At 40.6% G+C, this 103478-nt stretch overlaps 1 protein-coding gene across 3 annotated transcripts; it reads left to right on the top strand.

Annotated features, from left to right (window-relative positions):
- Positions 1 to 46410: 46410 nt before the first annotated feature.
- Positions 46411 to 100377, top strand: KIAA0930 (KIAA0930 ortholog). Of its 3 annotated transcripts, none has more exons than XM_062491768.1 (10): positions 46411 to 46709; positions 68673 to 68821; positions 80975 to 81079; positions 82270 to 82347; positions 86616 to 86717; positions 87137 to 87277; positions 89315 to 89509; positions 91629 to 91791; positions 93778 to 93933; positions 95617 to 100377. In XM_062491768.1, the coding sequence occupies exons 1-10, from the start codon at positions 46586 to 46588 to the stop codon at positions 95655 to 95657; spliced, it is 1254 nt and encodes a 417-aa protein (XP_062347752.1). In that variant the 5' UTR covers positions 46411 to 46585; the 3' UTR covers positions 95658 to 100377. The 3 variants fall into 3 exon arrangements, with proteins under 3 accessions (XP_062347752.1, XP_062347751.1, XP_062347753.1); XM_062491767.1 differs by having other exon boundaries at positions 80972 to 81079; XM_062491769.1 differs by lacking the exon at positions 46411 to 46709 and adding an exon at positions 57711 to 57754 and having other exon boundaries at positions 80972 to 81079.
- Positions 100378 to 103478: the final 3101 nt, after the last annotated feature.

Genomic DNA, 103478 nt, shown 5'->3' with positions numbered 1-103478 from the left:
GTCTTGACAAATATTTGGAGAATTGTATTCCTAGGACAAAGTAGATGGAGGGTAGAATCAATGAGAACAGGAAAGGAGAAGGAAGAATGCAAGTAACTTCACCTGAAAACTGACATGTAATTGAGTTGGGGAAACTCTGTAGTGTTCCCAGCTCTTTTCCTTCCACCCTTCACTGCTGCCAGTCAAGCAGCAAGGAATTTCAACATGCTGATGTTGAGGGTTCTGTAAACCTAAAGGTCAAAGACACTGTTTTAAAAGAACTAGGTCATATTCTTCTCTCTAAGCCCAGCAACTATGTATGAAACCCGGTTTGGAATGCTATTTGACACTGTATTGTACTAACACTGGAATGTATTACTAAAGATTTTGTTGCGTATCTTAGAATATTTTTTCAGCTGTAGCTAGGAATTACAAAGACTTGCTAAATATTTGCCTGAGCTTGTGACTCAACGTCTGGCCCATCCTGTAGATTTACAAAGCCTAATATTCTTTATTTCACATTCATTTAAAAAGAAATGTGAGAGGAAATTTTTGTGAAGAAAGGCCTTTGAAAGCATTTCCATTTTTCAGTCTGAATCAATTAACCTGGTGTTATTATCTTTTCCTGTAAGCTGTGCTCCTTTCATATCCTTAAACTGCACTATTATTTTAAAACCCCAAGAGTAGTCACAACAACAATACATTTCATAATGTACTACTTGCAGGATTCCCCTGCAAGGAGTTAGGTAGTTACTAAGGACAAAGAATACCAATAATTTCCAACCAAACACAGTACAAAAGTAACTACATAAAGTAAAATCAAAAGGAGGCTTAGATACTTTTCCTAATGTACAATAAGAAGTAACAATGTGTTATTATCCATTAAATTTCCATGTTATTATTTTAAAATGTGAACAATTAAATATGACAGTGACAGGCCAACACCATAATGAGAAAACTGGCAGAAAGTTCAGGAGCAAAACTCACAGTGAAAATTTGATTGTGAAGTATGTTGAAACCTATGAACTTTGAAAAATCAAGGAGTTACTTTCAAGAAGCAACAAAGAAAGACAGTCAAGGATGTCTGAGAGGTAAAACACACACATAGAAGAAATAACTACACCAGTTCAACACTTGATTCAACCTCAGATTTATCTCTCATAGTAAATCTGTTTTTCCAAGTGTACTAAACAGCACATTAAGTCAGTTGCTTATTTTGGGGTTTGTTGCCAACTTTGGAAATAACACTTGAAAGGTTGTAATCAGGCTGAGAAATGCAGCTGGTAGGTTTTGGCTGCAAGAAGCAATGCATCTGATTATTCAGCTGTGGTTCTATGAACTGAGATGTAATGTTGATTACATTGCATGTTTGACATCTTGCTGTTTGAGAAGTTATGATAAAGTAAATCCAAGCCTACATTATGCCAGAACCTGCTAGTTTGAAAGAAACCAAGCAAAATTCATAATGAAATCTTATTGAGGTTGCTAAAAGCTATCTTTAAACTAATTTGTGCCTGATTTTTTTCCGTAGCAGGAAGCCAGTCTGCCCCTGTTGATTGAGATAAAATTCCTTGCACAATGGAACTGCCAGTTCCTCCCCGTTAAGGGATTGCTCTTTTCTAGCTTGGAGCTGGTTGGATTTTACTAGTTTGTCATCTTGCTAAACAGAGTCGTTTATAAAATACTGTGAAAAAGAAATACACTTTCAGAAATTCAAAATATGTTTTCAAAAGCCAGTGTCAGTTCACTTAGAGTTTAGCCATGATTGAATGTAAAGATTAATTTTCAAAGATAACCTTTGACTTGCAGCCCTGTTTGTGTGTATGCTCTGCATAGTGATATAATCTGTAAAATAACTCTGGATGTAACTGCAGCTGTATTTTTAAAGCTGCCAAGTGTTTAATGCATTTGCATCAGCAAGGTCTTCCTACAGTCAACTCTTACCTAAGGGGTGTAATTGCCATCAGGTTTTGCATTCCTTTGCACCCGCCTCTCTCACACCTGCCTTTTATTAGCAACATTGGAAGTGTGATCATTTCAGTACAGTCACATGCTATAGAATTACATATTAAAAGGGTAAATGAAAGGTGGGATGAACTTTGTTAACTTCCCTCTTTCTGACCTTGACTTTAGTTTGGACTTGTTTATAAGAAAGTCTGAACACATGAGTTTGCTTTGAAAAACTAAGGAATGTAACTAAATGGGGGTGTCCTTTGATTAAAGAGTTTGTATTGTGCATTTTTCTGGCAAAAAAAACCCAACAACAACAAAACAACAAAGAAGTTCTGTCACAATGTTCTTATCTGTTCTGAGCAGCAGCAGTGTGTGCAGCAGTGGGAAGGGGAATAAAACCACTGTGGAGAGGCAGAACTGTAATGGAAAAAGGGAGCAAAACAAAACCGAGGAGAAGTCAGTCACACACACACACACCCCCCTCCCAAAAAAAAGAAAAAAAAAGGAGAAAGAGGGTGAAAGGAAATAAAATATTCTGAAGCCTGGAATGAATGGATTTAAACCAAACATACTACTGTAAAGAATGGGGAGAGAAAGCCAGAAAGGAACTTGCAAATACTCAAATTCTGCGTGGAAAAGTTGCTGTGTTAAAGAACTTAACTAGGTCAGGGAAATGAGCCTTGGTAATTTTATCATACGAACTTGTTGGTGGGCTGGTACAAAGCTCTTTTATGATTGTCAAAAAATCAGAAATTTAAAATGTTGGCCAAAATAATTGCATAAATAATATCTGTATAAAAGAGGAACAAAAGTAGAGGTGTTACTCTGCTCTGTTATAACAGATCAACTATGGTATTAAGTAAAAATGTGGGGTTTTTCCTGCTTGGTGGGTTTTTTGGTGCAATGGCTACATCTTCTACCCAGGCGTGAATTTAACAAGCTTAAAGCACAGCTGCAGATCAGCAAACTCAGAGCTTATATGGATGGGAGCCAGCACATGAGTGCAGAATGCAGTGCAGAGACAGAGGTTAAGATCTTGGAGTTCTCTGAAACTGCAGCACAAGGAAGCCCTGAGGACAGGAGCCTTTGACCCTACACAGTGATGGTCAGTCAGTCTGGCTGTCTGACTCAGTGTCCTGATGGTCGCTGTGCAACTGCAGAATAAAGATATTGAGTGTCCAAGACTCATCAGTTTTCCAGGAAACAAATGTTTGCTTTGATATGGTTGCTAATATGATCTCTCCTGTAGCCTAAATAGTTCTGCAAACTCCTGATCTGGGGTGTAGCCGTCTTTGTAATTCCTGTGAAGTCAGCATCCAGCCTACAAGGGAAGCTGTGAGTGTGGCCCTGGAGCCCAGGGATATAATGCAAAAGAAGTTTTACTTCAGAAGGAAAGTTCTCTAAACAGCAACTGCTGTGCCCTATGTCCCCTAGCACACCTGAAGAGAAATGAAACATTGTACCACGTTTACATCACGCTTCCTTGGATTAACTCCACCAACATCTGAGAACCAGATTATGTATTGTACATTATTTTTGGTGTGAAATCTCAGTTACAATATCTTTTAATACATGTTGTAACAAAGTGGTTTGCTATAACATTTGCTGTCATTCCATTAAATATTACAGAGTCCTGCCTAGAGATAATTGGACGCCTGCCTTCTGCTTTACATTTAAAAATCTGTGCCTTCATTCAGAACCACCTAGATCCTGTATCACTTGAAGAAGACTTCAGGGATAATTATCACAGGAATGTCTTCAGACCTCACCTTTAACTGCTTTGAACACTATGTAACCCAGAAAATCTCAAAAAGTTATAATATGAAGGTCCTGCATTCTACAAAATAAAGAAAATACCTGTAAGGATAGTTTTGAGTTTTAATGTTTTTCTAGAATATATGACAATAAGTAATTTTTGTAAGAAATTTTTAGTCTGTTATTAGCTATCTCTGAGTCTTTTTAACTAGATAAAGCATAAAAGGCTCTGTAATATCCAGTTTTACTGGATTTATGGAGCGAGTTATCAACTCCAGTATTGACTCATATTGCAGTGTGGCTCTTTCCAGAATTCCCCATTCCTGATAAGAAACAATAAAAGTAAAATTAGATTTATTCTACTCATGCAATCTTGATTAAAGAGAATGCTAGTGAGTTTGTTGTTAGCTTTTTTAAAATCAGCTTTCTAATACCTTGCTACCTCCTCCTGCTACATCCCTTACAGTGACTCATAGCAGAAATGAAATCATGTGAAAAAACAAACCACTAAGCACTGTGTTCTGGGTGGAAAATTTCCTTTGGAGCAAATTTAGATACCTATAGGTAGTTTCACCTAAATGTTAGTCCTGATTTTTCTGGAAAGACAGGATTTAAGTTAAAAGGTTTGACTAAGAGGAATTTCCCAAGGCTTCAATCTCTTTGTGGCTAATTGTTCCTTTTCACTCAGTTTCTCCTCACCTGTTAGCTGGAGCAAATGCAAGCACTGCACACCACAGGATGCCAGAGTCAGAAGAATTCTTGTGCAGATTTAGAAAGAATCCCTTGGATTTACAAGTCCAGTTCTATACTTTAGCTGTATTATTAAACAACAAGGAACTGAGTTTAATGCAGCAGTCACTATTTGATTTAAATGCCTCTGAATGGGAGAATTTATGTAAATATACTCAAGATTAATATAAAAACGGTAATTTATTGTAAGTTACTGAATGCGAGTGAGAATAAATGGTTTAACTAGAGGCTGAAGAACACAGACTGTCTTGGAGAAATCTACTGCAAGGTTTCTATGTTAATGAAAGCAAATTTAAATAAATCCATTGCAAAATGTTTACAAGAACATTACTATGAGGTTCCACTTCAGATACTAAGAAGACAGGAAATATAAGTCAGCATTATCTGCTCATGCCTGATTTGCTTCCCCACAGATTTGCACTATGATATGACTTTATGGGAACACATATTTCTTTCCCCATCTTACTGCTTTGTCTTTTAGTACACAGGGTGGATGGTGCTTGCAAAAATTTCTCATTATTAGGAAATGTACAACTTTTGTCCTTAATATAGGTCATAATCTCTAAACCATTGCTGGAGAGGAAGCTACTTATTTATTTGCAATTAAATCTATTAAGTAATTTATTTTAAATTTCCTGTGAGATAAGAGGAAATGATTCATATAGAAATTAAAATAATATTTCTTAATTTGGTTGTCTATTTGCTAGAGTCTGTTTTGTACTACTACTTTGCATATTGTAGTACCCCAAATATCAAAGTACTTCTCACTGATTACAGCAGTAGCTGTCTCAACTGTTTCTCCAAATCAGAGCTGGATCCTCAGACTTTGAATCCAGATAACAAAGAACAAAGTACTGCTGATCACACACACATACACAAAAAAAAAAAAAAAAAATCTCTGCAGGTGTTTTTGGCCGGAGTAGCACCAGAACTCCATGATAAGGGAAGAGACCAAATCTGCCTCCCAAGGAGGGATGGATAGCCTGAACTCCAAGACTGTAATTTTTTTTTTTCATTCCTTATTGGAGCAGTGTTATCTGGCACACAGATTGGATTGATCAGCAGACACAGAAGCATGCAAAAGAAATAATTTGTGACTGTAATTCAAGACGGTGCTGTAACACCAATAATATGCTAAACAAATATTGCAGAAATGTCTGTAATATGGTTTTATACTTGTAACTAACTTGACTTTACAGCCATAGCATTCTTTTAGCCCTGCTGCAAGTGTAAGGTAAGACTTATGCAAGACAAACAGAAGAAATTCCAGTCTGTGTTTTTAGGGCAGAAGACTTTAGAGGCAATTCAAGGACCTTTGTCACCTAAGTGAAGAAAGGAACTGGCAATATGAGAGAAGTAAACTTGCTCTAAATACACAGATACTTGTGATGGTCTGGGGGTGCATGCACACACACCCCTCTCATCCTTGGGCCTGGTCTAGGGTCTCAGAGGCTTCTGGTAAGCCTTGACTAAATTATCTGAGGAGTGAAGAGTCCTGTGCACAAACCAGTCCCGCCGTGAGGCAGTCCCTGACCATACCAGGTGCTCTAGCATGGTAGAGAGAGGAGCAATCAGCTGCCCCAGAAAGGTGGGAAACAAAGGATGAGCAATTATCCTTTGCAGCCCTGATGAACCATTTTCCTGACTCAAGTGGAGTGGAACTGTTGTTCCTGCACTTTGGGAATAGAAGCCCAGTAATTACCAATTATTGGGTTATGGCCAGGATGGAAACTTACTGGTGACCAAAGTCAACAGTCTTGGGACCCTATAGACAACAGTCCTGACTGGAGACCCTTTGAGTTCTCCTGGATGGCAGTGGCTGTCCCAGCACCTCCCTCTGACTTGGACCTGCCTTGGATGGTGTCACTAGATTACCTGTGCCAGCATAGAAACAGAGCTAGCAGTTCACATATGAATTTTCCTACTGGCCAATGAATTTTGCTGAGAGAGCTCAGCACTGCTGGGGCACCACACAGCAGGTTGTTAGACCAAAGCCAGATGTCACACCTTCATAGCTATACCTATAATGCAGCATTTCAGCTAGGGGCAGGTAATTCACATTTTACCTTAACAAAGGAACATTACACACTCACTGCTACTTCCTACTGTATTTTGAGAGCAGAAATCAACTTTTAAGAAGTAACAATTATACCTGTAATGTTGTATCTGATGCAAGAGGTGGGTTACAGACATCTAGAAAGTTTGGGTCATACAAGCAAGTCCCATCATTCCCCACTCTGAAGAGGTATTGTTTCAGGATATCAGAAATTTTGCTGACATCTCCTGCATCTGCAAGTCTGGGAGGCAAAACCCTGATTTACATATGTGGAACAGAGCAGCCTTGTAAAGTCCAAGCTGCCCCCACCTGCTTGCTGGAAGGTGCTGTCAAGCACTTTCCTGCTGCTGTCTGTCACTTTGGAGCTGCTGGCACTTGCTGCAGGAGAGATCCTTTTAACAAGCTGTTAAAATAAGTTTAGGCCTTTCTATTCGCTGTGTACTTAATTTGAATATTTCACTTTTATTCCTAAACACTCCTAAAATGAACCAAAAATCAGCTACGAGTTTGTCTGTGTAGTGATCCTACCCCTTCCTGTAAATTTTTTGGTGAAGCTCTTTACAGTTATCCCTCAGAAACTGTAAAGGATCTCAGTGTAGCTCAGAGCAATAGTTTTTAGCAGCTATCCTCCCCAGATTCCTCTTTCCCAAACAGAATCTGATGAGTGGGAAGGAGGGTGGCAAAGGCTGTTCCTCCTCCTGTCCTCCTCCCCCATCTCTGGCTCCAGTCAACAACCAGCAAGTCCTGCCATTTCAGACTTAATCCTGTAGCCAAGGCAGAGTTCCTGTAGTCACAATTAATCTCTTGGCTTGGCAGCCCTTTGGCCTCTGGTCTCACAGCACCTGGAGCTCCTGGGATCACAGTGTGTAGGGGCTGCAGGAACCCATGTGGGGTCTCCGTTTCTGGCCAGCCAGCAGCACCAGCTCTTCCAGTGACATCTGAAGGCCCTCCCAGCTTCTAGCAAAGCATGACTGCATCCTTTGGAAGCTTAGATGCAGCTCTCAAACCTCCTCCACTTCATAGCCAAGGCACAAGTCCCAAGCTCTATAACAGGGTTTTTTTGGTTTTTTTTTTCCTTGATAACCTCCTTCAGCTGTTCAGTGCTGTCACCAGTGAAGGAATGGCTGCTTTTCCAAAGCTGTGGTACATTGGGAACTGTTTCTGTTTGAAAGCATTCTGCTGTACTCCTGGAGGAGAGTTCCTGCAATTGGTTGGTTGTGAGATGTTTTTATCTCTGATCCAGTGCAAGATTAAATTTATTTTAAAAGGGAGAAGTTTCTGGCACAGCTTAGAAATATAACTTGAGGGTCAGTGCTCAAGTCAGTGAGGTTCTGACACCTCTGTCTTTAATGGGAGCCAATGGCATGTAAGCAGATACTACCCAAAACATGTTCTTTCTTTAAGCTTACTTCCCCAGATTTTAATACTTCTTACAGGTAGGTCTTCCTGCTCTCTCACTATCCATTTCAGTAACTCTTAGCCTGGCTCTGGTAAATCAGCAATAGGGAGGTTTTTGGAGTGGTGTTAGTATTTTTTTTTTTTTAACTTGACTAAGTAAGTCAAGTGTGATAATGACATTAACAAGGATAGAGCCAAAAGTTACAGCAATTTTCCAGAAATTTCTCATACCCTTACTTTTTAGTGTGCTGATGCATTTTCTTACCAATTAAGCTGAACATAACCTGTTAAAAAATTTTGTTTTCTTTATTTTTTTCCTTCCTTCTGCTCCAGGAGGCATCTAAGGGTGAGCCAACGTGCTTCCCTGCAGACCAAATAAGGGACAGAGACCAGAGAAAAATCCAAGCAAAATTTCTCCCAGTCTGCCAAGTTACAAGTTTGCATCTGCTTGCCTTAAAAAAGCAGCAGAAGATATTTCTCTGCAAGTATTCCATTTGGTATACATTCACTCGTTTGCATAGGAAGTTTTCACCACAGAATTTGCAGAAGAGGTTGTTGATGCCATTTCTAACACAAACCATATTGGCAGCTATAACTACTTATCAGCAGACTTTTGTATGTAATTCTAATGCAGTTGGAGCCTGGCTTAGACAAATAAAGCTGTGATACACAGGAGGTATCCTAGAAAACCATGCATTCACAACTATCTGTGTTGGCTGTATGGCATGGTGTCTGTGGTTACAGCTTCCAACCACCCAGGGCTTTCCCTTTCCACTTATTTCCACAATGACTGAGGACTACACAAGGAAGATTAATAACTGATTTTCTGGCTCATATTTTTCATTTCATCTGCCCAGCAAAGCCACCAGAACACCAAAAGCATTGGAGACAAACACACTGGAGACACTGTGGCCTGATGTGTTAGAATAAGAAACTTCCCTAACAGGACAGAAAGTGTGCTTCTCAACATAGTTGAGGTTTGTTAATAGGCCAGAATTTGTGCCCATACCACAGCCTTCCATGTGCCTCAATGAGCATGCAAAAATATTTATTAATCTCCGAGAAATTGGTGACACTCTTGCTAAAATTAAATTAATTTAATATCTTAAAAATGCATGCATAATGTTTGCTCCATACATGCTCACAGGATGTTCTGGTCCTTTCACTTTTGTTTATTTAGCAATTATGTCAGTAGCTTATGTAGAAAAATAACATCAAAAAATTTACTAGCCAAGCCACAAATACTATATCTTTCTGCCTGGTAATAAGAGCTAATTCCAGGAGCAGTTACTAATTTTCACTCAACTTACTGATTCCTTTTAGGGATTTTTCTTTCTGGTTTTCTGTAAATATTGCCTCCGTCACCTGCTGGATTCAAAGAAGGGTAGGCAGCATCATATGTCATTTCAGATTATTAAAGACTTCAAGCGAGTTTGAAAAAATTAACCATAAAAGGTAACATCTGTTTTTGCAAAACTCGTGTTCTTAAGGAAGTTAAAAAATAGAATTAGTAGTTGAAATGTCAAATTTTTAAAAAAGATCCCTAAATTTTAGGATTAATAATGTCACTCTTTGTGAAAATTTTCCAAAACCAGAAGAATATACACAACAGGAACAAATTGTTATGTACATTTACATTTCACAAATTTCAGTGTTTCCTGCTGAATTTGAACTGCAGGAATGATGTGTAACAACTTTTTACCAGTACAGTAATGACAGTGAGAGAGGAAACTGAAAATATTATGCTGAAAATAAATTTTAAAGAAGAAGAGGAAATTCTTGTCAAAAAGGTAGGGGGTTATGTATGTGAGAATGTGCCTATCAAAGAAGACATGATATGTAGAATCTGGTAAAAGGCTTTTGGAAATTGCTGTACCACTGTGATCTCCAAAAAATAATCTCAGCCCACCTAAAAAATTTGATAAGTTGTCACGCAAATAATCTTTTGTGAACTGTTTTTTAATATAAGCTGCAGCCACACATATATGTATACATTATAAATTGACTTTTATTTACAGCTCTCTTCTGAAAAGCCACTAAGGGACAAAATGTCAAACAACTCCCTCTATAATTTCCTGAATAAGATACTTTAAAAACTGCTAGGATTGAGTTCTGAACAAGCAGATGCTGCTTGAAATCCACACTAATATAAAAACACCTAAACTTGTTTTATGCAGCTATTCATGTGTTAGGATTAGGTAAGGTTGATCCTTGATTTTCCTGTGGGAATTGACAGTTACATTTGTTGGAAGATGCACTGGAGAAGTCTTTCATCAGACATTCTAAAACCAAGCCAGTATCAAACTTGATGTCCTTATGGGTCATAAGAAGCAAGGACAACTCCAAGAAATCATCATCTTTTAGTGCAAAAATGTGCTGTGACTACAGAGCCATAATAGGATAATCCCAGCTTTTATGTATAGTGAGAGTGCTTTACCTGCTAAATTCCGTTGGAAAAATTACTCAGATGGCAGTTTAGTCCTAAAGAAATTACTGTAACTTGCATGAGTGTGGAGGATGCACAAGGTCTAGTGGTTGGAGCAGGAGACCAGGCAGTTTCTCATCTTGCTTGTTATGTGAATCTGAGAGTTGTATTTACAACCTGTACAATGTAGGTATCCCTGCCAAGTGAGAGTAAGGCTGTTTATGTACAGTTAAACAAAAGTACTGTCTTACTGTAGAAAAGCTGTGCTGAGTGTATTGCCTTATCTTGTCTCTTGTTTCCCCCCACTCTTACAGCACATGAGGAAATCTTCCAGAAAGTAACAAAAATTACATTGCTAATATGAGTGATTAATGCTTTTGCACAAACACACACACACACACACACACACACACACACACAGAGGAATTCTTACAAAATATATTTCTCATTGTTGTTATCATGTCAAATCACATGTAATCTTCCAAAGCTCAATATAAGGCTGTTGTAAAATGTGATGCAGAAATGTTACAAAGGAAAAGAACAAATTTCAAAAAGAACAAAGCCTAAGTACCACCACAGGAAGGAAAGGAAGTAAAGGGTCATACTCTGCTTTTCTGTTGAGACAGAATAGAAATAAATCAAGATAAAGAGGTGGCCGCATATGGCACTTGGGAGAGGCTCTTGTCCTTGCCCAGGTGGACTCAGAAGCCAAGGAGATGGTCACTTCAGCAGAGGGCACCAGAGCAGCAAGGATGAGGTGTGGTGCTGGCTCTGCCTTGCTCAGCCTAGTGGCTCAGCACAGACTCGCTATGCTGTGAATCCTTGTACTTTATATCGCTTCAACATTGTTGTCACACTGCGAGAGAGGTGCTGAGTAGCACTGGAAGCTCTGGGCTGGAAGCAAAGCAGGCAATAACATATAAGCAAAAAGGCAGTAAAGGCCTGGGGCACATGCACCTGAGTCAGCATTCTGTATCCCACATCATCAGTAGGACCAGGAGAATGATGAGACAGGACCGTTAAGTAAGCAAAACTTCTAATGAGAAATCACCAAAGCAAAGTTTCTTATCTTCCTTATGATTTTTTTCTTTTTTTTTTTCCACATCAGGTGCAGCTGGAGGATATATTTTATGTAGATCTTTTGCATTCCAAGTAGCCTGAAAACACAAACATTAATAACTGCACCGATATTCTGCAAATTCCTTACATGCAGCATCAAAGGACTGCAAAAGGTTTTTAAACAAATCTGATGTTAGGTGGGTTATATAGTATTATTTGTGCAATTGAATGGTTGGGAGAGAAGCATTCATGGAGGAACATTGATTTTACACATGCTCATTTCACATTCCCTTAGATCCTTTAGGCATTTCCTGCACAAAGAAAATCTAGACTTTGCATGTTATGGTGGAGATACTGAACATGTCCTTCCACAATGGAAGGCTCTATTTTGCTGTCATCTTTTTATTATTTTAAAATAAGCACATATGACTAGCTCTAATAGTTGCATCTGTATCCCATGGGCTTGGATGATATTCAACATGCTCTTTAATGAATACTGGTCTTTTTTTGCAATGATTATGTTGGATCTATACAGTCTTCTGCTTTTGTCACTGGAATTTTATAAAAGGAAATTATATGTTATTAATATGATGACTGAGCACATACAAGTACTAAAGTTCTTATTTTTTGCTATCTGGCATTTACGTGAAAGAATCTTGGTAGTGTGAGCTAATAATTTTTTATACTTGACTGCGGCCACCTGGAAAAATATTTCAGTCTGTTAGCACAGGTTTCAAAATAGAATTTTTACATTACTCTCAGTTTTACAGGTCATTTTGATATCTAAAATATCAAACTGCAACACTGCCAACACATTTTTAAAAAATATATATCTCTTTTTATAATGATGGGTATTCTGGTACCTTGGTTCTTCATCAGTTTTATATGGAAAGTGGGATATAAAAATTGAATGGTGAGATAATGCCATTTAACATTTACAGTGGTATTTTACCTATTTCTCTAAGTCATACAAGCTAAAATGGGGAGTTAATGTGTAATCTGAAGAACACTGTTCGGTTGGCCACAAATGTCAAATCCTAGCATCATGCCTACACATTATCCCCTCTTGGATGGAAAAAGAGAATAAAAAAGGAATTGAAAATTGAGAGTATAGGTGGTAGAATCAAAACAAATTCTTGTCGGTTTGTAAGAACATAAAGAAAGAGCAATGTGAACAAGTGGAGATAAATCATAGCAGATTTAATGATAAACTGAAATTAGACCTGAAAGCAGTAATCATAAAGGCAGATATTGTTTTCTGTTTCAAATGCTGAAGCAGTGTGTCATGCAGGAAAATCTGCTGTGTAACTGGGGAATGCATGTATTACAAACAATCTGATCCCACTAATATCTACTAAGTTCAGTTCCCAAGGAAAAAATAAGTTCACCAATTTGTGAACTTCTAAAAAACAGAATAAAAAAATTAAGCACTTTAAAAATTACTCTGATGGAGGTCTAAAGCAGGGTTTGAGAATTTAAGTACTCATCTTTGCTGTGTTATGCCATAAGAACCACAGGTAATTTCAGATCCCACTTCTTTAAATTTCACCAGTGCAATACTGTGGTATCCTGTTGTAATATTGAAAATTGGTCTTAGTGTGTTAATACTGGTAATGGAATTAATTTTTTTGGGAAAACACAAGCTACCTGAAGACTAAAACTTTTCCACAATACAGGAACCTAGTATAGAAAGTGGTAGAAGTGTCCACTAGGAAAACTAGGAAGTAGGAGGACAACCTCAGGCCCTGACCATTCCAGCTTCTATGAGTTTAAACCAAGGTTGCAAAGAACACCTACCATTTTAGCTCCTAGTACCATCTTCTGCTTCTGATCAGGACACTGACAAATCCAACAACATCCACATTTCTAGTGTAACGTTTAGGAGAGGCTTCTGCAAAAGGTGGGAATTGCTGATTGAAAATTTTCTGTGGCATAGAAGCCCAGAAGGATTTGGGTTGAAAGGACTGTAAAGCTCATCCAGCCCACCTACTGCCATGGGCAGGACACCAGCTAGATCAGGTTGCTCCAAACCCTGTCCAACCTGGCCTTGGATACCTCCAACTTACATTTCTTTTGTAACTCATAGTAAGGCTCTTCCTACATTAGAGGTGAACTTGGTAGATATCTTAGTCTTCTGTGTTTATACAATCTCAAAGGGAAGAAAACCCTGCTTCAGAAATTAATAGCTGTTCCTAATATTATCTTGTTTAACCACTGATCCTTGATAAGCATTAAACTTGTTTTGTTGGAAAAGTCTAAATAACAGAGATTATTTATTTAATAAAATGGATAGAAATAACACTTTTATTTACTACCACCATATTTCTTGTAAAGGAAACATTATTTCATATTTATGCAAATGAAATGTTATTTTTTCTAAAACAAAAATTAATTTTCCAAAACTGAAAAGGTGTCAGAGGGATGGCTGGATACTTTAACTTAAGTTTGTCTACATGGTGTTAGGAATCTTCATCAGTATTGTTAAGATGTAAAATAACTTAAAGTTTTATTAGTAGTGATTATTGCATTTTAATGTCTTCTCAGTATATATATAAATTTTATGTTGTTGCAAGCAAGGTTTTGGGATGTTTGTGCTTTCTTTATGTTTGCCACAGCAGATGGAAAAGGTTCTTCCCTGAATTTAATGTTGGAGCTCCCACAGGATTTCTTATGATTATGAAATCAGATCTGTTACTGTGCCAAAGGAAGGAAGAGGATGTAGCAATAACGAGCTACATGTAAAGCATGATTGTGCAGAAGAAGGTGATGACAGAGGAGCTGAGGTGGCAGCAGGAGAGTTTTCTCTGGCTGTAGGTGAAGAAGGCAAGGCATGAGTTAAACTGACAGAACAGAAGAGAACATTTCACAGTTGGGAAACAAATAAAGGGTTTAGTAAAGTATTTGGTCCCAGCTGTTACAATCTGCTTTAAGCACAGAAGAGCAAGTGAGCTGTCTGTGGATTACAAATCCTGAGGTTCAGAATATTCCCCAAAACATGATGGAAACCAAACAAGGTTAAATGTTGATATAAAAAATATTTTTTTTACAATGAAAGAAGCAGAGACGAAGAAAGAGAAAAAAGGAAAGAAAGAAACAGAAAAAAGAGGGGGGTGGGGAAGGGAGAGTGACAGAGATGGATGAAGTAGAAAACATATCATCACTCTGTGGGTCCCAATGTCTCGTTGTTTCCCTCCATGTGGTCTTATTGGTGGTGAGGTCCCCCACCAAAAAGTATAGAATCCAATGGATAAATATACATTTGGTCAGGTGGGAATGCCCAGGTGCCTCCCCTGGGGAGGGCAAGTTTGACATTGTCTCTTGCCAGCTCGGGGTCATTTGCATCATTTTGCATCATGCTCTGGTGCAGGGTCTGGCAGTTGATAAGCCTGGGGATATAGCATCCACCACAAAGGTGCTGGGCTTAATCCTCCTGTGGAAATATTCTTCTTCCCCAGCCACAGCTGAGAATTTCATCTCAGATCAACTTGCAGTCCAGAGTCTCAGTCAGGAGCCCCATTCAGGGTGTGGTGGTTCATTCTTCTGTGCAGCTTTTGTAATACAGTTTTGCTGTAACAGGCAAAAGTCCTTCATGAAAATGTTTAAGCCATTACCCATAACATTTCACTGACTGGAATAATATGTGAGTTTTGTTATATCTTTGTTCCCCCTGAGGCAATCAGACTATTATGTAGTAGAATTTTTACTGAATGGCACTTTCCCATGGTACACCTGACATTCCCTCTTTCCCTGGGTGTGTCTATGGCATTGCAGTAAGGCCTTTCAGATTCATGGGGTGAGGTACCTGATTTACTTGTTTGGATGGTTCCCAGCCTCAGCAGAAATTCTGAATTTAATGTTACACTCTGTTCTTATAATATTGTTGTCATTACATTCATATTCATATTCATATTCATATTCATATTCATATTATTGTGTGGTACCTAATACAACAAACAAGGATACTAACCATTCCAGACATACATAAATTTAAATAATAACAATTTTTCTTTTGTGAACCAATACCTAATTCAATATTATGCTCTGCTTAATATTGTTAACTAAATTCTAACAGATTTTTATAATTTTTTTGTACATAGAAGTATAATGTATGTTTGTCATATAGCTAACACTTTTTAAAACTCCAGAAATTAAGATAAAATAGTAAAAGCTAGGAGATTGATGTGTCTGAACATATTTAAGGATAACGTACACCTATGCCGTGGATGCTTTAATAGCAGGGAGGCACAAAGTACCTGCTTTACCACTTCATGAGGAAGAGATGATTGACTGCTGTCCTGGAGTGTAGCAGGATGCTCTGCCCTGGAATGTGGTAAAGCAACTCGAACGATGTCCTGTTTGCAAGGCTGTCAGTGGTAGATGTGAGAGGGGAATCCTGTGCTGGTTTTTGGTGTTGAATTATGCTGAAACCTGTCTAGCACACCAACATCAAGTCAACCTCCTGACAGTGAGGAAAAGATTTGGCAGATAAGCTGCTAAACTGACCTGGAGGCATATGACTGGTGGGTCAACCCCTTTACACTATCAAACCCCTGTCCCCTTTCCATAGGGTAGGTTCTTCAAATATACTCCTTCTTTGAGGATGGCTGCCTTTGGCTTTGGGGACAGCCACCAAGGATATACCCCGAGGTTAAGAGAAAGAGATTTGCCCACAGTCATTGGTATGGGTGAATTAAATCAATCTCTAGTAGTTGTTTCTTTTTGCTAGCTTTAATTTAATTGCTTTAATATTGCTTTGATATAGTTCACTATCTTATCTTACACCATAATAGTAGTTTTAGCTTTTATACTGTATAGTAAATTATCTTGAGTTCTTTTTGTCTAATTTTTATTGTCTAATATTTAGCATAATAAATAATTAACTTTTATATAAATACATCTGACTTGATATCATTAAAATGTGTGGAACAAAATTCTAAAACTTAAACCATTTACAAATTCTGGGGCTAGGACTCGATCCTGGTCTTCTCTTTCTGAGGAGTTTAGAAAGCAAGAGGGTCTTTTTCTGCACCTTGTGACTCAACAGGATGGCTTTTTGAACAAGCTTTGTTTGAAGCTCCGTCTCCACCCATGACAATGTCTGTAAGGGTCATGGGGGCAGTTTGGGGTGTGAGGGGCTGTGAGGGGTGTGAGTTCTGAGAGGGCTATGGGGTCTGAGAGGGCTATAGGGTCTGTGAGGGCTATGGAGGAGTGTAGGAAATGGAAAAATAGAAACTTCCAGATACTGAAGGGTTTAAATTTGCAGCCTTGGAAGAAGCTTGGATTGATGTAAAAATAAAAGTACACAGATATTAAGCAGAAAAATTATAAACTTGCGCTTCTATAGTTGGAAGTAAGAATATGCCTTAAGTATTGGGTAAGATGGTGAAGGGTTTTCTAGTGTAGTAATGTAATTGTATAGAATAAACTAAGAGTTTATATGTTATAATAGAAGAATATGTGTGTTCGTGTAATAGTAGCCCATTGGATAAAAGTGTACACATTGTGGCAGAATTAAGTGAAGGTGCTTGGTTAGAGAACCAAAATAAACTTTGTGACAACTTTCCATTGGATTAATATGTTATATGTTGCCTTGTAACGGAGCTATGGTCGACTTCTTGTTCCTCTAGAATCTCACAGCCTTTGAGGCTGATGTTTATCTGAGTAATAAATAATTTTCAGCTCGACTGTTGTCCCATCCTTTCATTAAGGCATCAATAGAGGAGTCAGAGTACCACGGGGGCTGTTGGGTCTTGGAAGGTTGTGAGTGCCCCAGCCAAGCCCTGTGTTCCCTTGAGGGCACAGAAAAGCAGGAAGGGAATGCACGGCCATGGCAGAGTGGTGGCACCTGCGGGCAGGTGAGGTGCCAAGCTGGGCTCCAGCTCACAAGAACATCCCCAGTTTAAGGGGCCAGGGAGGTCTGTGGAGCCTCTAAAGTGCTGAAGAGCCTGGGAGGGTTATACTGTGCTCCAGGGCTGTGATGGCCCAGAAATGAACATCTGTTAATATATGTAACGGGTTGTTAGTAAGTGTGGAGTTTGCCACATAACTCACAGGCTGTGTCTGGAGAAGATGGATGACTACATGAGATACAAAGAAGTGAAGTCCAAGTACCTGCTGTGACAGTCTTGTCTCTGAGCAGTTTAAGCATCAAAAGAAAAAAAGTCAATCAAATGAATCCCACTGTTGAACAATACTGAGGAAAGGAAACTCTATGGATTTAATCTAGAAAATATGTAAAGAATGGCCTAGGGGTAATGGCAATAGAAGAATTTTGATTTTGAATTAAAAATTCATTATACTGGGAATTTATTTCCAATAGGAATGACTAGAGGTAACATAGTTTGAGGAAGGCTAGTTGTTCATTCAGATTCAGCTTCAAAGTAATCTTGAATGCTTTCTCTGGAGCTTGCTGGAGCAGTCCATCCTGCATCCAGCAGCAGCTCAAGCCATTTCCACAACAGGCAATGCCAGAGGAAATTCATAATGAGTGCGTTGGTTTTGCAAAGAGCCCTGCACAGCTTGATTGCTCTGGGTGTGTAGTTATGGACATGGGTGCTTTGCACATCAGAAGAATTTCACATGTATTCATCTTCTGTAGCCTATGCAGTTGTAGTCTTTGACTGGCACTTTAGCTGATACAACTATATCAAATTTTACAATTCAAAATTGTTTGTAGTATGGTCGACTTGCAGATCATGGTGAATTTGTGGTCATTATTGTATTACTTTGCATTTTATTTCTTTGTGTTGATAAAGACCAAGTATTTTCTTCTAATTTGTGAATGTGAATTCTGCTTTATTTTTAGCCCTTTGTTTTCACATATTCTTACTCAGCGCTGACACTTACCAAGCTGTTTCTCCCAGAAGTCACATGATAACATGAAACACCTGGGTTAGGACAAAATATACATTTTACTGTAATTTCCCCTAATAAAATGTTCAGGAGTATTTCAGGAAAATGCAAAAGGGCTGTTCAATTATGCCTGAAAGGTTGTAGTCCTATTTGTGACATGGAGAAATCTTTTAATAAGCAAAACACAGACGAAATTTACAGAAGTGAGTAAAGTATCCAGATTTTTCCCCATGACAAACAAAATCTATTAATGCAAGTTAAACTTGGTAGATTTCTGATATGAAATTAAATCATCTATTTGTGGGTGCCACAGGATTGCTTGGAAGGTTGAAGAAGAAACAAAACAGTCAGATTTTACATCGTGATTTTGTGTAGTCCTGGTTATGCTCTCCTATATTCCTGTGTATGCAAAGATTGTTTTTGCCCTTCACTTTCCAAGAACCTATTTTAATTATCATCTCTTCCCAGACTAAGAATCTGTTTTAATGCACAGTTTGAACTGAGATTGCAGGGAGAAGGTGACAGAAGAAAGTGTTTCAGTAAGACCTAAAAAGAAAAACAAAATCCCAACAGACATAGGAAGTCAGTAGAAGAATCAAATCCTGAAATTGCAGGCCCTCCAGCAAAGTATCCTCTGCTGTGCAGTACTCTGGATAGCTCTTAAAAACGGGATCTTTCTTCCTATTTTCATATAGAAAACAAATACAATTAACAAAAAAAAAGCCAGTAAATGGGTTTTGCTGAGTGATCTGCCCTAGGGAATTGTACTGTCAGACAGAGAGAAGGTTCATCTTCCATGTTGTACTTGTCACTTTGTAGTTTAAAGATAATTTAGGAAGATGTACTGGAGAACAATCAGGTAATGGAGAATGAAAGCTACTTGGTTTGTGTTTGATAATATGGTGCAATACCACAGGGATATCACTCATGGGTTTCAACCCTCAGAATGAATACGTAAATGAGAACATAATTGAAAATACCAGTCAAAACATAATAGCTAGTGTTTTGCACGTCTCAAAAAATAGCTCTTAATAGCTCTTAAAATAGCTCTAATACCTTCTAGAACAGGCAGGCATGTGTCAGAGTATGCCATGATTTCAGGTGAGTGAAGAATAGTTGTTGAGGAATTGAACAACAAACTAAAACATCATATCTCCAAAGACTTCTCAAAGCTTAATTGGGCTGGATACCAATAAACATTAAATATATCTCAATGGTAATGGCATATTCAGAAGATTCAGTGAATATAAAACACCAGTCTGTTCAAAAGTTAAACACAGATGCCAAATGCAGGAAGAGCTCAAAGATATTCCTGTGTTCACAGTACATGTTCTCATGTATAAAAACCTGTAGTAAGCAGCTAAGGGATATTTTGAAAAGGGATTTTTCTAATATTTCAGATATGAAGAGACTGTTTTGTCAGGCTTCAAATTTTATTCTTTTTTCCCCTTCTCATGGCTACAAATTGTACAGTGAAACTGCAGCAGACTGAGAGGTGAAAGATACAAAGCAATCATTAACTAGCTGATTTAGAGATAAAGTCTTGCTGTTGACAGGTTTTTTGTAATTTTTTCAATGGGATTTCTCCAGCTCTTTCAGGCTGTTCTTCCTGTAAAGCCAGACCAAATAACTAAGGTGACTCATGGTGTGAACTGAGTGGACAATTCCAGCTGTGTGAGTTCATATCCACAGTGAGCTAGCTATAAAAACTAGCAGAGAGGTCATATGCCTAGATTTCTAGAAAAATGCAAATAAAAAGATTTTGCTATTGGCATGTAAGAAATATCTTTATGTGTGTTAATTGTAGTTAGTCTTGGCATTGATGGCTAAATCGCTGTGAATTCTCAACATACAAGTGATTGACAGAAAAGAGAGAGGCAAAAAGAGAAATCAAATGATGTATGTCAACCAGCTCTTGATCAGCTTCACTGGATGTATCCTCTGAATTGGCTCATCTTCAGGCTGTCACAACTGCAGGGCTGAGAACATGCTTGAAATGATTACTAGTCTGGCATTTAAATTTAGAGACTGTTGATTGAATCAGCTTCAGTATTAACCAATTTTGTCCCCATTTTAGCTAATTGGAATCTCAGTAATGGAACATCCCAGCCCTTTCATGTCTTGTTATGGAGACACGTATTTCTGGCACAGCTGGATGACTGAGCTGTTGTTCAAAACAGCTGTTTTCTGTCATCTTCTCTGAAATAATTCAGGAAGGGGTTTTTTTGCCTTGTTTTCATGCCTGAGTCAGCATTTGGTAGTTGTTGTGTGCGTGTGCCTTGCCAAGCTTTTCTTGTCCTCTGCTCTCTGAAGCAGGTGATGAAGAGCTCTGTCTTTGCAGGGAGGTGTTTCTGCCACAGACACTGCCCTCCTCACTTAATTCTCACACTGCAATGTCAAGAGCAATGATGAGTTTGGTTTTTAAGGAGGTTTCACTTTCCTGGAAAGCGTTTTCCTGAGCAGAATCTTGCTCATGACTTTGCCTGCAGCCATTTACCAGTAAGTTCCTCTGACAAGGAACAGGCCCATAAGCAGGTTACGTTTTGGGAATAGTCTCATCTCAAGCACTTGTAAAGCTGTAAAGCAGCTCATTGTTTTATGCAGCTCCTAAAGATGCACTGTGGGAATCAGGGTACCTCTTAAAATAGCTCTAACAGCTTCTAGGACAGGTGAGCATGTTCCACAGGTTTCAACAGCTCCCATAAACAGCCCCCTCTTGAAGTTTTTTCAGTGCGCTGTAATTCTACACTCTTTCTGAATTTGTTTCTGAACTGTTTCTGAACTTTGTGAGATCAGCCTCGTGGATGCCAGAAGGAGGGGCAGGAGGATATTATATGGTCTTTTAAGCCTCACTGCCTCCTTTCTCCTTTCTGAAGCAATACAATTGTCAATGTCCTGTGCTGCCCCCTTGTCCTCCAGTGCCTTCTCTGCGCATCCTGTGCTTTGCACAGAGCAGTAACAGGCTCTCCAGCAGCAGGCAGCAGATAAGGTGGGAATTGCAACTGCCCTACACAAAGGCTGCTGAACATTTCCTGTAAAATTGTTTTTGTGGAGCTATGCTTGTTTGGTGGATTTTTTGTTTAAATCCTTTTCTGTTAACAAGTTGCAGAGATGCTTCCATCATTTGTGCTCAGGGCTATGGGCAAGTCAGTTTTCTCCAAAACACTTCTCAAAGTATTTTTATGAGCAGCTCTAATTTTCATGCTGGATAAGGAACTTGGTTGAGCTTGCTGTGTGAATTACATGTATCTATTTTCCAGAGGAAACATGGAAAAAATTGTATTTTGTTAGACGTTTGGAGCTGTAGAGTATCATTGGTTCCAGGAAGGGAAAATGGGATATAGTTGAAAGTGGGATAACCCTGACAAATGCATTTAATACTTTCAGTAATTTTCAGCAGGTCTGGGTCTGACATTTTGAGTTTGACAAGTATCTTCAACTTTTCCCAAACTGTCTCTGCTAATAAAAAATAAAATAAAATTAAGGAAATTATAAGAAGTTTGATTTATTTTCATTTCTTTAAGCAGATAGGATAGAGCACTAGAAAAGGGCTGTAGCATTCTGTCATGGTTTAACCCCAGTCAGCAGCTCACCCATGCTGCCACTTGCTCATCCACCTCCAGTGAGATGGAGGAGAGAATTGGAAGGGTCAAAGTGAGAAACCTGGTGCTTTGAGATAAAAGCAGTTTGAAAAGCAAAAGCCATGAACACAAGCAAAGCCAAACAGGGGATTCATTCTCCAATTTCTGTGGGCAGGCAGGTGTTCAGCCATCCTGAGTCGGGCTCCATGACATGCAACTGTGACTTGGGACAACAAACATTATCCCTCCAAATACCTCCCTCCATCTCCCCCCAGCTCTGTGTGCTGACCATGATACTGTATTGGTCTGGGATGTCCCTGTGGCCAGCTGGGAAAAGCTGTCCCACCCATGTCCACTCCCAGCTCCTTGTGCCCCCTAGGCCCTCACTGGGGGTGGGAGAGGAGCAGAGAAGTCCCTGGCTCTGTGCATGCCCTGCTCAGCAGTAACTAAAACATCCCTGTGTTATCAGCACTGTTCAGCACAAATCCACAACACTGCCACTGCCAGCTACTGGGAGGAAATGTAACTCTACCCCAGCCCAAACATGCAAAGCCCTTCTCATTTCCTTCTAGGAGAGGAGTAGTGCTGCACCACAGACTGTTCCTTCTTTGAAGTATGCACAGTCCCAGTGGGAATGCTTACCCTTTTCTGTAACAGCAGGAAGTATGGCTTGGTCAAAGTCATACAAACCAGATTATTTGAGACTAGGAACCTCAAATGCAGTGGTTGTCAAGTTCAGTCATGAGCTCTCAGACTATGCCAGTAGGAACAAAACCAGGAGTGCAGTAAGATAGGCACTGTGGCAAGCATCTGGCTAAAATAATGTGATTTCTCTTTGGCAAGCTTGGAAAGACTGTAAAAGCTACTGAGGAATTTGGTGCTAAGAATCCTTCAGTTTAAAACCAAACTAAAGTAGGCGTGAGTCCTATAGAAAGCTGAGTGCAAGGTGGAAGTTAGGAGGTGCAAAAGCTGTGCAAAGTTATGAGGTGGCAGAAATGGTAGGAATATTGTTCCAAGACTGTTGGAGGAAATTACCATCAGTGTTAAGGGGCTGATAAAAGCCATGGGCAGGTGACAATAAAGTTGTATATTTTAAGGCAAGCAAGACTCAGCAGGACTAGCATTAATTATGGTGCTCAGAGCAAAGTGTTCCCAATGTAGAGGGCGGCTACCAATTGATGGGACCTGCATAGAGCACTGGCCATGGCACAGACCAAAAAAACTGTGCAGTGGCAAGGTCAGTGCTCAGGGCTAGAACTGTCTTCAGATCCTGACTGCCAGGGCTGCCTAGAGCATCATCTCACTGGAGCTCCCCAGACATTCCAAGCTGGCCTGTACCGGTACTGGCTGGAACTTGGAGAGGTGTTCCCTCTCTCCATGATGCTGTCCTGTCCCTATGTGTTTGTCATTTCTGGGAACTACACAAGCAGCTGGGAAGGTGAACAGCCAATTGCTTCCTATTCAAGTCAGCCCCCTGAAAACAGTCAGCTGTAATTAATCCAGAGAACTTCACTGAAGTTTCACTACAGAAGATCTCCAGGAATGTTTAAGCATATACAAGGATGGATGGGAAAGCAGAACTCATTCATGTATGGTAATTTTGAGATTAAATTTTTTAGAAAAAGAACATAAATCCTCAAAGCTCAAACATTTTGCAGAGGGCAAAAAAGTTAACAAAGAAGCATAACAAAAGGAGTATAAGGTTGTACCAAAGAATAACTTTGGAGATGGTTAGATCAGTCCAGTTAATTGATAATTTTGGAACCTTTGTTGTGCTCATACTGAGGAAGCCTTAACAATTGGAATCTTTTTCTGGAAAAACAGATCTGAAGTTTGATGAGTGAAGACAGAGAAAGTTATGCGGAAAAAGAGGTGTAAGCTGAACTTAACACCCAAGTCTCAAAAATATTTTCTGGGAGAAGAATCAGAAAACCCCCTGTATAACGTATATTGGGGGAAAAGCTGGGAGAACCAGGCAAGTATGTGAGTCAACACTATCACAGAAGCTGAAAAGCTTCTGAAAGCCACAATGTAAATCACTTAATTAAGAAAAGCAAAATTCTGAGTGACAAGTTTATATCAACTGGATGACCTGTTACAAATAAACAGAAAAAAAAGAATTAGAAAAAAAAAGCCTATGAACAGGTCATGCTTAAGAGATGGAACACTAGCAAGCAGCATGGAAAACCAGCAATGCTGTCAGTCAGCAGGCAAAGCCTGAATCATTTCACATCACAAGCAGAAATGTGAAAAATATTTATACAAATCAAAACCACTGTAGTCTCAGTCAAGAATAAAAAGCTCAAAAAAAAAAGCTGCAATTGGTGATGTTATCAGTAAAATCAGCAAACTCTTGAAAACCCTATGAGACAGGGCTGCTTTCTCATCAACCTGAAATCAGCACTTCCTTCAAAATGCTAAGGATGACCTAAGCATATGCACAGGCTATGAAGGCTTTGAGATCCCCTCAGTCTTCTCCAAAGACAGAACTGACTTGAAAAGAATTAATGAACTAAGGCAAAAATAAAGAAAGATCAAGTTTTTTTTTTCCAGAAAACCAAGGCCCCACCAGATTTTTACCCTAAGAATAGTCATCAGAGATAATTGACTAGCAAAAGCCACCAAACTTCACATATTTAAAGAAAGCTTTTGGCAGGTTTTGGTATCAATGTAAGTTTGAAATTCAAGAAAAATAATAGACATGAAAACTCTTCTAGCAAGGCATAGTTTTGTACTTTAAGTAAACATAGCTTCAACGAACAGTTTAACAGAGCTGAGTGTCAAATGAAAAAGTCTTGTTTCACTTTTATGTCACTGCCTACTTCATTATGAGAAGGTATAATGAGAATTATATGAGAAAGTATTTATCATTTGGCTTATATAGCACCAGATAGCTTAACAACAGCAAGCATGATTTGGATTTTGCTGATGATACTGTGACCATCCTACCAACAAGACTATGAAACACTTTCTCCAATATGAACCACAAAGCTTACATCTAGCAATTACCAAAATCTAGACAGAACTCACCAATTTGAAGTTCAAATTGTCTGTAAGGTATCATCAAGAGTAATAAAGGTGACCCCAGAAGAGGTTTAATTAGGCAACACAACAAGAGCTTTCCCCAGTTTAAACACTTGCAGCTTATCACTGCTTGGACTTGAAGGCATATTAAAGGCAGCATCCAGTCAGAGCTCTATCGGCTCATAAATCCTGTTAATCCCTGGGCAATGCTTAGGATATGTACATTGTGTCCTGAATGATGAATTTGTATTTCATCACAGTGAAATAATATATTTACACGCTTGAGAAACACATTCCATCTCAAGAGTCATTCCTTGATTAAGTAATCTGAGCTAAATGTAACTGAGAAAAGGCTAGAGGAGGACTTGGGCAGCAAGGGAGTTTTGCATCTGATTTCCTTAATAATGTCCTTTAATTTGGTGACCAAATAATTATTTACTTGCTTAATAATGCATTCTATACGCACTGCCATAGGTAAGTTTACAACATACATTAAAAACAAGATGTTAGCTGTTCCTTGATACTTCCATGAACTTAGAAACACGACTAATGAGACTGTGTGAAGGAGAGATTAAACGTCCATTTGGGCTCCTCCAGGCAAACAGCAGGGGTAACAGGAGAGTTGGATTAAGTACAGCTGGGACCCAAGTTTAAGTGTCAGACTCACGGTACTCCCCACTTCTGATTTTAACACATAATGAATGTGGACTAGTATTTTTTCTAGGTCAACATCATTATGTGATGAGTGTAGACTTCAGTTTTGCAGTGGTAGAAAGTAAGCAAAAGACTTGATTAAATCTTTCAAGAGAGGCTTACCCCTTTCTTCTCCCTGGAATACAAACTCAGAATGGCTTCTTCTAAGCCTGTTTCCTATCCAAGTTGAAGTGAGACAGTCCATGACGAGTGAATCAATGCTGTGGGATCCATGGAACTGATTAACCACTATCAGCTGGAAATGAAAAAGTATATATTTTAAACTTTATATTCAACACTAACCTAGACTCAGAAAATGGTTGAAGTGGCAGGGACCTCTGGAAATCATCTTATCCAGTCCCTCTGCTTAAGACAGGTCACCTGGAGCTGGTTACCCAGGACTGTACCCATTTGTATTTTTTAGTGCCTCCAAGGATGGAGAGTCTAGGCAACCTGTGCTCACTGCTCAGTCACCCACACAGCAAAATAACAATTCCTGATGTTCAGAGGGACCCTCTTGTGTTTCAGTGTGTGTCCCTAGGCTCTGCTGAGCACTGGGCACTGCTGAGAGGAGCTTGCTTCCATAATGTTTTCACTCTCCCTTCAGGGATTTAAACACATTGGTGAGATCCCCCAAGCCATCTCTTTTCTAGGATGAACAGTCCCAGCTCTCAGCCTTTCCATACCTGTGAGGGGCTCTGGTCCCTTCATCAGCCTTGTGGCCCTTCGTTGAACTCTGTCCATTTTGTTCATGTCTCTCTTGTACTGAGGAGCCTGGGCTGGACACAGCTCTCCAGGTGTGGACTGGCCAGCACTGAGCAAGGGGCAGGATCAAGGATCACCTCCCTCTCCCTGCTGCCTATATTCTGTCTAATGCAGTCCGGGAAGTTCCTCCTTTGGCCTTCTTTGCATGAAGTGCACTCTGCAGGCACATGTTCAGCCTGGTGCTCACAGGGACACACAGGGGATCCTTGTCTAGAAGGTGTCCTTCTCCCCCCCAGCTGCTTTTTGCCCCAGGGGCAGAACTTCCCATTTTTTGTTGAACTTCCTGAGGTTCCTGTTGGCCCATTTCTGCAGCCTGCCGAGGTCCCTCTGGAAGGCAGCAAGAGACTCTGGTGCATCAGCCACTCCTGCCAGCTTGGTGCCATCTGCAAACCTACCAAGGGTTAACTCTTCCCCCCATCCTGAGCATTAATTAAACAGAGAAACACTAGACTTACTGCTGTAGTGAATGTACTCTTTTATTTGTCAAATTTCTGACTACAGTCTATTTTCTCAAAATGAAAACAAAGTAAATATTTGCAAATGCAATTTTTATAGTGGATTTCTTTAGATAAGCACTAGAAGGCTGAAAACTCATTCCAGGAAGTGTGGGGTAGCTGCATTTTCAGTTAATATAAATGAGAGCTCACAACGGCTTAAAACTGTGCTTCTCATGGGTACTGAATGGCTCTTTCTCTTTAAAATTCAGGCACCCTTTATGCCATTTCATGCTTTCTGTTCAACTGACAATTGAAAAGACCTATTATAGATCCATAATTTTAGGATGTGACTCACAATTATTTTAAAAAATCGTTATTCAGGTAATGTAACATAATGTATTCTAGAGATTCTGCAATTAGAGAAAATTGCTGCCACTAAAGTGTTATTTGGATAGCTCTGCATTGGTGTCTCTTGTTTCAGTTCATTGATCCTTAGACTGTGTACTTCAGGAGTCTCAGATAGGGATTCTGACTTACAAGCTCATAACAACTTTCAAAAATGCATCATCAGTGTCATTCTTACTTTGTGATAAAGGAGGAAAAGCTGTGAAAAACAGGGGAAAATAACTAGTTTTTTTTTCTTTTCCTCATGGCAAACAAATACTGTGTCTAATAGTATTGCTGATTCAGGGTCAACTGCAAGCTGCATCAAATAAGCTGTGACTTTGTGAAGTTGCTGATTGTCTTTCTCCTAATTCATTGGTATGACTTCTGCCCTCTGGCACTTGACAATAGGTGCTTCACACTAGCATTTTAGTTTTGGAGAAGATAAACCTCCATTTCCTTAACACCCACCTGCTTTATCTGCAGCACTGCTTTGGTTTCGAGTCTGTACCTCCAAAGAAATTGATAGCATCCCTACTTTTAAGGCTCAGTGGAATTAATTTTAAATGGCAAAAAAGCCCTCAGAATCAAAATAACTTGTTTTAGTCAAACAGAGTTGCACTTCTATTTAAAATGGAAATAAAAGCAAGAACCATGGACTTGGAGTATGCATAGCCTCAGGCTTTGGTAGTGCCCAAGGCTACCTTCCCATCTCTACTTTTATCCCAGGTTTCCAATTTTTCTTGAATGCCAATGAAGTGTCTAGGTTAATCACAAAAATCCCTTTTTATTCAGAGGATCTCTCCTGTTTTCAGAGCATCTCTCCTGAGATTCTGCTTCAGGCATCTCAGAGATCTCTTAAGCTTACCTGAGAATGACTGCCTTGAAAGATAGAGGGATAACTCAGGAAACCCATTCCTCTTATATTTATCTTTTCTTTTAATAAGTCTTTTCATAAATAGACTTATTCTGTTTTACAAATCACATGACGAATGAGTGGGGAGGAAGCTTTTATTGTGTGCCTTTTTTATTGTCATTTTGGGCAGCACAGCATTTCATTTGCACAGTAAAATGGAATGCAAGTTTTAAGAGGCATCCTGTCTCAGGATTTCTTCATCCAGGTTTTCAGCAATCCATAAAGGCCAAATGCTCTAAAGAGGGGTTTTGCCTTTAATATAAAAGGAGAAATCCCATTTCTTCATACGTCAAAATGTCTCTAGACAAAACAACATTCAACAAGTGACATTTAAATAATATGGAATTCTAATTTGGGCACTCTGTTGGAAATTGAACTTTTGACTATTCTTTGGTTCTTTCACTTCTTTTTATATATTTCTTTTCCCAAATCTGAACAAAATTTGCTGCTTCAAAATTTGTTTCTTTATATTTTTTTTTTTTGCCAGCAACCCCCAAAACCATCTACCTTAGATGTGGGGAGTGGGGTAATTGGTGGAGGATAAGAATCCACTTCTAATTTAGATTTCAGTGCTTGTAACAAAAGTAAAAAATCCAAATTTCAGGCCCAAAGTAAGGTCAAGTAATGAGTTTATTTGCCATAAACATACCTTTTTTTGCAATGAAATAAAATATTTAGCTGCGCTATACAAGGAAAATGGTTTGTAATTGACTGAGAGTAGGTTTAGATCAGATGTTCACAAGAAATTCTTCCCTGTGAGGATGACAGAGGTTGTCCAGAGAAGCTGTAGCTGCCCAAACCATGGAAGTGTCCAAGGCCAGGCTGGACAGGTTCTGGGATAGTAGAAGGTGTCCCTGCCCATGGCAGGAGGGGGAACAGGCTCATCTTTAAGGTCTTTTCCAGCCCAAACCATTCTGTGATTTGTGATTTTAATAGAGCAGCTGTTCCCTGCCGGTATTATGGTGCTATTATTCCTAGAAAGGGGTCAGCAGGATTGCCTTGCTTGGAATCTGATGGGATCTGTTGTTCTATTGCAGTGTTAGCAACACTCCAGCTTGTCTGCAGCACAGAAGAATGTTCCTGCCTGCTAACCCTTGTCAGTCACTGAAGACTCCTCAGGGCTGTAATTTCTTGAGCTCTGGCCAGCTCTGAGCTGAGATCATTTAAAGTTTTACTCCCAGCACTTCAGCCTGTGTTTTAACTTGCAACTAACCTCACGGGTTCCTTGCTAAACTGTGATATTACAGGAATATACTGCACAGCTGGGTTTTGCACCCTGAGAGCAGCTGTATTTTACCAGTAAATCCCATACTGGGAACACTGTTCTTCTTCCTTTAAAAAATATTTGAGATCTTGTTAATGTTAAAAAAATGGTTTTTGGAAAGATTTTGTTGAAATACATATTTCACATGTGAAGTATTTTTATTTGCAATTATTATTTGAGTATCTTTTAATTCCTCTGTTTATTTCTCTACTATGTGAAATCCTATCATTTAGGGAGTGCTTGGAAAGTTTCTAAACTCTGAGAGGAATGAGAAATAAGAAACCTAAGGGAAAAGAGGCCTTGTGCAAAAGTGATCCACAGCTTCCCTCTTCCCTCTCTGAACAAAATCGTAACATGAGCATCTACTGATCACGGTATAAAATCATTTATTTTGAAATCACTCTTCCATGTCAGGTTTCTCTTCTGATGTAATACATAAGCAGTGATACCACCTAATAAGAAGTGCTGCACCTGGCAGCAAGATCTGAGCCTGAGCTTTAGGGCAGGAGATAATTAATTTTGATATAGAGCAACCTTTCCAAGCATAGTGCTGGCTGAGGTAAATTGAGATGCCTAAACTGCATTGATTAGAATCAATCTGAAAGATTCATGCTTAAAAAAATGAACAACCCCCCCCCTCAAAAAAACAAACAAACAAACAAAAAGCCACACCAAAAAAAACAAGGAAGGAAGGAAGGAAGGAAGGAAGGAAGGAAGGAAGGAAGGAAGGAAGGAAGGAAGGAAGGAAGGAAGGAAGGAAAAACCAGTAGAAATAAAGACTTTCCCTGCCCCCTGCAATGACAGGGGCTGGCAACTAAACAATCTTTAAGGCCTCTTCCAACCCAAATAATTCTGTAATGCAATTCTATAAGGCACTGGAAGGGTTTTGAAACCTTTCTGTCTTGTTAGGACACCTGTTGTGTTCAGGACAACTTGTCATCTGTTTTAGCCTATTTTAAAACTACTGGATGAAGTTAAGGAGTTTCTTAAGAAGAAATGCAATAGAAGGGATTGAAATATAAATACAGAGCTGGATTACATTTTGAGGTGTGTGCTGTCAGTGGAAGGCAGGAACAAAGCAGTGGTAAGATAAAAAGCTGAATATTCAGCTATGAAATGCTGTAAGTGCAGCACTGTTGACCCTTTCTGCATTCCAGTCCACCTCCTCTTAGGCTTTGGCAGGCTTCATGAGAAACCTTTGTATAATACACATAGGTCTATACATCAAATGCACCATTCTGCACATTTTTTTTTTCCCTCAACACAATATGAGTCCCTCCTACAGTTTTAAAAGATTTCTTTGGGATTAGATGAGGTTTACTAAATGACCCTGAAAAAAACGCTGTTGTGTCATGAAAATGCAAGCAGGTAGTTAAGGTGAAACAGATTATCACCAATCTGCCTCATTGCAATACACATGTGCAAAAGAAAATAATGTCAGGGTAAATACTTTGAGTTTAATTCTGAAATCCTCAAAATAAATTTAGCACCAAGAAGTTTCTGGAGCCTAAAGAACTTTTTGTATTTAGCCCCAAATGAACAGCTTGACCTGAAGCGTTTCTTGCAGACTTACATATGTGCTTTGGAAAATCAAATCCTCATGGGCACGCTTCAGGGTTCCAACTCTACTTTGCTATTGGTAAATAGGCTGATAAATGCCTCTAATATAGCATTTCTCCCTTCTGTGGGGCTACCAGTTCTCTCACAGTCTAACCAGGGAAGGCATGAGGTGGTGTATCCCCATCTCTTTCATAGACCTGAGCATGAACACACTGTCTGCCCCCAGGTATTGCCACACATGAGTGATTCCTGAGCTCAGAGGGAATGCAGTGTCTCTGCTGCACCATACATGCCCTGCATGGATTCCCAGCTGCTCTCGGTGCCAGGACACAAGTCTGGACAGGCTGGAAGTGAAGGGGTTAACATTAATTCCATTGCCAGTCAGGTCAATCTTTTAATAGTCACTTTAGGCTTCATAAATTCAAATTCCCCTTTGTGCTGGGTCAAGGGGAAAAGATAGGGTGATGCATCTTTAAGTAGTGAGGATGAGATCACCACCTTTTTATAGAAACTGAAATCATCCAAAAGCTGCACAGCAGCAGGCTGAGCACGTTTCTCAGGCTGCATAAAAACAGCATTATCTGGGAATTTCTTTCCAAATAAAAAAGGAGCACATACCCAGCCAGCTCTTATCTTGAAATATGACTCTTAGACACTGCTTTTATTTCTTGGCAAGAGCTGGGGTATTTTACTGGTTTTATGTTATTATTTCTCCAGTCATTTAACTCCATCTTTACGGCTGTGAAAGTGAAAGACAGATCCTTCACTTTCTGCTAGATATGATGAGAAATCATTATAGCACTTTGAATCTCATCTAGGCAGGAACAATCTGATGCAGTGATAGAGCAATTAATATTTATAAAGATAAAGCAATAAATCCCAAATAAGAAATCATTCTGTCCTAATACTGTGCAGTGTCATACTTAAGAGACACTTAAGAGAAAGAGAGCAGATTGTTCATAAAATAGACCTTGCCATGCAAGCACACACACTAACTCCTGCACACATACAGACAGACATGCAGCCTGAATCATTAGTGGGTTGAACATGGCCAGGCAGAGGCCAGAACCAGGATTCCTGCAGAAGTGATGACAAGATCACAGGGCATGCTTGCAGCCATGGTTTGCCCCTATAAAAACCCCAAGAACATACTCTAAATTTAGAGTACAGCAGGTACATTCATAAATCAGTGCAGTGCCTACATTTAACCACACATTGTGCAAGCTGAGTGACATCACTTTGTTCTGGCTGCTCTGTACCTTGCATTGCTTACATAAGTCACGCTACAATCAGCTCTTCTAGTGTTTCCTAGTTTTAGAAAAGGCTTAGTAGTTTCATGCAAGGACTGGATATGTTTTGAAGTTAGTCTGGTAGCTTTGTCTAGCAGAGGAGAAACTCACAGAGGGTGAAATTATTTGACCACATTCCTTTAGTGCTGGCCAGAGTTCAGGTCAGCAGTCTGTTCACTGGAGCCTTTTGCTCCTTGTGCCAGTTCAAAGGACAGGGTTCAAAGAGGATTTTAACACTTGGTGTAAGCAAGACTGAAACAGGCTGAGGAGTGAGGTGTGTTGAAGGTCTGTGAGTTTTTACTGGAGGAGTAAAGGGGTGAGAAGATGCAGCACTGCTGTGGTGTTAAGTGCCTCAGGTCTGGGCCCCATCTCTTTCAGCCACAGGTTCCCTGAGCCAAAAAGAGCCATGTAATTATAAGGAAGCATTTCACCTGGTCATTAATGAGCCAGGACTGCAATGGGAAAACACAGCACAAGGATATGTGCCAGGCTGCTGGCACCTCACACAGAACAGAAGGAATATGTGCAGCTCCCTAGTCATTTCAGACCCAAACTGCTCCCTGCTTACAGACCCCATTCCTGTGTCCATTCAGCTGTGCCCTGTGAATGAATAACTGGTGGGACCAGCTGCCCTGGAGACCTGGCTGTCCTGGGCCCTCTGCAGCATGGCCAGAACGGAGCAGAGAGCTTCCCACACAGAATGCAGCAGCCTGTGGAAGAGCAGAATTATACAGACCACTAATTTTGCTAATTGGGAAGTGCCAAGTCCTGCATTGTCTTTTAGGGAAAATGTAAAGCAAGGAAGTGGTTGAGAGAAATGAGCTCACCTGTTATTTGAAACATCTGTGTGTGTGTGTGTGTACAGATGTGGACTCCACAGCTGATGTTATTTTGATTTGTTAATGTGTTTGCTGAGTTTTCCTGTGGTACAGACAGACCTCTGCAGCAGCATTATAGTGCCGTGGGTCCTGCTAGGAATGCCATAGATCAGAGAACCACACAATGAAAAATGTGATTATAATTGAATGTGAATTTAATTTCAGAAATAATGTGTTGTTCTATAGCTGTGCTTTCAGGTTTCGTAAGCCTCTTAGAAATTCAGCTGTGAAATATCACTCCACCTTCATTAACAGCCAAAAGCCAAGTACACTGCATGCCATGAAAAGGAGATAGTGTATGACTATCTAATACATCTAAAAAAGGTAGTTATATTAAAGATTTATGATATTTACTAACACATGGCCATATCCTTAGCACTTTAGGCTTGCACAACTCCATTGGTACATAGCCACTACATCCCAGCTGGGAATGCAGCCTTCAAAGCCTTTACTCATATGATTGTTGAAAGGCTTAGACACAGAAAGTCTCACCAAAAAATTTATTCATCTGGAAGAGCTGTGTAATAAAGCAAGAACTATATATTTTCCACATCTACTATTTTTTTGGTGATTTCTCCAGGCATAAAAAGTCCAGACTTGTTTCAGCTGAGTTTTTCTCCTAGCAAATGTTTACTAGATACATACCTAGTCTCTCAACCAGAGATATTCATTCAAGTTAGTTCTCTACACAATCCTAAAACAACTGAATAATAAAAAGGGATGAGTGTGCATGTATATGTCTGAATGTTTAGAAGAACTATTCAATCTTTTCCTAAAAGACAGTCACTCTACAAATACCTGAAAACTTTAAAGAAATATTTTCAAAGACATAGTGGCATTGCATTTATTGCTGTCCAGCTAAGATATTGACTTAAAACAAATGTCAGTGGAAAGAGGCTCTCAGCACTGAAGAAGTGTAATACTTCTAAAATCAAAAGTTCTGGCTCTTTTTTTAAGGTTCATTTTGTTGCACACACGGAAATTAGAAAGAACACCACAGAACCAAAGCCCAGCATGGCTGGTTTTCTGCCTTATTTATGGTAGGCCAGTGGTAGCTGAACTGCTGCAGAGCCAAGTGCTGTAATTCCTTTCCAGCCATGCTTGGAGTGCACTGTGCTGTCAGTGGGCACTCTGCTGCTCTGGCTGCTTATCATAACAGGAATATCAGAGCAGGAAGAAGCACTTCCTGTGCTGCCCACAGGCTGGGCTTAGAATACCCTGCAAAGATGTGAGGAAAATGCTGAGACATCCCTGGAAGGCAGCCACAACTGGGAGCTGGATAATGAGGAGAGTGGAAGAGATGACATTCCCATTTCAGCATCAATATCAAGACAGCATGTTAACTTCAGCTTGCTTTGATTTTTACAGAATAGAAAAATATTAAAATTCTCCTTTTAAAATGTATTTACCCCCATAATAACTTTGGCCAAATCCTGGTCTCAGTTCTTGGTGATGCTGTAAATTCTGGATTTATAAGCAGCTAATATGACAAAATGTGCAGAGCCATCATTCTCTTCAGTAAAATAAATACTGTCCAAGCCTGAGCAGTTCTCAGTAGCACAGGCTGAGCTACATTTTCCAATGAAACACATGCAGAGCAGCTTCCAGCCAAGAATAAGTTCAGCTGAACTTGCATAGGTAGAGTTTCCTCTAGTACCATCTAATCTGAACCAGTTTACTTGAGGTGCTTGTGGTATTTTTACCTAATATACACTGTAGACATAGGGAATTATTGGAGCTAGAATTAATAAGCCAGACCCAGCACTGTTCTTATGCAGGTACTTGACCAATGCAGAATAAATATTGCAGCCATTTTTTTTTTTGTTTGTTGCTGTTTTCTGTCAGCCTTCCTTAAGAAAAAAACATGCACAAACACAAAAAATTGTGTTGAGATTTATTTCACTTGTTTGGAAACCACAAACCAGTATACATTTGTCTTTCAACCTACAGGAAATTGCTGTCTCCCAAATATCCAAAATCCAGAGTTGTGGGGTTTTTTCTCTTTGACTCAAATACTGATGTGATAAGGAATGTATATTTCTTTAAAGGAATTTTGTTTATTCATAAAAATACATCTAAAGGTCTGAAAGGAACAACAGTTGTCTATTTCTGTGATCAAAAAACATCAAATGTGCCTCTCCATGTATTCTCATGCTCTTATCAATACCTCCTCAAGCTTCCTGCTGACTTTGATAGGTTATTTTATATAAACTCTTCTATAAAGTATATTTACAGTTTCTGGAATCCACCCAACTTTTCTTCAGCAGAGCTTTCACTACACAACTGTCTATCATAAGGAAGGAAACATTTTTTTCATTCTGGCTCTTATTATATCCATTTTATTTGATTAGATTTGCTATAATCTTCACATAAGATTCACCTAATGGCAGCTATTAGCAATTCTCTGATTTATTTCATAATTCTATTGAAATACTTGGTTATGTTACAGCATAGAGACTAAGAAAAAACATATCTTACTGTACCATCCCACTGAATAAATGAAAATTAATTACTTTATATATTTACACACAGGTTATTTACTTTTGTGCACAAAGGGTCTTATGCCTATGAATCAATAGAATTTTCAGTCAGCCAAAAATTTAACCATATTTTCAATAATGCTGAAGACCAACATGCAATGACCAACATTTTTCAGTGTTCAGCAACCTTAGCCAACACAATAATTTGCATAATTTTTTCTAAAGAAATAATCTTCTTCATATTTCCACAGGAACATGCTGAACAGGCACAGGAATCCCATAAGTCTTTGCATATAGAGAAATTAAGGCGAGAATAAGCTCTAAACTGTCATAGCCCAGATTCAAAATTTTGGATGTTTCTCCTGGGTCTTGAACCATCTTGACTGATGAAGTTTGCTTTCTTCTTTATGTAGCTTTGGGCAATCTTTTTTGGTCCTATTTAGAATCAGAAAATAAAATGAGGAGCCAGAGTCAAAACTTCAGACCTTCAGAGTTTAAGGCAAGTATTTCATGCTAAGTTTCTTTTTCTTGATATAAAGCAAACATTTGAATTCAGAAGCACAGGAGGATTTTTGCTCACCTTCAGGAGGCACGTTGTACTATTGCATATGTCCTCTGGCCATTTTCATGGGGAAATCAAGAAACCAGTGTCCTTAAACAGCTCTAAAGTGTGTTTGTACATAAGGATTGTGCATAAGAGGCTCTGTCACCATTACTAACAATGGGTGGGAATTGTGAAGGACACAAAAGGGACTGTTTTACTTTTCTTTGTCTAGAACTAAATGAACTCTAGCCGCTGCCGTTTTTTCCTGTATGAGGCAAAAAGAAGTCACTGCTCTTCAAAGGGATTTCTGCCACTTTCCCCCCAATTACTGTCATTCTGTTGACAGGTTCAAATCACTTGAATTCTCTGATTCCATATTTGCAAAGTCAACAAGCCCTATCCCTTGAATTTTCAGGACTTTTGACATGTCCAATCCTGCATTTAAAACACTGAAGCATGAAATCGAAGACACTGCAAAATCTCTTGAAGGTCCATCATATTACTTTGTTCAAGTTGATTTGATGGCCGTTTTTATCTACAGAACTTCAGGTGCTCAGGAGCCACATGAAATTCTCTGTTACTTAATCTTGCCTTTAAAAGTAGCTCTATGACTGGTTTGATTTCTTAACTATAGTAGATACTATAGGTGGCACAAAAAATTAATTCAGTTATCACACTGCTTCTTGAATATAACCACACTAGAATTATCACTACTTTCTCTTCTCTCAAATGTTAAGTGCTAAGCAGTGGGCCAACACAGGAACTCTGACCAGTCATGTATCATGGAATGCTCCTGAATACCTAAGACACTTCAATGCCATTATCATCACAAGTGCTGCACTCATTTCTGCCACTTCTGAAGTCTTCTTCATTACAGCCATGGATACTAATGAATGATAAATAGCTTACAGCACTTGTATCAACTGCTTTGGAAGCATCATTAATGTGATCCATTCTTGGCTCTAGAAATGGAGTGAAACATTTGGATGGAGCTGCCAAATATCATTAGTGCCACTTGTCCTTTTGACCAGATCATAAAGACCTAATGCAAGGTAAAGCTATTTTTTATATCCCTGAAATAGTGTAGTTCTATTTCACATTCTTATTGGCAATGGAAGGAGCCAAGTTCTGCTCTACTGCTGGACTGAGAAGCCAGATTATTTTTCTGTCACTGGGTTTGTCCTTTTAAATTAAGATACAGATATATTAGAAGTATGGAAAGCTGCAGGGCTCAGAATAATTTAATATTTTATCGATGGTCTGGATGCCTGGATCAAGTACATCCTTTATAAATTTGTGGATGACACCAAGTCAGGTGGGAGTGTAGATCTGCTGGAAGGAAGGAAGGCTCTGCAGAGGGACCTGGAGAGGCTGGATCCATGGTCTGAGGCAAATGGACTGAGGGTCAACAGGGCCAAGTGCTGGGTCCTGCCCCTGGGTCAAAATAATCCTAGGCATTGCCACAGTTTGGGGCTAGTCTCAGATGTACTTGGTTTGCTTGCAAAAATACATAAAAACATTTCAAAGGTCAGCAGCCTGAGCTGCTGAGTAAACAGGGTTCCTTTTCCTCATGGATTGCAGGATTCATCTGGATTTGACAAAAAGGCTGGGGGATGGGAAAAAATAAAATTAAAAAAATATAAAAAAAAAAGGAATTGAGGCTCACAACCAGCTATATAGAAAGCAGATTTTTATGATGATGAAATGCCGAGTGACATCCAAGTTAAAGAAAAGACATGACAGTTCAGGATGCTGGTGCGATATGTGAATTTTGAAAGCCTTCTGACATCTAATTTCTAAAGCTTTGTTCATAAGCAATAACTACTGTGTTTAATCTCTTCAAGATGAGGACTCTCTTCTTTTGTCCATGCATAGTAATTAGACCTAGCATAATTTAGAGTGTCTAGATATTGTGTGCGTGGGATACTGTGGCATTCAAAGCTAAGTGCATGGCATTTTTCCTTTAGTTTGATTTGGAAATATTACCCTTATTCTTTTTCATACTGCTCAACAAAAGAATATGGTCTTCACAAGTGGAATTGTCCCTTTCTACTCTCTGTAAAGCCTTACAGGTGTATTTCCCCTGAAGATGCAGTACAAGCAAGCCTTTGGAACAAAGCATGACATCAAACTAGCTCATCAAAAGAAACTCTGGCAGCTGTCCATGACACTGTTGAATGAAAGCACTTGTCAGGGCTAACACACAACCAAGCATACATGGATAGACAGGGAAGCCATCACTAATTCTTCCCAACTCTTCCCATTGACTTGATTGTGCCAGGCTCAGAGACATAACATGTGAAACCCCTGCTCTGCAGGGACTTGGTGCTTGCACGTAGAGACTTTAGATCCTCCTGACAGGAGATTGCTTTTCTCCCTTAATGTTTCCACAAAGAGCTGGTAAGATGCAGGAAATAATTCTGAGAATGTGGCATCTGATGTGCATAAAGCTCCAACAGTCCCCGTAAGCAGGCAGGACTAGGTGTGTATATTGGTGTGCACTTCAGCTCAGAGCAGGAAAGGCACCCCTTGGCACCCCTGATGTGTAACACTGACTAGAGAAAGGATTTTCCTGACAACCACACTTTGGGTGGATTGAGACACAGCTGTGAAGGAGGAAGAGATGTTTGCAATACAGCCTTTCTTTTGGCCTTAGCAACCAAACTCATGTTTCAAGAGTGAAAAGTTTCTGCCTAAATTCATGGAATCAAGTAATCCTCAGTGTTCTATAAGCCATTAGAACTGTGAAATTCAAATTGATGTTCTTCAGCTTATTTATTTTAAATATGCTAAGAACAGCCTTTCTTCAGTGGAAAGACACATCCCAACTCCTGAAGCTCCTTAGCTGGTTTTTTTCACAGAATTGCTCAAGGAAAGGAAATCTTGCAGCCTTCTGCCTTAAATAAACACAGAATAAGCTCCCTAAATACAACATTTGTCTTTACCTTTTACACTGATCTGGGGAGCACTTTCTATAATCTATAATCTGTAGTCTAAAATATTTGGCTGAGGAAGAACAGCACTACATGAAGGAGTGCTGTGCCTAGGTACACCCAGAAGCTGACTGGCTTAAGACTCCATCTTGTCCTGCTCTGCCTGCACCAGTGTGATCAACATTCCCCAGAACAGTGGCAACTGGCCAGGGAATGACCTGCCACTAACAGGAGGAGCACTGGGCACATCAAGCCTTCAAATGTCTTACTTTTTCCTCCTGGTGAGACACAAATGCCTTACAGCACAGAGTAAGCTTGTCTACAAGCAGTACAGAAACTTTCACTTCTAACGTGCACACTCCCTCTAAAGTTCCATTTGGGGAATTCTTGAGGCATTGTTAAAGGATGCCACAAGCCCAGTTAAGATTTACACATATATGAATTGTCTCTAACAGGAGACACTGTCAAAATAGAGGAAAAAACACAACACCCTCCCAGGACTTCTGGATATACCGGGGCCTTACCACAATTTAAGTCAGACTTATTTTCTATTTCTAATGTTTTATCTTGTCAGGATGAACTTGCTTGATTTTAGTAAATATATGTTCATTGTCAGAGGCACAGTTGTTTCAGATACAAGACATGTTTTCCAGACATTGCTGTACATAAAACATTGTATAATACACAAAATGTACAATGTATGTCTGTCAAGGTATATGGTCTGAAACACAGGAGGTAATTGTTTGCAATTCAACTGGATAAGAAAAATTATAATTAGAAGTGATTGTACATTTTCTGTTTAATACATACAGATATAACTTCTCTCTTTTTTTTGCGAGAATAGCAGATCGCATGATTTATAAAAGCATTTGTTGGAAGCGTAACAATCACTTTGGGCACTAATAAATGCTTTACATACTACCAAATAATGGAGACCATTTTCACAATTTAAGCTACCCTCAACTAGCTGCATTTACTCAGTTCACCACGGGTGGAAAAGGAAGATCTCACGGGAACAACCGTCTGGGCTTAATTCCTCAGCCAGTGTGCAGAGATTCTGGCTACCTCACCGTGAGCTAGCGTGCAGGAAAGTGCATGTCACCACAACTCTGATCCTCCAAACCACCACACTGTAAAATTTGGACAACTGTCTTCAGAATAAAATTCCTGGTTTACAGTTTTTCTTTCTCCCCTGACCAAACGAGATTATTGTGTTTTGGCTTGAGAGGAAAAGGCAACATTTCATACACTTTCATTTAAACATAAACAGTACTTTAAGCCTTCAACTTCTCTTGTTTTACACCTTGAACACAACTTCTCTTAGAAAAGTAGAGACTGAGCTTCTTGCACAAGCAAATGAGTTGATGTCTTTGTAAGATACATTTACCATCTATATTCTACACAGGCAGAAAAAATACTGAGTTAATTAAAAAAAAAAACCTTTCAAGATGAACTCCTGACCTTATTGACACCCACTGACCACTTCCTTTTACATTATTTAGACTGTAAGGCCAAATTCCACTCAAAGTTGTCCTGATTTCTTTTTTCTTTTTGATGTGGGAAAGCATTTCTCTAATTGGAAACTTGATTTCCCTAATTCATGTATTTATTATATATATTGGTATGAGCACCAAAACCTTTTGCAAAGGTGAAAAAGTATTTTTATTATGTGAGAGAGCATGTCAGAGCTGAGTGCAGCCAGGTACTCTGTGGAGAAAAATCTTAGAGGTAAATTGTTGAAGATCACAGAATGACAGACTGGTTTGACTTGGAAGGACCTTAAAGCTCATCTTGTTTCAATCCCTTGCCATGGGCAGAGACACCTTCCACACCTAGCCCAGGTTTCTCAGAGCACCAAAGATTACCTGAATTGTCTTGAGTGTAGTTGACCTACTGAATGTTTGTTTAAGTAAATACGAATCTTAAAAAAACCTTCCACACCAAGGTCTTTATCTGGAGCTGCTGCTTGAGTCATTCATTAGAGCAACCCAGTTTATAAAAGCAGATCTTCTGGAAAGTGAAATGTCTTTTGCTCTCTGCTCACAGATTCTTTTGTATCTTGTCTGTTATTAAAAATATTAACTGATGTTCATTAATACTGAAATGCTAACATAACTATACAATATAGTGTAATTAATATAGCATTAAAACTACTACTACTAAAATAAAATCACACTATTACCAAAACCGTAAATTTTTCAAACACCCTTTTGGTTGGATATTATTGAAATACCTAGATATTTCTATTGTTTAGACATTTCTAAAAAGAAAAAAGAGACTACATCATTACTAGTTGCATTCATAGAATTGTTACTCATACTCAGATTTGGTTTTGCCTCTGCAGTTCTAGAAGTGTGCATACTAGTTCAGGAGTTAAAAAAACTAATTTCCAAATTGCAACATAATTATTTAGAAATTCTTTTTGGAAAGTCAGTTTATTTTTAGAAAGTAATCACATATCTTTTCCCAAAAAAGTTAAGGACTTAATCACTGCATGCTTTATAAACTTTGCATTATTTGATCACTTCTCTGGAGAAGTGTTTTTTTTTATACCCTCTGTTACTGGCTGCTGGGATTTAATTTTCTTTTTAAGGCAGGCTGAAGCCTGTTTTTTGTGGTTACAAACAGGTCTTGCACAAGCCTTGAGCACCACCTGAAGTAGATGACAAACACTCACTGTCCCGGCAGCCACAGCTCCACGTGACACAAGGTCACCTCCCAGCCCTGGCTCGTGTCACTGAGCCCCCGTGACTTCTCCACCCAATTCTCTTCCACCAGATTTGTCCTCTCAAAGGACACAGGTGATGCTTAGGCAGACTTACACATTCTCAGTTCTGGAATCCTGTGTCCAAGAGGTGATGGATGTTTCTTTAGCAACTGCTCCCTATGAACTCAAAGCCTGTAACACAGAGGCTCAAGAGTCCAGGCACACAGAGGTGAGACACAGGTAAGGTAACATGTCAAGGAATGTAGCAATATATGGCATCAAGTAATATTCCCATGGAAAGCAATGCTGTGCCACTCACTGGGACAGACTCATCAGCAGATAATTGGCCTGTGCTAAGTCTGGATTACCCCTGAGGTGGCTTCAAGGCAGTTCATTTTTTTCAGCAGAATCCCATGCCCCGAATGAAAAGCCCTACCTAGCCTGGCAGGGGCTTCTTTCCTTTAAGAATCTTGCCTTTGTCAAGGGACTGCCTCATTTCCTCCTACCTATCCAAGAGCCTTAGTTATGGGAAAAAATAGTTCCTATGTGGATTTCAGACTTGCTGAGCTGGTGAAGAGCTTGGGGTGGGTTCATAAGTGATGAGGGGTTTCTGAGTATAAGTACAGCTCCAAAAAAACAATGAGACGCGTTCTGTGTAAGTGGCTTATAAATCTCAGAAGTCTGTTATTACAAGGGCTATGGTTCACATATCACTCCTATTGAGATAATTATCCTCTCAGCAATGGCACAGGAACAACCTGGGATAAAAGGCTCAGATATAGAAGCTCAGTGGTTTTGGCTTAAGAGGAGAGAGATGAAAGCTCTACATACAAGTTCAGATGTGTTTCTACTCCAACTCTGCAAGGCTGAGCTTTTCAGGCTTCCATTCAGTATAACCCATGGCAATTAACAGATGAAATTAGGAGCAGGTGTAACAAGACTGGTACAAAGGAAGGGGGAAGAGCAAAAGAAAACTAAACACACAGAACACCTCTATCTTCAAAATTGCACCTTAATTATTCTGCTGTACATTCAGAGATCTAATTCCAAAGAATTATTTTAGCAGAAAAAGGATCTTGTAACATTCTATACATAAAGCTTTCACTAACTTGTATGTTTAATCTTGGGAGCAAGATCAGGCCTGTGCTGAACACAAGGAAATTCTAGAAATAACTTCGAGTTATCTTTCAAGTTGGCCAGTTTAACACAGCTCATAATGGGGGGCCCCAAACTGCCATGTCTAAGTCAGAATGCTTTGATGCAGTTAGTGAGGCAATTAAGCAAAGATTTCGGAATTCCTTTTTGCATATAAACTGCCTGGCCACTGCTTGCCATAGGCAAACCCTCAGCAGGACAGCAGGCTACCAAAGATGGCAATATCTCAATTTGAGACTAAAACAGGTTTCAGTTTTTTTAATTGCTTAATCTCTTCCTCAAGAAAACCCCAACATTTCATGCCCTGTGTCTTCAAGCTAGATATATTCATTTGCTACATATAGCTGTTATTAATCTTAATTTCTTATTATCAGTAAAAGAACACATGAAAAAAATGGGGGTACTTTGCATGTTCATAGTGGGCTGAATAGAACTTCCAAAGTTTCAGAGTTACAAAGTCTGCTCCTGCAATGGTTTATTCACATAAAGAGCAAGAAGTGCTCAAGTAATAGAGGTGTCTGACAGGTTATAAGTAGCCACACAGGTTTGCCAGGGTCAGGACTGTCAGGTATGTGCAATCTAGGACTCTGCCATTAGACAGACACTCAAATACATTCAATAAGCTCATATTTACTAACTTGCAAACTCATTTTCACCATTAGGTGTTCACACCCCATGTGGTCTTATTAGCACACACTGCAGGCTATCACAATTAACTACTACTAAAATAAATATAGCAAGAAAAATATAGCCTCAGACAAATAACTTGCATGACACTCACATAGCAAAGGTGACTGTTATTGACTGGTGCAAAAGGCACACCCCACAACATTAAGCTAGTTAGATATTTTTAATAAGCTTAAGGGCTTTGTATTTACCCTTCTGCTGTATTGACCACACATCCTAAGGTACAAAGATGAATTCAGCCCAGCCCCCACCCCAAAGCCTATCCATCTTGTTGATCAATATGCATATTTTACATCAGGACATGAAGTGCATTATTACATAAGAAAGCACAGGAATCTATCATCAGGGCACTGTGCAGCTTAAAAGCTCCCTAGAAAGACACTCCCAGGTTGGCAGGGTCTTTGTGGCCCAGAGCTCAGCATAAGAAAACCCCAGAGAGGGAACAGGGTAGACCAGAGTCCAGGTCCAAAGGTGCCTTCAGGGTCTGGAGGCAGGTTCAGGGCTAAGCTGAGCCTGCAGCTCAAGAGCCAGAAGAAGACCAGCCAGCACAGAACCACACTCAAAAACCACCCCACCTCCCAAGGGGCCCTCAGGGCTGAGCTTAAATAGTGATCCCAGCCAGGGGGCGGGAAGGAGATCCCAGGTGAGGGTGATCAGGCCCATTAAGGCTTTTTAGAGCCCTCAGGACCATAACATACATTACTCCTTTGTAAGACAGAGAATGTTGGGAATAATTGAGCATATATGGTCAGACAGTGCTCTTGGTGCTAGTAGTGATAACGTAGTGTTAGGTGTTGATGAAGAAGATCTTCAGGACCAGTGTATGAAGATTGGATACAAAGTCCCCTCTCTGTAAAGACTTTGGCTAGACAGAGTGGTTTTATTTTACAATGTACTATTGGATCTTTAAAAACCTAAATCAATTAGCATTTTAGGATTCTAACTGATCTTAAGGGTACTTAATCAGTAGTCCCTTTAAGAGAACAAACTTTATTCCTGTGTTTTCTGATCAAGTGCTGTGATCTACTAGGAGGAATGATTGGCTAAAGAAGTCCACAAAAGGAAGAGAGCTGCACTTTTTTGTCCATGGGTGTGTTTTGATAGAAGCCACAGAAAGTAGAAGGTAGGGTGGGGAGCTAAGAAGGGGAAGGAATACCTTTTGACTTTATAAAAGGCTGGACAGGGCAGCAGCAGGTTTCCTTGACTGTTTTTCTTTTTAAAGCAGGGTGGCTGAACTTTACCAATAGTGTTCAGGGCACAGCAGAGAGGCCAAACTCCTGGAGACTGTGGTGAAACTGCTGCAAGGCTGGCTACTGGCTGGTGACACAAGTGTTCCCATGTGCTGCCAACATGACAGAGCAATCTGCAGGGGAAAGACACCCAGTCCTTAGCGAGTACATGAGGGAAGTGGGACTGTTACTCTTCTGGCAGCAGAGTCATTCCTCCTAACAATGTCAGGAAAAACTTAGAGGGTAACAGTACCAGGACAGTCTTCTGCTGCTCTTCCCCATGGGATAAGAAACTCCTGGATGCATTTACAGGGCCAACATGTAACTGCAAACTTCATTCTCTTCAAGAAAAAGAACTGCCAGATTTAACAAGGGAAGAGGTGCTTAATTCCTGAGATTGAATGTCTTTGTTTTTCTATAGCTTGATGAAAGAATTGGATATTTTACTAGCAAAATGCTACATCAACTTCAAATTTCTCTCCTCTTTCCAATTCAGCAGAAGGGCCTACTGCAGAAAATACTCATCTATATTGGTGTCATGGGAAACAAGTGCATGACTGTACACTGCATTTAGAAGGTGTCTGATTGTTAACTTGTTGGTGTCAAAACCTGACAGGAAACTGAAATTGGCAACATGGGGTAAATGTATGCCATTGTGGAAGAAGGACATGCAGTATTTGAAAACTTTTCTTTGTTATTATGCTGTAGCAAAAAGCCCAACTCTCAAATGCTGTCAACTCATGTTTGAAGTCCTGTGACTGTTTTGCTTCTCCCCACCAACACTTGCAAGGCTTACCAATTTTCAAATGGGGATTCAGAGAGAAGAATACTTTGCCTAAACCTTTACAGTACTTTTAGGAACTAAGGAGAAACTAGAGAATATTATAAACAAAAAAATATTGAGCGAATTTTTTGTAGGAGATCTGAACAAGTGGTGGTATTGCTCTCCAACTATGGAGAGAAAATCATAAATTCCTGAGGAAGTTTTGGCCATTGTTGGAATCTGCTGTAGACAACCCCCACAAGCAGCAGGACGTGGGATCCAATCTCTGTAGCACAAGCTGGGTTATTCCCTGAGATCACCAGTCCCTGATTTTCACAACAAGAGGTGCTAACGCTAAGGAAGAGGTGACAGATCTTGGCAGAGACTTCAGCAGACACCTTGGGCTGGGTTCTGTCCCCATACAGGACACATGGGAACAGGAGAACAGGAAGGAAGCAGCAGCTTGTCTATGACATGGGGTGGGCAGGAGAGATCTGCCTGCAGTGACAGTAGACAGATCTGTGGGACACAGCCAGAAGGAAGGATAGTGAAGGAAGTCCAGAAAGCCTGACCAGAAACAGTCACTAGAATCAAGGATGCAGGACTATGTGGGCTACCTGGGATGCTGGTTGATGTCAGGGATGCAGGATGGATTGTCAGGGATGCAGGATGGGTTTTCCAGGATGTTGGTCAATGTCGGGGATGCAGGACGGGTTTCCCGGGACGCAGGACGGGTTTCCCGGGATGCAGGTTGGATTGTCGGGGATGCAGGACGGGTTCCCGGGATGACGGTAGGCGGCAGATCCGCCCTGTGGGCGGGTCCGGGCGGGTCCCTGCCCTGCCGGTCCCGCCCGGCGGCCGCAGTAGCAGGAAGCGGCGGAGCGCGGCCGGGCGGCGTCGGTGGGAGCGATCGCCGTGTCCAGCGGAGGGGCCGGCGGCGACGCCCGGGAAACGTCCCCAGGGGGCAGCGGGACCGGGAGGGCTCCTGGTCATTCCTGTGTCGGGAGCGCCGGGTGCCGCCTCCGCGGCGGCCTGACATGAGCTCATCGGCGGCGGCGGCGGCGGCAGCATGGCCTGTGCCCGGAGGGACGGGGAGGCGGACGGCGAGCCCGACCGCTCCCTGCGGCACATGCTGCGGGCGATAGCGGAGGAGCGGAGCCGCGCCGGGCTCCGGCACGACATCAGCGGCCTCGGTGAGTCGGGCGGGGCGGGCGGGGAGCGGCACCGGCAGCCCCGGGAGCCCCGGGAACCCCGGCCCGGCACCGCGCCCGGTTCGCCGCCGGCAGCAACAGCACCTGTTGTGAGTGCCCGCACGGGGACGGGCCCTCCTGCCCGCCCGAGCCCCCGGCAGCCTTCGGGCTCGTCCCCTGCTCCATTGTCTGAAATGCCCTTGGAGGAAAATGGTGGGACGGCGCCGCGCACATCAGCCCGTGCTGTGTTTTTGAAGTGTAAACTGCGTGTCGTGTGTTGTGGGACGGAGACAGAACCGATTTTTGGTGCCCGGTGCTCGTTCTTGTGCGGCTGTCAGACGCTCTCTAGAGATCCTGAGCCTGACACCTCCCTTCTCCGTTTAAATGACTTCATGCCGCTTGCCGTGATCTAGTAAGCTCAGGATGCTGTGGCTCTTGCAGATCAGTTAATTTTTTTAAACCGTGGAGGATTTCTTAAGCTTTCCGTCCTGTTTATTTCCATCTCATGTGATGCAGATTTCACATGGCACGTCTTTAATTAGCTTCTGGCAAAGCTTACGCACTGTAAAACAGAAGTTTAAGGTTGAAATTCTGTCAACTTTAAGCAACAGAATGGTATGGCAGCTTCTTAATCAAAATTGCTCACATCAGGAAACTCTTGTGGCTGGGCTAATGAATAGAAATTACTAATTTTTATATGCACCAGTAGAGATCTTGGAAATTATTCTTCACATCCAAAATTTCTGTCTACCTTATTCAAAGCTTTTGTATAGCCAAGAACTGGACCTGTGTTCTAAAGGGGGGAATATCCAGAAGTTCTTGCAGGGACAGCGCTTCAAGTGATGAAAAGTGATGTGCAACACTTGTTTCTTCCATGGTGCCTTTATTAATGACTCCTCCCTCCTCAGCTCATTTATAAGGCCCCAAAAGTCTCATCCATCTTTGGGTCTTTGTTAAAACCTCAGCATAAGTTCTTATTCAGGTTTTACAGGCTGTGAGGTTTGGATTGACATGGGGAATCTCTGGTTCTCTGCCTTTATGCATCACTTTGTCTGCCAGTGTTTGCTGTGGTCTCCCTCAGAGGGAACGAGCTCTCTGTTCTTTCCTTTTGATTTGCCACAGAGTGAAATCTTGTATCAACAAAGAAAAATGACTCTTGGTTCTTTACGCCTTTTTCTAATGGAATTGGCTCTCTGGGCTGTAATGTAGTGGTGAAATGTTACAGGGCCTAATAAAGTAAGTAAAATGTTCTGGCAAAGAAACTGTAAACAAAAAGGGGAAAAGCCCACAGAATTTAAATGCCTATGAGATTGCATTCAGTGAAAAGCTTATGTCAGGTCTTTTTTGGCCATCTCGTGTTTGAATGTGCAATAAAGACTGCCAGGAAGAGAAATATCACCATCACTTTCTTTTGCTGGAATTGAGAAAGAGAAAAACTGTGGTAGCTGGTAAGACCATGCAGATACTTCTCTGCCTGTGTTTGAGCACACATCCACAATAGCCCATCATGGGAAGTCCTGCTGAGTGGCTTTGGGATAGTCACACAAGGAATAAGACAGTGTACCTCTTTTCTACCAGGTGAAGACTGGAAAGGTAAGCCTCAGGAGAGCTGCTTAGCCAGTGGCACTGAGGGGCTGCTGGTGGCTGTGTAGACTTGCCTGTGTATGTCTGTCCCTGTGTGGAAATGGGCATTTTGCAGTGTGCTGCCTGTTCCCTGATCCATAACTCTGTCATTCTCAGTTAAGGAGAGCTCTTTCTTCTATGCTGTCATTTGTTGCTGGGCCAGTAAATTGTTTAAATACCTCTCATAGGAAAGGGAGGTATTAAACACTGAGCTTTTGGAGTGGTGCTCGGTAGAAACTGTAGATGAACCCAAGGTGTAATTCTGTGGCTTAAACTTATGCATGTCTGCTCTGAGTAGTGCTAGTGAGTGCTGTTGCAAGGCATGCAACACAGCTGGAATGGCCTGGGTTGTTCTGGAGTATGCCGGGCTCTGGCAGCACAGCAGATATAAAAGATTTTCCTCAAGTTCAGAAGTCATGAAAGCAGTCACAGTCCTGTCCTGTCTGGGTTCAGGTGGTTAACACGGAGATTTTTGTCTGCCTTTTGTGCCTGGGTGGCACATCACCTATGGTGCTTCAGAACCTGCATACCCATAGCTACTTTTGTATTAGTGGTGGGGTTTTCTTGTAGTGGCTGTATCCTTTTGAGCTGTATCAGCAGGTGAGACCTGTTGTTTTTCAGTTCCCTTCAAATCAGCTGGCAAAGCCTCCCAACGGGCTTTTCCCTGAGTGCTGCTAATCTCTCAACAATAAAATGAGACTTATTGGCCATCCATAACTTGGCCATCCTCTCTCCTTTTGTGTATTTCCTAGAAATGATCCTAGGGAGAAGGAAATTGGTGTTTTTGCTGATGCTGAGGTTTGGTGAGAGGAATTGCTTTGTTTCAAGAATGTCACATAAGCATTTGTTCAAGTCTGTAAATCCCCTTGTGTGGTGGGATTTTCTGTAATGTCCTGTTTGTGTAATGTACAAAATGTAGCACTTCAAAATAATGACTCATGCCATTATTTACCTAGCTGGGAAGAGTGATGTCTCTCCAATAATTCTTGGCTGGATGTTCGTGTCACCCAGTTGGACAGTACTGCTCTGGTGTTGTGCACTAAAGTCCCTCTGAAATGCTGTTGGTTGCAACATTTCTGTGGCAAAATATTTCTCCTCCTGAAGGAATGACAGATGTGCTGTGTGTCTCCTTAGGCAGGCTGCATGTAAGGCTCTGAAGTTACCTTTTGGCCAAAGCCCTGAACTGGGAAATGTTTTATTTCTGATGGTTCCTGATACTACTGTGTAACATTTCCAGATACTTAATTTCCTTGTCCTTCTGTCTTTCAGTGACAATTTGCCCTGCTTTTAGAGTAGTAGTGGGTTCGGGTGGAGTGTGACTGGAACCTGGAATGAATAAGAAAAAATAAATAGGTAGGTCTGAACAATCTCTTGAACTGTGGCTAGTCTGTAATGGAGACATGCAGTGGGTGAAAAATGGAGAAATCACAGAGATCCTGAAAAGATGAGTGCCCTGTGGAGTGCAGCACATGGGGCTTTAGCAAGCAGCTGAAAACTGAGGTGTGTAACAGGAACCTGTTCCAGGTACTAGCAGAGAGACCCAGTGGTCTTACCTGTCATGCAGAGTTTCTTGTGCTTGCTTTCCTGGTGGTCCTGGGGGTGTTCTGGGGCTTGAAGGGCTGTTGAGGAGAGGAATGTGTGCTTGGCATGGGAGCAACAGAAGCAGGAATATTCATCCTCAAAGCCAGAGGGTTGCCTGGACTTGTTTGTGCAGCAGTGCACGAACCTCGAGGCTCGTCATGTGAGAAAAGACTAGCATGATTCATGGGCCACATTGCCTTGATGAATAAGACCTGGAAAGAATTCTTCAGCCTTCTTGAGAGAAGGGAAGGTGAGGTGGCACACAGTAAATGCTGTTCTCTGATGGAAACATGACGTGGGCAAAGGGATGAAGAACGGGGGGGAAACATTTTTTTGGAAAACAGAAGAGGTTAAAGTGAAAAATTAAAAGGAGAATTAACTTGGATTTGAGAGTACTAGATTCAGGCCTTACCTTTTTCATAGTATAGTAACTTTTAATTAAATTATAATATTCAAGAAGGATATATTTGCATCTGTAACTTTGTAGAAAGTTTATCCACAGAGTAGGTGGAATTGTCTGCAGAGAATTTACTGCAACACAGAACTGGTTTGACAGGAGTCACTTTCCAGGAGACAGAAAACATTCTTCATTCATGGTTCTTCTTGGAGTTAGTTCAGGGACTTGAGGAGTCAAAGGTGAGAAACTACTTCTTTTGATCTGTTAATAACAAGAAAGTATGAAAATCATGTCTGTCCTAACAAAAAATCGAGGGATTTATACAACCAAATTCACTAACTATGGGTAATGTGGCCTGTAATTAGTCTGTTCAAGGTAAAACAATTTGATTTCAGTTTAAAACCAAATTTTTTATTATTTTTACCTTACTATTTACGGAATTTATTTTGCCCTATCTATAAAGTGTTTTGCAGCTAATGAATATGAAATGTTCACTAAAAAATGTATAGTCAAATACTGAAGAGAAAAATAAGCTACTAATGTAAGAAACTTAGAAGAAGTAAAATAAAATAGTGTTTATAGAGTAGCTTCCTAATCAGTCAAAAAAAAGAATTCTCCCCCTGCCCCAGCATTCCAGCCTGGAGTAATCTGTATTTCTTTTCAGGGAAAGTTCTAGAAAGTGCAAAATACAATGTAGGATCAAAACAGATTATTTAGAACAGAGTTAAAGTAGATAGTTTGAAGACGAGGTGATTTTTACTAGTTTACCCTCAAATAAATACCCTGAGGTACTGAACCTCAGATTTGTAGCTGGATATAAACAAATAGCAAAGAAATTTCAGGGTGAAAGACAATTTTAGATTTTTTTTTTTTTTTGGTCTGGCATTGAAAAATGTCTGGAAGACATTTCTGCAATCAAATACATGTAGACATTTGATGTGTAGTTTTGCTTCTAGATGGGTTTTGTGTGCTGGGATCCCATCCTGTCACTTCTACAGTCAAGTGTGGGAGTGTCCCTGTAGGATCGGGTAATCTGGGGCTAAACTCTAGGGCTGCAGCCCTCTAGGGTTAATACCTTTTTCTGTGAGGGTTTTTTTTTGTTGTTGTTTGGTTGGTTTTTTGTTTGCTTGTTTGATTGGTTTTGTTTGCCTTTTAAAGGTGATTAATTTAAAATTCTGTTTTGATTGTTACTTAGAACCTTGTTCATGCTGATGTCACTAATGGCCTGTCAGGCTTTCCATCACTCACTTGTGTATTCAGGGATTTGTCATGTAGCTGAAGGTTAGCTTTTGTATGGAGCGTGACAGATATTCCATGCCACATTGATAATATAACAGACTCTCTTTTATTACAGCTTTCATATTTTATTTTTTTTATCAGTTGGGTTATTAGTTTGTTCTTTCATTTTAATAGAGATGAAACCTTATGGGATTTTTCATATCCTGCTTGGGATTGTACATGCTAAATTGTCAAAGTCAGACTGGAGATGCTGAAGTAAAGAGGCAGGATTTTTTAAAAAACTAGGAAAAACCCCAACACCATCACCCCCCCAAAAAATAATCCCCACAAAATACCTTCCAGAACACTGCTGCCCTGCCAAAATGAGCAGTTAAGTTTCTAAGGCATGGCATGTATGCTGCTGTTCATTTTTGGAGGCTAGCAGAAGTTGCTGATTCCTCCCCACCCCGTCTTTTTTTTTTTTTTTTTTTTTTTCATTAGTGTTCCTCCAGGCAGAGTTATGAATCCATAAACCTGATAATGGGAGCAGTCAGGGTATTTGAGAACACCCATCTCTTATTTATGAATACTGTAGCTGTAGTAACCTTAGATGCATAGTTTTGTTGTTCTAGTGGTGTGCTCTAAATCTTTAGTAGGATACTAAGTTGTAAATCCATTTGGAAGTCTGAATTCTGTTTTGGAATTTAAGATGTCTTAGGGATTAAGATACATCTTACCTATAAGGTTCACTGTGGATCTTTTAAAGATTTAACATTGTATCTGTTTGGATCCTTTCCAATGAATGAAAAATGGAATTTCCTGAAGAATGAAGTGTGTTGGTCTCCCCTCTAACTGTTAGTCTTCAGGGTTCTGATCAACAGGAAAAGCTCAGAGGATGCAGACTTTTCAGTAGCTGAAATACGCAGTGTCTTATGTCCAGCTGCATTTCTGGAAAACCAAAACACTGCAATTAAATAGTTAGTAATGATTGTTGCAGCTACTTATCCTTGTAAACTGGCTCAGTAGGATGAGGAAGAAGCTCAGGGACGTTTTAAGTATTACCAGGAAGTGAATGATAAGGTAGAAAGAGAAAGTCTGTACAAAATCAATTCATGGTGTCAAGATCCCACTGAATAGTGAAGATACTTTGTACAAAAAGTATGTCAAATAATCTGTTTTTGGTCTGTCTGCAGTCCCTTGGGTTAAACAGGGTGAATTTCAGGGAATCAAGGTTGCTCTTTTTTTGGGTGTGTGATCCTAAAGAAGGTTTTGATTACCTTTCTCTGTGCAGGAAATAAAATGCAGTCAGGCTACAGGAACAGTAGATACAGCATCGTGCTGCTGCTGTTCTGGAGCTGTGGTCACCTGGGCACACTGCAGCAGTAGTTCTGTTGGCTGAAGTTAATCAGATGCACCAACAGTCCTAAGTAATGTTTTTTCCCTCCTGAATTCTTACTGTTTAAGGCACAAATTATATGCAAGAAGATTTATAGGGTTTCCTGCAATATCAAGGTTTTAAAACTGAAGTTTTTGTCATTTTGGTTTGCCTGGTCTCTAGTATAGACAGTGTGCTAGTACTGTGCTGAAGTTGAACCCTGAAAACATTAACATTCTTTGTCTTTCTATTCTGGGGTTCCCTTGGCATATTTCCTTAGGGGCCAGAAGTTTAGTCCCTTCAGGTGAACGTAGCATTTTGCAGGCAGGTAATGTGTTGTGAAGAGCAGTTCATTTTGGAGCTATATCTATCCTGCCACAGCAGCGAGGAAACAGCTACTGGTGCTGATATTGAGGCTGTATTTGGTGCTTCAGAATATTTTTTGCATAATTTTCTTTATTATGTCAGAAAGCAGAGCAGATGGCAGGCAATCATCAGTCCTTCACATTTGAAGCATTCTGAGTTGTTTCCAGGTATAGCACTGTGCTGGATGTGCAGAAGTGCGTTTGAGATGACCTGATCTGTTGAACTTTGCTGTGTTTCCCTCTGGAAAATGACATCATTGGGCTTTTTGTCCCTTCTTTCTAGGCAAGATGTGCTCAGTGAGTCAGGCTGAGACTGCTCCTAGTTTTGCTGTTTGTGTTGAAAATCTTTATGGCTTGATAGTGACCCAGCTCTTCCTCAGCTCCTGTGCAAAGGCCCCAAGTCAGGAATTGCCTTGTCACCACACCCAGAGTGATTTCAAATGTCAGGAATCTTGTCTTAGGTGTTGCTCCCGTTATATCAATCTGTTGGTACTGCATCGTGTCAGGTCTTCTGTTGGAATATGGATGGGGCTTCCTTTGTGTGCATGGAGGTGGCAGGTAGATGACTTCTGATTATCTGTGTCTGGAAATAGCATAGGTAGTTTTAGCTCCAAACTCTATTTGCATGCCTTAACTTAGATAAAAGGCAGAAGTGTATTGGGAGTTCTTGGTCGTACCTCGCAGGGCTTTGTGTGATCAGCAAGAACTTGAGAAATGGATTAAAATGCCAATGAAGCTTGAGCCGTCTTTGCACTATGAAGAGCCTGATCTAATTGCCTGGAGATGCTGAAACACCATCAAGATGAGGGAAGTGTTTGCATTTATGTGTAATGGATTTATAACGTTCTGCAAAGGATTTCACTGGAAATTTATTCCTCTGCATTGTTGGAGAGCAGATACAGTCTACCAGTATTACATTTCCAATAAGGGATATGTTTGCTTATGTGCCCTAAAGGACCCTGAGAGGTGGGCGTTACAAATTTCCATAAAATTCAGTGCTCTGTAATAATACACAGGGTGTTCAGTATGAGTGAAATAATCAGTCTTGAGGAGATGAGTTTATTGCCTCACGAGGGTCACTCCTGCTTCGTGATTGCCTGATCTCATCCTTTCAGAAGGAAAGCAGCAAATTCATGGCAGTACGACTTGGAGATAAAGCTCTGTAAACCCAGGTGTCTTTCTGAATAATGATGATACAGTTTTTTATATACTTTGTCGGAATGTTGAAGTACCTTTTTTTCTGATTGTTTCTATTGAGTATATAATTCTGCCTAAATAATGAAGGTCTCAACAGATGACCCTTGTTAAACAAGGGTGACTGAACTCTACTCATAGCATCATTTGAATTGTTAGTAGCCCATGTTTTACATGATTAAAGAGTAGCTGATTTCATCCTCTTCAACCTTTGAAATTAAAAACATAGATTATGTTATGCGGAGTTCTTTGCTCTGACTCTTCCGATTCATTCTGGATTGTTCTTCATCAGTGTCTGTGCTTTTCTTTCAGTTAACAAATGAACAAAGATTTAGAAGTTTGCATTAGGTGCTTTAAAAATGTTATAGGAACTGGAATAATTCTTAGGAGATTTTTCACTTTCTTCTGTTCAACAACTCTCAGACTAACTCATTTGGTGATAGATATCTAAATAATCATATGTGTATATATTTAATACAGCCCTGTGACAAAACAGAAGTATTTTATTAATGGAAGAATGATCCTTTTGCACTTGTTCCACACTTCAGTGCATCTAGTTGCTCCTAGAACCCAGTAGGGAAAATCTAGTTGTAAGTCTCAAATGGAAAAGTGGAAAGGCAGGCAAGTAAGCTGCTTGATGCTTTGACAATTTTGCTGTCTTGAATTCATTTCTAAAGTAACATTTCTAGGTATCTCCAAAATAAAGGGGCTAAGAATTTGAACTTGATGTGTTGCAGCTCACTTTAATGTTTTGCTCTGAGGCTGCTGTATCTGGTGCCAGCAGTGTCAGAGTTGCACTTGACCAGGCTAATGTCCCATTCCTGGAAGCTGGACTGTCTTCTGTTCCTTCCTGTGACATAGTCAGGAGCATCACCTGGCCTGTAAATAACATAAATTCTGCTTTATTAACAAAAAGCAAACACAGAGTTGTCTGTGATTTTTTGTGGCAAAACCTGAATTCTGAGTTCCTTTCCAAACTGAATTTTTTTTTTAACAACTGCCAGAATTGAAGAAAACTCCAGGTTCAAATTTTTCACCCTATGTTGTTCTGAATGGGGCAAAAGAAAATCAAGTGTAGACATGTCCTTCTTGTGTCTCCTTTTCTAGTAACAAACTTTGAAGGGAATCACAAATGTTTCTTCAGCAAAATGCTGTGAGGAATGTAGCAAGTAAAAATGTAATGCTTGCCTTGTACTCGCTTGTCACTGTCTATGACATCTGAGGTTGAGGGCATTTCCTAAAAATTATAAAAAACAAAAGGATGGGGGAAATTTAAGTTACTGTGGCTGTATCTAAAGCCTTGCTGTGTCCCTTCAAACACAGCATCTATGCTTCAGTGCTCTAATGATTGAATAGAAGAATATTAAGATTTATATTCTTTACTTCTAAACTGTAGTTGCGACATCAGAAGGCAGTAAACTGTGTGATTGAAATCTCAAGGGAGGATGTTTTAAAACCTAGTGGAGGGCAGAGGCAGTAAAAGACATTGCCTTATGGTGTTTGTGCTGAGGAATTTTCTAAGGAAGACCTTTCTTTTTCAGCTCACATGTTCCCACTTGAGACCTTGTAACTGTCATGAGATAGAAGAAGTGATTTCTCAGTAGATAAAGGTTGTGAATTTCATTGGTTGTTTATAAACCATTTTTGTAACTGTTTTTAAGCTGGAGAGAGTGCCTGTTGAGGGTGATGTGGGTGGGAGAGACCCAGGGAGGGAAGGAGGGCAAAAGAAGCAGAGCTGAAGTGCCAAACAATAGTCATGTTGCGGGTTGGAGGCAAAAAGCTTCAAAATCTCTTAACTCTTTGGCCCAGTATTCTGTTCCCTTGGACAGGTTGCTGTAATACATCCATGTGCAAACCTTCCAGGTCTGTAGGATTTGTGTAATACACATGTGCAAGCCTTCCAGGTCTTCAGGGGTTTGTAGCTGTGCAAGTCTCTCCTTTGGAGGAGAAAGTGGAACAGAGGTACTGGTTACCAGTGGAAAGAGATGGCATGTTTTCAGTAGCTAAAATACTAATGGAAGACTAAAACCTCTGTTTATGAAACAGAACAGCAGAACGTAGTTCTCTCCCTTAGAATGTAGTTGCTCTCCATTAAGGAGTAGGGTGCTGGCTTTAGGGCAGTTTTTTGGGTCCTGTCTGACTGAAGGTAGTAGTATATCATGTCTGTTAACAAATCTATCTCCTCTCCCTTTTCTTCTCCTCTCCCACTAATGACCATTTCTGCAGAGAGACCGTTTTTTTCATTTCCAGTTGTTTACTTGTGGACTAAATTAAATTCTTGTGCCTTGCTTGGGACAGTCTAGAAACTATCCCTTTCCTCACATGTATGAGGTGCCTGCAGCATGAAAACCTGGGGTGCTGATGAGGGGATCCATGGTCTCCAACCCTGCACTGCCTGCAGGACAGTCTGGGCATGCTTCTTTCACAGTTTGATGGTGTCACAGTAAAGTGATCAGCTCTTAGAGGAAACATTTTTCTTTCATGCATGACTGTGATTTGTTTAAAGAGTGTGACCTGGGTTTGCCGTAAGAGGAGATTTCACTGGGATGTGGGTGAGTGGGAAGGCAGTTCACTTTTATTTCTAGCTGAACAGCTGTATTTGTTGTCTTAGAAACCTGCATTAACAGTAATGTCAATGCTAAAGGGAGTGCTGCCTAATTAGCTGAAATATATCTAGGCACTGGCAAAGACATTCAGTTTCTTGGACAACCCAAGCCTGAACAGCCCTAAGTGGGATTTTTAAAGGGCGTTGTTTTTGGCTTTTTTAAGAAATACATCCTTCTTTAGACTGGTTCTGTTATGTGTGCGTGCCAGATTGGACACCCAGCTGAGAGATGGCAGTGTCAAACAAGATTTTTTTTAAATCCTGGCTGCAAGATAGGTGAAAGTGTTGGTTGTCAGCTTCTAAAAGTGAGTGGGTTTGTGGTGTAGAAGGTAAGTGAGAATTATGGCTTCCACTGTAAAGTTGCCAAGTGCTCACTCAGAAAGATGCTGCTAACTCAGAAGGATGTTTCTAACCAGAAAAGAAACTGGAGTTGGAAAATACCAGCCTGTGATAGTAAGTATGGATACGAAATAACTCTGCTTCTCTGCAAACTGCTGTTGTGATAACTACTCCTTCCTTCTGCCTTGACAGCAGGTTGCCAATTGGCAGCCTGGACAAAGATAAGGTACTGGGGGAGGTACATACATGAAATTATCAGTAATAACCACAGTCTTGGTAGTTATGTAAGGCTGGAATACTTCTAAAATACAATTTGCTGGTTTTACCTGATCTACCACAGTAGCCTCTCAGGTAGGGCTGTGACACTGGTATTTATTAAGTGTGAAAACATGGCAGAAGTTGCAGTCTTTGATTGGAGGGATTGCTTTGGCAGAGAACAAAACTAGCATGTGTTTTAGCAGTGAAAACACACATTTGTACTGTTCCAGGCAAGTTTCTGCACTCCAGCAGTGCCAGCATGCTTTGTAAGTTGCCAAGTAACCTTTCCAAGTTGGATCAAGGTCTTGGAAAGTTTGGGGCTGTTGCTGGGTAATCCTGGATGCAGCAGTAGGAAGTGTGTAGCCATTTGTCCCTCTTTGACTGGATTTGAAGTGTCTGCACCAAGTGGGGTTGCCTCTGTTGAAGGAGAATGTTTACACCTGCACTAAATCCCCAATTAGGCCAGCCCTGGAACACAGCAGGCATAACTAGGTGATTACTCTGGTGCTTCCCTAATGAATAAATTAAATCTGTGGAAGAGATGCTGCAGCCCTTTGGGGAATTGCACATGGTTTGAGAGTTTGGGTGCTGTTTCCAGGGAACTGCACTACCACATGCTTTGTGAGGCTGAAGTACAGCAAAGTAGTTGACAACTGTTGGATGAAAATAAATTTATTATTTCTTTGTACTACAGTTCAGTAGCAGGTGACTGTATCCTTTCAATTGTGATGACCCTTGCTAGGATTAATATTCAAAGTAAACTGCCAGATACCTGTAAAATGCTGTCTTTATTTCGTGTTTCATACTGACCTGTCACATTTGACGATTTTTCTCTAATTTTTTCTTCTAGGTTTACTCTTGTTGGAACATAATAACCATGTTATTATGGTTCCATTTGAATTTTGCTTCTTCAAAGTGGAAATCTGTAGATGGTGCACAGTAGTTATGCCTTTAAATTATGTGGGCTTTGATTCAATGTTGAGTATTAACTGAATGATGGTTTCTTCAGTATATGATGTAATAGTAAAGGAGAGATCTGCAGGAAGATGTGTGAACTTTAGAAATACATTTTACAAATTTTTTTTCTTGAGGAGGTGGTGTTTGTCTTCTCAGTAATGATGCTATGAAGCAGTTTTCTGCTGTGGAAGAAGTTCAGGTAAAAATAGATTTGGAGAATTGAAACAAATGTGGATGAAAGAAAGTAATCTTTCTCCTACCATCCACTTATGTGTAACACAGAAACCATCCAAGAAGAATAAAGGAGAAAACTGCAATCAATGCCCAGAGTCCAAACAGTGAGACTTCTTGATGGTTTTGTGCAAGTGAGCACTTCTTTTCCTTACATATTCTTACTACCTGCATGAAATGAAGTAACAAATAAGCAATACTGTTTTTATTTTTCCTAGAATGTGAGAAATCAAAGGGTCCAAATTTGAGGAACCTCTGAAGCCCCAGCCACACTTTGTGACCAGTGTTTAATCTCAGTCGTGTTCAGTTATACCTTTCTCTGTCACCTTTAGTGGGCTTTCAAAATACTACACAAAAATTTGTGCATCCCTTGCATTTTGGCAGCCAGCATCAAGTGTATTCCAGTACTGTAATATATGACACTGCTTGGCTGTTGTGTAAAGCTTAGCATGAGTTGCAGCATCAGCTGAGTTGTTCTCTTCATGTGTCTACAGCTTAAGTAATACATGAGCTTGTGCTGGAGTTCTGCAAGGTCATTCTGTGCTCCTCTGCATGAGAGGAAACAAAGGGAAAATGAACACCGTAAATGTAATCAAAGTGGCAAATTATATGTGAAGCTCAGAAGGTGGAATTAAAAGTGTTCCAGAAACTGAAGTTTTCTGAAGCAACCACAAGTACTTTAGAAAGCAGTTGAGGATGTAGATAAGATATGTTAAAGATATCTAGAATGGTGAGATGAGTACTGGGCAGAAAAACTTTGGTAAGAAGTCGGATGAGAAAATAGGAAGAGAAAAACCCCAAAACCAACATAAAACCCCAAAGCTGACAGAGAATGCTTGTTAACTCTGGTAGTTGAACTGTGGTGTGCCTTTTCTCATAAGGTAACAGCTCTTTTTGGGAGTTGTTCTACTCACCTTTAGCTGTTTTCTGTATTAAGGAGCTGCACAATTTACCTTAGAGCAATTTGATCCTTAACAGAACCCGTTTGTGTTATGTATTGTTGTCCTTTCATTGTGTATTGCAGGTGTGCCTAAAGCCACACTCACGTTTATGTCTGTGAATTCCTTCTCTCCTGGGGGAAATTCAGTAAATCATGAAACAGCAGAAAAGAATTGTTTGGATTCAGAAATGGCTGTACAGGATGTTAGGAGCAAGGGAGACAATTGAGAAACTTGTGTTGGTTATTGCTCTTCAGTGTCAAGGGTGGGTGGGATTATTTCCATTGCTGATGCAGTGGGTTTCTATAAACTTAATTTTGGAAAATAAAAGTATACGAAATATTGAGCTTTGCTGTGTAAGGTATTGTTGATAAAGATGCATTGAAAGTGAAGAGCTCTGGGATGGATTTTCTTAATGCAAAGCTGTGCAGTTTCACAACTGGTTGTGTTAGGAGTGTTGCCTGCAGAAGCTCTAATGTACCCTCTTCTAGGCCTGGTAATGGGTCCACTTGTGCACAAGCACATTTGAAATCTGCACTGTTGTTCTGCCTGTGCATAAGGGCTCTTCTTTTTAGTTGTGCTACAGCTCTGCAATGAGATATGAAGAGCAGAGAAAAAGAGGAAATAGTTTCGTGGAAAGGCATATTTTTTGCCCCAAAACTTGTTGCATTAGAAACTCTGCCCCTGGGTTTAGCTGATTAGCAAACATCATCTTCACAGAGCAAGCTGATATTACCTAGTTTGGGAGCTGTAATTATTCCTGTGTTCAGTGCAGTCAGAAGAGGATGTCAGGTGTTAGAAGTTGTGAGGGAAGGGATTGAAATCAGTGTTTTGCCACAGAAAATTTCCATGGCATCTTTAATATTGTAGACTTGCTCATCTTTAATATTGTAGACTTGAAAATGTTCAGAGAAGGGCCGTAGAGGTGCTATGGGGATGACTTTTGCACAGGGGATGCTTATCTGGTAGGGTAGGACTTGTCAGCCTAGCAAAGGGATGCTTCAGGTCCTGTGTGCCACAAGATACTTAGAAGTAGATGGTGTGAGTACAATGTGCTCACTTGCCATTCTGTGAATAAAACCACAGCTTAAGAGTTGGAAATTGGTAGGAAAGGAAACCCCTAAGCCCCTAAAAAGCTCCCAAACCAAACAAAACCACCTCCTGTATGGTAAAAGTTGTGGAATTCTGGTCACAAACAGCTGTAGGTTGTGAAAGTCTAAGTGTGTCCAAGGAGATGATAAACAGGTGATTAGAATGGCCATCCAGCAGGAGCTGCCAGGTTCAGTGGTCTCTGGCACAGAAACTCTGGAGGCTGTGAGACTGCTGAGGAGAAAGGTGATGCACTCCTGCATCATCCTCTGCTCCTCCCTGTCCATCTCCAGGGCCGGCTATTCAAGGCACAATACTGGGGTAAACAACCTTTGGGCTTGACTTGCTGTTCTTACGTGATATTTTTGTATTCCTTGGAATTAAAAGGAAAGTGTTCTTTAAGGGATTTCCCCATCAGGAATGCCCAATAGGGTTTCACTGTGAAGAGGAGTTCTCACAGGGAGAACTTAAATATTCTTTAATGCCTACTGTGCAGCTTTTGAGTATCTGAATTTAGCTACTTTGTGGTATTTCTATGCTGATCTTTTAGTAACTCTGTGGAGTTACTGGATATATAACTTTGATCATTAAACTCAATGTAAGACATTGTGCTGCAGAATAATACCCCAGTGTTAATCCCAAGATGCTCATAAGAGACAAGAAAAATAAGCTCTTTGTGTCACTGTTTAACTAACCAAAGCAGATCAAAGTGCTGGCAGGGAGATGGTTTAGAAAGAGGTTAAACTGCAGTTCTGTAGTATCCTGTCAGGACACTCCAAGTGGTAGTTCCAGACACTTGATGATACTTAACACTGATAATCAGTGTCAAAATAGGTCCTTGGTATCTTTCCCACGTTTCCATGGATGGTCTTAGGCTCATCTCTGCTTACACTACTTTAGAATCATAATCTATGTATCTGAGAAGATTTTTGACAAAGGATAGCTTAAAGCATGTTTCTCATTAAGTACAAATGAAATATTTCAAAGGTATTTATTTATTAAACTTCCCTGTCTCTGTGACAGGTTGACAATATTGCCTTATCCTGATAAATGGGATAGTCAGGCAGGGCTGCTAACTGACTTACTCAAACCAAAAGAGTTGGTGATGGGGGCAGACAACCCTCTTCTGGTGTTTTTTTGACTTGACTTTTCATGCCTTCTGTACAACCTGGATCATTTGTGAATGCTTCTTTTTGAATTTAGTGTCTAAATATGTGAAAGAGCTCCTTCAAAATGGGAAGGTGCTATGGTTAGAGCTGTCTGCCTCTGCTATCACTGTTTTATCTCCTTCTGATTAGACTCTCTTTCTTGATGATTTAAGTGTGCAGAAGTGTTGTTCCTCACACCCCTTGCCCCTGACTCCCCTTTGTTGCTGAGGAAATAATTAAAAACTTTTGGGCCCTAAAATAAATATTGAAAAAGACCATTGAGGTGATGAGTTGTGAAGCCCTACTCTCTGTGCTTTGCCCTCTACTTTGTGTTCTCCAGCTGGGGAGGTTTGCAAGGCTAGAGCCTTTTTTGTCTGCTTTTTTCTTCCTTAAGGCCTGTCCTAGGTGAACTAGAGCCATCTCTTACACCTTTTTTTTTTATCCCAAAGTACTGTGTATTCTTTTGAAAACCAGCTGAGACCTTTCCTTTCCTGAACTTTTTCTGCAAATTGTAGAATTGGTAGTTGTGTTTGAGGATTCTCTTCACCCTGAGCCCTCCTCTCTACATTCCAAAAGTCAGTGAATACCACTGGGGCCAGGTTAAGTCCTTAAATACATGAGAGATGCATTAAGTGCTCTTAGGCACAGCAGTAATGAGCAGTACCTAAAAGGACTGTGTGGTATTATATTAATTATTCTAGCTGTGGTCTGGCTTTAATTCTGAGTAGATGCATGAAGAAGAGGCAGTTTCTCTCAAGAGGAAGAGAGGTTAAAACAGTAGGAGACACAGGAAAAGGTAGGGAAACAGATTGTAGGTTTCAGAAATTGGTGTAGGATAGCAAGACTAATTTTGTTGAGTTTGGTAAAACCACGATTTAAATGGAAAAAGCGAAGTAACTCAAAAGACACTGCCAGATGGATGAGATATAGGAAATACTTCTCTAGTGATAAATTTTTAAATAGGATAATTATGGTAACCTCTTAAAAAACATGCTTTAGAAGTCAGGATAATATGTATTTATACCTAGTAAGAGTTTTGTATATTTACGTGCCTGGACTATATGGACTTTCACATAAAATCAGCAGGTGGTGGAATAAATGTATACTGCCACTTTTTTTGTACAAAAGTTGGGGCTTTTTGCATAAGTCTGCAAAGAGATTGGTCCCTTGTCTCTGTTGGATAGATCAGATGCTGTTACTAAACCAGTAATAACTGACAGATCAACAATCTAAAGGTTTGCTCTATTCTGCTGGCCTCGGTCAAATGAGAGCAGCTTCATGGAGGAGCCTTGTTCTGATCTCTGGGCACTGGCAGTGTCTGCACTCTTCTTCTTGCTTGCCAGGGGCTAATTAGAAGGTAGAAAAACCCTAAAAAGGTAGTATAGACATACCATAATTATGTTTATTAGGAAGTCTGTGCAATGTGTTAGATTGGCACCAGCTATCCTTGCCTTTAATTATTTGATTTTCCTAGTTCAGTTCTACAGCCAAACTTCATGTTTGGGCAGATTTACACAAACCTCCGGTGCCGAGCTTGAGTGCAGGAAGGCAACCAGGGGTAGGGACTCTGGTGTTCCTGTATCCCTCTTGTGGCTGCTTTCACTTTCTGAAGCTAAAGAAAAGACTATCAATACCTGTTTTTGTTGACAGCGTTCCTTTTTTTTTTGGTCAACTTGGGTTTTTTCCTGCTGCTGGGTGGAGCAGCATCAGAAACCCTTTAGGTTCTTCATTGCTTTTCTGTAGTGGTGCTTTCTGCTGCTCTCCTTTGTACTCACCTTAATGGGCTTCTTCAGTCTCTGAAGCTGGAGAGGAAGGAGGGAAGCAGCTCATTTTCCCAGATTCAAGTGGAGGAAGGGAGGCTGAGTGCTTCCTCAGTTTAGCTAGGAGAAGGGGGAGAGCTTCTTCCATTCTACTTATCTCCAGACCATTTGATTGCATCCCACCAAAAAGTTGGGGAGATGGCACAGGCACTATGAGACTTCCTGAATTTGTAACTACACAGCTGGGGAGCCCAGTGTGCAGGTGTGGATTTCTCCTTGAAATCAGTCCTTTCCTCCCTGCAGCCAGCTTCCATACCCTTTTATTTCTTGGCCCATTTCCAGCTGTTTTCCGAATAAACATATAAGCTAGAGTTTTTCTAAGTTTCTCAAAAAAAAAAAAACTTTCTCAGGTTTTTCTAACTGGGATAATACTGAGCCTTCATCATCTTAGATTGATAGATGTGTGTGTGCCATCTTGGTGGGGTAGAATAGTTAACTCTACTTTAGGGTAAGGAGGAGGGTTGTGTCTGTGACATCTGTCTTGCACTGTTGCTGCTGTTACCATGATGCTTTCCTTTTTTAGCCAAAGTTCTGCCAGTAAAAGTTATTTCTTCTGTGTCACCTGCCTTCCAACTATTGCTTGCCACTGAACTTCTGGAAGTTCATTGGAGTCCTGTTTTTTATAAGGTCAGGCTGAAGGGACTAAGTGGTGTTCCTGTACGTAGTCATGGGAAGAAGCCTGAACTTTAGATTTCTGATGATCTGGTTAGCTGGAAACTATCTCTAGAGAGGGAACACCCATTCTGATTTTATGTGGTCATAATTGCAACCTTATAACATCAAAGGTAGCTTTAATATATGTGAGGCACTTCTTAAACTGTCCTTGCAGAATGCTTAGCTAAACTCAAAAATTAAGTACAGTGTGAATTGCTTAGAACTTTTGTCACCATGCTGGGGTTGTAAAGACCTTCATTAGTGTTTAATTAACCCCTAAACATCTAAGGATGGTTATTTTACAGATGATCACTGTGGCAGTGTTGGATGAAATGAGTTTTGTAATGTTTCACAGTGAGGAGTATCTCCTGGCAGACTAAAGGAATAAAAGCATTGGAAGAAACCTTGTCTAGCTGAAATTATTGTTCCTCTAAGCTCTGAGTGGTACATGCTAAAAAAAATATTATCCACTGAATGGGAAGTCTTTTCTTCTATTCCTTTGAAGCCAAATAATAACCTGACACTTCCCTTTATCCAATGATATTTTGGAAAACATTGAAAAAAAATCATTATTTCCTATGTGGATATGGAATCAGTTCCCTGAAATGAATGTTCACTATAAAAACCTAATAAGTAAGAAGAAAGACATTTATTGCATAGCAGTTGGCATAAATTTTACTTCTAATGAGGATAAAATACATGTAAATTAATAATCACAGTAATTGTTGTAGTTAGGATTTGTTCATGACAAAGGTCTTATAATTATATAATCAATTTCAGATTTATTAAGATTTATAGTCTGAATTCTTAATTCTATTTTATTCCTTTAGAAGCAGTATTTGCTAGGGAAAGAGTGCTTTCAGGAAGCTGACTTGCTACATGCTCTCAACTATAGATGTTTCAAATTTTCTTCTTGGCAAAGCTGGAAGGCTTCCAAGTGAAATGACCAAAATTACTGTAATGTGGGGGATCTAATGGTTTAAGGCATTCCTGAGTGGAAAAACTGGATCTAACAGTTTCTTACTTTAAATTGTAATAGATTTTCTCATTCTCAAGTTTTAAGAAGTTCTGGTTACAAATAAAAATGTTACCTCCTTTGCAAGTTAGTGCAATTTAATAGTAGATTTTAAAGGCTTTTTCTTCTTGTGTGCTGTTGCACATCCTCTCTGTTTCTACTAGAATTGCATAAAAGCAGCTGTTTTGCTGTGATTTGGCTCTTTTTGGCTTCAAGCCAAGTCCTTTAGCCACTGCAGTCACAACAGTCACAGCATCCTTAGGCTGGTTTTAATTACAGCAGAATCTGTAAGCATCTCTGAAGCATGGGGAAGAGTTTTACATCTCATCAACTGCAGGTGGGGTTGGAATTGACAGTGATCCAAGTGGCTTTAAGGGTTTCCAGGCTTTTTCCCCTGCATTTTGCTGCAGTGCTGAAGTAGGTTCAGTGCTGCAGCACTTTTGTCCCCAGGTTTTCTTTTTAGACTAAGGTTGAATCCTTGGAATCAGTTTGTCCTTGTTTTCCTCAGCCAGGGTAAAAGCACACACAGAATCCTGGTATCCTACCCAGTTCTGTTGTTCTCCTGCAGGTATGACCACCCAGAAACGTATATGCTATATATATGTGTGTGTGTGTATATATATATATGCTACAACCACCCCTAAATACTTAGGTCAGCATAGTAATTTCTGTAGTTTATAGCCTAAAACTCACCTGATGGTGTCAGCAGCTCATGGACAGTTTCTCAGAGTTCTGCCTGTACTGTAAGAATCTAGAAGTTATTAACAAAACCTTTTTTATAATGCTGGATTTAGATAACTTGATTTTGCATTATAAATCTAGGAGTGCCTTGCCTAGAGTTATTTTGTTTCCTTGTCTGTGGAGCAATGAAACCAAAGCAGTGTATTTCTGAGCACTAGAGCACTTTCAGAGATTATTCTTACAGAATGTACATTCTTTTTTGAGTTTTTCCTTTGTCTTTCTTAGAACTTCAGAGGAGCTCAGGGCAATCCTCTTTCCTCCTCTCTCCCCCATCTAATTAAGGCTGGGAATTCAGGTACTGTAACCCCATGAGATTTAGTAAGTGTCTTTGATATTATTAGTTAATCACGATGAATGTGTGCCATTTTTTGCTCTTTGCTAAATATAGAGGTGGGACTGGGTCATGGTGTCCTCGGTACCACAGGAACTTTCTTAACTAAGTTGAGCTCTGTCTTAGCTGCAGGGATTTTTGCCTTCACTATCCCAGCTGAGGGAGCTGCTTCTGAACTTTGTAGCTTGAATGCTTAGGAATCAGCTTTGAATCTCCAGCCTGCAAATGTGTCAGTGGGTAGTTTAGAGGCATTTGTCCTTGTGTCAGCAAGGTTTGTCCTTAAACCTGAACAGTTCTTTTTCTTTTCTTGATATTCCTGTGTGAGTATGCAGACCAGTGATGATCTTGTCCTTTTTCAGACTGGTTTTGTGAGTCCAAACACACTGGAATCCATTCTTGCATGGTATGCTCTCAGGTGTAACTGTTTGCTATACACAGTCCTGTTCATCTGTGCCCTAAAGAGATATTTCCATGATGAAAGTACCCAGGATCCCATATCTGATCTCTCCAGTGCTTGATTCCATTTGTCCACTGGAAAAAAAATGGATAGTCCTTAAGTACTCAAGTGTTTAGTGCAGATTTTATTCAGGATTACACATTGTGTTCCATGCTGCCTTAAGTAATTGAAACTATTTTGCTGCAGTCATGCAAATAAAGTAATTGCAGTGTAGCCTGGAATTAACCTGCACTGGGAGCTACCTACCTCAGCTTTTTTCTGTTCTTCCTCAGCTTTTTTTTTTTTTTTAATTTAATACTGTCCTGCTTGATGTTGGTTAACGTGTTCTGTGGATGGTCCATCAGTGGATTTTTATTGTGGTTTCAATATTACTTTTTTATTTATTTTGGAGATGCTTAATATTTTTCTTTCAATCACACATCTGTCTCCTAAAATTTTGACAATCTAATCTCCTGTCCACCCCAGTAATTAAAGATTGGAAGAAAGATTTTTCTGGCAAATACTGCACATGGAGTGAAGTAGGAAAATGTGCTGAGGATGTCAGCATGTCCTGTAAAGGGTAGATATTCTGGAGGAAGGGTTGGCAGTTTCATGTGTGTACATACACCTCCACCTGTCATGCTGTCCTGTACATAATAATCATCCATTGTCCCCACTGTCCATTTTAGGTTTTTGTTGTTTGTCAGCAATACAATTATTTGTAATTTTTTAGTGTTTCTCTCCTCACATGTTTAGAACAGCTTGATTGTAACAGACGGGTATCTCTCAGTAGGGCTTTGGGGAGGGGATGCAATCACTCTGTGGAGTAGTAATCAGCTCCCCTATCACCAGGCACAGTACTGTGTTCTCATCTTTGACAACACATAAGGTGCAGCACCCTTTGCTGTTTTATTACAACTAAGTGCTTTGAAGAGTTACACAAAATGTCACCTCTACTGTGCCTCCTTTCTTGGGGAGAGGCCAACTGCAGTGCTATTGCTGATGCTGATGTCATTTGTCCTCTTGAATGAGACTTTGTGGCATCTTCCTCTTCCCGTTTTTGCCATTCTCCTCCCACTTTTTATTGTGTAATTGGGATTCAAGGCTTGTGAACTCATTGTTTCCTTGAGTTGGATTTTGTTCCTTTGTCAGAGAGAGGGTGAATTAGTCACCCCTACACTGGTACATTCTTGTTCCTGTGTATTGGTTTAAGGAAGGCATCAGCTGTTAGTTCCTGAAGGATTGGTTGTAATCCCCAAGACCCCATAAGAAACCTGTTGGTACCTTGTAGCTTCAGGTCATTAAATGGAGCATGTGCTGTCACCACAAGTCTTTGAAAGTGCTTTGATGTGTGGCATTGATGTGTTCTCCCCCAGTGTGTTGGCTCTGCACTTCTCCATAGCACAGGCAGAGCCAGGGTCTGGTCCTAGGCCCTGGAGCCTAGACCTGTGCTTGTGGGGCAGAGGGGCAGATTGGTTACTGGGATGTGCTTGACAATGGCCCAAGATAAGCTGTGGGCTCAGGTCAAGTGACAGCTGGTCTGTGCACCATAGAAAAACTTAGAGCTGCAGTTCTGGTGTTGTGTTAAGCGCAAGCAAAAGTGACATCCTCATTCACAACTCTTATCTCTCCTTTCTTTTATGCCTCTTAGGATGTTTCAAAGATGACCGTATTGTGTTTTGGACTTGGATGTTTTCAACGTATTTCATGGAGAAGTGGGCTCCCCGGCAGGATGATATGCTCTTCTATGTCCGTAGGAAACTGTCCTATGTCAGTGGGGAGAGTACAGAGGGTAAAAAGGTGAGTAATGATGTATTTTAACTTGGGTAGTTTCAGGTAACATGGAATTTGGTGTTGCAGAGTACCTGACACATCTGAAGAATTGCAAATCTAGGATAAGGAATTTCCAGCTCTGCTTACCACAAGATATTATACAAAATTGATCCATAAGGAAATACCATGGTTAAGGTTGTGAACACCAGGTGACCCTGCCTTGGCAGGGGGGTTGGACTGGATGATCTCCAGAGGTCTCTTCCAACCCTCACAATTCTGTGATTCTGTAACATCAAAAGCAGTGTAAATGAGGTGCACTATCATAGACTTGAGAAAATCAGAACGCTTCCCTGCCTTTTTGGAAAGCTGATTTTTGTTGTACTTTTCAGTGATGATACTTTATAAACTTATAGCATAAGTCTGTAGGAAGGGAATAAAAAAGGAGAAGGAAGATAGTCACACTGGTATTTCTAGAAGAAAACGGTCTGAGATAACCAGAGTATCAGGAATGAACATCTGTTGGGTGTACTCAGTAGCAGAATACAAGCAACCTCCTGAAGCTGGGGTACAGCAATGACAAGCATTGGAGAAACTACTGTATTCTCATAGTCTACATTTAAGACTATATGCCCCTCGTAAAGAACTACTGTTCCTTGCAAGCACAGTCAGGTATCCTAGTGCTGCTGCACAGCTATTTCCCCATTAGAGATCTGAGAAACTTCTTAGTATTCCATGGCAGTTTTCATCTTGGGGGAAACAGAAGCAAGAGGTAGGATAGTTTTATTTATTTGCAGCCTTTTTTAAGGCTGCAGGAAGATAAATGCAGGAGGGAAAGACGGATTAATTTCCTGACACATGTAAATAATTGACACTGTTGTTGAATCACAGGTATTTGTGGATGGTGGATGTGAAAGTGTTTGTAACTAGCTATACAAGAGTTCTCTGGGTTCAGATGTGGTGATGTAAAGAGTCAGAGTTGTTGGCTCCCTTGAGAAAAAGATTCCAGAAGATTTTCCCACACTTTTGATGAAGATACAGAAAATGCACAGAATTATCTTCTCTCTTCTCCCTGGCTCTCCAACTTCCATCATGACAGCCACTAAGGAGAAGATGGCAAAATACAGTTCTTTCTCTATCAGATGAGTGGTTTAGTCTTCAGCTAGTGTATTTGGAGCTTTAAGACTTGTGGCGGAAACTTCCATCCATTCACTGATAGTTGTTTAAGTGACTATAAAAGCATCCCTGTTTCACATCAAATATATGGCTCTGTTCAGCCTGGTAAAAGTATGGGTTGTTTAATCTCTAGTCCTTCTCAATAAGGAAAGTGAATCTCAGAGACAGCCTAGTTGCTTGAATCCATTCACAGACCCCCTGATCAATCTGTTTAACTGATTCATTAGCTTAAAGTGTTGAACCACTTGTGGATAGGTGACAATGACATAAACCCTTTCATTTGCTCTCAGAGCATTATTTAGGCTTTCTGAAAGCACCATAAGTAATTTTTATTTGTGAGGAGGTTGCATAAGTGGTGGTTACTACAAAATTAGCATTAGTGAACTGTGTGCAGTAACAGCTGGGATGGGAAGTGGGCGTTATAGCACATGCAGCATTTTATAGCTCTCCTGTGGCTGACTGTATTTTGCATGGCTTCTGAGAATTGAACCTTTCCTGTGACTTTGAGGTACTTCAATTGCTTTGTGAAACTTCATAGCTGGTGATTCATTGTACTTGTTCAGCTGTCTTCCTATTTGATTTCACTCATGGGTTTTTAATTTACTTAGTAGTTTTGGACATTCTTCCTTGAAAAATGATGCCAAAATGCCAAAGTCATACTCTTACAGGGGAAGAAGATGGAGACTGTTATCTGTAGAAGCTGGATGGAAGTGCAAGCCTCCCTGCCACCCACCAAGCTGTGGGTGCTCTCATTTAGATTTCCAGGGGTAGACTGAAGGCAAATGAAGGGGGGAGTTCAGAGTTGTTTGGGGGCATTTAGAACTAGAACTGGAGCTGTACAGGAGCTGTTGGCTCCTGCTTTATGCCCGGCTGAGACAAATGGTCTGGTGATGACTTCTTCAGGGACCGCATTGAGGATGACTTTGTAGTCTGGTTGTACAGTGAAGCAAGTTCATTATAGTTCTTCCACAAATACTACTATGTATGTGCTCTGTGCTTAGCTGGCTGCTGCAGGTTTTGGCTGAAGAATGCTGGCAGAGATGACTCGTTTTCCCATGTCAGCTCAGAACATTAGTTTATGTCCATGAAAATAAGATCTGTCCAGCTTTGAGGATAGGTACTGATGACGATGACGAAAGGGGTTGAGTGGGGAGAGGCTGTTTGTCTGAATGCTGACAATGGTGGTGTTTGTTTGTGTCATTTCCATGCCCTGTATTATGATATGTGTCAGTGGGAAACAAGTGTCAATGAATCTAGTGGTTGCCAGGCTTTGGTGCTTGTCCTATGTGATTAAAAGTAGCTCCTGCTTGTGGGTTTGGGTTTTTCTGTGCTTACTTGAGCTGACAGAGTGTTGGCAATAACATTTGATTTTAAATTGTAGTGTAACAGAGGATAAGCAGAAAAAATCTGATAAGACCAGATTAGAGGTTCTGCTCATTTTTAAGACTGAATGTGAAGGACTTTGGATGCAGCTTAGTCACAACAGCTTGAAGTAATAAGTTGTACCATTTGGTGTGTCTAATAGGTGCTGGTAGTAAACTTCTCTACCATCATAAATTTTATTTTAAAAGGCCTTTTGAATTATCTGCTTTGCACTCTGCCTGGTCTCTATGTGACTTTCCATTTGCTTCTCTTTGCCTTCACACCAATTTCTAAACTAAGCATAGATGGGTGAAGCAGCAATTAAGCTCCTAATATGTGAATACCAGGGCAGAAATGCCATATTGAATTATGGGCTATATCCACTATACAGACTCTTGGATCCCGGAGAAGTACATTTAATTCTGTTTTTCCTTGGCATGTCACAATAATACTCTTGCAGTTTTTCTTTCCAAGTTTTGAAAATGCATCTTCTCTTAGTGTCTTTAAACAAAACAACAGACCCCCTGTGTCAGGTTCTTTGCAGAACAAGGCACTGCGGAGTGTAGCTTTTTGTAGCTTTTCCCAAGGTTAAGGAATTTAGCAGGGTTTTGTAAAGTGGAATCCCTTTGACTTGTCCCTCTTTATTAAATTGAGACTCAAAAACTGCTTTGCTGCTACCTCTCATGCTAGCTGATGTGACCTACTAGAAAATGTAAGCCCTGATCCTCACTTCCAAAGGGTTTTGGACATTGTAAGTTTGAAAGGTTAATGTGGTTAGACTTAGGATTATGATTTTAAAATTCTGTTAAATCAAGATTGAGTATCTCTGATTTCTGTGGAGTCCAGCTTTACTTTCTTCTGGGAATCCAGAATATGCAAGTATATAGTGTTATGCAGGCAGCTGGGAAACAAAGATAAAACTTCAGTAATAGACCAGTAGGTTGTATTCTGCCTTTCATCATGCCTTGTCACCTGAAAAGGTGCCATTTCTATAAGGCAAAGCAATAAAAAAGATAAACCTAAGATACCCTGGGCATATGTTCTGAGCTTGCCTGGATATTGGAGTTGTTCCTATTTTCTTCAGCATCCTATGAATGTGGAGGAGTAGAGATGCTGGCAAATGCACAGGATAGTCATTAGGACTGTTAAGTCTCCGAAAAGCTTAAGCTACTGATGTTGTGACTGCAACTTCAGAGACAGAACTGAAGAGAGCCATGGTTTACATGTTCATGTGCATCTGGATCTGTGACTCAACAAATACTGCTTGTGGTGTGACCAGTCAGTTTCCAAACCTATATTACTTCAGGCATGTGACTCGCACAGAAAATCACAGGATTTTCCTAACTGAATCCGTAATTCAGTTGGCTGCCTGGAAGATTCAGCAACCTGAACTCAGCATCTAATAAAAATACAAGTTTTAAGAATCTTTCATTGCTAGCTCTGTTCCAGCATTGGGGTTTTTTTCAGCATTGCAAGCAAAGAGGATGTCTTCAGAAGAGCTGTATGCTATACTTCATGACAGTCCCATGCAACTACCCAAATGCTGAAGAGAAAACAAATGACCAAAAATTGCATCTTTTTTTGCTGAATAAATTTTCTCCTTGTTCATGGGTAGTATGTGGGAACAAACAATTATTGCAACATATCCAGGTTGGTACAGAATTGGCTGTTGTGCCTCAGCTCTTCATTCTGCTGAACTTGCAGAGGTGTTGCAGTGATCAGGAGCAGTGGGTCCTTCAGTTCAGCATCCACACAATGCTTTCATTTTGAAACATGAAAAAGGAACCTTGGTGTTATCAGATTGATGCTCTGATTTTTTTTTTTTGTAAGGAGCTCAACATCTTCAATGTAAAGACCTTTCTTTTGCAGTTTCTCATGCCAGAAATCCCTGTGCTTTCTCATGCTACTTTGGTTGTCTAAATGTGTGAGCATAAAAGACCTGCTGAGAGCCTCTCTTCACTGAGAACCTCTCTTCATGATGCATTTATAAAATCATTCAAGTTGGAAGAGACCTTTAAGGTCTTCAAGGCCATCTCCATTTCCTCTGTGCTGTGGCAGATTGCTTGGAAAAAAACAGCCGAGGGAAGAAAATACTATGATGAGTGTGACAGGAACATCTTTTCCACGTGGAATGATCCAAGCTGTCTGTGACCTGTGCTATGCTTGTGACACACGTGGCAGGCTAACACCAGTCAGGGTGGTAATGCTCTCATCTTCTGCCCTATTTCCAGAGTAAATTCCTGTCTGAGACAAAGCAAGCGTTCCACTGAAATACTTTCACAGTATCACAGTCACAGAATTCCAGAGTCAGGAAGGGGTGTGGGCTGCAGGGGCATTTTTAATGAATTGCTTTATATTGCTTCCAGTCTCTGAAGAACTCTTCTTAAGCAGTCAAATAGGGTGACAAGAAAGTCCAAATCAGATGTGATTTTAATATGAATGGCCCTGAAACGTGGCAGCCAAGAAGATGCTCTGTTCTCTGCTACAGGGAGCAACTTCACTGGGAAGGGAAGAAGCCCATACCCAGTTTTCCTGTCTGATGAATTGTGCTGAATAATTTGGTACCAGAAATGCATATCTGTCTGAGTCACTGGGGAGTGGAGGGACAGAAGAGCACTGCTAGGCTGGGCTTGCATCCTGGAAAAGCTAAAATTGTCTGCTTGGAGCTCCCCAAAAGCCTTATGAAGCCACTGGTTCATCAGAGCACTTAGTGGATTTGATCTGTGGGTTACAGGCTGGTCAACTCGCTTATTAGAGGTATGAGAAGGTCTGGGTTCAGTGCTGAAATTAATATGCAATTGAATTGGACTTCTGGCATAACATCATCACATTTATAATAACATTGGTGATTAGAACTTAAATGTCTAATATCTGCACCAGGATTTTCACCCACCCTGTCTTCTGGTCACTAATGCGGTTTATGCATTTCTTATGCATACAAGAGAGATGGTTTGAAGCACACTGATTTATTACCATTCTATAATGGTAATTTTTTTTTTAAATGGTTCTTTCTCCCATGGCTGTGTGTGCTGCCTACAGAGGTATCTTCCTGAGTCCTGCTGACTGGATACTGCAGAAGGCGCACACTGTGTGTTGCTTCAGGATCTTGTGCTTCCCTAGGAGCTTCAGAAAGGCTGAAAAATGACAATACAGGAATAAGGCAACAGTGAGCAACTTGTTTCAGCACCTGAATATACAGGTTACTCTCTGGGACCTGTTTGAAAATGTTTAAATGGTCACACATGTATCTCTTAGTTTCATTTTGCAAAGCTGATTTAGCAGATCCATGGAGCATCTGGGGAATGAAAGTTGGTGGGATTCACACAGTACAAGTGTGAGGCAGCAGCAAAGATGACTTTGTCAGGATCCCACAGCCAAGTCATTCTTGCCTTGCTGATGCTGCTCAGCATATTTGAACTCCCAGCCCTGTCTTAGTCACTGTTAACCACTGTTCTGGTGCCACAGCCAGGCTAGGAATAAACAGTTTCCCCGTTCCCAGTTCTCCACCCATGTAACTTATGGTATGCACATTTTTTGCTTCCCCTTAATTTGTTTGATGACCATCTTCAAGTACTCAGACTGCTCCAGTAATCTGAACAATTTAGGGTTTTATTTTTCATCTTTTATACCTCTTCTGCTATTTCTGAAGTTACAAAAGCAGAACTAGATTTTTGGGGTCCCTTTCATCTAAGTAATTTCAATTATGGTTGGTTGAAGTTTACTTTTAATTCTGTGAGTCCTGTTAGCATTTCTCAGTTGTATAATTTACTTATTCTTATCACTTCCAAAACTTTTTCATACACAATGTGCAGATACTGAAAACAGATGTGTAGGCTTGTTAAATAATTTGTTTTCTGTGGTTGTGACTTGCCAGTCAGAAGGAATGTCTTGTGCTTCTTGAAAAGAAGCAAACAGAGTACATGCCTTGTGATGAAGTACTTTTGCAAGACCTATAATTAACTTTGTGATTTCTTTAATACTGAGATATAAACTTATATAACAATGAGAAGAAAGTGAGAATTCAGTGAGAAAACACAATCTTAAAGCAGTTGCAGGATCTAAAAAGGTTGGTTGGTGTGTGCCCTCATATGAAGAGGGCAAGCAGTTTTTTGTTCTAGTGATGAAAGGCAAAGGTTACAGGAGAGTTTTCTGTCTTTGAAGATGGAGGAAGCTGCTTTTTCTAGCTGTTTTGCCCTGCATGCCTTTTACTCTTGCTCTCATTAAGAGCTAACTGGGTTCTGACTTTTGAACTTCACCATTCAGTTTCGAACTACTCATAGACCAGTGTCTGTTCTTCCCCTGGAAGGACACTTGGCTGGGAGGAGAGGGTGCCAACAAATCAAAGTTGGGAGATGTTTGCAGCGGTACCTCATCTTCTCTAAAAGAGTTAGGATAATTAAGCAGTGTAATTAACCCTAAATTTCAGGGGCTGGACTTGACAAATCAGATCACTTCTCATTCTTAGGTAAAGTAAATGGTTAACTCCAGGGCAGTCTTAGGTCATTATGCCACTACCTGCAAACAGATCCATAAATGACAGGAGAAAGATTAGGTTGTGAGGAATTAGAGGAATTACAGCCACACTAAACCCCATGTGAATATTTGGAACAACTTTGCAGGACTGAATATCAAGAGGAATAAAGGCTACATGTGAGCTGACTTTGTTGTTTCAAGCTGGGACTCCAACTGCAGTTGTTCAGTGGACACAGTAAGGGATGCACTGTGTGGGTGCAGCTTTCTCTTAGAGCCCCAGGCTGAGTACCATCAGGTCTCACAGTCCAGTATCTAGCATTCATTCACCACTTTTTCCTGTGCTGTGCTGACACTCTGTTTGTCCATAAACAGTTGTTTTTTTTCACTTTCATCCACTAGTGTTAGTCTCTCATTGGCAGAAAGGGATTGTTGGAACCCCTTTTTTGTTAGAGGAAACACTCATTCCAGAGTGTTCTTCTCCTAAACTTTTCTCTAAACCGAGACACTAGCACAAGGAAAAGTTCCCAAAGTTTGTGATTATTTGGTTGTATAAAGGGTTGTGGGCACAGACTTCAAGTAATTGACACAGAAGCAAACTTTTCAAAATGGGTGGTTTGTCTGTAGCTGAACTTCTTGCATAGTTTGCAGTTGCTTTATTGCAGTGGGCTTTGTTTCAGCTTTATAGCTATTGTGGGTGTTGAGTTGCCATAGCTACTGGGCATTATGCTGCCTTTATGTGGGCTCCGGAGTGTGTTCTGTGAGGATCAGGTGCAAATTCTGAATAATTTATAGTATCCCAAAAAAGGAATAGGAATTTTGTCCTGGAGGGCATTCTTAACACTGTCCTCTGCTGTTACCATCATTGAAAATTTCAATAGCCGTAATCCTAAGAAAGCTTCTCCATATAACATCTGAAAGAATCTTTCTTTTTCATTTTAGGACATTGTTGCATTTTGAATACAGCTGTCCCCTTCTAAATATTATCTTGGATATAAATATTCTAGTGAAGGCTTGTCACATCAGCTTCCTTGTGTGACAGGACTGGGAGTACATCCGTTCCACAGGGCTTCTCTGCATGTTCCAGTAAATAGCAGGCTCCTTTGATTTCCTTCCCATTTAGCAGAGACAGGGATGTCACTGGTGAACAGATGCATGAGCAGATGGGTTTCCATGGCCAACTGGCCAGCCCAGCCTATGTCCTGTTGAGTATCTGTTCTCCAGCACTGCTGGGCACTGAACATGGCTCTGCACGTCTGAGGCTTCCCAGCTTGGTAAAACACAGGAAGCACAAGTCCTGGGATATTAGACCAACAACGCCCATTTTTTTTGTGGTGGTCTCTTGGTCTGAGAAAAGGCCCTTTTCCTGTGCCAAAGGGTGTAGATAGCTCGTGAGATAGTATTTTTTTTTTTCCTGAATTGCATCATGCTGTTGATATGTATAGAGAGGGAAGCCAAGAGTGACTGTTTTCTCCATGTCTGAAGGTGGGGAGTTTTGCCAAAAAAGCTTTGTGCTGCAGGGAAAGTTTTGACATGACTTTTGGCAAGTCCCTGTCTGTATAACAAACCTTGCTGAAGCTGAAGGAAGCGCTCCAGCTGGAGAGAGATATTGCTAAGATTGCAGTGTTTGTCACACAGACTTGCATTGCTACTGGTTTCAGGCACTCTTATGTACAGTGTTTCCTTTTTTTTTAATGAACTACCTGCACCTTCTCCTCAAGGGCCAGATGAGCAGGAATCACTGCACACAAACCCAGCCAAAGCTGGGTAGTTTTTGCTCAGACTGAATCTACCTTCTGCTAATCTCATCTGCTGGTAAAAACACCGTGAATTTTTTTTAAGTTTTTTCATTGCAGAAATCAATATAACCCATCCTTTCCCCATTACTAATGTATTAAATTAGCTTAGAACATTTGTGAGGCTGATTCGAACCTTAGGGTCTCCACATCTTTATCTAACATAATATTTTGAAAGTTGTAAGAGTGTGTGTATGTATTTTATGATTTTAGTTCACTTCATTAGGAACAAACCTAGTTGTATGTGAAGTGTTCAGGAACTATAGTGAAAATAAAGACACTGAAGGCCCTTTATTATTTGCATTCTAATGGAGGTACACTGCTATCTGAGGTCATCAGACCCTTTTTTAGGACACTTCTAAGTGTTCCAGTAGCTTATTATAGCTTGAAGCACCTCTGAAGCACATTCTATCAGTGATAGCCTTGGTGACGTTAGTCATGGAGATGCTGCAGAAATCCACGTGTCGCAATTGAGACGGACGCAACATGATGCTCCAAGGCTCATGTGGCAATAGCAAAACCTTATTGCTCACCACTTGCTTTTATATGATTAAAAATTGGCTGGAATCTTGGTGCCACCCAGCTCACTGACCAATAGCTGCCTCGTCAGGGATTGGCTGGTGTCCATTCTCTGCAGCCAAGTCCCTCCTCCTCTCAGTGCCCTCTCTCCCAAAGATGTTTCCTTTCCTTCACAGGTATAGGCTGATCAAGTTAAGGTCAGGGTTACTTGTGCCTATGAGGCTTTCAGGCCAGCTGTTAGCCATCACATGTATGTTTTGAGAATCCATTGGAGATACTACATTACAAAGATACTGGACAGCTGAGGTTTGGGGTGAGAATTGATGGAAAAAAAGAGACCAGTGTCTCTGGATGCCTGGCTGGGACAGATTTGTTTTCCAGGGAGGACTCAGCTGTCTGAAATCCAGCATGTTCTCCAGTCCATGGAGAGCTGTGATTCACAGAAGTCCACTCTGCCTTGACCCACAGATTGTACACCAAGGAATCCTACCCTGAATTAGTGCACAGGGAAGATGTGGTTAAAGAAAGCCCTTTTCCTGTCAATATCTGTGATAGACTTGTGGGGCGTTCCATGAAAGAGTTGTTGAGAACTGGCATTGTAATTGCTGGGGAGAAGTTGTTCATGTGTGAGTGAATTTCACCAGCAGAAAGAATTAGTGGCTGACTTCTGAAGGCAGAGGGAGGCTTAAACTTCAGTATTATGAGGTGATTAACTGTTACTTGGCTTAAATTAAAGGCTCCAGGGATACAGAGACAGGAGAGACTGAAACAGTGTCTGCTGTGCACTTGGTTTTGCTTTACCTGGTGTTACTTAAAGCTGGAGTTTTACCCTGCCATTACTCAGTCCTGCCTTCACCCTGTTTCATTCAGAGACAGGATGGCTATTGTTTCACAGGATATTTCTGGAATTGTGTTCATGTCATGTTTCTGTGCTTTTAGGCACAGAAATGCAAGTATTACCTTTGTTTGGAGATAAATCTAAATTAGATTGTTTCCCTCATCTGCTCACATCTTTAGATTTTTGTAGTTTGTGTAATTATATTGCCCAAAAAAAATCATGGATGGGAACCTTGAAAGAAATAAAAATAAACCAAAAGAAGAATAATGTCTTTAAAAAAAGAACTATTTCTACATTTAAAAATTAATGGTTAAGAACAGTGTGTTCAGTTTTCATGGTATCTGATGGTAGTGGCAGTCCTGAAATTTTACTGTTTCCCTGTTCTTTGCTGTATTTTATCTTTATTTATTTATTTTTATTTATTTTTATTTTAATTTGTGTTGGAAGTGTCAAACTACATTCACCTCAGTGTTCTACACCATCATTTTATATTTGTCTCAGCTGCTTTAGTTTGTTAGGATAGGTAGAGTTGTTTTTATGTTCTGAGGCTATTTGTGATTTTTCATTTGCTTGTCTTTTAGTACAGCTGAAAATCTTGTACGTAGCTGTGTCCAGTCAGTAGTTCCAGTGTGAAACCTTTGAAAAAGTTGCAGGATGTTGATGCTGGCAGGTGCTACCAACACTGCTCCATCACTGGGCAGGGCAGAGAAAATACAATGAAAGGCTCATGGATCAGGAGAAGGGCAGAGAGAGATTGCTCACCAGTTGCTGTAACAGGCAAAGCAGACTTAATTCAGGGAATTTAGTTTAATTTATTACCAATGAAAAATAAAACAAAATCTTAAAAACACCTTCTCCCCTCCCTTCTTCCTGGCCTTCTTTTCTGTTTGTCTCTACCTCTTCACCCCTCTGGCAACACAGGGTCATGGGGAGTGGAGGTTATGGTTATTGTAAGTTCCTCATGCATTGCCTCTGCTTTTTTGTCCTTAGTGTAAGGGCTCATCACAATCTTTCTCTGATCTAGAGTGGGGTCCCTCCCATGGGAGAATCCTTCAGTGTGGATCCCTTCCACAGGGTCAGTCCTTCAGACACAGGTGGTTCCAGTCTAGGTCCCCCACAAGGTCACAAGTCCTGCCAGCAATCCTGCTCCAGTCTGGGCTCTTCTCCCTCACATACTGCCAGGATCCTGCTCCATTGTGGATTGTCCACAGGGTCACAGCCTCTCTCAGGTATCTACCTGCCCCTTCTTAAACCTGTTATTCCTGAGGTGTTGCCACTCTCACAGACAGGCTCAATCTTGGTCAGGAGCACATCCATCCTGGAGCTGCCTGGCTCTGCTGCATATAAGGGAAGCTTCTGGCAGCTGCTCACAGGAGCCATCTCTATAGCTCCCTTACTACCAAAACCTGGCCGTGCAAGCCCAGTACAAAGGAGTTTCCAAAATATCCTCTGTGGAGCACACAGGACCAACCTCAAGGGACACCTTATATGACTCTTGGGTATAGTCCTGAACAGGGCCAAGAGTTGGACTGGATGATCTTTGTGCCTGTCTTCCAAGTCAGCATGTTCTGTGATTTAATTATTGGATTTTGTCTTCCCAGAGACTCCCATGACGATGGAAAATAAGCAATAGCTATGGGCTGGACTGTGTTGAGCATTAGTGTAGTGACATGCTTGATTCTGAGGGACTGTATTAAGACAAATATGTATGTGTGTGCATCCCTCATTTTATTAATTTTATTTTTGCTGAAACATACCTGTTACAAGAAATAAATGAAGCTTCTGTCCAAAACTGAGGTTCTTCTGCACAGAGAGGTTCTCCTGCCTTTCTTCCCTGTTTTCCTATACGTCCCATGTTTCCACAGTTAATTTCCACACAAAGCCTTGCATCGTCAGCAAAGTCTGATCCTGACGGAAAACTAGGGAGCTACATGATGTGCAGCTTCTGATACCAGTTTTATGTTTGGAAATAGGTACCTCTAAGTAATAGTTTTCAAAGAGATGTGGTATTTTCATTAGCAGGTTGAAGTTGAAGTTTACCGGAGAGATTCTAAGAAGCTTCCTGGCCTGGGAGACCCCGATATTGACTGGGAAGAGAGTGTCTACTTGAACCTCATCCTGCAGAAGGTAACAGTCATGCTTATCTAATTTTCATTATTTATGCAGTTTCGCCTTTCAGAATCTAAATGAACGTAAACTGAGATTTTTATTATTTTTCAACAGAGTCCTAATAGCTTCCTACAAAAAACTTTAACTGTATGCAGTGAAGCTAGGCTGGGTTTTATGCTCTGTAGCAAGGTTTTGCAAAAGGAAGGCTTCATCCAGTTTAATGGTTTTTGAGAATGGATGAGACTTAGACAAGAAGCATTTTCATTAGAGTTCACTGGTGCAGCTAAGAGAGAAGAGTGTAAATGCAGTGTCATAAATTATGCTGAGGGTTACTGCTCTTCACAACAGAACTCTAATAAAATATTTGGTGGTAGGAGCATGAAGCCAGAACTAATTATTTCTTTAATTGACTTATAGGTTGTTTGGTTATTGTGTGTGCTACGTTATGGCTTAGGAAAGCTGAATATTACTGTAATAATTTGAGATCCCTTAAGAGATTTGCTCATTATGATCTCAGAATGGGAAACAGTTGGCTCAGGCACACATTCTGGAAAATAAATTGCTTTGATTCTCTCTCCTTCCTCCCAGAAGTCTCTTTGCAGATCTTCTCTGCAGAGAGAAGTTTTTGTCTTTATTTGATTCTCAATAAAACCAGGATACATTTGCACAGTCAGAATTCAGGGATGTTATTACAGCTGGGTATTGCTGTCCAGAGCTATTGCGCTTGCTCCTTGTAAGTTTTTTCAGGGTGGTTGGAAGAATGTGTTAGTGTTTTCTGATGTCTCTAACATGTCAGTGGTGTTCATTAGTGTCTCTTTTTCCCTGTTCAAAGGGAGGAAATATTTTCCATTTCTGTCCTAAAGTGTGTTTAGGGGTGGGTGTGCATGTATGTGTGCTGCTTATTCCCCCAGGTGCAATTAAGCTCATGTATAACAATATTGGCAGGACTTTCCTTATCCATTGGTTGTGCACCTCGAAAAGCTGCTGTACAGGAGGTTTCAGTGTCATTGAGTTAATGAACAAACACAGGCTTAAAAATTGTAGGCAGTTCTGTATAGTAAAGACAGTAAAGAAAATGGCAACACCAAAATATCTTACTTTTTAGACAGACAGCAAAAAAGAGACAGAATGTGTTCTGCTTCATGCACATGAATGTTTTGTTTTCCCAGCTCTAAATGTTAATTTCTCTGTCTGCTGCCCTGTTCCAGCTCGATTATGTGGTGACCTGTGCTGTGTGCACACGCTCCGATGGAGGAGATATTCATATTCACAAAAAGAAATCTCAGGTGAGCTTCTCCCCTTACTGCTTTGGATCAGAGATTGGTCTCCAGTATTACCAAATCCTAAAAACTACTCCTAAAAACTGGGGCAGCAGTTCTCAGGCCATTGTCTGACAGATTCATCCTTGTAAAGCATCTCAAGTCTTTGTATAGTGACATTTCTCACCAGTTACCACGTGAGATCTGAGTATCCTTTATATCCCCTCTCAAAGAATTGTGAAGATCCCTGCATGTTTCCGGGTGTATACCTTTGCCTACTGGATAGACAGGCAGGGGTGAGAGGGAAAGTGCCAGGGGAGGAAGGGGAATATGATGCCAAACTGTTCCCCAATCTGAGACTAAACCTGGAATTGAATGAGATCAGGATTATGAGGAGCCTTCAGGGTAAGTTTCTAATGTAGAGCTGCTAAATGGCAGACAGCTTACTGATTACCAATTCATATCTTTATTATTTTACAAGATTCTAAGTCTGTTAAATTGCTCATTCATTTCATCTCCACGCCATAGGCTTTTATCTTTTTTGTGCAGTTAATCCAGGGTTTAGCATAGTTGTAGAGACTGAATAACAAGCATAAAGGGGATAGGATCAAGAAACCTGAGGCTTCCCCACTCAATTTCAGTTTGCAATGTAGATCTTGCACTGGCTTCTGCTAGGTAGCAGAAATTCTTCTTTTAAAAGTTTCTTGTTGCATTTAAATGGTTGTTTCTCCCAGGCATTTCCGTCCCCTTAGTTCATGCAGCTGCTTGCGTGGCTTTACTTAAATAAAGCAATGATCTTTAGTTTTTAATCATGTTTAACCACTTTAAAAGAACTTTTGCTTTGCCTACCAACTGAACTAGCAATGCTGATTGTCTCTGTGATTTACATTGATTAAGCACACAATTTTTTCTTTAGGTGCTGTTGAGATGCTGCATTGCACTGTTGATTTAAGCCTGTTATTTCTCATTGCTTTTTTCTCTGTTGGCTAGTCCAAATTTCGCCCCAACTTCTGCAAATGTTTTTGAGAAAAATCTGTGAATATTATTTGCAGATCTGAAAATTAGGAAGGAGAAGATGAGGGATATGCCCTTACTGCATGTAAGCAGTATTTAGGATGAAGAGGAAGTTTTTTGTTCCTCCTTTCTAGAAGATCCTACTATGGGACTGCTTACAAATTCTTGTCTTCCCTTTTCCACATTAAACTTAGTACATACCAATAACATTTCAGCATCATCACGCTGATCTATAGAGAGAGCAAAGGCAACTCAGTATGCTGTGAAAGCATATTTGCAGTTGGGCATTTCAATGCCACATCCACTGTTGAGACTGTTGGTTTTAAATGAGGAAAATCCAGCTGGTTTGGATTTGCATTTCTGCTCCAATGGTTCTTGCTTTAGAAAATGTGTCTTCTCCTGCCCATGTGCAGCCAGATGTTGATGGCCTAAGATGTGCTGTCCTACTCAAGACCTATGACAAATCTATTCACACAAGTGGGTACCTACGGCATGAAGCCAGTATGAAAAGGGCTGACTTTATTTTGCAAACTGCTGGCTTGACAATAAGATCTCCACAAACTGTATTTTCTTCAGTTGTGCCCAACTGGAGATGAATTTGGGAGGGTGTTTTGTCATTCATTGGCTAGCATGAGAGCGAGGATGCCTGGAAAAGGTCCTTGTTTCAGGCATTGGTGCAAGTAGTATTTTTGAGGAATCTGATTGCTTTCTAATGATGTTCCTTGTCTTGAAGCAGCCTTTCTTTCTAATTGTATTCAATGTGTATAAAGGCTGCATAAGTACAAGTAAGGAAAAGCCACCCTCTCATGAGTATCTGATATCCTATCCTTAATTATGTTTTGTGTTGAATGGTTTGTAGCAAGAATGTCAGGAGCTTGACAGCCTGGTCAGATCCATAGCTTTCAGCATGTTCACAGTGGGCTAAGTTTTTATGGGTTTCTTTAATTCAAGGCTTTGTTTGTAAACAAATGTGGAAGCAAAAAAAGCTGCTTGGTGTGAATTACTTCTCCTTCCTTACCTACTCATTAATCTTTTTGGAATGGTAAAGTCTAAAGCCTTTAGCTATTTAAACAAAGTCACTGTAGGAGTTCAGGAACTGTTTGGGAGGGAGAAATGTACAAGAGGAAGTGATAGGAAACAAAACAAAAGCACAAGATACAGATGAGAAACCAAGTACTTCCTGTGAGCCATTGTCTTGGTTTTGTCACTGAAACTGCAGGAAAAGTAAAAACTCTTCAAAAACCCTATTGGTGTTACAGAATCAAAGCATTACTTTATTCTGGCCAGGATGTTGTTCTGGTCAGAAAACGCAGCAGAAATAATTTCACCACATATTGTCTGGGTTGTGCAGAGAAAATCATTCCATCACACATAAAGTTTACTAGATTTTGCACATACTTATTCAGTCAAAGCTCATAGAAATTAATTGGTTCAATGTTCATTGATCACACATTACACAGTTCTTAGTATTTGGTTTCCTGCTGGTTATCAATCTCTTCGCCTTAGATGTTAATTTAGGTTCTCATTCTTCATTCTCGTATCTCTCTTTTCCCAGCCCAGGTATCTCCCACACCTGGGGTGATGTTTGGAGTTAATGTTTGATAATGGTCATTGTCTTTTGTGTATCCTCTGTGCTACTCCCAGTCTGTTGAGATGTTAAGCTCATCAGGCCTGGAGTGAGGAAACAGTCCCCTGAAAAGAAAGTCCAATTCCCTTCCACCTGGGGCAAAGGTGAACAAAACCCCTGACTAAAGTTATATTAAAAAAAAATTTAACTTGGTATCATTTCCAACAGTTTGAGACAGTCTAAAGAGGTGGGCATCCTGAAATAAGTGACCTCCTCCTCCTTGGTTCCAACCAATCCCTCTCTCCCAACGAGGAATGAAATACAAGTAGATTTAAGTGGAAAAAAATAACATTTTGTTATCAAAGAGACACCAACAGTCAGGGGAAAGAAGTAAATAACTACTGGATACCAAACTGTTGTAACTGAAATCCCCATGGGAACAAAGAGAGACTGGAACTGCCAGAAGCGCCTGCTCCCAAAATGGCGCCTGCAGGAGGCAGCCCTGTGGCCAAGGGACAGAGGGAAGATGGCGTCACACTGTTCCCTTCCAAGATGGCGCCTCCCAGGTGACCCTGTGTCCCCAGGAACAAAGTGACAAGACGGTGGCAGCACCTAGTAGGAGCCCACAGAGCAGTCGGGAGGCAGATGGAAAGTTGCCAGCCTGTGTGGGGTCTGCAGCCGCTGCCTCCTGCCCTTTGTGGGCTCTGCCCCGGCTGTGGGGTGGGGAAAGGACCGGGCACTGCTGCAGGAGGCTGGCCTGGCCCGGGGAACTCGCCCCTGTCTTTTCTGGCTGGCAGCAGAGTTTGCAAAGTTCACTTTGAAACAGTTTTTACAGTTTATGGAAGTAGCTACAGTTGTGAACCCAGAGCTGCCACAAAAGAGAGAGACTCCCCGTAGTCTTCTGTCCTGGATGGGCTTGGACTAAGTGAGGGCTGCTACAGGTGGGCACCTGTGGAATTTGCCCCCAGACAGCCCAATATCGCTACTGCAGTCTCCCTAGACAAGGAGAAAAACAAACAAAATGAAGAGAGAACAAAAACGGGAAGGAAACTCTTTGCCTGGACAAAGACCAAGTAGCTTATGAAGTGAATACTACACAACCAAGAGCTTGGAAACTGCCTCCGCACTGATTTCAAAAATGCCCACAACAGCACCCCCCACACACAAGGTCTGTAGCTGTAGGGCTGTAAAGATACAGTAACAGTTTTTGGGTGCAGATTGATACGGAATAAAATAACATTACCAATCACCCCAGGACAGCCACACCTACTGTTTCTGAGGGAGGTTGATCTTAGTGTGGTATTAAGTAAACAACAACAAATTAAAGTGTTGGGTCAAGATGCTTCATGGTAACTTGCACTGTGGCATTTTTCTTTGCAGTGTACTGAAGGAGCTTAAAGGCATCTGAAAGTGGTGATGAAGTACGATGGTGTACTGTAGTATGGTGAGAGGTCAGATACATACAGGGACATTTACTGTGAAGCAATGAGTTTTTTATTACTTGCCTGTGAAAACCAAGGATTTCTCAAGTGCCATTGTTGCAAATATGGCTTTAGTCAGAAACCAGATCAGCTGTGCTTGCAGGATGTCCCCTATCTGTAGTGTAAGTGAGCAGTGCCTGCCTGAGGTGTTTTGCAATTACTTGCCTTTTGTTTGGTCTATCTGTTCCCAAGCACTTTTAACTGAGAAGTATCTTTTTCTGCATCTTTCTCAGCAAGTGTTTGCGTCTCCGAGCAAACACCCGATGGACAGTAAAGGAGAGGAGTCAAAGATCAGCTACCCCAATATATTTTTCATGATTGACAGTTTTGAAGAGGTGAGTTCCTTGTTGCAGCAGCAAAGTTTTGTCCTATTCTAGTCTTATGTTCTGATTAGCTGTTTTCTTGTACCTTTTGAGCAAATGTTCTTGGCCAGTTGAGGGTTATCTTCTGCCAGATCTTATTTTATTTAAACTTCTTATTTCTTTAATGTTTTAAATCTGATCTTAAAGCTGGATTTTGGCATCAGTGTTGATGATGGGCTAAAGCATGGCAGGCTGATGTGAGAGCTGCTCATCTCAGCAAGTGATTTACAGTGTGCACTGCCTGGAGTCTGGTTGTTTTGAAAGGTTGGGGTGGAACATTCTGCTCCCTTTCAGTTTATATTGAAACTTCCTTGGGGTGTAAGGTAAGCCATGGGAATCTGAATGTATTTTGATTTGAACAACTTTGCATCATCATCTTGCATCTTTGGCAGGTTTTCAGTGACATGACTGTGGGAGAAGGAGAAATGGTGTGTGTGGAGCTAGTGGCCAGTGATAAAAGCAACACCTTCCAAGGGGTGATTTTCCAGGGGTCCATCCGTTATGAAGCACTCAAGAAGGTCTATGACAACAGGGTAAGGAGCTTCTGAAAGACAATGTCCTTTGCAGAAATGGTGCTCTGACTAGATTTTCTTTGAGGCTGAGGCTGTCAGCTTTTTGTCCTATTAGATCAGCTGCATAATTGTCTTTGTCTTGCCTTTGAAAGTTAGCTGAAACCTACTGTTTCCAGCTCAGATAACTGAGGGTATTCAGACTGGGGTCTATTCCTCTGCTGTTTGCCAGAAGGAGGGAAAGTAGGAATATGTAGTCAAGAGTGTGACACAGGAATGGACCTGAACAGCAGTTCTTGGAGCCCCTTCATTTTCTTGAAAAGTCATAGATATTTCTTTATTCAGAGAAGGTCTGATTTCATGGGAGATTTTAAACTCTGCTAACTACCTTGTGATAAAGTGTATTTTTCTTCACTGTATTTTGCACTCATGGCTGTTTTCAAAAGACCCCCTGTAACTGCCACTGAGAGTAGCTTTCTTTGCTTTCTACAGAAACATGAAAAATCAGCACTTTCACTTTCAAATTCAGTACTTAGTGCTGAAATCAAGACTCAATAAACTTCTCAAATGGTTTATTGTGAAGACAATCCTGAGATTGTTTTTTTTAGAAACAAACAGAAGAAATTCTCACAGTATCTACTGTGCCTCTAAATTTCTCTTTGTTTCTACACTTTTCAGGAGAGGTCCTAAATAATTTCCCTTCTCCCTGTTTTAAATGTGAGCCATTACATTCTTCCATCAGGCTTCTGAGAAAACATGAAACAAAAGTTGTTTCTCTCCCACCATCATCCTGTGGCCTTACACTGTCAGCAGCTGGGTTATTAAAATCAGTGGAATGCAGAATCACTGAAGACAACATAAAAAGAAAGCCCTGCACTGGAAAGATAAGATTTGATGTGGGAAAGTCACCTCAGAGCCTAGGAATGTCGTGATTGACCACATAGCTACTTCACATTATTTTGTTAGATAAATAAAATTATTAACTCTTCAAATATTTCATTATGGCCAGAGGCAAAACTCGAAATTTTACCATTCTTTTTACAGAACAGGGGCAATCTCTTATGTTTTTGAAGATTACTTGATTTCAGTTGTTTCAGGAAAGGTTTAGATTGAATACTAGGAAAAATTCTTTTACTGGAAGACTGGTCAAGCACTGGAACAGGCTGCCCAGGGAAGTGGTGGAGTCCTCAGACCTTGAGGTATTTAACAGATTTGTATATGTGATGCTTAAGGACAGGATTTAGTGGTGGGCTTGGCAGTCTTTGGTTAATGATTGGACTTAATGATCTTAAAATTTGTTTCTAACCTAGATTATTCTATGGTTCTGTAATTCTCAGTACAATACAAGTTGATGAGCATCTTGGCCTTTTCATAAACTGATGAAAATTGCAATAAGTCACTTAAACTTATGGATACAAGCTGAAAATTTAAGGCAACATTTCACTTAGCAAAACCTTGACTGTTTTCAAATTGGTCTGTTCCTTTTTTCAGTTCTCAGTTCAATTTTCAGTTCAGTTGTGCTGACTGGAAATTGAGCTCCTGTGTCTGTTGAGGGGATTTAAAGCTGTCAGGGTGTCTTGGTGAGCCATGCAGTGCAGGTTAGTTATGCCTGGGGCTGGTTCCTTATATTTTGTCCTTGACCGTGTGGACATAAAAATGTCAGAAATTACTTGGCACAGAGTAGTGACCCAGTTGTGGGGTGTGCTTTGCTGGTTTGAGGCATCTGGTGGGTGTATGTCTACTGCTTTTTGGATTCAAATGAGTGCCCCAGCACAGGCTGCATTGAGTTGTGTGCATGCCTGCATGTGCTCTCATGTGCCACAGTGTGTGGGCCTGGATAAAGTGTGCCTCAGTGTGCCACTGCTAACTCTGCCTTTTGGATGGCTGAAGGAGTTTGTTCTTCTCAGATTCCTTTTGGAGATCACTTCAGATTGTGGCTTAAAATGTTTCTTAGGAATCATTATCCACTATGATTCTGACTTTAATGCTTTCAGAGGATGTTACTTTCAAGTTGTAGAGCTGTTATTACTTGTTTTTCTCTCCTGTCTTGATGCATTGTAGGTGAGTGTTGCAGCTAAGATGGCTCAGAGAATGTCTTTTGGCTTTTATAAATACAACAACATGGAGTTTGTCCGAATGAAAGGACCACAGGGAAAAGGACATGCAGAGATGGCAGTGAGCAGAGTTTCCACTGGTGACACTTCACCGTATGGGACAGAAGAAGATTCAAATCCAGACTCCCCAGTGCACGAGAGAGTAAGTAGCAGACAGAAATACTCTCTTAGGGTGAAACATGAAGATGCTTGTTCCAAAGCCAGGAGACAGGCTGAAGCTGGGGTTAATTCCCATCTAGGTTCTGATCTTAGGTTTGCCTTTGTGTAATTTGATAGTATTCAGTATGTGAGATGGATGCTTTAACACAGTTTCCCCTGAGCAAATGCTGAATACAGAGATGACTGGATGATTCATACTTCTGGGGGAGTGTTTTGTTGAAACAACGATCTTGATGCCAGGGAAACCAATGATTCTGCCTGTTCTGTAAAAAAAAAAAGTACATTCCACTTCTGTGTGAAATGGGATTTACCTAGAAACATGGAATTTCTGTATTATATAGGATGCTTGCTAAACCTCACAGTAAGTGGTGCTTTTAGGTTTTGCCACGGAGGAATACTGCCAACACGAAGCCTGTATAATGCTAAGGCAAAGATCACGGATCCAGATGCAGCATGGTATTCATACATATGCTTAATTTTAATGCAAGTGCAGTAAAATGGCAATAGAATCAGACCACAGATGCTGATCTGGCCTTTATTCAATCCTGAGCCTTATTTTCTATTAGGACATTTTACCTGGTTAATGGGGATTAGGCAACATGTCTTCAAAATACCTGCACAGACCTGGGCTGGGTCAGTACATGATGGAGTCTAGCATGGTTTTCTGTGTAGGGCAGCTAACCTGTGCCTTTTAAAGATCTGCAGAACAGCTTCTAGAGGTCTCCATGCAGGCGGTGTGTTTTTTGTTTCTGGTTTCGTAAAAGGCCACATGAGCTACCAGCAAAGAACTCACTAACTAGATATTCTTGCTCTCTACCACAGAAACACAGCCTGAAGAAATCAGGCATGGAGGGACAACATGATCTTTTGTCTCCAAGGCTTCCAGTGTCAGCTGGAAAATGTCAGATTTGATAATGTGTTACCACTGCTTTTTGCTAATGGTTTTAACACTGATATGTCTGTTTCTGGTTCCCCCCAGAGTGTGATATGAAATGACTTCCAAATTAAAAACAGACAAGCACAGATTAGAAATGAAGTATGCTGGGAAGAGGATCAGTTGGGTGCTACAATGCCTTTCTTTTATTTTTTTTTTAACATTAGTGGTAGAGGGACAACATGGAGTATTTCTGCATTCAACCTGGCTTGGCTGCCATCATCACTCCATGTCACCTCCCTCTGCATTTCTTTGGACAGATATGAGCAGTGTCATGTGCCAGCTCAGGGGTTATTAAATTGACTGTGTGAAGAAGCGAGGACAAGATAAAAGTTGCTCACATCCATTAGCAAAGTAGTTATCCCTATTTTCTTCCCTTTGAAATGAAACTATTAAAATACTGTAATCAAAGCCAGTACATCAGCACTATGTTTCAGTTCTCTCTGAAACCGATGTACTTGGCTGTAATTGTAGTGTACTCGATGGCAACTGTTGCTCTGAAGAAAGGGTGTCTCCATAGTTTTGTCCCTAACTTGAGTTTTACCACAGACAGTTCCCCGTATTTGTCATCACTTGGACTAACCAGATCTTCTGAGGCACCACAGCTTCATTTTCTCCTTTCAGTGTTGAAACATGACACACATAAAAGAGAACATTGACTTCACTTCTGCCTCAGTGTGCTGGACTCAGAAATTTGTGACCCTCCTCCCCAGGACATTGACCTTCCACAGGGATCCCAGGGGACAGCCTTCCCAGTAGGGAAGCTGCTGCCTTGTATCTATCAAAGAAATGAAGATGCACATTTTGTGTGTTCAATACAGTACATTCTTAGCATATTAAGTTTCCTGCATTTCAACATCCAAAAATAAGATTGACATTCTTGTTGCCTAAATTACTAATTTAGTGCTGTTATGACTGTAAATTCCTGTTAAAAGTGATCATCTGAGGAGAGAAGTTTTTCATTATTGATGTAACAGTTGAGGGTTATGATATATCAAAATATTTTCCCCTTGAGCATCTTGAGGTGATTGTTCAGTTTAAATTCTCTAGTCACTTTGATAAAACAGAGCTAGATACCAGTCATCAGTCTGATTTTTGTGTGATTGCCTTGTGGCACATGGAGGGAAAACCAAGAGTTTCTCCAGCATTTCTTTTATTTCCCTTTCAGGTTACTTCTTTCAGCACACCACCAACCCCAGAACGTAACAACCGCCCATCCTTCTTCTCCCCATCCCTCAAGAGAAAAGTGCCCCGAAATCGAATTGCTGAGATGAAAAAGTCCCATTCAGCAAACGACAGTGAGGAGTTCTTCAGAGATGATGATGGTGGAGGTGAGAGAAGTATTGACAGCTAAACAGGCTTGTCTGGAGAGGGCACAGAACTTTGGAAAGGGATCCCAGTGCAAGAAGGTTTTCAGGGTGGAAAAACAAGAGCTCCACATACAGCCAGTGCCTTTCTGAAAATGAGATTTTTCACAGGCTTAAGCATCTCTTGGAAGGCTGGAGCCCACAGATCCTGAATATGTTAAAACTTATTTCTTTTATATGGATCGTTTTGAGAGAAACTGGAGCAGCTGTGATCCTCCCCCTTTCCCAGATCCCACAGTCTCTGGAGACACTTCTCCAGGTATAGTGGGTAGGGCAACTCAGCAACAAGTTCTTTGAATTCTGCTTTGATACTGATGCCTAGAGAGACTACCTTGAGGCTGCCCAGGATAGAACAGAGTTCATTGTGTTTCCCTGGCAGCCCTCATGGGTTGTGCAGTGACTACTCAGGATTGGCTTGCGGGGTCTGTTCCTAGAGTGTTTAATGGTAATTATGGCCATTCTTTTTATTTTCATATCCTTTTCCTTCTAATATATTTATGGAAGTAAATAAATTCTAGGTTTTTCAGATATTGTATAGCATTCATATAAAATACCAAGAAATGTTTTTTAAGTGTTTTGACCTTATTGTTCCTCATCTGAAAAATAAAGAGGAATATTTTAACAGCTTATGCTAGGAAGCTTGATTTATTCAAAGATGAGTTTTCTACAAGGAATAATAAATGCTATTCTTTTTTACAAAATTCAGAAACCTGAGTGTCCTACCAGTGCTCCTCAGGACCTGCAGTTGTGAAACTCTCTTGCTTTGGCATGAAAAAGCCAGATGCAGATGCAGAAGATGCAGAGATAGGAGCAGGAATTTGAGTTCATCTTGGCTTTGTGGGTGGAGGAAAAGATGTGGATTGTGTAAAGATCAGCATTGTCCTTGGTACAGCCAGTGCTGCTGCAGAGTTGCCCCAGTGCAGACTAGGTGCTGAATAGGAACAGCCTGTCAAGGCCCACTTCAGTGGCTTTGCTGTGTGCAAGCATGATACACTGGGAGAGTTGTGCTTATTGCAGCTTCCAGAGTCAACTCCTTCTACCCTGATCACCACAGTGTTCCTGGCATTGCGGTCATGCATGGGAAGAGGTAATAGACAGCTATACGTGTGTAGGGAAGGAGGGAAAGATTTTCACAGGTTTTTTTTCCATCCCACATTGTTTCACATCTTTCTAAAGCAGCTGCCACCACGTATTTTTCTTCACTGGATCAGGATCTGCTTTCAGTTCCAGACATTGGATCACTCTGGTTCAGAATCAATATGTTGATTTTTAACATCTGATTTTAGCACTGTGGGGGAGGGCTGAATTTTACAGGAGCAATAGAGCAAAGATTTTAAAACACCCCAAAAATGCAGTGCATGGCTGTGGCAGAGACCTTTACCTACAAAAAACTCCTCTGGCCTACAGGCGACTCAGTATCTTTTTGTTTTCAAAGTTGCTTGGGGGCACCTAAAGTAGTTCTGAGAACACTGGCTCAGCTGAAGGGTTCTAGGTCTGGCTCAGGGTGTGCGTGGAGGTGTGCTGGAGGCTGAGGTATTAATGTCAAATCTCCCCATGTCTGCTGGTTGGCAATTTCCTTCAAAGTAAACAATTTCTATTTTGTTACTCTGGTGAATTTCTGCATGAGTAAGTACTTAATTTTAGGGCTATTCTACGATTTCATGTATGAGGGAAGGCTGAGTTGGTGTTCTGCTGGTGCAGTAACACAAGCCCTCTCTTGTCTGTCTGTTGTTTTCAGCTGCTTCTGCTACCATTTATTAGCTTCATTATAAATGGTGAACTCTGTGCTAGGCAAGATCTATCTGGTTTTAAAAAATCAGTTATGAGAGTGTCCTGCATGTGAACTGTCTTTGAACAATGAATAGGAGGCTTTCCTCTTTTTTTGGGTTTCAGAAGTGTTCCAGTAAAGTACAATCCCTTGAGGCTTGCTGTCTCTCCCTGCCTTTACAGATCTGCACAACACAACAAATCTCCGGTCGCGGTCCCTGTCTGGAACAGGACGCTCCCTGGTGGGCTCGTGGCTGAAGCTGAACAGAACAGATGAAAACTTTCTACTCTATGCACACTTAACATACATCACTTTGCCATTGCATCGAATTTTGACAGGTGAATTTTGACATGTGTTGTGCACAGCCTACCATACTGAGGGATTCTGCTGTTAAGACAGAGGAACAAGTATTTCTGTGTAATGCTGTTGTAAATAGGAATTTATTTCCATTTAGAAGAACTTACAGATTCCAGTAAAAAACATAAGACCTTTGTAATTAAGGATGGATTTTGAGCAATGTTTCAGCAGAATTCATAATTATTCCTTATGATCATTGTGTTGATAGTCTTACAAGAATTTTTAGCTGGAGTTACCAAGCTTACTCTCTCTCACCACAGGCATTTTGGAATTCACAGAAGATGTATTGTTTCTGCTGGCATTTAATTTCTGCTCAAGAAGGTGGCACAAATGCCTCCATGCTCAATTACTGACTTTGAGCTTGAACATCCTTTCTGAGACTTAATTTGTTGAACGTACAGTTGCAGGAATTGAATTATATATTGAGATACGTTGAGTATATATTGAGAAATAGGGCATGAAATTTCTGGGCTGTAAGGCAGAATTTTCGTCTGCGATTTTTCCCTACCCACATTTGTTTTATCTTAACACGTTGTGTAGGCCCTGTTTCCAAGGCCTTGTTGTAATCAATGTATTTGTGCCAGTGGCAGCTTTCCAGGTAGCAGGAGCATTACATGTGGGGCAGAGTGAAGTGGGAAAGGTGCTCATTTCTCTTGGGTAGTTCAGGAAACCTGTACTAAGATGCTAAAATCCCAGTGATAGTGATCTAAGTACTTTTTTAAATGCCTTGAGTTTATTGATAAGACTTCACTCTGACCGTTCTGTCCATGTTGGATAATCACACTTCTGTCACCTTCTTGGCATATGTCAGATGATCCAGTCCACAGTCATCGCTGTGGCCCTTCAGTGGACTCCCTCCACTATGTTTAATTCTTTAAAGGTGTGGCTTGAGCCCTCTGGAGCTGGGGATCCATTTTTGTTCATGTCATCCTCTTTGTGCAGTTATGTTTGATCAGCCTTTTTATTGTGTGCTCCTTTTTCCATGTTCCTTGTTCTTTGTATAGCCTTGAAAAGGACATCACAGCCCAGTTTCCAGATATTTCTGCCTAGTGCCCTGCCATGTTGATTTTACTGCCTATATTTAGAAAGGTGCCTTTGATTACAACACAAGTTTTAAGGCTCATAATCTGTCCCACTTGCACAATATGGAATTGAGGAGCCAGAAAGATGAATGTTCTTTTATGGCAGCTTTTTTGAGCGCAGAAATGTAGGCTTTGGGCTCTAGAAAAATTGAAAGAGTTGAATTATTTGTCCCCACAGAAGTTTCCTTAAGGGACTTGGGGATGTTGCATTTGTCCGTTCAAGAATGGGAAACCCCTTGGCATTTCTTGTTAATGGCACTTAACACTTTTTTCCCTGGAAAATATTGCCCTTCCCTGTCTAACATATGTTGCTTTATCCCAGTATAAATGATAGTAGATCAGGTGGCCTCTCCGTATGATGGGATGTATTTGCAGTTTGTCATCCTTCAGTTCCTCCCAGGTGCATCCTGATTAACTCACATTTTAACAGGCAAAGCCATGTACTCATTGTGTTTTAGACTCCTGGTGGGCTGTGCCACAATCCACGCTTATGCCTCCAGTTTTTCATGCTTTCTGGTGCTGTGGCTGCTTTCAGAAGCCTCTTAAGTTGGCTGTGTCTCTTTGTTTCTCTCCCATGCCCAGATATCCTGGAAGTGCGGCAGAAACCAATCCTGATGACATAGCAGAGAGCGGGCACTACCTTGGAGCCTTGCTGCCAAGTGCCTATCCACAGCGGTTTTCTGTGCTAACACTACCATCTAGTGTCAGGAACATAGACCTCCGCAGGAAAAAGGGAAGTCCAGGAATACCAGCCGATCAAAAGTGCCTCTTTCTTCTTTCCTCTGCTGTCACACGCCGAATGCCCACATCACTGGAGTGTTTTGACTGGAAGAGGATTTTCAGCAAGATAAAATGAGAAGGGGCTGCGTTTAAACTGAGTCAACATTTTATGGACAGTTTGCTACTGTGTTTACTTTCTAACTAAGAAGCCAACAATATGTAGAGAATGTGCTAAACTTTATATTCTTTGGGAGAAACATTCTAAGAATTTCATAATGGTGTGCTATTGGACATCACTCCATAGACTCTGGCCATACCCTCTTGTCTGATCAGCCGTGTGTGAGCACATGTGAGTGTGTGTGTGTGTGTGTGTGTGTGTGTGTGGGAGAGAGCAGCTTCCTGCTAAGGGAACAAAAGGAAAAATATACATTGCTCTTTAGGTATGTGCAGCAGGTCTGGTCAGAGCTTAAAAGAGGCTGAAAATGTTCCCATTTTTCATGTGTCAGTGTTAGGACAGGTGAACTCTGCTGACAGATTTCCTTATCTACCAAAGAACAGCAACATTTTCATCCTCAAGAACTGGCTAAGAAAATGAGCCAGTGAAAAGAAGGCTAAAATGTGCTGCTATAGTAAAGCTGAGGTTCATCTCCAGTTACTAATGCTGCTTATCTTTCTCTCAGCTGAGTCAATACCAGTTTGAGTCTAAAGTGAAAAAACAGGAGATTGTAATCAGTCTCCAAAGGCCTAAAACCTTACCAGTAACCCATCCTCCTGCATGCAACGGACTTGAGAGTTTGTAGTCATCCTTTGTAGCCAAGGAGGGCATGGGAGCTGCTTTATGGTCAGGCAGCTTGCAGCCAAACCACTTTTGGTTGTTACATGCTGAATCAAAGAGCTTTCTTGAAATACAAATGATGGAAATGTAATTCTGTTCTGAAAAGTGACTAAAAATTGCATAGGAGGTCTGAAAATGGTGTGTCAGGAGCTCTCAGGAAAACAGCCTTATGTTTACACATGAAGTTCAGCTCTCTCTAAACAGCAAAACTGCTGTCCTTGACATTTGAAAACAAAATGATTGAATGCTGAGGTTACTGTGCTCTGGCTGGCTATTTTGATGAGAGCCAGTACATACTTGGGTCTATTTAGTGGGAGGGGTGGCCTGTCCCTTGGGGCACGTGAGATTTCAGTGCATGCACAAAGGGAGAGCAAAGATGCCATTTTTGTCACTTTTCAGACTCTGAGCACCTAAACCTGATGCTGTGGCATGTGCTCTAAGCCTGAACCTTTGTCTCCCTCATACCTGGTCTTTCCCAAGTGCTTTGTTGTTACTTTCGCAGTAGCATCTAATGACTTAACCTCTCAAATAGGACTTTCTGCTTGTTTTTCCTCAGGCTAGATTCCATGGAAATAGCTCCACTTCAGCATAAAGGCAGACCAAATTTGCCCTTCAGGTCGACCTGATGACTCCACCATGGTAAGGAGGTCTGTCTGTATTTGAGGCCAGCCTGGAAGCTGTCATCTTAGCACAGCATGGCAACCTTTCTTACACTGGCAGCATGAGTGTATGACAGGGACAGCTGACCAGTTTTCACTTGGCTTCAAATGTGTCACAAGGTGTTTGAAAAATGTTCCCTTTTGTCATTACCAGCACAGCCACTTTTCATGCTGCAACCTTAGAATGTTGCCTGTGGTCTGTGTGGATGTGAAGGTGTTTCCATCATCTAACCTGGTTGCCCCAGGCTTTCTCCCTGAACCTGGGGAGAGGTGGAGTCCTCACTCAGCAGCTGAAGTGCCCTCTCAAGGAACTTGCCAGGCAGCCTGGGTGGGTACCTGAGATCCCACAGGTAGCGTGCCTGGCATCAGTCGGTACAAATATTCTCTCTTTGCTGAGAATTCAACCACTTCTCAGCTAGAAAACAAGCCTCTCAATGTGCTCCTTACTCTGTGCTTTCATACTGCTGGACTGAGCAAATCAGTGCTTGGATTTCCTTCAGATGTTCATTGCAGAGGGAAGGGAGAGAGGGTTCACATTTGTACTAATCATGACAATTGATAACTTTTAGTCAGGCAGCCAGAAGAATAATGTAAAAATGAAGTGTATCCAGATAGGACCCTCAGTGGTAGGTGCCTGAACACTTCTCAGTGGACAGGAATTTGTAATGCTCCCTTGGTGTTGTGTATTATGTTTAGGTGGCTTAACTTTGTGTGATTTGAAAGACTGAGAAAATCTTGCTGTGTAAGATTTCAAAGCAAATGAGGAATGATTCTGAATGCATTTGTTTAAAAGCCGTGCTATGGAAGGTGCAGTTTAGATCCTACATCTGTGTTTCAGGAGGTATCATCTGCTTTGTTACATGTCTGTGGTTGGATTTTGATGTCTAGTGTTTGAAGGGCTGTAATGTCCTGAAAAAAGTAAATTTATTTCTTGTATCTTGCTAGTGGGATATGCTATAGGTACATTGAAGACTCACCTTTTCTAGTAGAAAAGGACTACAAGTATGCCCTCATGGACATCCATGGAAAATAGAGGTCAAAAAGTCTACTGAATGTCAATAGTGCTCTTTTGGAAGCAAAGATGTGCCAGATTCTCAGTTATTCATTCTTTAAACAACTGTCTTAGACTTCTTATGTATAGCCAGTGGTTCCCACTTTTTGTTATCAAATTCCACATTTTGTTCTACTTTTAATCGAAAAGTTTTGTTTGGGTCAGGATGGCACAGCTGGTCCCTTAGCATGCTATTGCACTACATCAGAAGAGAAAAGTGAATGTTAGTAAGAACCTCTCACCCTATTAATTTGGAGGAGGTTTAATTCTGTAGCTCCTAAGCAGTAAACTGGATTCAGCCCCTGTTGGCCATGGAAGTAATTGCTGCAGATGGAGCTGGCATGTCCTGCAGTGCCATGAAGGCTTCTTTGGCTGTCATTGTCTTAATGGCTGGAGCACAGTAGGTTTCATTAGTTATGCTGATGTTTGAAGATGCAGCTCAGTTAACAAATTTGGGAAACTCTGCAGAACAGCTTTCTTTCTTTTTGGAATTCTGCCATACCTCATTGTTCAGTTAATTCCTTCCATCCTTCTGCCCATTCACTCCCTCTGGAGATCAGGGCTTCCCACTCAAACTCTTCATAGATGTTGTATATTGATAGATGTCAAATACAAGGATGTGAATCTTTCCACCCATAACAAGTTTTTCACTGCTATTGATTTAACCAGTATAAAAAGTTTTATTGTTGGGGGTTTTTTGTTTTGGTTTGTTTTTTTTGTTGTTTTTTTGAGAAAGCTCTTAAATCAATTATTTTGTGCTAGCTGATTATTGCTCTGCCTTAGAAACCACCATGTATGTGAAATTATATTCTCTTATTGCCAGGACAAGGCAGATTCCAAATCTCCTTTTAAAAGAAGATGCTTTTAGAAACTCTTTGAGTCTTTCAGCTGTCTTGGCTAATCCTGTTTGTGTTGGTCCCTGTTCCTTCTCTTTTTATTCTCCTGGTCTTCATTGTTTACAAGGCTTGGGCATGTTGGGCTGTGGATTGCTGTTAATATTTTTATAGTTTTGTATTTCTGGGCATGCTGTGCTTTCCAGAAAAGATAATTGTATGCACAGGGGGCTTTTCACAGTAATATATTTTTCCCAAAGTATTATTTGGACAGTGAAGTCCTTGGCTCTGCAGGCAGATTTCTTCCAGCAGACCCTCATGTACAGAATTCCATCTGGTCACTGAAGTTCTGTATGGATGTGGAAACCAGGGAAATAGACTACACTGTTAGACTATTGACCTGCTTCTTGCCAGTCATTAATTTTTCCTCTTTGAGATGATTGCTTGTCCTGTATTTTGTAGTCTGAAGCTTCCATATTAAAGACAGATGTAAGATAAAATCTTCAGAAGTGCCTAAGCCCTGTTGTTACCCAGTGGGGTTTAAGAACAAATTTTTATTTAGGAAAATTATTTATTAGTCCTAAATTCTATCTGTGTTGTGTGTAGCAGTGTCAAGAAATGACAAGTTTATAGTTCTTGGATGAACAGTGTCTCTCATATGAGTTCACCCTTTGTATTTGAAAAACCCTCATGGTTTCCAAAGGTCATGGCTGAAAGCTCTGGAAAGTGGATTTCCTGTGGTCACAGCAATCAGATGTCTGCAAATGCCTTACACATTCTGCAAGGTGTGACTGCAAGTGTTTGGTGCTGGTGTGTAGAAATTCTTTGTCAAAAATAGGTACGGTAGAATCCAGTTAAAGGCATTGTGATGTAAGTAGCTTTTACTCAAAACCTTAAACAAAAGAGTATTTTACACCAGAATGTAGCTATTTGGATACTTGGTCAAGATAACACAAGTCTACAAGCAGGTTGCAATGTTGAACGTTCTCTGTGTAAATATATAAATATTCTCAGCCTGATTTTATCAGCCTAACACATGTTGCATGGTTTGGGTTTTATTTGTCTCATCGATCATCGGTGTTGCTTTAAAGGTGATGGGTTGAAAATTGTGCTGGCAACTGTACTGAGCCATTTGAACAAAGAGCAAGGAGAACGTTGTGCACCAAAAATAAAGTTGACTGTGATTATGGCAGCAGTGAAGAAAGTGTTGGACCCTGCAGCAAATAAACAGACCTCTTTAATGACCATGAACTCTGTTAGTGGTGTTTTCTCTCTGGTGTGCCTGGTGGTGGTGGAGTTTGGATGTATTCCTTCCTGGTGGCAGGCACCAGTGGTGGAATAGTGCTCCGTGGCACTCGGGTAAGCATTGCCAGACGGATACTTCTGTGGCAGATTGGCCTCATTGCTCTTTGTTCTGATTGCACTTGGAGCAAAGCCCAACTTCTGATCCTGCTACGGAATCTCTAAGTGATCAGTTTCTCACAACTTGACATTGGATAAGGGGGAAGAAGGTAAAAGTCAGCGTAGTCCTGAATTTGTTTACAAAAGGTTTTTGTTCTTGCCTTTACAACAGCCCTTCTTATCTGATCTGTGGTTTGCTGTAAACTTGATTATGTAGTCAAGAGTATTTATGTTTGTGCAGTGTATAATAGTGAGGACTGATGGCTGTAATGGTTTCTTCCTGATTAATTCAGGAAGAACTTCTATGTGGGTTTGTGCATTGTCACACAAGTGAGATTGCATTTAGATCTGCACTGCTTACACTGCCTTGAATTGTGTGAACTGGCAGGGATCTGCCTTGATTTAAAGACATGCAAGGCTCTGAATCCTCCCTCTCCACTTGATTTTTGTGACTAACATTTCACAGTAGAAGAAACCTCCAGGGGATTTTTCTGTCTAGGTTAGTTAAACACTCCTTGAACAAATGTTACCAACTATGTCCACGAGTTGATATGCTGATGATTTCATTTCAAAGAGTCCCAGACGAGGATGTTTTATGAATCCATGTGGTAGGTAACAACATTTATCCTAAGCCATGTGTGATAGCTCAGAGACATGTGCGATATTAGGGACAATTAAAACACAGAGCTTAAGAACAGGATGTCTCAGTTCTTTACATGGATATTTGAGCAGATTGTTGGCAGTGTTGTTTTGTGACTGCTCACGCAGCTGAGCAGGAATCTTAGCTGGCTGGGAAATGCTAAAATATGGCTTTGAAACAGGCTGGTTTTTTTTGTTTGTTTTTGTTTTTTCTTTTCTCCTTGTATGCTTTAAATTGAAAGGTTTCAGAAGCAACCATAATGGAAAAGCATTATTTAAATCAGTACATAAGGTAAAAAGCAGTAGAACCTCATGAGTGGTGGTAATGAACCTCCCCTGCTTGGTTAGTCATTCAGGAGTTTGGACAGGAAAAGGGCTTTGGGCAGCCAAATTAACTCATGTTCTTTTGTCCCGGAGTGTTGTGTGCTGCCTGGCCACACCTGGAGAGATCCTCCCAAGAATTACCCTAATAGTGCTTGGCACACAAATTTATCATCAAGTTCTGATTATTCATAGTAAAATCACACTTTGGAGATTAAAAGAAAACTAGGTGTGTATGTTAGCAAACAGTTATTGTTCTCAGAAGTGTGTACTGTTCTCAGAAGTGTGTTGTTCCTGAAACTCGTAGTGAAACTTTGCAAAGGAGTAAAATGAAGGAAGAGTGTGGGTCTGATTTCCCATTAACAGAGTCAATGAGAATCTGGGAGGAGCTGATGCTCCTCAGGTAAGAAAACATTAAAATACATCAAGGAAAACTTGAGTTAATTCAAACTGTCTCCAGCTTGGTTCCTCACAGAGGTAAGCATGAGATCTATTTATTTCACTGTTGGAAATAAGTAATTTATGCTTGGTTATGCGAGGAAACTCTTCCCCAGGACAAGCTAGTTGGCTTTTTCTAGCAGGGTTAATGTTGACTGAGGTGGTGGCATGAAAACCAAAGTAGATGATCCACTCTTTTGTTCAGACAAGACAGAAGGGTTTGTGTGCACAAACAGGATTTACTTATGTGAGGCACATGCCTTTCCACTACAGAAGATAAAGGTGACCTGCCACACAGCTGTCCTTGGACCTTCACACAGTATGCACCTCATGGCACCTGCACAGAACGAAGGATGTTTAGGTAAAACCTCCTGGTTGGAACATACGAGCATGAGGGGTGGGAAAGAGTGAGGATGTGCCTGTTCTGCAAAGTAGATGGGGCTGCTGCTGCTCCTGGGCAGTGTGAGCATTCTGCTGCAGCTGCTGCCTGGATGAACTTGAGGTAATGACATAAACGTTTGATTAATAGGTGTGCAGATAGTTAAACTGCATGTTCCTGAATTCACTTCAAAGATGCTGTTCAAAGGAAAATGAGAATAAACCATTTTAAACCCTTGTTGAAATGAATGGAGCTGGCTGGTAATTTTCTGAAATACCATGTTTCCTGCACAGCTCAGTGGAGAACACCTACACTACAAAAAAAGCTTTGTCTCAAAACACTAATTACAGCTGCATTAATGTTTTCCCTGTTACCTGTTTATGCCAGGTACTATGTTTATTCAGGTGCTTCTGGTGATTCATGAATGAATTTCACAATGTGTGCTGACTCACTCCATGCTCTTCTACCTCCCATCTCCCCCAGACATTAAAGTGTGGTTATGATTGCAGTTCTGCTTTTCCTGCTGGAGCAATATTGCTACAGAGATTCAGCAAATGCAGTTTACAAATCTACAGACTTTTTGAAGTCCCACAATCAGCCTTTAATTCTGATGCAATCACTGTCTTCATCTAAACTCTACTATGGCTTTAAGCTGCACTGAGTCTAGATGCTTTCCGTTGTTCCTGAACGACAAGAGAGTTGCCAGAACCTACTCTTTCATCACTGCAAGTGTCAGACTACGTTTTCCTTTGAGAAATAGAGTGATAGATAGATCATCAAGGAGCAAGAAGAGTTATTATTATTCAAACTTGCTTCTCAGCAAGAGGTGAGAATACCATGCTTCCTGTTATGGGTGTCTATGGTTACCCTGCCCAGCACAGGAGATAGCACAGGTGTCATTTCTGACTTCACTATAAAGGTAAGGAAACACAGATTTTGTAAACTGCCAAAGTAAGTTTGGTATGTAAACCACCATTTTCTTTTCAGTGTTAGGATTTTTTTTTTTACAATGAACCATATGCAAGCTTTCACTTGAATTGCCATCAACAGAATTGCTATTTGCAGGTGAGAAGTATGCCCCTAAGTGCCCACCAGTCCAGACAAAAAAGTTGGTAGTGTATTATGTCATCCATGCTACAAGGTAGTAAACTAAAGTCACACTTTTCCT

This window comes from Cinclus cinclus, chromosome 4 (assembly GCF_963662255.1).
Source record: "Cinclus cinclus chromosome 4, bCinCin1.1, whole genome shotgun sequence".
NCBI classification, from domain to species: domain Eukaryota; kingdom Metazoa; phylum Chordata; class Aves; order Passeriformes; family Cinclidae; genus Cinclus; species Cinclus cinclus.
This window is presented reverse-complemented; position numbering and strand designations above follow the sequence as displayed.

What these genes read in the sequence shown, in the direction of transcription:
- KIAA0930 (XM_062491767.1), top strand. Translation starts at nt 46,586, where the DNA reads ATGGCCTGTGCCCGGAGGGACGGGGAGGCGGACGGCGAGCCCGACCGC. An exon ending in GCACGACATCAGCGGCCTCG is followed by an intron (nt 46,710 to 68,672) that starts GTGAGTCGGGCG and finishes TATGCCTCTTAG; the next exon opens with GATGTTTCAAAGATGACCGT. An exon ending in TGAACCTCATCCTGCAGAAG is followed by an intron (nt 81,080 to 82,269) that starts GTAACAGTCATG and finishes GCCCTGTTCCAG; the next exon opens with CTCGATTATGTGGTGACCTG.